Source organism: Zeus faber (assembly GCF_960531495.2).
Source record: "Zeus faber genome assembly, chromosome: 7".
In the NCBI taxonomy this organism is placed as follows: domain Eukaryota; kingdom Metazoa; phylum Chordata; class Actinopteri; order Zeiformes; family Zeidae; genus Zeus; species Zeus faber.
This window is the reverse complement of record NC_137203.1, coordinates 23,027,606-23,140,877: the sequence shown is the minus strand read 5'-3', so window position 1 is coordinate 23,140,877 and position 113,272 is coordinate 23,027,606. Positions and strand designations below refer to the sequence as shown.

The following is a 113,272-nucleotide window of genomic DNA, read 5'->3' as shown; positions in this document are numbered from 1 at the left end:
TTTTTTTGCGGCAACAGAGACTCTGCTCGGCTTCATCTCCTGTCCCCACCGCTCGGTTTCATTCTTGAGTAAAAAAAAAATCTGATCTCATTTTCCTTTCTGTCCTTGGGTATTTCCCCACAGAATTGAAGGGATAGTGGAAAGATTGCTGGTTAGATTGGAGTGGATCTAATCCTCCGCCGCTCTCAGTCATACTCTATTTCACTGCACATCTAATTTGTCACAGTGCTGATGAATAGACCGCAAGTTTCATGAGAAAGAGGAGGACAGAATGAATATATAACACACTGGAGAGGAAGGGGGCGAGTGGGAGGGGGGGTTGACGGGCCCACCGCGCTAACCGCAGTGCATTGTTCATTTATCTTGTCAAATTGCCGAAAGTGCACGTGCACTGTGGATGCACCCAGAATGCATTGTTGTCTTACCCTGGATCACGAGGCTGAGAAGGAAGCAAAACCAAACAATGGTGGACGAGTTGGCAGCCCCGCGTTTAGAGAGCGAGGGGGTCGATGGCCATTCGATATTGTCCACCTCGGGGTTCTTTGGGCTTGGTTCAGGGGAGGAATTCCGCGCTTGACCAGCTGACCCCAACTGAGAAACGGAGACCAACTCGGGAAATTCGGAAGGAGATCTTAGAAATACAGAACCTTTCCCCCCCGCAAAAAGGTTTTTTTTTTAAATCATCACACTTCCACAGTTTTCAGTCACCCGCCACTGTTTTAACACTTGGGGTCAGTGGACACGCTCAGTGGCCGTTTTTAGGAGTAGAAAATGGGCTGGGATGTTTCCTGGCAACAAGGTTTGTGACCGAGACCACACTGATTTGAACATCATCTTTGAGGCACCTCCAGGGGGGGGCCTTGCTGGTCATCTCAGTCACACAGAGTGTGAAGGTGACTTCACACGCTGGGTGACTGATTCCCTTCCCCTTTAACAGTTTGTTTCAAGAGCCTCAGTAGGTTGCTTTTTTTTTTTTTTCACAGCGTATGCTAAATCCCACCGAAAAAAATTTATAACATCGACATGAGATTTCGCCAAACCGCTTAAATTCTTTCGTCCAAAGCGTGTGCTCCGAAGTAAATCCATTGATGAGTTGAGAGCGAGTGTCTCTTTAAAGGGGGACTTGATAGGATCTGTGTTGCAGAGCATCACCTATCCATGAGAAACGGGGAGAGGGGAGAGAGAAAGAGAGAGAGAGAGAGAGAGAGAGAGAGAGAGAGAGAGAGAAAGAGAGAGAGCCACTGATGAGAAAGGCCCTACAGGATTTTTCTCTCTAAATAGGCATGAAATTATATCTCACTCTGACTGAGATTAGCGGCCATGGAGCCACTCGCACTGTGCTCTCCCTCTCTCCCTCTCTTTTCTCTTATTCTCTTCTTCTCCCCAGGCCCTCCAACCAAACGGGCACTTTGCAGTTTCAGCGCGTTTGCGCTCAAGTTTAAGAAAGTTCATTTTCATCTGGAGGTGCTTCGGTATGTCCTTGATCATACTTCATGGATGGGTCCCACCGGATTTGTCACACGTAGCAGTGCTATCTGCTGGTGATTTGCAATCAGAGGAACAACCCATTTACTGTACTCAGCCCATTCTGGAGCAGGAGACTAATTCACCGGCTGGACCCGAGACGCTCGCTTGTAAAATGTTTAATATGAAACTACGAATCCTCTGGACGCTCTTGTTTCACTCGAATAATAGGACTCGTCTCCCCGAGAGACCAATGCGCAAAAATAGCCGTGGAAACATGAAACATAGATTTAAATTCAGATCCGAACGGCGGCTCATGCATCTGCGGTCGAAGTGAACATGAGGAGGAGAAGTCAGGAAGTGAACAAGCGCACGTCATATTGGGAGCAGGGGCCTGTTTTTTTCTTTCTCCAAAATGCCTAGTTAGAACACGCTTTCCCTCCATATTCCTTCAAACTTCACCTGTTAAAAGATAATTTGTTTGAACTTCAAAACATTATAGGACACATCTCCTCCATCGTGCTCGGAGAGACACAATAAATCACTGAGGCAACACATGTCGTACCATATGCCAGATATGATAAATGTTTTATTTCAGTTCAGCAAAAGACACACAGACACACACTTGATGTATTTGTATCTTTCATTACTTTTCAGTACAGAGAGAAAAACCCACACATATACACAGTTGGGATATATATGTATACGGGCATGTTTTAAAGTGCAAGAGATTCACAATGGATTCGATCATGCGGATACATAGTGTTATTTTATCGGGAACTTCAGCGATCTCCTCCACTCCAACGCGACGGCTGAGTTTTGTGGTCAAATAAATGGTCACTTTTCATGACTTCTAAAAAAATGAACGTAAAACTAGTCACCGAAGCGTTTTAGATTCTCCGTTTTAAGCACGTTTTTGCCAATTGATGTTCAAGTCTTGAGAGGAAAAAGTACCATGAAGTTCCAGAATCGAGGGCATTTAGTGTCTAGGCTGCCATATGGGAGTATCGGGGAGTATTCGCTCTGCCAAAACTATAGTACCACCACAAGCACCCTCCACTTTAATCCAATGAATTCAAATAGATTGAGAAAAAAAAAAATTGTTAAAAGCCTTCAACTTCTTCCTGCATTGCTTTTTCTCTCTCTCTCTCTCTCTCTCTCTCTCTCTCTCTCTCTCTCTCCTAATAGCCTTCATGAGTAAATCTTAGGTTTTTGCAAGTCCTCATCACAACAGACATTCATTATACAGGTACATTCTCTGAAGTTACTATTTTGACTTGAAATGAAGAAGTTAGGAAAGTTGCGTTGACCCTGAAAGAAAAAAATGTTGAAAGGAGAAACACACACACACACACACACACACACACACACACACACACACACACACACACACACACACACACACACACACACACACACACACACACACACACACACACACACACACACACAAAACAGACAGAACATTTCAACGTTGAAATGAAAATACGCAAGACTAATGCTGTTCATTCAGCGGTGTTGTCAGACAGCATAACAGAGAAATGACAGGCTATAGTTTAGCAGCAACTGTTGGGTTTTTTTTAATTTACCCGGATACAGACATATCAATATTAACATTAAGAAGCCCCAACCCTTCAGGATGCAAAATATTCAAACTAATTCCTATTCACTGGGAAGAAAAAAAACAAACAAAAGCCTGTGTTTAAAATTGCACATGTACTGTATGTTTCAATGCCCTTTATAGTGGTTAAGATGCAAAGTGCATATTTAACATAAACGAGTAAGGTAGGATATACTACAGTGTGAATACAGTTCCTAACTTCCCCCGAGTGATTCTGTGAAAACTGCTCTCTTTTCACACCAAATGAAAGGTACAGGAAAAAAAAAAAAAAGAAAAAACCACAACAAAAAAAGAAAAAATAGATTATATTCACAGAACTAAAGAAAGACCAATTAACCAAAACCAGAGAAACAGGAAGGGATATACGGGAACAATGCCGTCACACTGGGAGCGCGAGAGCATTCACGCTGCTGCTTTATTCATACAGCATCAGCTGGCACTGAATGAGATAAAGGACAATTTGTGTGTTGCTGTGAATCCATTGTGTGAGAGATTATTGCATAGTTTTGAATTCTTAACATCACTTACAATTTTACACTGACAAAAAACAACAAAAAAAAAAAAAAAATCAACTGGTTTCCTGGCCAGCGATGCTTCACTCTGAAATATGACCCCACGTGCGAATATTATTGTAATTTACTTATCGAAGCGGGGGGATCGCGGCTCCCCTCTTAATTCATTCGATTCAAAATGTAAACAAAAATAGCAGTCCACGTCGGGACTTTGAACTCGGTCGATGGTTTCAAAGACTTTCCAGGTTTTCCATCCTAAGAGAGAATCCATCTTGATATCTCTTCACACCGGTTTCCAGTTTATATTCGCGGTCATTTGCAGTTCACTTATCTAAATAAAACGAATGGTTACAAGGCGTTGGGTAAATGAATAAAGGAAACGCCAGCATATTGATTTATCTCCGTCTTGTGACAAATAAATCGATTTTGAGATTGTCAGCCCGACTCTATAGGTTTGTGTGGATAAATTATTTCCTGATTACAATTAAACTAGATCTTTGATGTCATCTTTGAGCAGTACTGGTTCATGAGGAATATGCTTGTATTAAATTAGCCAGAATATTGAAATGGCTCACCTGCAAAGCTACGATTTGTACTAAGGCCTAACAACCAATTTACCAATTTTGCAGACATTTCTGGAGAAATACCAATAATACTAATAACGCAAAATACCGATAATAACAATGGAATAGACGTGTTATTACCCATCTAACCCATAATTACCCTGTTATCAGTTTTCCTCTTTTCTAATCTCCAACACTCCCAAAATCGTTGCTTTCTTATTCCGGTTTGATGGAAGGGGAGATGATTGTGTCTAAAGGACCTATTTTATATTCTATACATCATCGCTTGTAGTTATAAGTCTTATAAACGAAACTTGCCAAATCAAACAAACCCTTTTACTGTCCTGCTTCCTTTATTTCCGTTTCACCCCGTACACCTTAAATTCTGTCTAGGAAAGTAAAGTACAGCAACGCCCCCTCCCCCACCCCCGGACGCGAAGCTTATTAAATCTCAGAGCTGTCATAGTGACTTTGCACCGGTATTTGTGTCCAAACTGAAGTATTATGTTTTGTTTTTGGGGGATGTGGTCCCCCCCCCATATGACGCACATGATGTAGGTCATTCAAATGGAATGGCCGCCTTGTTCCCCTATGGCCAGCACAGAGTCATGAAACAGGTCCTGTTCAGTCGCAAGAGAGTGCCAGTTCACCTATTGGACGAGGAGATCGTGTTCGAATAGGAGCCACAATCACACTGCATCTTTGAATGTCTATTTGTAAAATAAAAAAAAAACTAAAAACTATAATGCCACAAAATAAAAAAAAAACATTAAATAATATTGTAGGAAAATAAATATTCATATCATTCCAACAAGGCTTTTAAATAGTCGTTCTCGTATCGGGACACTGTAGGCCAGTGTGTGTGACAAAGAGACCTCGACGCGACGCGCTTCACCTCAGAGAACGCCGACCGCCGTCGGTCCCATGAAGAAAAATGGCTGCCCTTCAATCTCTGGGGTGAACTCGCTAATCAGCCATGTACACTCGCTGCTTCACACTCAATTAAGGACGCGGATACAAATTCCAGCAAACACGGTCGCATGTGCGCCGTAGAGCTCAACAGTCTTTATGCATTAAGTGTCTGGCGACAAGATATTCAAAAACACCATTTTCTGGTGGTTGGACTCGGCCGCGTCCTTGAGAATATGTCATTGTGGACGGCCGGCGGTTACAAAATACAGTATTTCAGCCGCGGACCGATCCGCCACCAGAGAAATAGCACATGTGCTTTATAGTTCTACACTATTTTGGTATTACTTGAATAGCATTCAGGGCAGTTTTAAGTTATTTGGTCAGTTTAACGAAACCTCTCCCAGGTTATCGTGAACCCCCCCTCCCACCCCTCCCCTAAAGACCCCTCTCTCCTCAGGAGTGCTCGTTTTTCAGTGGCTTGGCTATGGCTGTCTCGAAGTACTATGTTAGGTCATTTCCACAGCACATGCTCACAATTTGATAAAGTCTCACCATTGAAATATCATGCATCTAACAATATTTTTTTCCATTCTTATCAATGAACAAGAAATCCCAACCCTTGATTTCCGCTGTACGAACAAATGTTTTGAATCGTGGTGTCATGGTTCTCTTTTTTTTTTTTTAACGTATGGATCACTTGTGCTCTAGAGGTGTGAACCGCTATGGCTGTTTTGTGCTTGGCATCACGAGACCTCTTTTGGGTTGTTTTTTTTTCTCTGTTGCAGTATGAAGAGGGGTGAACAGGAACCATTTTGGCTTGGATGCAACAGCCACATGTTCAACACTCGCCGCGAGCGAAAAAAGGTTTGAAAACAGTCAATGGCGCCTAAAGTGTAGAATATACAATACAACAACAATCAAACTTTGATATCGACTTGACACAACTGGAGTTTCCTAGAGGTACACATTTCTTTAACGTCCAGTCTAGTGGAGGAATGGATTTTTGTCACCCCTAGCAGGACGGAGCGGAGTTTTGCTTTTTCGTGATTTTTCAAGGAGCGTGTGGAGTTTCTGCATCTGAGTGGGAGTTAGGAGCTGTCACTGGCAGAGCGCTTCTTGCCAAAATGACTGGCAGAGTCTCTGTTTCGCAGATTAGGCGGGATCTTGTACATGTGGGGACCCGGGGACCAGCGCCAGCTCCCACGGTCCTCGGCTCCGGTTGGAACGGCGGCAGCTGCAGCCGCAGCGGCGGATGGGCAGGGCTTGTTCTGCAGCAGCTGGATAAGCATGCTCATCTCGGGGCCGAGCCGCGACACCATGCTGGCCCTGACGCGGCCCACCGTGTCCTCGTCGCAGTCCATCAGGCTCTGCAGCAGCTTTCCATAGAACCTAAAACACAATGGGCCACAAAGATGTCTCTCAGATGCCTCCCTATTAAATAGTCATTTTGGTGGAGATGACACATTTCTGGTTCTTCTAGCAGTTCCATTCTCCCATCAATATTTTGATATGCATAGTTTCTGTGTGGTCTGATGGAATGAATGTGAGAGTTGCACTAACAAGCTCTGTGCTCTAGCCTCCCCTCCCTTTGTACCAACTGCCAGGCAACATTTCTTCCTATTTTAAAATAGCAGAGCGACAGAGCACATCCCAAACTCAGGGTGTTATCATTTAAATGGTGCGATTGCCGTTTTTCTGTTCATGTTACACATAGAAGTTCTTCGCTTTTCAAACCTGGCATTGTCAAAGAAGCAGCTTCGAGTGCAGCACGTGGTTCGATAACCAACACATTGGAACCAGAGATTTGTCAGAAGTCAACATTGTGACCAGTGTGTGGAAGAGGTTGACAGATCTTCCCTATTTGTTTTAAAGTGAGGCAATCGTATATCGACGTGAAGGTTGGTGAGGAGGTGGTCGAGGGGCTCACCTATTGGGGAAGTGACTTGGTAGCTGTGCCACTTCACCAATAGCATCTGGGTTAGAGCGGGCAACAGTGCAGATATTCAGCTTGCTGTAGCACTCCTCCTGGACCTCAGAAATCATTCTTTGGAAGGTGGAGCAGCGTCGGATGGTGGGGAATGCCTTGGAGGTGATGCCGTTGGCAATGCACTTAAGGCTCTCCTTCACAAATGCTTTACCCTACAGAGAATAATTAATTTCTTTCACACATTTTTACTCAAGCATTTACTCAGCCACAACCTCATGCAGTGTGTACGTGCAGAAAGAAAAACAGATCAAATGTTACATATCTTAAAAAAACAAAGAAACTATACCTGAGTGTCAAATTTAGCAGCACTGTATAAGAAAGACTTGCAGATGTCATGCATGCCATCTGTGTCACACGTCGAGTTCTCCAGGCAGGCAAAGGCTCCACAGCCCACTTGGAGGGCACTGTTGAGACAGCGCGCCACATCTGCTGTGGGACAGAGAACCAACCATCAGCAGGAGAACTAGCATCGTCTTCACTGGGAACTATTAGCCACTCATGGAGCTCATTACATAAGTGTAACCAGGGCTTCAACTCAACAACCAGGCAACCAAAGCAGAATGTTCTTTCTTTGGGTATTTGCAGCAAAGACATACAGTCTCACACTTCAGGAAAGCAGCGATTTCACTGGATTTTGGTCTCCCAGCATAAAAAAGTATTTTTATATATCTCACACTATAGCCACAGTCCATATGTTTCCAATACTCTTACAACAAGACATAATTGTTAAATATTTAACTAGGATTGTGCATACATCCATGCATGGCGTTAGTCTTGAGCTGACACTGTGGAGTACTACCCAGCGTCTGTATAATGCTCAACAAAGTAAAAAGATATAGTCACACTGAAACATAGTGCAGGTTAATTTTAGCTGCATCATACAACACTGGATTATTGGACACATTTGTAATCCTGTACTTTTAACAAAACACTCCCACACACGCACATTAACCTCAACAAAAACCTATGAAAAATCAATGTGGCAACAAAATCCCAACCTACACCTTACCAAAACTGCTCAGAAAAAAACCCTCAAATCTCTCCAAAGGGGATGCATTACAGTTCACATACAAAAGAGAGATTGATTACTTTTCTTGTGCTGGGGAGAGAAACAGACAGGCAAAAGCAGATGCTATGAAACGGCTATGAATTTGACGGAGTGAAAGTGTGCAAATTGGGAAAAATGGTAAAAATGGTAAAAATAAAAATAAATTAGGTCCGAGCACCTGCTACACTGAGGGACAGGCCTTCATCTGATTATGCAATTATGACAGCAGATATCACAATTTCCTATACCATTACTGTAGGAGGAGAGAAGGAGATCCAACAAGCCCACAGTGCAGAGAAAGCCTGAAGTGTGGGACTTGGATGCAGGGATTGAGAAACCGGTAAAAAAAAAAAGAGAGCGAGAGAGCGAGAGAGAGAGAGAGCGAGAGAGAGAGAGAGAGAGAGAGAGAGGGAGGGAGAGAAGGAGAGAGAGAGCATGGTTTTGCACCCCCAGCATGACACAGCCTGCTGCAGGTGTCAGATCATCTGTTGCCGGTGCAACACAGCTCCCACGGTGCTCCAGGAGCGCAATCCGAGCATCAAACACACCGTAAAAGGCTGCATGGGCCGAATTACAAAAAAAATGTATCTTTAAAAAGCTCTGAAAGCCCCAAACGAGAGAGTTGTATTTGCAGAGCTGTGTGCGTGTGAGTGCTGGTACTTACCAGGGCTGCTGGCGGAGAAGCGCGCTCTCCGGGGCGCGTAGGACTCGTTCTGATCCAGTTCATGTGCAGATGCGTTGAGCACCATGAGAAGGAAAAGTGCGGTCCTCAGAGGCATGGTCCCCTCACACACACACACACACACGCACACACGCACACACACACACGCGCGCACACACACACACACACACACACACACACACACACACGCACACACACACACACACACACACACACACACTGCACACACACACACCGCACACGGTACTAGACGGAAAGAGATCCCCCCTGGCAGGCTGGCAAATTCATAAAGGACAAGGGGGACGCTCCGGAGCTTCTGTTTGGGGGGGGGGGTGAATGTCAGCTGGCTACCATCTACCCTATTCCCTCCACGTCGGACTCCCCCGCTCTCTCCCGTGCGCTCGGATGACAGATAGCGCGGATCTCCTGCTCCGCGCGGGTTTATATCGGAGCGCCGCTCCCCGCGCGGACCAATCGGGGGGCGGCGTTCAGCACCGCGCTGCGCGCCGCTGCTAATTGACCGAGCTCGATCTGTACAGTGGGATGAAGATGGAGGTTTATGGGAAATAAGTAACTATTTCCTTTAAACGATTCTATCCATCTATACAAAAAAAAAAACAACAACCTATACCACCATCACAAACGTTGGATTTGTCTCTATAGCCTATGTATACCGAGTTTATTGTAATAAAAACATATATTGTATATTTTGTTATTCATAATGTTTTTCTTCATAACGTTGTGTTACACATTTTGCAACAAATTCACTTCCCCTCTCTGTATACTTGTGGTTGCAGTAGTTTTATACTGTTTTGATAACAACAAAAAAACATAGACGATTAACTGTATTATTATAAATAATAATAATAAATTATGATTGTATTTATTTATGTATATATATATATATATATTTAGTTTTTATTGATCATTTTATGTTAACACTTTTTGTACAAAATTTGCTTCTCTTGTGGCTGCAGTGGCTTTAATTGGACGTCGCACATTATTGTTCATTGCACAGATTATATTGAGCTTGTTATTGACAGTTATGAATGTAACTGGATTGTGTATAACTTTTTTTTGCATATGATACAGGTTGAGCCACCCTGCTTGTTGAAGCCTATCCCAGTTGATCTGGTCTCGAGGCAGGGAGACACCCTGCAATGGGTTGCCAGACCGGTGCAGGGGTTAGACAAGGGTCATGCGTTACACTTTGCATTTGTTTTTATTTATTTCGGTATTTGGATGTTACTAGGCGGTACCGTGCCAATGATACCTTGGTTTTGCCCGTGGGCTTGCTGATTGGCAGCTAGGCCCTGCCTTAATTTAATGCAACTCATTGTGCTCTGACCAATGTGTATTTTATTCAAATTCAGTACGCACTTTGTCATACTGTCATACTAAGGTCCTTGCCAAATGTCCACCCAGAATATTCAAATGGCGTGTCTTTTATCGCTCTGGCATTTTGCTGCACCGCACGTAATAATGACACCATTGTTCCTATAGCCAAGGGAATCACCTGTGCCGTGTTGACATATTGTCAGTGAATAGCAATCATGCTGTTCTCTAAGCTGTTGATTGTCGAGCCTGTAAAGTGTTGGCTCCCTGTCAAGCAACCTGCGGCTGCACGTGCCAGGGTTCAGAGCGGTGGAACGAGTGCTCGTATCCTCCGCTGAAGTAGAGATAGAAATACCATGTGAAGAGAGCTCTCTGGTGGAAGCAGAAGTCAAAACTACAGCGGGCTGCGTGATATTAAATGTAAAAGTATCAACATGTATGATCAGCCAACATCAACATGAATGAACGAGAGATGAAGAAAGAGCATGTACTGAGAAAAGAAAAACGTATGTTGAAGTTTATATAATATCGCTTTTTACTCATTCATTGAAATTCTGACATGGATCAATATCCTTAGCAACAGTGTTTCCAGCTCATCAGATGTATTAGAATAAAGAGAGATTTTTGATCAGATCAAACATTAGCAAATCCATAGAATAAAAGATCCCTTCGTGTGTGAATATTGCAACTCAAGAATAGATGTTCTTTTTTTCTCCATTATCCTGTTTAAAATCTTTCTTATGACGCAATAATCTACTTTTTATATGAATGAGGGTGAATGGATGTTACTGAAAAGCTTTGATTGACACATCTGTCTGTGATACCTTTCCCGCATCGAAGGGGAAAAAATAAGTATTTGCAGCATCATCCCAGCTATGTAGGTCTGCGTCACACCTTATTATCTAACACAACTCCCAGCCATTACACATGTTGTCTATAAAGTCTCCACAGACAAATTCTGGACTATAAAAATGGCTTTATTGTCCAGACGCCACAGAGTCGATCGATCGGAAAGCAGTTTACGTGATGGAGGGGAAACAAAGGGGCTCCTTTTGGTAAACGCTCTGAAAATTCTGCAGAGAACAGTTATTACACACTGAGGTTTAGGTATGTACTGCCTGCAAGAAATAAGTCACCATATCGTTAAAATGCCGCTTCACACCTAAAATGACAAACTACAAGAACATGTGTCCATTCATTCTTATGGAAAGTCGGATTCCTGTGATGCGCTGCGGTGCAGAATTTCCACGTTAACATTGTATGTCACCACATTCACTATCAATAAATCAATTTTTATGTAAGTTTATTGTGTAAATTTATAATTTTTATTCGCAGTTTGCAAACATATTTTGCGATGTGAAACTCAGACACAGATAATCCGGCGGCCACTAGGGGGAGGATCCAACCGTTGCATATAATTACACATTCGATGTGAGGCGGGCTGAAGATTGTTTTTTCTTTTCTCTTTTTTCGCATTCATTTTGAATAGATACCTCTTGTGTGTATTTTGAAAGAGCAAATTCCCCATTTTGGAGCCTGTGCTCTACTAATCTTTGGTGCTGGCCACATGGCCTTGATCTCACCATTAGCATTCTTGGTTCTCCTGTTTCTAACTGAAGTTCATGCTCACAATTTAAGACCAAACTATCCACCACATGTTTGCACTTAAAACTTTATTGGAGTGCACTGATACCTCTTAGTTCCATTTTACAATTTATTTTTCTAATCACTGGTTCTCTTCAATCTGTCTGTAATGTAAAAATGTAATGCTGCTACTGTATTTTTAATTGTTGCTTTCCTCTTTCCACATCATGCTTCCTTCCCTTTCTTGCCTATAATCTTTTTGCCTATTTGCCCCATTGGGAGTTTACGAGACCCCTTCTCATTCTGCAGGGTCTGTGTATTGAATAATCACAAAAAGGTTGAATTCTGCAACTTTTTCATTTTTCCATTCTCTCGTATTCTAGCCTGTCAATCCAGAAAACAGTCAAAAACAACAAAAACAATATTGTTTCAGTCTAGCATTTGGTGTTTTTTTTATGTGCTTCCATGAGTTTCCACGAGTTTGGGACTCAGTCAGTCTCACTTGCAATTTAGCCTCTTCCTTCTGGAACCTTGCCATACTATAAACATGAGGAAACTATATCTGGATTTTTCCCCAGACAGCAGGATAATGAATTCCTTTGTCGAGTTGAAGACGATGATTCATCGTATGTTGGTGAGGAACGAGCATCGTACGGAAAAAAGTGTCGGAGGGAGAGAGACGAGTTCAGTGAGAGGACAAATGTCTTGCAGAGCAGGAGCCTGCAATGGTCTACTCCAACGGTTCTCAACGTGGGGTCCGGGGACCGCCCAGGGGTCCTTTAAGAGGTTCCAATGATTTTCAAAATGATTCATAGTACATCTTCACTGTTATAGAATTTACAGTAATGGCTCTTTGTAATCCTAGTTTCACCGTTATCTACCCAACTGCAGTACAGACAGGTGTGGAAGTTTGGACTAAATCCTATCTATCAATAAAAAACTCCTTAGATTGGGGTCCCAGAGACAAAATCTTATCAAACAGGGTCCGTCACTAGATTTGTATAAAATCGAGGGTCCTGCTCATTATTCAATGAGTTTATCATTTCACAACTCACTTCCAGATGGGCCTACATGTTTTGCACATACATGGTGACCCATAGTTAATTCCCCGAATTCCGATTACTACAGGATGCATATAACCATCATATGAATAAATGATTTTTAAATGCTTTTTTTATTATGGTAAGAATGATGGGGTCTTTGTTCTAATTCCCACAGATGAAAAGTAGTCCATAATGAACAGGACCAGGACACATTGATTGCATTTTCCTGCTTTGATGAAGTAAGAATGGCTGTTGGAATGCTGGATGATGAAATTACGAGATATTACAGCTTTAACCCAAAAATCAGGAGAGATTCAAGAGGTCATTTGTCACATACATAACACATATGGTCATACATATATGCAGACACCAGACTGAGGTCTGAGGTCTTTGTGGTACATTTCAGGGCAAACCATGAGCAACATTATTAATCATTGTTATTAAGAAAACAGCTCAGAAGACTATCTATCAAATGTCCATTATGTCTGGGGTTTAAACCACATGGCACTGATGGAGTGTCTCACTAATAACAGGCAAAACGGGCAGCATTTGACTTTTGGAGTGTGTGAACACTCAGCGATATCCTGACGAACAGCATTTCTCCTCCAACAGATGTCTCTGCATCTCTTCGACATCACGTCAGAACTCGGGGGATCCGCATTCCTCAATCTGTGTCCGACCAGAGCAGCGCAGTTAGGGTTATACATCTGGAGGTCTCAATGAAAATATACTGTACACAGCGCTTCTTGAGGCTCAGTGGACAACAACAAATCCTAACATACAACAAGGAATTTGTATTTGTTCTTGAATTTCAAGTTAAGATTAGTTACTCCATGTTCTTGATGTATGCTTTATTCCATGGATAGATAAATAGATAGATAGATAGATAGATAGATAGATAGATAGATAGACAGACAGACAGACAGACAGACAGACAGACAGACAAATAGATACTTTATTCATCATTGGAGGGAAACTGCAGTGTTACAGCAAAACAATAGGCAATAATAATAATAATAATAATGTAATAATAATAAAATATATTGAAAAATGTCATTATGCAATAAACCTTAAAACATTGGCACATCAAACATCAAAATTATCTAAAAAAAAAAAAGAAAGATTCAAAATAAACAATAATCTAGCAGTAATCCCCTACCTGCTTCACTTTGTTTCACGTTTCAAGTCCACGAGTCATTTCACCTCCCAGTCTAGTTGTGTTTTCCTCTCACTTTACAACAACCGTCTCTTACTTTTAGATCAGACTGCTTTCAATGGGAGCAGAGGAGATTTGTCTCGCGTGAGCCACGCACCCGGTGATGCCGAAGTACATTTGAATTGCGTTTAATCTTATGGAGCCCACACTGTTCCCCGGAGGCTCTCGCACTCGATAAAGCTCCGTGAATCACGAACCGTGCCATATCGTTCCCAGAGACGAGCACATACTCCAGATCCCCTCGCGATAATGCCGCTGGAAACGGCCGCAAAACTAGAGCCATCTCCAAGCAGTCGTGAAACACGCAGGTTGAGGTGTTACTTGGACGTGTTTAGCGTATATGAGTAATGATCTTTTCTTTCTTTCGAAGCATTTAACCACAACTACAGTGGAGCCTTATTGTGTGATCAAAATTGGGGTAAATGCTCTTGAAATGACAGCGTACAGTTTGGAGTGATGGACACTGTAGCTGTTCCCTTTGAAGAAAAGGTTGATTTCCCTCGACTGCAGCGTTCTGTGTTTAAGTTGATGCAACGGCGATTGTGAGTAACCTTGAAAGGTTCTTGAGATAAAAAATGTTTTCAGGTGGATTGGTTCCTCCATGAATAAAAAAGAATGGAGAAAATATATAAGTGTTGCCTTTCGATCTCCAGAGATGCTCAGCCTCGCTTATTCACACACACACACGCACGCACGCACGCACGCACGCACGCACGCACGCACGCACGCACGCACACACACACACACACACACACACACCTGAGGGGGAGCTGGTCTGTATGCAGTGTGTGGTACCTAGGCTACACTCCCCTTTAGCATGAGCCATCTGGTTCCAGTTTGGACCCATCTGGATCTGTCCTCTGCTCAGGCATCTTAGGAATACGTTTTGGACCGGTGCCCACATCCGTTCACACAGACAAGTGTTTTCAATTACTCGACTTTTTAAATGTCTCAAAAAAAAAACAAAAAAAAACCCCTAAAGTGATCGGGTCTTTTTTTAGATGGCAGCGGTGGTAAACACTGCTCTAAAAAAGAGGGGCTTCAAAGAGCGGAGGTTGACCCACGCATGCTGTACGATGCCGACGGGCTGCGGCTCAGTTTGGCACGTCGAGGCGTCCGGCCGCGCTGAAGATGGATCACCGCGCGTAGTCGTTCACTAATTTCAATTTGATGGATGAGCTACGGCAAAATATCCTTTTAACAAACATGAGTCAGCGAAGGACCACGGAGACAGGAACCGCACGACGGTCTCATCTCACATGGAGCCGAGCAGCCATTTCCCCCGACACCAAACACACACCGAGTTAGTTTGGTTTGTGTTGTGAAAAATAGAAAAGAATTCTCAATTTATTTGGTTTTGTACGGTGCCAGTTTCCACTTTTACCATTGTAATGCCTTCACATAGTTGTGGATCAAAGGATATCCAACAATATTTTTTTCAAGAATAATTTTGATTTGAATTGAATATATATATATACAGTATGTATATATATATATACTATATATATATATACCGATCAGCCATAACATTAAAACTACCACTAATTTTGTGTAGGTCCCCCTTGTGCCGCCAAAACAGCTCTGACCCCTCGAGGCATGGACTCCACAAGACCTCTGAAGGTGTCCTGTGGTATCTGGTACCAAGACGTAAGCAGCAGATCCATTAAGTCCTGTAAGTTGTGAGGTGGGGCCCCCAAGGATCAGGCTTGTTGTTCCAGCACATCCAACAGATGCTCCATCGGATCCAACCCTAACCCCGCCCATCAACATGGTGTAGAAGAAAACATGATTCATCTGACCAGGCCACCTTCTTTCATTGCTCAAAGGTCCAGTTCTGATGCTCACTCATTGTAGGAGCTGTCGCCGGTGGACAAGGGTCAGAGTGGACACTCTGACCGGTCTGTGGCTATGCAGCCCCATACGCAGCAAGCTGTGATGCACTGTGTGTTATGACACCTTTCTATCATAGCAGCATGAGCTTCAGCAATTTGTGCTACAGTAGCTCTTCTGTGGGATCGGACCAGACGGGCTGGACTTCACTCCCCCCCCTCAATCAGACCATGGGCGCCCATGACCCTGTCGCCGGTTCACCGGTTGTCCTTCCTTTGACCACTTTTGGTAGGTATTTACCCCCGCATACCGGGAACACCCCACAAGACCTATCATTTTCGAGATGCTCTAACCCAGTCGTCTAGCCATCCCAATTTGGCCCTTGTCAAAATTGTTCAGATCCTTACGCTTGCCCATTTTTCCTGCTTCCACTTCCACTTACTGATGAATATGCCAGGCGCCATTTGAACGTGATGAGCAAGGTGATGTTGTTCACTTCACCTGTCGGTGGTTCTAATGTTGTGGCTGATCGGTGTATGTGTGTATGTATTGCTATATATATTTTTGAATAATTGCAGAATCATTTTAGTGGCATTTTCTTTGTAATACTGGAGGCGTGAGAGTAAATAATCGAATGATCGACCAGATGGATGTGTATGTGTGTGCGCGAGTGCGCGTGTGTGTGTGTGTGTATGTGTGCGTGTGTGCGTGTGTGTGCGTGCGTGCGTGCGTGTGTGTGTGTGTGTGTGCACAAACATGTGCAGGCATGCCCATATGGAAACGTTCTTCACGTATTTTGTTTATCAGAGTGAGGTCTGAATCTATTTTAAGGATATGACCAATTATACATTTAATGACCTTTGTGACGCCTACGGAGATCCGCCCATAAATCCAACAATATTTATACGTGTGTGCGTGTGATAAGGCCGACGCATTGTCACAGTCGGTGTCAGGCTCTTAAATCCAAAAGAAATACTGCCCCCTTTTTCAATTTGCATGCTAATACGGTTTGTGATTTAATCAGATGTGCGCCGCATGGTGTTAAGCCTCATGGAAGTCCCTCGTCATGCAACCAGCTCCTATCTGCCGCATCTCTCCGGGAGCACTACCACGGCAGGACGCGCATCCCATTATCTATCAAATGCTGTGAAGTAGAATTATGCCCTTGTTGTCAAAGTGTCACTTTTGTCTCTTGATTTACTGGTTGGACAGGCTTTGAATTCTACATAATGTGCTTCCAACAAGGAGGCTATCACTGAAATGTTGTGATTTTAAGGAAAAATGCAGACTTGGACTGGGTTACCTGAGATAACGATGTCAACCAGCATGCAAATGGTGTGAAATACTGAGAGGAGAGACATACATTTGCACAATGCAGCTCTTTTAGTCTCCCTTTGTCACATATATCTCCACATATTACGAGCTAGTGAAGATCCTGTCGGACCTTTAGTCGTCCTCCGGTGTGAAGTGTTTCTTTTGGAGGGAAAGGGGGTCAAATAACCTTTTCTGTGACTGTGCCCATAGGGGGCACTTCCTATAGGGTGCCATCTTCAGGGGGGATGCCAATATTGCGCCCAGAAATCAAATATCATCAGTGGCTGCACAGGCTGGATTTGAACTCAGGTCGCTGCAAGTGCCAATATGAAGCACACGCTTATCCGGTTGAACCACCAGGACACTGTTGGTACCGCTCCGACGGTGCCTCTCCATCGGTACCTCTCCGACAGTACCGACAGTGCCTATGGCACGCTGGTGACGGGGGGCACTCTCACACTCTCCTCTCCGACGGTACCAACCCAGGCACGACTGGGGCGCCAGAACAATGTGTTTTAATTTCAGATGAAGGTTATTTAATTTTACTCCATTTCCTTGTGGAATGAAACAAGCACCATGCGTAATCAGTTTGCCTGGAGCGGCAAAATAGCTACGGCACTGGCTCTGCCATTCAGTCTTCTCTTTGGTGCATTCCAACTGGTCCGGTGGAGTCCCACACATGTCAGTGGAGGCAAACCTGAACTATGTGCTGGACTTGTAGCCACATGTGAATCTCAAGAGATTTGCGCGTTAGTTAGCACTGCACAGCTGAAAATATAGCAAAAAAAAACCTTGCTATTGTTCTTACCACTCTGCTAATTCCTATCCTCTAGTCATTCAACTTTTCTTTTTGTTTTTAACGTACATCGTTGTTTCAATTATCAGAACCAAACACAGTTAGAATTTTGGAAAATTATTGTGGTTTTGGTTTTACAATGACGGAGTGTTTCTCAATGGTCTAGTGGCGTGGGCCACATCAATGGCTAATCCCTAATCAGGGCTATATACATAGCACTCCATCACGATCCCGTCCGCATCGCTCAGAGTGTGCACGCCGGGTAATTGAATTTGAGTACGGCTTACAATGGGAACGCAAGCCAGATGCTAAGATGTTTATGGAGTTGTTGCTTTGCGGGTAGCACTGTACACAACCTCTGTCGTTCGCCGCAGCAACATTTTCCATCCGCCTGTAACGGCGTTTCGCTCAAAAACAGCTCATCGCAACGTAGCGGCGCTAAAAGAATGTTCCCCCGCAGCAGCCACGCCTGCCACGCCTCGTGTGCAGTAATTACGGCTCCATTTGATGTAAGTTACAGAAAGTATTATAGAATGTCTTCGCTTTTGGATGTAGATCTGTGCAAGGCTCTATCGTAAACAAGGGGTTTGTGTGGTACTGTAGCGAGAGATTAACGGAGCCAATTTGAGGCCTTTCCCTTTGGTTTGAATGTGTAAACTCAGGTGAATTGCGAGAGGAGCTTGTGCTTCGCCAACCGGAGCGCTGAGCTTTTGTTGGGTGAAATGAACGTCAGACCGGTGCAATGTCCTGAATAATGAGAGACACCGGATCTTCAAAAGGATGACATAAACGCAGGCCTTGTGGCTGCAAGTCGTGTGGAAGTGATCCTGGAGACACTGTTCCGAAAGGCTCATCAAGGATGCTTGTAAAAAAAACAAACAAAAAAAAACCCCCCATCATCACACATTATTATTTAGGTACCACTTGCATAAACTGATTCAACTGCAATGGTCAGGTCATGTATGAAAGTCCAATAAAATGAGTCTTCTTCTTTGTGTTGCTTCTTTTAGAATCCGTAATAAAAGGACTTTATGTTGTCTTGAAAAACATGGTTAGTATTTTCAAATTACTAATATCCCACTTACAATGGTGATATTATCTTTATTTGTTTTCCAGTCTGCCCTCAGCTCACACATAGGTACCATGACAACCTCAAGCTGTGCTCAAAAAGCCAACGCTCCAGTGACGTGAAGGACCCTAGCAACTCAAGAAAATAATTACAATTTGGGGAACTATGTAACCGCGAATGGATAATGAAAAAGAAAAAAGAAAAAAAAAAAAACACGATTCAACTCCAGACTTACAGGTAGTTGAACCCTGTCTCCACGGCAACTGAATTTGGAGGTCATAAATTCATCATCTTTAACAACCACCACTGGGTCATTTCTTGGTAATAAATTCTTCAACCATTTTCCTGTCTTAGATTTTGTCTCGTTCTCATTTCAGATTAACTATTTTACTTGGTTCTGGATCATGAAAATATCTTAATTTTAATGTTGTTATAGTTACCGTATTTAAAATGCCCATATGACGATTAATCCAGCCACTTGCACCATTAATCAATTTGAATTATCCCCCCCAAAAAATTATCCATAATCAGCGAGCTCTTTGCAGCTATTAAGGTGGCCATGACCTGCCTTTACAATGTTGGAGTCGAGGGCAAAATAAGCAAGAAGGTTTATTTTGTCTAGATGCTGAGCCGCAGCCTTCCAGTTTCATGGCAGACACCCTAACCACACAGCTACTCAAATGGATTATTGAGAAGGCAATGGGATTTGTAGTAAATGCACCATGCAGCTTCTCTGAAACGAAGCCCGCGTGTTCTATGGAGCCCCGGCTACTCGGCCGATCACCGAGAGCGAAGGCAGATGGGAGGGATGCCCAGCAGTGGAAAAAAAGGGGGGAATAAACGAGCTTAATGAAAGCATCATGGCACAATGAAAAGCCAGGGCCAAGCCATCAGCGCCGAGGCCCCGGGGGTTGGAAGATGGGCTGGTGTGCGTGCTCTGAGCTGGAAGCGAGCCAGGAGCTCGGAGCTCCGCTGGCCCTCTTCGGGCCGACCCCCTCCACCATCCGCCCCGAAACCGCCTCGCCCCAAACGGAAAAGGCCCTCCCGGGTGCGGGCGCTAAGCTGATACGGCTTTACAGGTTACGCAGTAAGGACCGCATTGGGAAAATTAGCTGCCTGGCTGAGAATGGCCGCCGTCCAAGCGCTCTTCTCAGGGTGTCGTGGGGGGCAAAGGTCCGCACGCACGTGTTTCAAAAGGATCAGAATGTCTGGAAGCATCTGACTCAGCATGGCGTGAGCTGATAAGTGAAGACGTTTAATTAACAGCAGTACGGCATCACCCCGCTGTTCCTGTAATAACGGTTCAATTTTGAATGCCGCTACTTAAGTTTACGCCGTGTCTCCAGGCGTTGGATGTAATTGCACGGTGTCACTCGTGTGATATTGGGATGTTGACGTGATTACGCCAGCGTGAATTGGCGGCTTGACTCTCACTTTTGGGAAGACTCAATTGGGCGGATTAAGCGTCTCGCGCTTTTTGTGTGGGTGCCTGGAAAAAAAGAGGGAAAACGCTCCAGGGGAGGATTACGAAGTATATTGGATGTTTTATTTCCAACCCTGAGAGAGCAAAGCAACTTGTCAACACAGGTTGATCAACTAGATAAAGGCATTATTATTCATTTTTGAACTGTAAGGAAAGCAAATACATGTCCAAAGCTGGCAAGAGGCATGCTGACTGTGCAATCGTTATGTCCCTTTTCCAAAAGCATCCTATTGCTTTCATCGGTCGGCCGGTTTTATTTGTTCAGTAGATTTGATTTAACACACAACTGCTTTTGTCAGCGGTTGATATCACCTCCATTCACAGTCCTATGAAAAGAGGATCTCACGTTTGCCAGCTGATGTCAGAGGCCTTTTCATCCTGTACTCTTAGTTAAAGGTTTGTTGGTTTTGTTCCCTTCTGTCAAAGGCCACCCGCCATTATTCCCTTTCTAGTTGTTCAGGGCGAGCGTCATCATTGGGATGTTTTCCCTGACTCTGGCGTACGAATGTACCTGTTCAAATGTACCGTGGTCTCCAAGATACTCCCCGTTACGCACTTGGTTGGCCTCTCGGGTGAGGTTCCCGACCGTGCCGTATGGTTTTGGTTCGAAATTTGGATGAGAACCAAAACAAATAGAAGAAATCCTAACTTCAGGCTTGGGTCGTGGAGTTGTTTCGAGCTCGTGAATGCTTTTCCTCAATCGGGAGACCTCATTGTGAATAATCACTTCCGTAAAGTGTACTCCCACTCGGTTGTCATCCACTTTCCTTCCTTTTCCATCCCTCCACTCGGTTATCATTCAGTTGTCATGCATGTTAGTGACCGTATTCTCAACAAGTCTTACTGTAGAAGCCACTGTAAATCTCAATGTGGTAATACTGGCTGAATGCAAGGAAAACAGAGTGCAGGTAGTTCCACAGTACTTTCACCGTGGCATGTAATAATGCAACTTCCCCGGCTGAAACTACATCCCTTGACATCAAAGATACAGACTGGTCATACCGGTGCAATATTTTACCACTTCAGTGGGAGTACAAGGCACAACCCTCCAGTACGTCCGCGATACAAAACGAATGGAATTGTAAGAGACAAGCTTGAGATTATTTACATGGAAGGATATCTAAATGTACTCAAAGCCAACCTATTGGTTGAAAACAGCATGAAAGAAATGCATCCGTGTTTAAGCACCCCCACTGTTAACGTCTGCAAACACGGCATATTATTATTCGCTCTAAGATTAGTCCTATCAGTATGTCAACATGTACAATGACTCCAGCGGACGTTTCCCTCCAGTCTATTCAGTGTCATCGCTCCTGACCAAAAAAAAACAAAAGAAAGAAACGAAACAAAACTCCCCCTAAATATATCCCCCCGCAGCCGCTTCTGCTCAGCTGACATTCACGGCGGAGTCGCCCGTCGTGTTTCCACTGATCCGTCACAAAGAGATCCCGACCGGACGAGGGGAAACGCAAACAAGGCATGTACGGGTCAGAACCTCTCTCTCCCTTTGTTGCCGTTCCCCGGAGGGCGGATATTACTTTCGATCTGTGCCACAAAGGGCAACAAACAAGGTAGAGGGATATAAAAAAAAAAATAAAAAAATAAAAGGCGATGCGTGGAGAAAGGATGCGCTTAGGTAGGCCCCGCCGGCCTGGGTTATTCTCGTCTTTTTTTTTTTTTATCTCTCATCTCGGTCGAAAACGGGAATTCCGCAATCAATGGGATCTCCGCGGCGGAAAACTCCACGGTGTCAACGCCTTGTTGCATCGTGATGACGCCACACGGCGCATGGAGACGTCAGCACGCGCTCAGCGATAGCGGAAGGATGGTGCCAAATTATTTACAGATTTCTCATCCTTTGATTTTCCCGTATTTTTATTTTAGTCCCCGGAGCGTACATGTAATTACGCCTGTGCAGGCAGTGAAGAAAAATATAAGGGCACCGTCTGCGGCAGAGGGTTTGAGCTTTTCTTGGTTACCCCTATTTTGGAAAATTCGGTATGAAAACAATCTGCTCCTTACTGTCCACTGTCATTAGATTCCGGAGAGACTGGGGAGGGGAAGGGTAGCATAGTGGGTGAGCGTACGCGGGAGTCAAATCCTGACATTTCACTGCGAACATTCTTTGCAGTTCCTCATTCAATATCCCTTTGTTTTAGAAAAACAACGTTTGAAAGCACCAGAGCGGCGATGTATTAATTGACCACCATAAAGCCATCAGGTGCGGGTGTTCTGCGCCGAACTTCAATCGCTGTTTTTCCCGACCAGTCTTTGCGGATCTGGGAGGGCTCGCTGCCTGTTGACTGCAGCTGTGATCTCACAGTCACACACGCATACAGCACAGACACACACACACACACTGACACACACACACACACACACACACACACACACACACACACACACACACACACACACACACACACACACACACACACACACACACACACACACACACACACACACACACAGCCCACACTTGTTGACCTCTTGCTGTGGGATTATATTGCTGCTCCCACAGGCTATGTCTAAGGGGTTTTGGATGGAGCAAGCTGACATGATTCCCACAGTAAAATTGATGATTTTCACTCTAACCACGCTCTCCCTCACTCACACAGAGCGTCAGTAAATTATTCCTTTCCAGCAGACTACGGCAGTAATGTTTCATGGAGCTCCGTCCCTGGTATTTGTTAGAGAGCGTGTTTGCATTCTTCCCTGGGATGATAGATAAACCAGCCTCGCTTGAGTGGAAAGCCGAACTGAAGAATGGCTTTGTATGCTGCGGGGGGATTGTGTGAGGACCGGTGTCGCAAAAATGTCCTTGCAGGATTTCGCCTCCGGATGTGTGGCAAAGTGTTGCCTTCCATCATCACGACCTGTAGACGTTTATCTTGCGAAGTAATTCTACTACACCGCGTTTCAAATTATTATGCGAATGATGTTTTTCTCTATTTTTCCTTAATAGTCGATGCAGATCATCGGTCATCAACCGTCAGGCTATAATTGGTTTTAATAAGGTTATTGAACAAACCTCCCAATGATAACAGTATTTTTTTCAAAAATAAAAAACTCTAAATGCAGTGTTCCAAATTATTATGCACAACAGAGTATCAAAACATTTTATAGGTTGTAAAGAACTGAAAATGGTCATTTGTTGAATTTGCAGCATTAGGAGGTCATATTTACTGAAATCAAAAGCTATTTCAATCAAAACCATCTTAACAGGTCAAGTTACATGTTAACATAGGAGCCCTTCTTTGATATCACCTTCACAATTCTTGCATCCATTGAACTTGTGAGTTTTTGCAGAGTTTCTGCTTGAATTTCTTTGCAGGATGTCAGAACAGCCTCCCCGAGCTGCTGTTTTGATGCAAACTGCCTCCCACCCTCATAGAGCTTTTGCTTGAGGATGCTCCAAAGGTTGTTAATACGGTTGAGGTCAGGGGAGGATGGGGGCCACACCATGAGTTTCTCTCCTTTTATGCCCATAGCAGCCAATGACACTGAGGTATTCTTTGCAGCATGAGATGATGCATTGTCATGCATGAAGATGATTTTGCTACAGAAGGCACGGTTCTTCTTTTTGTACCATGGAAGAAAGTGGTCAGTCAGAAACTCTATGTACTTTGCGGAGGTCATTTTCACACCACCAGGGACCCTAAAGGGGCCTACCAGCTCTCTCCGCATGACTCGCAGACTTATTGGGACATGGTGGCCATCCACCAACCATCCACTACTCCATCCATCTGGTCCTTCGCTTTTTGCCTTTTTCCACCGTTGATTGATTGAACTCCACAGAAGTTATTTTCAATTCGCGAGTCAAATTGACAGAGTCAGTTGCCAACCTACTGAATAGAAACTTGGGCAGCTTGTTGCGCACATAGCTCGGTTGCTCGAGGCACACGAGTGACTCGCAGCTCTCGAGATGGAAGATTCGGTGAATGCCCGTGTGCGTGGCTGAAGTTGCCGAGTTGCAACCGCAACAAACGAACGACTCACTTTTTTTTGCCGGAGCGACTCCCCACTCCTGAGTCATTTAAAAGATTTGTTCATGATCGACAAATCGTTTGCAAATCTCTAACTATTGTTTGAAACCACAGCCAGGGGCAGCGCAATGGGTTAATAAGCCACACAGTGCTGGCATTTTTTGCAAGCATTTGGACTTAATCCAAAATAAAAATATGTGTGAAAAGATCTGCCATTACGCAATCAATGTAAAACTTAAAATATCTGCTGCAGACAGACAATATACTGCTAGCAAGCAGGTGCAGGATTTCCTGAAAGCAGATGTCATTTGGCATCTCCATTCCTTCCTATTTGAATACACCATGTCTGTGTTAAAGGTCAGTTGAATTCAAATACACACATTTGTGATTCGTTTTGATAGATATTTTATACTTGAATTACATTTTTTAATTTAGCACATTCATCTAAAACACAGCAAACCCTTTGCTTGTCCTTCTTCTTTCAACTCATTTCAAATGACATCCATTCGGGTTATGTTGTCTGCGTTCTATCGAAAGTAGCCTATTGTCTCACAATAAAAAGAAGATTGTGGAAATTTATGTGAAAGTATTTCATTGAAATAAGCTATAATAAGCCTTTTATTGGTGGCCCAGGCAAATTAGTGGTTGAGTCATTTCAGCTCGGCCTGGGCCTCAGCGGTCGAAACTATGTTGAATTCACTGGGTGAAGCAGAGAGAATATTTCCAACTGAAGGGTATCGATCCCACAAGAATTTTCTCCCTGCACAAGTGAATAATCCCCTTTAAAGCCCTGGCCACTTGAATTGAAATGAAAGTGGTGTTTTAAAATGTTACGCTTCATAAACAAAGTAATGAGAATGATAGTTTTTCATTGCATCGATTTAATAAGAATTAAGCCCCGGCTTTACTGTAGCTTGAAAATAAGCCAGAACAGCACAGGGATATTTTGCCGCCCAAGGGGGTGTCTCAAAGGCAGTCTGATCGAACAAAAAACTCCATAGTCATAATAATAATAATAAAATTAATAACAACAACAATAATAATAATAATAATAATAATAATAATAATAATAATAATAATAATAACAATAAGAAATAATAATAATAAACTAATTGCGTAATAAACTGGTGATTTTATGTGGAAAATGAGAGACATGCCTGCAGAATCAGCCCCCTGCACTGACGGCGACTACGTTGGGGGCAAATATTTTCCATTAAGAATTTCATGAGCTTGTAAACAGCTTGTGTCCTGGGAGGGCTTGTCGTGTCTCGGACGGTAACCACCCCGTCTGGGGAGAGAATATCACTTATTTTGCTCTAATTGACATACCTTGCTGTTGTTTGTCTGCCCCAGAACAGTCCCCGACTCCCCGGACTTATTTTCTAACCCTTTCACTAGCTCTAGTCTTCGCAGCGCTCGGCTTCACTTAATCAAAACCATTTCTTCTTCCTTGTTGGTCGACTTGGTTTCCTACTTGTTTCCTACCCCAGCGTTTTGTTGGGGATCGTGTTGCTGTAATGTGTTTGTTCATGGACGTGTGTGCGTGCCTGCGTGTGTGCACGCAGGTGCGCCTTCATCGCTTCTCTGGTGAAGATGAGTCAGTCCGAAGTCACCGGCCGGCTTTATAGGGGATGTTTGTGAAGTTAAAAGAGGGCCACCTGTGCGCTGCCATAAAGCCGCCCTGTGAGCTGAATCACATATTTCACCGTGTTCTGCTTGCAATTTTCACCATCTTCCTCACTGTCTCTGGGTCTTTGAGGGGAAAGTTGCAGCTTAAAGCAACACTATGTCACTTTTTTACCTTAAAATAACAGCTTCAAAATCCTTTTGATGGTACACTGACTTGTAATATGGAGAATGGCACCGCTTTCATTCCCACCCACCGCCCCGAACGCCTGTAATTGCTCAATGTAACTTCTGTCTTCGGGTACGAAACCGCCATGGGGTTTGTTTCACCCTCTGACTTTCGCGTGCGAGCCGATCTAGCAGGCCGAGCACATCTGGTACCTACACCGGTGGCAGGGGGCCCCATCCCTCCCTGCGCCCTCTGGTTCAAATTTGTCCGGTAAAATTAATTATTTTCGGACACCAGACCAAGTTTTACGACAGTGGTGTAAAAGTGTAATTCCACTCCCCCAAATCCTAAATACCAAAAGTTACCTTGTGCTGCTTTAAAGCAACACTATGTAACTTTTTTACCTAAAAATAACAGCTTCAAAATTATTTTAGGTACACTTGAAGGTACACTTGTAATATGGAGAATGGAACCGCTTTCATTCCCACCCATCCCCCAACACCTGTTCTTGCACTATGTAACTTTGGTGTTCAGGTGCCAAACTGTGGGAAAAGTGCATTACGCTTTACGGCACTACGCCACTTCCGTCAATTTTGGCACCGGTAATTACTGTTTTTTTTGCCGGTTAAAATTTATAAAGAAAAACATCGATAAAATATAAAATTGCCGGTCAAATGTCCAGTTATAATACACGTACAAAACGTAGCCGCTCCATCTCCCCGATGGAACCCAGGCAGTGGTGCACCCGGCATCCCCAACCGTGGCACGCACACCGGCCCTCACTTTCATTGCGCCACAGGGTTTATTTCACCCTCTGACCTGGTGGGCGAGCCGATCTGCCAGGCCGAGCACAACTGGTACCTACACCGGTAGCAGGGGGTCCTGTCCCTCCCCCCGCCCTCTCTCACTGTGGCTCCACGAGCACTCAGCCCACTGCTCCGGGAAGCGGCGAGGTCCGTGCAAGGGCCGCTGTAACCTAGGTGTACATTATATTTGCGTTTGTAACATGGGCTGTTATTGAAACATGAGCAATTATGTTCAAATTTGTCCGGTAAAATAAATTATTTTTGTGGCGTAAAAGTGCAATTGCACTCAGAAACTGTAGGGGTGCCAAATCCAAATCTTGATGTGGAACATTACCGCTTTACTGTGCACATGAACAAAAGGCGCAGCAATTCATCAAACTGAATACTAATGCTGTATATATATATATATAGTATATTAATAGTATATATATATATAAGTATATATATTATACATTTATTTTTAAAGATAACTATTTACATTTCCTATTAAGATTAAAATAACTCGTATCGGTACTGTATATCTACAGGTAGCGAAAAGCAGGGGTTTGATGTTCTTTTGAGCTATTTTCACTTTATTTTAAAGTTTTATTTTCAGGAACGATATACTTTAACTCCGCTCCGTTTCAAAGCAAATATCTGACTTTTTACTTCATTACACTTATTTGTCTCAAAAATACTATTCATTTTTATCATTGCTATTATTTATTTTCATACCAGCGATACAATAGTACAACCAGTGGAGGTTATGGCAACAGTGGAATGTGTGTTGACACCAAAGTCACTTCAAAATACAAATTAATACCTTACTTTCGTAGATTGTTCATTGGAGGAGTTTCTGGGGGTTTTTGCACATTTTTACTGCTACTTTCCCATTTCAGATTTTCACTAATTTCCTCCAGCTGGTAAAAAGTAAATACTCAAATACCCAAAAAATCATAGTGCTATAAAGGCAACAGACATCTCACACTACTCTTTCCTTAAATCAGTGTGTCAACATGTGTCTTCACAGTTGATAATCACGGGTGGATACACAGATTAATTTCCACCCAAAAAACAGGAGTGTCCCTCCAGTGGCAACCGTAAACCTGCGACAAAGCAAAGAAGGAAACAAAGTGTGTGTATTGGACTACCTTGGAATCAAGCTGTGTGTTTATTCCGTTAGGTAATGCGGCACTGAGGGAGTGGATCAACACTGTTTGGTGGTGAGGATGTTTGTGTTTTCATTCCCACGCTCCTCGCCTCCCATCTGAGATTTTCCACTCTCTTAATACCTTCACACTGAAGACGATTAGAAGAAATTGTTGCATCAGTGGCCATTAGTGTGTGTCTAGCCCGCTATGGTTGAATAGACCTTAACAAGGGCCACATCCTTTTTATCCACAGTTAAGGTCAGCACAGTTACACATTTAATGTCTTATGTTAGTCAGGGTTTTTTTTTTTTTTGTATTGTTGCATTTTACAGGGTGAAAAAGTCTGGTAATCATTTTAAGTTCCCAATTGAAGCGCTGGATGCCAGGGTTTTTTTTAGTTTTTTTTTTTTACGTGACCTTCCTGGAAATCAAAGGTTATTTGCGGAAAATATCAGCACTGTTATTCAATTTAGTGGCGCTCATAAACTTTATGTGTGTTCTCTGGGAAATCTGGATTTTATGATTAAGAACGAAGATGATCTTCTCATAAACCCAGGCTCTGAGTCGAGTTCAGCTTGTAGTTGAGCAAACAGAGACGACAGCGCCGCAATTTGTCTCGTAAAACCGCACAGGTCAATTAAATATGTGTTGGAACATCCATGCATTTGTCAGCAATCCCCCCACTTTTTCTGACTGCAGCAAATTTTTTATGCCTCCACACCAGGCATTATGATTCAAGTTCCATTCAACACGATATCTCAGGAACGCCTTTCTGAGAGGAATGAAATTTCTTCAAATTTTGCGCAAACGTCCACTTGGACACAAGGATGAGCTGATTCGATTTTGGTGGTCAAAGGGCACTGAGACCTCACAAAACACGTTTTTGGCCATAACTCAAGAATTCATTCGCAAATGATGACAAAATTTCACACAAACGTCTGATAGGATGAAATGGCGACGTGACCACTATTTTCAAAAGATGATGTTCGGCAAAAACAGTTCTCTGGCCATTATTCAACACCAAAGCTTAGGAACAGTAGGGCAGATTGTGACCATATTTTGCATTTGGTCGGATACTTAATTGGTGTTAATAATCTTGGGTCCCCACCTTGAAACTGTGCGTTGATTGTATACAGTAGATTTTCTGTGCTGGCGGGTTGAAGATGTGTGTGAAGCATCCGTGTTTTATCACTTTTATCACTGCTTTGCAGCGACCATAATTCGAAGCATTGTATCCTGTCATGGCTACAACTTTGTGTTCTATCAGAATTCAGCTTTATTGGCCAAGCACGTCAGCACATACAAGGAATTTAACTCTGTTTTTTGTTTCTCTTAATGAACTTACACACTAAAAGACATGGATGTAAACTGCAGTTTGACTGGTTGGCGGAGGCATACAATTGAGACACGGCAATTTTAGTCCCTCTCTGAATCCTGAGCGTGCATTTGCTTTCTTGCATTCTTGTTGATTCTATGTATTTTCTTAATTGAAATGGGAAGGTCAATGGCAATTTCATCCCTGTGTGTCCAAAACCAAGATATTAATGAGCTGCAGGCTAACTCGGGCTGCAGGAATGAAAATCGGATAGAATTAGAATATTTAAAAAAAATCACTATTCAAATGCTGAAATTGCCATTCGATTGTGTATTTGTTTTTCTAAATAAATAACTGTAAATAATAATAAGCGCACCGTCGCGTTTCCCTCTCCTCCGGCATTTCACTGTGTGTACAAGGGAGAGCGCCTTTGACCGCAATGTCCAGTAATTCCACAGATGTGGCGATGAAAGTAGGAAATAAACCTGACCACCGCCGATGGAATGTCCTCTAGTTCAGAGGTTCCCAACCACCGGCTTGGACCGGCAGCAGCAGGAAACAGTAAATTGAATACATGTAGAGTATTTATTTGCTTTGTTGCGAGAAAAGGTTGCTCTGATCGGAGCTGCAGAACCGTGCGTAACGCCCCCCACCAGTACTAAATTTGAGCAATAAAGATTTGAATATATTAGAATCTGAAAAATAATAAAGCATACAAATTTTAATGTGATTATAGAGGAAAATCTGCAGCCCTAATGCTAACTATCTTAGTACAATGGAAGACTCCAGAGGGAATCAACTGGCCTAGCTAGCCACCTTGAATCTATATATTCTCCTGCTTATTTAGAGGATGTTTTTGTATTTGAAGCTATATAACACACTCTCTCTGCGTAACAGAGCAGTCAAACTCATCAACACTAATTATCTGCATCTTGTGCAGGAAGTGCGCCAACTTCCCGTTCGCCCGACTTAATTTCCCCCCAGTTGCTGCCACTGCATTGTTGTACCGCAATGTTTCTTCCTGCGTACACTCGTCACCATTCACGCGCATATTTCCCCGGGCTTTTAAGATGCCTTTCTGGAGGAGAGAAAGGTATTCTCCTGATATGATGTATGGATAGGGCAACGTAAACAAGTCGAATGGCATGGAACCGAGTAGTCTTTCCCCTTTCACGCTCGACTTTAAGTGGGTTCCCACGTGTCCAGAAAGCGGTTCAATCTTCACTTGCTCAAATTCTGACCCATTGGAAGGCTTTTAGCATCCCTGGGGCTCTCCCCCTGCGGGACACACAGCTGCTTTCTCCACTCCTCACTCGCTTGAAACAGTATCTTCATATAGATAACACCAGATACATCCCATGTTTGCTTGACGCTGAAAAGTGAACCATTATGCCATTGTGGAAGCGTCAGGGTCACTGGTGGCGCAGGGTCGGGCTGTAGGTAAAGCATGGGATTCCTCAATGGCAACGGTTTGTAAAGAGTAACCTGTAGAATTGTAGCAATGACTGAGTTCCTTGTTGTAAAAAAAAAAAAGAAAAAAAGGAGGGGAACATGGTCCAGGAAATGATGCACTCGAGGTCTCACAGTCACTATCTTGCTCAAACACGGTCTCCAACGAAATGACAATGAGTAATACGTGAGTAGGAAATATCCTTTCCTCTTGTGCCTTTGTGACTCAACTGGACAGATCCCTGCATATAACAAGGAGGAAGTAATGGAAGGCAACAGGGAATATGGTGCTTTCCACTGAGTTGAGAGTATAAAGCCGTTTTAATAATTGCCGTGCACGTGTAGCCTGTTGAGTCACAGGATCCACGGCAAATCCCAACTGGACAGAGGCCATATTTTTTATTTTTTACCACAGCCACACAAAAGTGGTTTCAGTTTGACTCATAATTGCCCGGGCTCTTGTCTACCTTAGCAGTCTGGCAACAAGTCAAAGTTCTAAAGTTACATGTTAAAGCTAAACATAACTATAAATCAGGGGCGCAAGACTCGAAGAAGATACAGAAGATAATAAACTTTGTGTTTTTTATTTTTTTACTGTGACATGTCTTGACAATAACCAGAGTTGTCGGCTGTATCACCTGCCCTCAGATGGTGTGCAGCTTACTCACCAGATACAAAATGTCCATTGTGATCGTGATAGCGGTGGAACTGGACGCTTTTTCACACACGGCCGCGACGAAAAGCACACACAGCCATTCACCAGGAGAATATTTTTTTAGATTATTATCAAATGAGTTGGGACAGTGTGTCGTCTGTGTTGTCTTTACGGGCTGTTTCAGACCTACCTGGCTCTAGAGTTGCGTCTATCTCCCCTCTAATAAAGGGCACATTGTGGGAGAAGCTGGCAGTTAATGTGACCCGGCTGCGACTCGCTGACAGACGTTCCCACCGCCGGTGGATGACTGAGGCTGCTCCACTTTCTCATTGACAAGAAAATTGCAATCACCGTCCTGAGAGTGCTGTGCACTCTCCTCCCTATCTCACTCTTTAATGAAGGGGGAAAAAACCTCCCTTCTCGCAGGCCGTTTCATTTTCCGACGCAGATCACGGTGTACGTTTTTCATTTGTGAATTTCATCCTGATTTTATACTCACCCCTCGCATGGTAAGTAGGGAGGTTTCATTCCGCAGCAGTCCGGTCTTTCCTCCAGCCTGGACGAACGGCTCCATCGCTCCATTATGAGTTTGATGCAAGTAATAGGGGAGAAAACCACAATCTGTGCTGGATGTTAGCTTTGCAGCTTTCAGGCACAGCAAACATGATGTCACAGCAGTCTGATTTTGCAAATTCAAGGATTAATAAAAAAAAAAATTTAAAAGACATTTGGGAGGGTTTTTTTCTTTACAGAAACTACCACATAACCATTTTCAGCTAGTCCTGTCAAATCATTTGTGGCCTTTTACATACAAAAGTGCGGCAATTAAAAATTAAATTTTCTTGTGGAAGATTGTACAGTTGGGTTAAATGGTAAGTATGAACTAGAAAAAAAAAAAAAAAAATATATATATATATATATATATAGATACGTGTATCCACAGGTGTATTCACAGGAAGTAGATATGTATATTCCTAATGAGTGGACTGTTAAATATAAGGTAAGGTGCTTAAGTCCCAGGTGTGCGAGTAGTGAGGTTATAGTGTTATGGGGAATTGGCGTCCTTTTGGAAGCAATAGGCAGGCCAAGGCAAAGTCCTCATTCAGTATCCGGACGGCCTGGAGGTACAAGCTCCCCCTGAGTTGGCCTTGTGGAAGCCGTACCTTCTCCCCGACTGCAGCGAAGAGAAGAGGCCGTAATCCGGGTGGCCGGGATCCCTCGAGATTCTCCTGGCCGTGGTCCTGCAGCACCTGGTATAGATGTCCTGGAGGTGTGCGGGTGCGTCCCCTGCTATACGTTCCGCTGGCCGCGACACCCTCTGTGGACACCGGTGCCAGTCCTGCGGCCTTCCTGGTGTTCACTCGCTCAAACGTCCTTCTGATATCGTGCTCAGAAAGAGTAGACGCTCTCTCTCCCCTGCCTCCTGCCTCGGCCTCGGAGGCGAGGGTTTGTCGGCTGCTGCTAGACTCAAAGCGCGCTTATAACGAGTGTCGAGCTCGTCCGCAAGAGATGCCTCCACACTCACTAAGGAGGCAGGGGGGTCCCTATATAATCCCACATTGATTTTAGTCCTTGCCACACCCTTCTAGGATCACACTGTTGGAATTGTGATTCCGCCTTCTGTCCGCATTTCTATTTAGCTCTATAGCTTTGTAATTCTCCATACTGCCAGTCTCTACTCCTGAATTGCATGCCGCCGTGGGCATGTTCAGAGCATCGTGGATGGTTTCATTAATCCAAGGCTTCTGGTTTGGGAATGTCTTAACGGTAACTTCGGGTACAGTTTCTTCCGTCGTTTTACCAATTGAATCCAGAACAGACTCAGTAAACTCACTGATGTCGTCAATGGAGGTGCTCTGGCGTCTTCCCTGCACTCCTTTGATCTTTATGGTAACACACGCATTAGATCCGTAATTATTTTCAGGGCATAAGAAATCCAGCATGTAGTCCGTTAACGACTATTATTTGAAATGGTTATGGAATTACTGACCTTATTTGTTAAGGACTTATTTTGTCTCGGGGCGGGGGGCGAGAGGGGGGTCGTGGGAGACATCGGTTATCATTCGGCGTAACACCGGCAAACAAAACAACGATGCTCTCTCATGGGCGTCTCCCAATTTATTTTTCCAAGCGGTTGGCTTCATTAGGTAGCATCTGGTCTGGAGTGACACCGCGAGGGTGATGAAGCAAGGTTAAACACCGTGCGGGGAGAAGGGCGTGGCGATGGGCAGGGTTTGAACCCCGATGGGTACCTCGGCTTGTTAAAGGTCTCCGGGGCGCCTAAAGTCATTAAAGCTCATCAACATAGCTCTGTGTTCCACAACAGCACTAATGCCCTACCGTGGGGCCGAGGCACAAGCGTGCTGGAGGATAATCAGCTCAATAAAAGTACATCTGCCACCTCGCACCGCTCTACGCTGGAACAAAACGTCCTGTTGTTTCCACTTTGTTTCTTCCCTCCCCCATATTCCACAGCCATAACACATCGAAAGATAATTTCCCACCGGAGTGCGAAGTTAATCCGCTGACGGGGATTTTATTTTATTTTTACTCCAAAATTAAAATGATGAAACAATGGATTGAGTATAGGTTTTAGGTTTTAGGGATCACAAGGACATTTTCGTATGTAAAATTTCAGCTCTGTAGGACAGTGCTGGATGTCATCATTTATTGCGTCAAATATTTAGCCATCTCTAGAGCAAAATACTGGATCTAACCTGGAACCTCTGTCCAAAGCTCTGTGTTTGGGCCAGATGTGACGGTGCTGGTGCAATTTCAAGCTCATTTGGGTCTGAAACTGAGACTGACAGCAGGTGTCATTATAACAGGTCAGTGGCAAAACTACTGACGGTGAGCCAGCGAACTGTGCTCCGCTGTGCGACCCCTTGCCCCGTTCCCCTGCGTGTGTGTGTGTGTGTGTGTGTGCGCGCGTGCGTGTGTGTGGCGCTTGTTTGTTTTTTTTCTTAACTCATGCTTGTATTTATATTATAATTTCTAGCTCAGCAAGAGGGAGGCAAGGACCAAACGTTGCAGTTTGGTTGGGTAATTTTCTTAACCGAATTAGTTCTGGCCAGACACAATGTCTTGACAGAGGAAAAAAATAAAAGTATGATTTTTACCGAATCACTTTTGGAAGTGGGTTTTAATTTGAAGGTACAGCAATAAACATCTGTGTGTGGGGCTGCCGACTAGAAAGGAAGGGAAAATGTTATTAGGGCAAATTATGCTCCCAAGACATGATGTGTAGATGTGGACAGCCAGAAAATAAAATACAACCCTAAAAGCTACTGAAAAACGCACACACACGCACGCACGCACGCAAACACACACACACACACACACACACACACACACACACACACACACACACACACACACACACGCACACACACACACACACAGACACACACACACACACACACACACACACACACACACACACACACACATACACACACAGACAGTGACCTAACCTCAGCGAATGTAATGTTAAAAGTTTGGCAGCGAGTTCTGAGACTCTCCTGCTGTGCGACCAGAAGTTCCCAAAGTAGGTAATGGATCTGACTTCTCCGAATTGTGCAATAACATCCTGTCACTTTGACTTATTATGACTGAGGAAAAGACCGGAGGACAGGACTCCCACCAGAATACCGACTCTTCTCTTACGGTACGAACAGTATTGAACATGTTTTTTATTCAAATTGAAACTTGTTTTCAATAACATACTGTATGTTTACAGTACATACAGATCATGTTCTTGGGGACTTCTAAATTGCTCTGTGTGAGTACTGAGCGGGTGTGTTTTGCAGACGCTCTGTTAATGCCTTTTGCATTAATGGCACTGCAAAAAGCAACAATATTGTTTTTTCCCAGTTTTGTAAATTAGATGGCACAGGCATGAGGTCATACATCTAAATGGCGCTGTTTCTGGCGGAGGCGATTGACACTTTGGCAGAACAAACTGTTACAAAACACAAGAGCAAGGGAAGAGCCAAGAGTCCAGTGCTGCCTGGCTCAGGAGATGAGAGGAGGAGGGAGGATGACGCAGCGATGGGGATGCAGGTGCTTTTTTCTCTGATCATTTGCCCTGTAAACTTAATGTTAATGACAAATCAACTTTCAACGTAATCCATGGTCTTAAAATGCAAACATAACGTTAAGCAGGCTCTCATTTTTCTTTGGCTTTCCAAAGATGAAACTCCACATGAGGTACCATTTGCAATCCACAATTTTTGGAAAATAGGAAACTGTGCCTATACAAGTCCACATCCATATTTTGCATTCAAACTACAAGTAAATTGGTATTGACATTCAACGGAAGACGTTAATTGACATTATGTGGAATATCAGCCGTTACAGCTCCATCATTTCCAATAGCACTGTTGTTGGGTGAAGCTAGAAATCAATGAACATACAGCATGAATTAACATACTTTTCTACTATTGATTATAATGGTTGAGCCAATGTCCCTATTTCAGCATCCATCCTGGGAAATTATCCTACCAGTCTGCTTCAATACAGAACCTGAAACGACCGTTTCGAAAACATATTTATTGTTTTTTCTTCCGCCATTTCTCCCATATCTTTCTCCACGATTAAAAACAGCTCCCTATAGAGATGGAACTCGCCTCACAGTATGTGGCAGAACGCAGAGTAGAGTTGCATATAAACTGCACAGAATTTTACCGTTGACAGATGCTGCATTTCGGCACTTAAGTTCAAGACTCACAGCCAGATATCACTGTATAATAAGGGTGATATACAGTATGGTGTATTATCCATTCCCGGTGACTCCAGCTGACTGGCAGGCGGGCGGCCTTTCCCAGCGGGATTCAGAGGAACGGGCGTCCTCCTGCATCGGCTGAATGAAGCCTGAGCGAGATGAGAAGTAAAGATGGAGACACAAACACCCTCGTGGCTTGTTTACACGTTATTAAATGCGGTAACCGAACCGCCGTCGCGGTCGGGCTGACGAGTCTGGATTAAGCTCAGTACGAGAAGACTCGTCGGCTCAGTGCTACTTTTGCCAAGGAGGGGAACCACCTTTCATATTTCCTGTTGCCGACAAGAGAAGCATCTATGGACGAGTGAAACTTGGTCAGAACAATCTTGGTCCAGCATCAAGTTGAAATAAATGATGGAATAAGTTATATTGAAGACTTTTTTTCAGGCCAAGCCCAGGATCCCCTAGCATTGGTTGACCCTATCTGGCTGGAGGGACTTAGCGTGTCGGTGCTGATACCGTCTTTGGCTACTGAGGTTTTGCAAATTCACCACCCACCCACAGGGGTTGTTAGTGGTCGCTTTGAATACTCGCAGTATAATTTACTCCTAACACGGCCATGACCCCCATGCAAAACAATACATTTCTGAGTCTGGGTACCACAGTATATTTACACATGGGAACCAGTGTACTTGTAGCAAAAGACTCTTCGAGAGAGAGAGAGAGAGAGAGCGAGAGAGAGGGAGAGAAGGAAGGGTCGATACGTAGAGGCCCTACTTGGAGCTTCCTGTGTTTTCGTTGCATGATAACATTAGCGTGTGGGCACCGGCACAAGAGGTGACACGAGAGAGAAATCGGAGGAAGAGGAAGAGGAAGTCAATCAGCGGAGGGGAGGACATTAGCGCGGTGGAGGCAGAGGAGGAAAGCCCGGAGGGGGGTGAGAGAGAGTGGGAGTGAAGCCGCACCATGTACAGTATCTCTGCCTGCAAGTCACCCCGCAAGCGTGGAGTATGCCAGAATCTTCCTGTGTGTGTGTGTGTGTGTGTGTGTGTGTGTGTGTGTGTGTGTGTGTGTGTGTGTGTGTGTGTGTGTGTGTGTGTGTGCGTGTGTGCATGCGTGTGTGCATGCGTGTGTGCGTGCGTGCGCGTGCGTGTGTCGCTTGTTTGTCTTTCTTCTTAACTCATGCTTGTATTTATGTGTGTGTGTGTGTGTGATTGTGTGTGTGTGTGTGTGTGTGTGTGTGTGTGTGTGTGTGTGTGTGGATAGTGCGTGTCTTTGCGTATGCTCTCGTGTTAAAGTGTGTGTTACAGCCCGTGTCGCACCTGGCCGAGCCCCTGGTGAGTCAGCAGAGGTTGGAGAGCGAGTTGCGTCTCCCGCTTTGCTGCTCAGAGTTGTGTTAACCTTTAAAACAAAAGGGGCCGTGACGTACGTGGGTTCCTGCTCAGAGCAAAACTATTTGAATGCCATGTGTCACTATGAGTTTATTTCATTTTGTCATAGACTTTCACACACTGCAATTGAGGAACCTGGCATCCAATATCAGTTTCTTTATAAATGTTCTATTACCTTTACCTAAAATTACCTTTCTGTTAAATTTCCTATCTATCTATCTATCTATCTATCTATCTATCTATCTATCTATCTATCTATCTATCTATCTATCTATCTATCTATCTATCTATCTATCTATCTATCTATCTATCTATCTATCTATCTATCTGTCTGTCTGTCTGTTTGTCTGTCTGTCTGTCTGTCTGTCTGTCTGTCTGTCTGTCTGTCTGTCTATCTATCTTACAATCGTGTCAGGGCCAGATCGAGGTGCCAACACCTGGTGGTGTAAAGATCGCAGAGCCAAATTTACAAGGAACCCTCATGAAACGTGTGTCCAACTCCACTGGGTGCATATCAAATCAAATGGGTATTCCTAACGGGCATTGCAAAACATTTCACACATCAAACGGGGCCAATTTTTTACGAGAACAGTGCAATAGTTTTGTATTGAATGGCTGGAAACCGCAGCGCTGTGTGGTTACCTGTCATGTCAGTGACATCATCTTGGCTCGCTCGCAGTCATTCTACACCTCAAAAGCAACCTTTCAAGTCATCTGTGAACTTCAAGTCTTTCTTTTCTTTTTTTTCACGTTGGCATTGGATTTCAAGCGCAGGCAGTGGGGGAGGAGGTGATAAAGTTGCAGCAGGATGACTGCATTCAGGACTTTCTAGCCCAGTCTATTGGACCACACAGGCACTGTGCATGGGGGAGCTGCTCTCTGTAAAAAAAATAAACATTATTGTCCCGGGGTTCAAAATAATCAGCGGGGGGGAAAAGTACTGGTATCCTGTACTTAAGTAGAAGTGTAATACTCAGAAAACAGTGCAGAAAGTAAAAGTTTCAGCTAAAAGTTCATCCCTAGACTCATGTTCCATCATTATCCTTATTAACTCTCTAGTAATTTCAGAGGTTACAGGTAAATACAGTGGAGTAAGAAAAAAAAAAGATATTTGCTTTGAAAATGAAAGTCCCCTAGTAAAGTACAAATACCTCAAAAATTGTACTTGATTTACGTACTCAGATACTATCCTTCCCTGAGGAGTAATGGTAATGAATGGCCTGATGCATTGTATGATGGCTGTCTCCAGGTTCCAAAATAGTACAACTGTGAGTGACTCTGGGACCCAACACAGCCGCCATCGTGTCGCCATGTCCGGGTGAACTTTAATGGCAAATCCGCCTGACGTGTACTTAAGAGGGACAATATACACCTGTCAAAAATCGGTCCTGAGGCATTAAGAAAGAGATTGTGCTGGTTATTAGAGTGCTCAGAAGTTGGACGCTCTGCCTCGCCGATGTCGGTTCTTTTCTCAGGCAACTACGCTGCAGAAAATATCCCTTTAATAATTGAATCATCCCTTCAAGCCACACTCCTTTTGATGGTGACTTCAAATTTCAGTTTTCCAACAACATCAAACAAGTGAACAAAGTGATGACACAAAAGCTGCTAAATGCTCTGTAATTGCACTTCAAACTTCATTCCTGTTGAATAATTTATTTTGTTTGTCCGAGAAAATACTTTGCTTTAAAGGTGCAGTGTCTAGAATATTCAGAACTGACTTGGAAGAAATAGAATGTAATATTCCTAAGTGTTTTAATTTGTGTATAATCCCATGTAAATAACAACTGTTGTGTTGGTGTTACCTTAGAATGAGCCGTTTATACTGTATCTACATACTGTAGGTGGCGGGTATGCTTTACGGAGGCCGACATGATGCACCGGCACGTTTCTACAGTGGCCCAGAACGGACAAACCAAACGCTGGCTCTAGAGAGGGCCTTTCGCGTTTTGCGGGAATTTCGCAGCCGCCCTCTCTTCCACAGAAAATGTAACATGTTGCACCGCCATGGCGAGGGGTATTCAGCTGGTTGCGATTTGCAACCTCAACGCTAGATGTCACTACTTTCTACACACTGCACCTCTAAAGGTTAACGTGAAATTAATCTGATATCATAGAATCTGCGGTACAGTTGAACAAAAGATGCGAAACAATGAGATTTAACCATGAGTTGAGACCAGGCGCTGGTTAACCGAATGATTTTCGATGATAAAGCAGTGAAGCCTTAGGTCGGAAACAGAAGGTTTTGTGATACAGGAAAGCCTTTCCTGGGAAGGTGTGGATTGGCCTATCTCAAAATATCTCAGAAGGAAGTGTGATATCTTCCCTGTGCGCACTAGCGCTGCGTAAGAAGCATGAAATCACCATCAATACAATGGGTTCAATTTAAATGGCTCAACATGTGGTTTGTGGTTTGGGTAGGGTGTGTGAGTGTGTGTGTGTGTGTGTGTGTGCGTGTGTGTGTGTGTGTGTGTGTGTGTGTGTGTGTGTGTGTGTGTGTGTGTGTGTGTGTGTGTGTGTCACATCCTGCTGAAACCAATGACTGTTCTGTTCTGGGAGGTAGTGAAACATCACTGGGCCTTACAAGGCCCAGCCCAGCGACACAATGAACACATCCTTGGAGATAGTGTGTTTACCCGCCAGGTTGTCGGGGAGTCCTCCACAGTTAGGCAATAAAGTGGGGATTATTTGCTTTGGCTGTGGAGGAGGCTCTAATCAGATCATTCTTCTGATATGTGAGCAGTGCGCTCGCTGTGCTCTCTCCATCCCTGTGTGTGTTATTTTTGTTCACCTTTCTTTTTGTTTACCCCGTCCTGTTTTAGATCTGTTTTTTTTTCAAACACAGCTGATTGTACAGTTTGCGACTGTGCAAAACTCATTACACCGCCTATGTGAAAAATAATGAAATATTAATGATCGCAGGATTAGCCGCTTTGATTGCATTTACTTTGAATTCACTAGGTTTTTGTGCGGACGACGCAAGACATTTGACGTTATAAAATCTTCATCCCTGTTTAAAGACTTGATTCACACTCCATGGAAAACTTTTACCCATCCATTTGTTTCCACTTAGCCATCGTGATATGGTGCCCAATGCGGCGTGAAACGGAGCGCAGGACATGGTGGATCGCCCAGATCGAAAAATCGCCACGTCATCGGTCCTTATCTCCACTCGCAAAAGGCTGTTGTAATGAGAGACCAGCGGGGACTTGCCAGGAGAGGTGAAGATGATACAGCGTAAGCCGTTCGTGGCACAATCAAGCCCATTATTTTGGCCGGGCGGTCTGAGCTCTATCGCTCCAGGAAGTAGCGGGGTGTGTGTGGGCTGGATGTGGGCTGGAGGATGGCAGAGGGACTGAGGTCACCTTCCTGATAAGTGGCGGCTCCCTGCTTTGTGCATTGTGCTCTGGCGTGAAGGCCCCTTTGCCAAAGCTCTAATACGGACACAAGGGACTATTATTTTTTAGATAGATGCCTGGTAACCTTTCAACACAGAAAGTATACAGGGTCTTCTGTGGAGATGATTTACAGATTGATGGCCATTTTCAAACATGAATACCTTGGAGAGTTATTCTTACCTTAGTTCAGAGAACGGCGTTTCAGTTTTTCTCAGGTGTTGTGAAACTGCCCTTTAGCACCATTCACTGGCCTCGTTGTGTATTTCAGTACTCTGATGTGAAAAAAGATTGATGTTGCTGTGCTTAAGTTGAAGGAAACGTTTCAAAATTTTAGTCATACTCGTAACCTAAAAATCAATTTTATGAAAAAATAATAGCATGGATTTTGTGGCAGTTTGCAAATGCCATCTGAAAAGTAAGAGCGGTGGCGTAATTGAAGCTGGTCTGGAATAGATGTCTTGTGCATATTTTGCATTCTCCCTCAGATTAAAGAAAGAAATTAGTGGTTGCCTTTAATGGAAAGCAACAGAGATGGTTTGAATTATGGTTTGGACTAAATGATGGGTATCACTCACGTCAATAAAACTGAGGTTTAGTTATGAGATGCAACAAAGCTCAATATAGAACAAGTAATCAAAGGCTCTAACAACTCTTCCAAGCATCATTTATTATGACATATGAAACAAATAATCACAGGGTGTTATGTCGATGCCATTGCACCACGCATCCTCAGTGAAGGTTCATGTCTGTTGTGCCTCCTTGTGTTGTTTCTTTGCACCTTTGCCACTCTGGGGCAGGTAGACATCTCTGGTTCTGTCCCTCACAGTCTTTAGAAAGGTCATGATGCCAGAGCCGCCCGTGCCCCTCTCCTCCAGCCCTGCGGGGGCCCTGCTGAGGGCCTCCGCTTCTGGGGCCCAGTTTTCGCCGCAGAGCTGACGGGCGCGGGCCGCTGGCACGGTGACAAAGCGGCCAACGATGTTGATGTGATAGTTGCGCAAGGCCAACAGTTTGCTGACGCAGAGCTGGAAGGCCTGGCTGAGACGCTCGCTTTGCCGCTCTAGGACGAAACCCCTCAGGGAGGGTTCCAGCGAGATGTCCTGGATCAGCCGCTTGTGGGCAGGGGGCATGTAGTCCCTCATGCGCCGGAGAAAAGCACCTATGAGAGAAGGAGCATTAGAGAGCGGTTCTCATACTGGTCTGTGATATCAGTGCAATGGCCGCCTAAAATAAGGAATCAGGGTATATCCCACTGAGAAGAAGAATCACTTAATCAATCCCCACAGGGAATTTACAAATGTACTATTTACAAGCAGTGGGCTGTCACAGAACGATGCCCGGGTACCAGCTGCAGCCAAGTGCGTTGGTCAGGGGCATGCGTATAACCCAACCCAACTCCTTCTTGAAACCCAAGTGAACATGGGGAGAACATGCAACCACACAAAAAGGGCTCAGAACCTTCTTGCTGTGAGGCAACAGTGCTAACCACTGAGCCACCATGCCACAAAAAAGAGGAGGGGGGTAGGGGATACCACATGCAGCAATGCATGATTCAGCGTCTTGCTCAAGGACACTTAGACAACACACTATGATGTTAAAAAAAAAAAGCAACTTGTTTTTTTCTACGTTTTAGACTCCTAGAAGGATGTAGATCGTCGCAATGGAGAAACTGAGTACACGTCTAACACAATGTCCAGTATGAACAGTATCTATGCGACAGTAAAAGTAATTGATCCTTAATTTTAGCATTTGGGATTGGTGCAGGTAGAGGATGATGATGACCGAGCCTCTCACCACTGCTTGCTTGGTGTCTGACGCCCAGCAGCTCGTCAAAGCAGTGCAGCAGGCTGCTCTGCGCCGCGCTCCCTCCAGAATATTCCATGGCTCCTGCCTGGACGCCTTCGTATATCAGACCCTTTGGCATACAGGGGTTGTCCTTCCACCTCACCACGCACAGGCGCATGCACACACACACACACACACACACACGCACGCACACACGCACGCACACACGCATGCACGCACACCCGCACATGCACACATACACACGCACACATATACAGTATATATGTTGCAATGTTAGGTGTCATGTCATTATGCTGCAATACCAACTAACCAAAGTGGATAAATACCCAGAGAGATAGATCCTCATGATTCCGTAGAAGACCGACGGCTCCACGTACACTTTACAAGAAAGACGATGCATGTTGTATGTTGAAAGTTGAATGTTGAATGTTGATGAACAGGCTGAATATAGATGCATTTGTTAACGCGAGAAGTTTGAGCCCTTCACCTTGCATCAGTTTCAATGCGTCCGTCATGGCCTGTAAAGACTCACTGATGTCCTCCAGGGATTTGGTCACGGCCTCACCATCGCCACACCGGACACTGTTGATCACGCTGGGAATGCTCTGAGACACATCCCATAACGTTGTCATCCTCGGCACACATTGAAGAACAGCTTACCGCAGTTTCCTCTCCACTGAACCGATCATTTTTATATCTACCCTCAGTGCTGGAACGGCGGCGAGCTCCACCAGGAGAGTGACCATGAAAAACCCTCGGACGCTGTCCCCACCTGGGAGGCTGACCAGAAGCTCCAAGTTGCTGAATTACAGGGTTGACTTTAGCATGCATCACAATACCACAGCATCATAGAGAAGGGCAATAAAATCAGTGACTCCATACAAATAAAGTACTTACTCCATTTGAAAATGTCTGGCACGGTGATTAAGACGGTCAGCATGAAAAGAAAAAAGAGAGACATGACGTGACATGACATGATTTTGCTGAGACGAGCTTATGTGACATTACAAACCTAACCTAAACCTCCTGGACCGCAGCTTGTCTCCTACCCGTCCGGATTCTTCAGTTTCCAGTTTGCCAATACAGCGTCCGCGTGGGTCAGGATCGGGGGGAACCCCAAGCGCTGTGACACCTCCCAATACGGGACGGCCAGGTTACGGGGCAGCATCTTGATTAAAAAAAAAAAAAAAAAAAAAGCGGATCCAAAAAAATCTGATTGTGAACACGTCGGTGGCAGTAGAACATAACAAAGGTCGGACTGTTTAACCAAGGTCAAGTCCATTGAAGTTGACATTGTTTGATGAAGGATTGCCCACTGACTTTGTTAATCAATATAATGATTCAGCCAAACAACGAGAGGCAAAGGATGGTAAATCAAAATCAGAATCGTCCTGAAGTATCCGGCCAACCCCTCATACGAGTCCATGGCCTCTGCCACTCCGCTAAGAGGGGTCACAAGAGACAGTTTTGTGTCTCTACGGTGTCATTTAACCCTTTTTCTAGCCATTGTACATTTTATGAGAGTATGATGAATGAAGGAACTGAACTGATACCTCCACTGTGTCCTTCTCTCCTTCTTGCCATACGTAACCCATGGTCATGACGCTGAGAGCCAGGTGGGCGAGCCGCAACTCCCGGTGTCTCTCCAGGAATTTGCTGCTCAGCAGTGGCATCTAGATGGGGGGAGGGGGGTGACTGAATTCAACCGGCTCGGTGAGTTTAATATCCACACCGTTTCTTTTTGCTCACTCACTGTCTTACAGTACCTTGTGAACGCAGGAGCGCAGGGTGTGGGAGTGCACCAGCTCTGGGACGTGAAAGGCAATATCCATCCATGGCTGGTAATATGGCGGCAGCTTTTGCTATATAATATCAAGTTGCGCCAAGTTATGGAAAACAAGTTACCCACGTGAGAAAATCGAATCTGTTACAGTCTGTGACATTACAATGGTATATGTATATATCTGTGTCTGCTCCACGTGTACAAAATTAGATGCACTGTGCAGTAGGTGAAATGATTGAATGTGATGTGAATTTGTCAGTTGTTTTTCATTCGTTTCATTTCGGAGAAGATGTTTTGTGTGTACTGTATACGCATATGCAATCTTAATTGCACTTGGAATTGATAAAAAGTTGGAAAAAAAACGCCAACTAAAGCAATCAAAAACAATTCTCACAATGTTTTCTGACATTATGTTTTGATTCCAGTAATTGATCATGTTGTTATGTCGTCCTACTGTAATCTCAAATAGAATAAACGTTATTTTGTTAATAGTTACTATATTATGACGAAGCCATTTGTCATTTATTTTGCTTCTTTCAGTACAAATAAATGAACACAACATGGTCTGAACCTGAAATGCATACGCATACACATGATCCACATCATGCCTTTTTCCATGAAAATTCTATGTCTTGAGAATAACAAATTTATACATGTTGCTCTGACTGCCGTAGTGTTAGAGAAGACTTCATGTCATTAGGCTGGTCTCCTACCTACCAGCGGCGCAAGGAGGATGAATCCCAGCTCCTCGGAAACAAAGTAAGGCTCCAGAGAGAATGGGGCTTCGGTGCCTGTGACGACAGTGTCCATCTAGGTGGCTATAAGAGCACAGACCTGTAATGATCCTCAGACGGAGAAAATGATTTAGCAAACTGAGAGCTGTATCTCTGACCCCCCGGGGCATAGTTCACATAAAAAGCTTCTATCAACAGTGGTGCTGCTTACACAATGTCTTTTTTAACCTTAAGCCTCCAGTACTGCGCAATCCCACTCAGATATGGATCTTTTCTCGCTTTGCAACTGTTTTGGCCGACAAACCACTTGTACTTGATCTCAACCATTTGGCAGTGTGAAATACAATTCACCACTAATTGTTTTTTGTTGTGAACAATATCCTGCTATGATAGTTTTCTGATAAGAGAATTTCATAACAAACCCGACAAACAAACAAGTTCTACAAACACATGGGCAAACACAGGCTTAATTGTGAACAACCGCAAACAAAAGATGACATGGTGGGGAGGGATGCTCTGTTCAAAGGTCCATCCTGGGTCACTGCTTTTAGCCACACGTTCGAGCTTTGCAAAGGTCGAAACAAAACAAATGTAAGTGTAAACAAAACTGTTTATTTTTGTTGTCTATCACACAGATGTTGTCTAATTTCCTTATATATTCAGGTTTTTTTTTTGTTTGTTTTTGTTTTTTATTTTAAAGAAGGAAAGGAGGAAAGAAAGAAAGAAACCCATGCCTTCCAGTGCCCGGCCATCATGACCACCAGCAGTCAGTCGCTACAGTGAGAGAATCCAGTGTGTCAGCATCACCTGGTGGATCACACTCATCACTGCAGGAGTTGAAACGAGGATTCATTGAATTATTGAAACCTGACATCTCAATGGGCTCGTGGTGAAATTATTAATTCACTCCTATAATATCATGTAATTCGTATAAAAGCCACGCACTCTTAAATGGGAATTCTTAGTTTTTGCCAAGCTACCGCATCAACCCAATTGCCCATAACGTGCATCCAGGTCCATTTAGACCTGGATCAGATTTTTTTTTTTTTTTAACTCAGTCGTTTTCATGTCAGGGACCCTCAATTTAATACACATTGGGCCACAGACCCAATTTGAAAAGATTTTGTCTGGGACCCCAATCTGAAAACTTTGATCAGTAGTTACTGATAATGTACAATAACTACCAACAGTAGTTATTGTACATTATCTCATGATGAAGTTTGGTAATCAACCTTTTTTTTTTTTTTTTGCTGGGGGGCGGGGGCACTGGAACCTCTTGAAGGACCCCTGGAGGGGGGGGGGGGGTCCCGCACCCCAGGTCGAGAACCACCGAGGTGAGCAGTCAGATGCTGCAGATGGGGGCTTCTGAGAAGTGAAGCATCCCAGTGTTTTGTAATGAATGTTTATTATTAGCTCCGCAGGCCCTGCGTTTGACTGGAGGTGGAGCTGGGCTGCGGCTCTGCAGTTTTTCCCCCCAGTGGGGAAAGATTCCGCTCATGTTTCGGACTCAATTCCCGATGAGTCACTCGGTTAGAAAAAAAAAAGAGTCATTCCGTTTCCCCCTCTGTTCGTTCGTTCGTGTCAGGTGGTACAATGAGCCGGTTAGTGAGTGGGGGCTTCCGGTGAACGATGAGCAAGAGTCAGAAGAGTCGGTTCAGCTCTGAGTTGTGGATTAAATCAACAACAACAACAACAACAACAACAACAACAACAAACAATCAACAATCATTTCACTCTGTCGAACGTATTTATTCAGTTTGAAGAACGCAAACCGTGGATCCCATACAACGTTTTGAGCCTAATTCTCAAAAATGTATTTATTTCGACAGAGAAATGCAAAAGTGTGACTCGCAAACACAATTCACTTCAAAACTATTCATTTGAGCGGAATGTGAGAGTCTGAATCTGCAATTATTAGTAAGCCAGTCATTATGTTCTGCTTGGGAGTCGAGGATTCACTCTTTTTGCCGGAGTGACTCGCGACGCCCGTGTCCTCTGAAAGATTCGTTCGCTCCGAACGGGTCGTTCGCGGGTCTCGCGTCACTAGTTTCCCCCGCTGTGTCGCTTGCCGCCTGGATCTCTCTCTCCGATCGACCGCCCGATTCCCCCAAAACGGTGGTGGTCCGCCTGTTCAAGCCCCGGTTCTCCTCACCCCGAAGATGAGGTTAAAGCCGAGCTCCCAGGTGCACGCCGCGTCCCATGGAGCCCTCCCCTTCTCCTGCATCCATCAAACCGACGCACCACTTCCTCATGCTGCGGTAAGAGACCACATTCACATCCTTAACACCTCAAGTATTCTCTCTGTTCGCCGCGGTCATTTTAGGTGTCGTGCAAATCCAAATTCCCATCATAACGGGTGTTACATAACGTGCAGTGCAGCGGCAGTGACTGGTGGGAAGGAATACACTCGGTTGTTCCGATGTGATGGGCCTGCAGTGATTTGAACCCATTCACATGCACGTTTTCAAAGACAATGCACGAAAAGGCGTGCGAATGGATGGATGCGCAGTGTTGATGACTGGGGTTGAGGGGGCACCCAAGTTAACGATGACCACCTCCTGTTCTGTGAAATCGAATCATCCTGGCGCCAGGTTTGGTTAGACTGCCCTGAGTCGCCTTTATAAAATTAGGTCATATAAATAGATTTGAGCTGCAGTTTATTTGTGCATGCGATACACATGCTTTGGCTTTATTTTGAATGGCTTGCAGAATGCAGGTGATCAGCTCAACAGACCCCCATCACTGGATGCAAGAGACATAGATCAGGTCTGTGGTAAAAGTGTAATCTGACTTGCCTATTCTCATTCTCCTCAATCCTTCTAATATAGACAATTTCAGGTTTAAAATGTTTAAAAAATGATTGCAACACGGTTCATTGCACAGCGAGCTAAGCTTTCCTATTTTTTTGTGAATTGACCATGAAGTCTGAAGCAGGTGACAGCTGGTGGACACAAAACGTATAGAATAGGCTTTGTGTCAGCATCATGACTACGATCCTGATGTCATGCATTGTTGTAAGGTGCAGCATTTCATACAAAGACAACATATCATCCGTAGTCCATTTCAAAGCAGCTGTAGGTGAATGACAAGGCTGCCTGGCATTTGCTGTGACACATACATGGAACAGTTCCCTTGGATATCAGTCAAGGCACCAAAATAATCACCACCACCACCACCATTTTTATATGTATTTACCTATTGCCTCATTCCTGGCTCTTCTTTCTTTCCTTTTTTTATAGCCTTCTTGTTTTTTGCTTATAAGTAGAAAGGGCTATCTGTATGTGTATGTTGATAAAAAATGCAAGCAGCAGTGGAATTAAAAAGTTTAGGAATATAGTGAGGAACATTAAGGAAAATTATACAAAGCTTGCAAATGCTGTTTTTATGAATCAGCTATAGCCCTTAAGTCACAACAACAACCATTAGTAGTGCTGCGGACAGAATCAGCAGCGCTGGTGTGGATAAGCCAAAAGAGGCTAATTACCTTATTGATCAGACTCTTTGCTGTACTCCTTGCATGGTGCTGATGAAGCACTTTTTAGAAGTTGCAAAAAAAAAAATCAATATTTGTGTTGTGACAGGTCCCACTTGACGGATTCTGATATGGACTATGAGAGGCCAAACGTTGAAACTATCAAGTGTGTGGTGGTTGGCGACAATGCGGTAGGGAAGACGCGTCTGATTTGTGCCCGGGCCTGCAACGCCACACTTACCCAGTACCAACTGCTGGCCACGCATGTGCCCACAGTCTGGGCGATCGACCAGTACAGAGTATGCCAGGAGGTAAGTCATTGTTTAAACCAAATCAATGGAAGAAAACCGGTCCCAATAATTACCTGAAGGATATACACTGATATGTGTATTGGCTCAGGTTTAGCCGTTCATAGCCATGGTTTCTGCTCCTGTCAGGTATTGGAACGCTCCCGAGATGTGGTGGACGACGTCAGCGTGTCCCTCCGTCTCTGGGACACGTTTGGGGACCACCATAAGGACAGGCGCTTTGCATATGGCAGGTGAGAAACTGCAAATCGAGTTCTCTGTTTGTCTGGCTTGACCAGCTGGTGTTAGATGGGGAGAACCAGAATAATAAATTGATTAATCTCTCTCTCTCTTTTTACCCTACATTATCATCCCTCAGGTCAGACGTGGTGGTGCTGTGCTTCTCCATCGCCAACCCCAACTCTCTCTACCATGTGAAGACCATGTGGTACCCTGAGATCAAGCACTTCTGCCCCCGTGCTCCTGTCATCCTGGTGGGCTGCCAGCTGGACCTGCGCTATGCCGACCTGGAGGCCGTCAACAGGGCGCGAAGGCCCCTGGCAAGGTATTTTGAATCTGAGGAAATGTATTATATTTTGTTTGCGATGAACTCTTTAACAGTTGTTCCAAAACTTCAGGATTCCCTTTTGTTCTTCTTTCAGACCCATTAAATCCAATGAGATTCTGCCTCCGGAGCGAGGCCGTGAGGTCGCCAAGGAGCTCGGTGTGCCATATTACGAGACAAGTGTTGTGGCTCAGTTCGGAGTTAAGGACGTCTTTGACAACGCCATCCGAGCCGCGTTGATCTCGCGCCGTCATCTGCAGTTCTGGAAATCTCACCTGAGGAACGTGCAGCGGTCCCTCCTCCAGGCCCCCTTTCTGCCTCCCAAACCTCCACCGCCCATCATCACCGTGCCTCCTCCACCAACCACTACAGAGGAGCACCCGGGCCGCCTGCTGGAGGACCCCCACTGCGCCGACGTCATCCTGGTCCTGCAGGAGCGGCAGAAAATCTTCGCGCACAAGATCTACTTGGCTACTTCCTCCTCCAAATTCTATGACCTCTTTATCATGGACGCTCAGCCCGAGGAGTCGGAGCGGCCCGCTCGACCCCCCCTCTCCGGCCGAGAGCTGCTGATGCGTGCCGCTAGCTTCGACGTGTGCGAGAGCAGTGATGACGGGGACCGGGCCTACCTCCGGGCCTGCACTAGCGACGGCACCCTGAGGGACTGCGAAGGAGGCCGGCGGGGCAAGCTGCTGGCCTCGTGGAGCCGCGCCTTCATCAGCATCCAGGAGGAGCTGGTGGACGAACCGGTCACCTACAGCCCCAGGCCCATGACTGTGGTGCACATGGACCAGTCCATGCAGCTCGGGCCGTTCAGGGCCGTGCTCCGCTACTTGTACACGGGGCAGCTGGATGAGCATGAGAAGGAGCTGATGCATATTGCGCACATTGCCGAGCTGCTGGAGGTGTTCGACCTGAGGATGATGGTGGCGAACATTCTCAACAATGAAGCCTTCATGAACCAAGAGATCACCAAAGCCTTCCACGTACGGCGCACAAACAGAGTAAAAGAATGCCTAGCCAAGGGCACGTTCTCTGGTGAGAAGGTGTTGTTTGTCTCTGATTTCCAAAGAGATTAAAAAAGCGTAAATATAGTGAAGAATAAAAATATGATCTGTTATTGTTATACTTCTCTGTATCTCAGATGTAGTGTTCAAGCTTGACGACGGGACGATAATGGCTCACAAGCCTTTACTCATCTCCAGTTGTGACTGGATGGCAGCCATGTTTGGAGGCCCTTTCGTGGAGAGCTGCACCAAAGAGGTAAGTCAATCGTCTCTAGTATGTACTCTAAGTCTAAACATGTACACTTGTACAAGAGCGTGGGAGTCTCTACCCGCATAAACAGGTCTAGGGAGGGAGACGTTGACGAGTCATTCGGGCAGTAGTGCGCCGACATGGCAAAGAGTTTATTCAAACAGGTAACAGAAAGGCTCGCTTGCGAGACAGGAACGTAACATTAATGGCATGAGCAGAGTTTGTTTTAAGTAGTCGTGTTCCAGACCAATCAGCGCTAAAGAGGCTGATTGGGCAGAACTGGAAAAGCTGCACAGCCACGGCCAAGCCAGCCCTGTCCCCTGCAGACGCGGCTTAAACATGCTCACTTCGTCTGCCACATGCCCCCCTCATCTGCCACATACCCCCACCGCCCGACTTAGGCACCCCCCCTCCTCCGGAGCGGGAGAGGAAGTCGGTCAGCACCCTCTGTGTCCCCGGCCTATGTATTACCTTGAACTTTAAATGACTGCAGAGCCAGGTACCAACGGGTGATCCGCGCATTGGTACACTTCATGCGGTGGAGCCACTGCACAGGGCATGGTCCGACAGAGGGTGAAAGGGCGCCCCAGGAGGGCGCAGACCACCCACTTGATGGCCAGACACTCCTTCTACACGGTGCTGTACTTGAACTCTGTCAACGCCCCCCACCTGCTGAGACAACACTGCCCCCAGCCCTCTGTCTGATGCGTCAGTCTGCAAGCAGGCTCCATGATCACACTGTGATGTGTAACTGGCCTGCCGCCACCAACCAGGAGCCGGCCGGAGGACCAGCCCCAACACACGTGGGCTTCGCCTCACTGCCAGCCCGTCGCGGTGCCCCGTAGAAGTATGCCCGAGGGGCCCCTGCGTCCACCCCCAGGATCCACATGGGATGGGCCGGGTCCCATGGCTTCCCACAGAGAGCTGATTTCACTTTCTCAAACGCCTGCTAGCACACCTCCATCCACTGGACCGGATCTTGCACACCCTTTTTGTGTTAAATAAAACAAAGGGCTGGTCAGTGCAGAAAAGTTGGCTTCAAACCTTCTGTACTAACCTGCCATCCAAACTGCTTTTCCTCCTTCTTGGTGTTGGGTCTCGGACTGTTCACGGCCGCCGCCGTTTTATCTATCTGGGGTCGCTCAGTCCCGCACCCAAGTGCTACCCCTCCACCCTACCGCACACTTCTTAGGGTTGGCGGTGAGCCCTGCCCAACTCAGGGACTCGAGTACTGCCCCCACATGCTGCATGTGCAGCTCCCAGGTGTCACTGGGTATAATAACATCACTTAAGTCGGCGACATTGTATGCTGCGTGTGGACGCAGAACCCGGTCCGTGAATCTCTGAAAGGTGGCTGGGGCCTCGAACAACACAAACAAAAGCATCACAAATTGGTACAACCCCTGAGGAGTGGAGAAAGCCGATTTCTCCTTGGATTCTTGTAACAAGGGAATCTGCCGGTAGCCATTTGTTAAATTCAGTGCGATTAAAAAAACAAAGCCGTTGACCCGGGGCATGGGATTCGCATCGAACTTTGACACCGGACCGACCCATCTGGCTTACCTAAAAGCATGATGGGACTACCCCAGATGCTTGTAGACTCCAATCAGCCCCATGTCCAGCATGGCCTTCAATTCTGCCTACATGACTTTGCGTTTATGTTTGGGCAGGCGATACAGCAGAGAGCGTGCTTTCACGTCTGGGGTGGTCTCCACATGGTGGTTTAAGAGGCATGTAGGCCCGGCAGGGGGACGAAGACGTCAGAAAACTGGCATCGTAACATGGCCACATCCATGCTTTGGCCCGGCGAGAGATGATTACTGGAAAGGGCCGGGGTGGAATTGGTCGTTTTTGGAACCTCCGGCCCCAACTCATCCCTTTCGATCACCGTGGTGGCCAGAGACATGGATGCTCACTGCCTCCTTCCACTGCTTCAGGAGGTTCAAGATTCAAGAGGTTATTTGTCACTTGCATATACATGCAGTCATACATATATGCAATGATTACGCACAATAAGCTCTAAAAATACCAGAAATGTGCGTAACCAGGTGATAGATTTGCGTCGGCCCGCCCATGTCTGACCATGCAACCTCATAATCAACCTCCCAAATCCGCCGTGTGACCACAAAGGGCCCTTGCCACTTGGCAAGTAATTTCGAGCTGGATGTAGGGAGCAACACTAACAGGTGCAAATTCTGGTGCAAATTGTCTGTGTCGGGCCCCTCTGTCGTATAAGCGACAGAGGGGCCTGTGAATTCTCCTGTGAATGCTGTCCAAGCATATGTAGCTTTGCTCTCAGGTCCACCACATACTGTATCTTGTTCTTACTGGTGCTGGGGCCCTCCTCCCAGTTTTCTTTAATAAGCTCTAGTACACCCCAGGGTCAAACAGAGAGTCCCGTGGAGGCCTGGAGAACCTCTCGCACCGCAAACAACAGGGGGTGCAACCACATGTCCCAATTAAAGCTATTGTGGTGAGCGAACTTCTGAATCATGTTTTTCAGCGTCTTATTAAAGTGCTCCACAAGAGCGGACGGCCATTAACTCAAAGTTCCCAAAGTGTACGTAACATAAAGGAAGTGCCCTGGTTGGTCAGGATTTCCTTTGGAAAGGCAACTTGGGAGACACTTTTGGCTGTAATACTGCGCAGGGGCACTGCTTCGGGGTACCAGGTTGCATAATCCATTAGGACTAACACACAATCATACCTGTGAACACTGCGGTCTAACGGCCCAGTGAGGTCCATACTAAGTCTTTCCAACGGCGCCTAGACTAGGTGACAACGGGTGAGTGAGCGCGGTGTCTGGGCGCCTCCACACACCATCGATTTTTTAACTACCTTTTCAACTTGAACTTGAACTTGAACAAAGGCTCCACAAAGGGTATCGTCCCGCGACTGCTCCAGCAGAAAATCTTCCGTGGAAGAGACCACTGGGACCGGGGAAGACCCCAGTGGGGACTGCTCTGCTCCTGGCCCTGCAGCAACCACTAATGACCCCTCAGCGTCAACCCGTGCCGCTTAACACTCACATCTCCCTACTGACCATGAGCGCACTCCCCCAGCCTCCTTATGTAACGTGTCAAATCCTGGCGAATCTGTACCCAAAATTAGGGACAGGCGGAAGCTAACCTTAGCCTTCACCCTATGCTTTTTCCCCTGGTAACGAATTTCAAGCCTCACCACCTGATACGTGTGAATATCGCCATGCACACATCAAATCTCCACCTGTGATGCATCTAACAAAGCAACGGGTCGAACCAGGCATTACTGGATCATGGTCTGAGAACAGCCAGAGTCCAGCAAAGCCTGATTTCCACCCCCTTGTACTCTTACCGGTAAGTTGTAGGTCCCTGTCCGACTGGGGGAGGGGACTAATGAACCAAACCACCTGTCCGATTTCACTCATGGGGCAGTCCCACCAAACATGGTCATGTCGCCTGCAGCGCCAGCCCCATTGCCCAGGTGTTTGAGCAGCTGTCTGTGGGTCCGAGACGGCACCGCCCTGCGAGGTTATGGGTTACAGAGAAGGGACAGCACATGAGAGAGCGTCCCGCGGCACCAAAGAGTGAGGAGGAGCAGAGCCAGGGTCCCGGTGACTCCTGCGAGGGTCCTGGGGGTGGCGCAGTGGGCCTCTTGAGGTCCCACTGCGCCGCGACGGGCTGGTGGTGAGGCGAAGCCCACGTTGGTCGGGGCTGGTCCTCTGGCTGGCTCCTGGTTGATGGCGGCAGGCCAGTCACGCATCACAGCGTGCTCCTGGAAACGGCGATGGTGGGGTGGCGAAGCCCAGTCGCAGTGGGTCCGCTCAGTCCCTGTGGGAATGACGTCGGAGTAAGTCCCGCTCGTCCTTCAGGTCTGCGAGGTGCTCCCGCAACCAGTGGATCGGCTCTTGGGCACCTTTCCTCCGGCGCCCAGTCCCTCCCATATCCTGCCGACTACGCCACTTGTGGGAGTCTCTACCCACATGTACAGGTCTAGGGAGGGAGACGGAGTCATTTTGGCAGTGGTGTGCCTACATGGCGAGGAGTTTATTTAAACAGGTAACAGAATGGCTCGCTGGCAACACAGGAACATAACATAAAAGGCATGAGCAGAGTGTGTTTTTAGTGGTCGTGCTCTGGACCAGCGGTGTTCCCATATCCTGCGCCTCCGCCCTCCACTGAAAGACAAAACATATTAGAAGACTTTCCCAGCCAGGTCCAACCAATCAGTGCCAAAGAGGCTGATGAGGCAGTCCCGGAAAAGCTGCGCCAACATGGCTAAGCCCCTTGTCCCCCCTTGTCTGGCACAAAGACTTTTGACCAAAACTGATAACTTACCAGTATTAGACTAGCTTCTGTATTTCTGATTTAGCGCTGTGATCTCAATAACTATTTATTTTGCAAATGAAGCTGAACTTAAAGTATAAATAATACTGGGACTGTGGGTAACTGCCTTAGACAATATTCAGCCACCCGTGTTGATATTCCCTCCTCTTTGAATCCTAAACCTTCCCATCTTGTATCTGTGCTCCTCCCAAGATTCTGGGCCCTTCTCCCTGGTTTCTCCCTCTTGTACCTGCTCTTTACGGCTATAGCTTTATTTAATGAGTAAAATGGTTTAGACATGTTGTAATACTCCATTGCTTATAAAATCCAACCTTGGACCATACAGCTTTGATAATCTTGAAGAGTAGTTTTGCCATTTTTCAACACAGACCTTTTAAAAATTATTATATAAAGCTGTACATAACAAAAGCATAAAATGTAATCAATGGCGAACTGTATTAAATGGATGAAATAACATTTTTTTAATTGATATCCTTTTTCATGAAGAAATAGATATGCTTTTCTACTAGTTCCTCATGCTGATCAACTATGATGCCAGCCTTGACATAGTTTTATGTTAATATTCTGTTCACACCCCACTAATCACATTCAGCAGACATGTCATTCATCTATTCACGTCTTAATTCGTCGGCCAGACGATGAGTGTGTGAGAGCTCTTCTTAACCTTTCAAGCCCTTTTTTTCTCCTTAAATGGCAACACCAATCTGGACTTAACCTTATTTTTTATTTTTGAGATTGATTGTCAGTAAAGACCTGCTGTCCCCCATCCCGTCTCCCAGGTGCTGTTTCCCAACACGACCCGCAGCTGCATGAGGGCCGTGCTGGAGTATCTGTACACAGGGAGGTTCTGCTCTCGACCGGACCTCGACGCCATGGAGCTCATTGTTCTGGCCAACCGCCTGTGTCTCCCGCACCTGGTGGCCCTCACAGGTATAATCAGGCCTATTTTTTATACAAGATATTTTGGATTGGATTCTGAGTGATGGGGCCTCATTACATGTGTTTCAGAGCTGTATACAGTGACTGTGTTGATGGAGGCGGCGATGATGGGGGCTGACATTGATGGGGACGTTCTGGTGTACCTGGACATGGCCCAGGTACTCTGTCGTTCACTGAAAAAATGGAATCTCAGAGGTTTTTCTTTTTTTTTTTTTTTTTTAAACATGAAGGAGTTATTTAAAGGCCAACAGGAACTGAAATATCAGTCATACAGTCATTTTGAAAAACAGTATAAATAGTTTTTTCTTTTTCTATTTTTAAAAGCGCTCCCTCATATTTTTTCATCATCATTGTCTTTCATTATCCTTCAAAAAAGTTCCACCTTTTTTTTACCACGCTAATTTACCGTATCAGTATCTGACCTTGCTTCACGCCTGCGGTTTGCCGGTGAACCAGCCGTCACTCAAAGCTCAGCTCAGGAATGTTTTATAATGCTGTGTTCAAGGGTTGTGGATATACAGTAAGAAATTTGTACAGATTCATGTATTATGTTCGTTTTTGGTACATTGATGAGTAATCACATTGTTGTTGTCTGTGAGCAGTTCCATTGTGCCCAGCAGCTCACTGGGTGGTGCCTTCACCACATCTGCACCAATTACAACAGCGTGTGCCGCAAGTTTCCCAGGGACATGAAGGCAAAGTCTCCAGGTAACACAGCGAGACCAGGCTACCGGTATTTGACTCATTAAATCTCCCTTATTCATGCTGAAGATGAGTTTTAGTTCCATGAAAGACCTCAGTCTGTGGCAGGGAAAATGAACTCTATTTTGTATGCAAACCATCCACACATCCATTTTAGTAAGAAAGATATTTAATGGGCGCTAAAAAGCAAATGTTGTCAAACAAGATAAGTCAGCATTTGTTCTCCATAATCATTCTTCCAATGAAGAAGATCATGACATAGAGAGAAATAAAAGTCCTAAAGTAGTTATTTTAAAGCCTGCATTGTTCTATAAAGATTGTCAAAAGTACTTAATTCTAACAGCATTGCCAAAAAGTGGTGGTTGTAGTAATTAAAACTATAAAGACGATCATAGATGGTTACACGTTAAAAAATAAATAAATGAATTAATAAAATAAATAAAAAAGAGTATAAATTAATATTCTAAAAAATAATAGTATAAATGAAGAATTATAAACTAGAGCCTTCCAACCTTGACTTCTGCCACTTTACGTCCTTCGCAGAGAACCAGGAATACTTTGAGAAGCACCGCTGGCCACCCGTGTGGTACCTGAAGGAGGACGACCACTACCAAAGAGCCCGCAAGGAGCGCGACAAGGAGGACTACCTGTACCAGAGACGGCAGTGCAAACGCAAGTGGCTCTTCTGGAACCTTCCCTCCTCTCCCTCCTCAAACTCTCCCTCCTCCGGTTCATCCGCCGTCATCTGACGCAGCGCTGAGGCTGAACACGCTGCAGGCCGTCGCCGCCGGGCCCCGGTGATGCGAAAAACTCGACTCTTTTAGATTTGTACGGTTGAGTCTATTGGCCAATGACGGTAATAAACGTATTTTTAAAAGTTGCTTATGTTGGCATACTTATCCATTGCCATGTATGGATCGCAGCAGTCAAACTTCATTGACGCGAACGTTCCCTGATCCAGCGATGGACACAGTACGTACACGCGTACACGAGAACTTCAAGGTGTTGGATGACGAAGTGCTTTAGTGGAAGCAAAACTAAGTAAAGCTGTTTTAAAAAAGGAACTCCGCTGGCATAGAACCTCCACCCCAAGACCATAGGTCACCATCGATTGAAGCTGAACTAACAAACCAAGTGCTGCTTATCAGCTGCGACGACCAGCAATCTACAACAGAACCCGACTCAGAGATCCAGCTCTTTGCCCTTAAGTGTTTTCTATGATCTACTAAACTCTGCGTACCGTGTGATCTCCTCCTATCAATACAGCCTCCCATCAATCACTTATTTATTAAGTAACAGTTACAGGGTGGCTCCGGTGATTTTAAAACTCAAAACGCTGACAGGATGGACTCCTGTTGTGTTATTTTCTTTGTTTTAATTTTTGAACATTTGTGTACAGCTTGCACAGCTATGGGTGATACGATGGTGGGTACACTCGAGTATTTGACCGTATTGCGGGCCTGTGATTTGTTGGCATCTCATGGCAAAAAGGGCTTTCGTTTACATGAACGCATTCGGTGTCCTCCGAAGTGAAAACGAGAGAGCACAAAAAAAAGAAAAATATTTGTATTTTGTGTTTTGGCCGACTTAAAATTTCTGTATGTGTTGTAGAACTCTAACCTGAACTTTTTTCCTTAACGTTTTTGTTTGTGTGACCTTGACCTTTTGTCATGTTCATGCCATACATCCCAAGTCATTCTGTCTTAAGCGTGCTTCATACCGAATGCGTATCCGCATCCGACAGTCGGATTCTCCCCATAGTGGCCACCGGATAAACTGCATATCAATTTTGCATCACAAAATGAACATTTACCATTTTCCATGAATGAGAGTAAAAAAAAAAAATTGTTGAAAAAAAAATACACTAAATTAACTTAGAAAAATAGATGTATTTATAGTGAATATGGTGACATATGTCACCTACATATGGGGACAGCCAAGGTTAACATTATTAATGTCATTCTTATATACGTGACTTATTTACTTGGATTTGAGCCCAGTTCAAATAAAAAACTTCCGGTAGCGGAAAATTTTATGCGTGAGTTTGTATTTGAATTTGAGCGCAATCCGGAGCCTAGTTGTATACGGAAATTCCGCACCGTACAGCACGCCAAAGCTTTTCGCGTGCTGAGTTCCATTCTCCATAGGAATGAATGAACTTCCGGTTTGTTCTTGTCGTTGGTCGTATTCGCTGTGAAGCACGCTTTAGAATGTTCAAAAGACTTGATAACTGTAACTGTAAAAAGCTGTGCACTCAATAGTTAGGAAACTTCTGAAGTGAGGGCTTATGCACTGTCTGTGACTGTTGAATGACCTATCTGTCATGGAGATCCAAACAAGAACCGTCAGTTGTGGAACCATGGAAGGCACAAAGGGCAGCGTGCTACTATGACATACAGTATGCTGCAGTATATTGGGAATATATATATATATATATATAATTTATTTTTTTTCTCCAAGTTATTTGCCTATCATTTCATTTTCTTGACTTATTTTGCACATTTCATAAATTCTGTAGTTATTTTGATGTCATTTTCCCTTCCTGCGATATGGATAGCTTTTTAATGACAGGTGTACTGCAAGTAACTTTGCTTATTGTCTTACGTGCAGTTAATCGCATATTGTGTATTACAGGAGGTGAGAAAACTAGTACAGTAGTACTGAATCGGGAATACATAATAAATATAGACTTGAATTATCTTATGCGCATATATACAGTATAGTACTGTTCAACTACGTGGGACTTTGAATTGTAGTGGATTATCAGTACATTTTCACTAATACAGTTCATGTAACTTCATGCTGATTAGTGTACTTCTACATAGTGTACATGCAAACTACAGGCAGTACAATTTAAGAGTTGACTGACAGTAACAATAGAAAACGGTGAAAAAACCTCTCAAATTAGAGTTTCTTTGCCCTCACATGAAAGAGTATGCAGCGACATACTGTATATTTCCTTTTCTAAAAATGAAAAGGAGAAAAAATGGATTGCGGCATTTGTTTTTGACAGCATATTTTAAGCACCCTTATGGAGCTTAACATTATTTAAAGTTAAGGAGTAATAGAAGCAACAACTGATGTTACATAATTGCCAAATAACTACTGTAGGCTGCACAAGTGAAGCTCGCCAAATTCATTTTTCACTGTCTTTTTTTTTTTTTTTACTACAGTAACGGTAACTGTAAGGTGCTTCGGCAGACCAATCCATGTTGTAGGTGGACAGAATTCAGCTGGATTCTAATTATTTTACGACCATGTCCAATTGGTGTCTCAGTTGAGTTTACCATGTCCAATTCCAGATAGTGCACAACTAAATGTCGTGGTTTGCTTTCCGCAGGTTTTGCTTTGTCATTGTCATAGTCTCCGTGTGTGTGTGTGTGTGTGTGTGTGTGTGTGTGTGATGGGTCCTTTTTACTTCCTTACATAATATGCATTTCATTCTTCGGTGCATTACATTTTTCAGTGACCCTTCTTCTGTTGATGATTTGCATAGAAGAAGATACCTCATGCCTTAATGTACAGCATAGTGTGTGTGTGCCATTGAATGTATATAGTGCTAATTTGGCCGGTCTGTGTGCTTAATTTGCCCTGCTACTCAAGGTTCTGTATGTAAGTGTACATATTACATAATCAGAGTGTAAAATAGTTCCAAGCTTTGGACAAGAGCTGCGAGGTTGTGCTTTTGATGAGTTTGAGCAGTGCATTTGTGTCCATTTAATGCCACAGATGTGAGCTGAATGCTGAATGACCATCACAATTGAGACCACATTAGACAGATGTTGTGGAATTTTACCATTATATGAATGCAGGGATTTAAAAAAAAAAAAAAAAAAAGTTTCAGTTGTTTTTAAAAATTTGATTTGTGGTTATGATCTCTAATTTAAATACGATAATATAATTTGATGTAGGCATCTAATGGTAGGATAATAATTATAATGATAATAATAGCATCGTTACACATGGAATTTTAAAATGGCAGATATTAATGCCGGCTAAAAATGGTTAAAGACACCAATTTTATACGTTAAAATAATTATATATACCGAAAAACCTGACTTTGAGACTACAAATTTGCACTGCTCTCATTGTTTTGCTTTCGAGTCTGTATGAACAAAGCTCATTAGATGCAGTAGACTACATCAGGTAAAAAGATGACAGCGTCCTAACAACAGATGAGTTGTCACTGAGGCCCTTCTTCATACGTCTGGGTGCTATATCGCCGCAACAGAAAAGCACAAACCAAAGGGAGCTTTTGCAGCGCCAGGAATAAAGAATATATGCTGCACAACCACAGTTGCATAGTTTTAAGAGGCCTTGTCCTGAACTGGTTGATCTCCAAAACTTGAATGTCTTCTCAGTGTCCAATGCCTGGCTGACATGTACCCCAGTCATCAGGTACTTTGTTTTTATTGTTTCGAGGAGCAGTAGATCCTGAATTCTGTAGCATGCGTTCCTGAAAATATGTAAATAGTGTTTACTAAATAAATAAATAAAAAACAGTAGCAAAACGTTGACAATGTCTTCATGCTCACGTGGCTTTTTTTTGTTTTGCGTCGCTTGTTACGTGATGCTGCGTTCCTTCGTGGTCGGAACTCAGAACAGGTTACAGATAAATAGGAAAGTGCAACGGGGCGGCGAGTTTAAGGCGGAACTCCAAGTCCGAATTTCGGCGGCAGACCGCTCGGGTCCGAGTTGTGGCCGAGACAACGGACACAAGCAGGCGCACACGAGTTTCCTTTTGCGCGTGTTATGCGCGGGAAACACTCCCAACATATCGAAGCAGCCCCGCGGCTGTAGCTCCTCTGCGGATGCTTCTGGCGGTCACGCGGTGAATACGGTCGCATTGGCTGCGGACGTCCACGTTTTTCCCCTTCAATGGTGGCATTAGAACGTTGATTTTAGCGCGGAAGTAGCGACTGGCGCCACGAAGTTGCCGACTTCCGACCCCCGCGGAACGCGGCGTGAGCGCTGGCGTGACGTCACCTCTGCGCCGCACCAGCGACAGGCGTCCGCGGCGGAGCAGCAAAAAAAAAAACAACCCCAAAAAACCCTGCTGCGGAACAACTGATGGTAACGACGCTGAATGAACATGAAACACAAACGAACACGAAGAATATTGCACAACACACACTCTAAATGATGATTTGTTCCTTGAATGCCCCCCTGTTTCACTTTAACCGGCGTAAGTGGAACTACGAGTGCTCCGAGTCACTGCCTGTGTTTTTCAGTTGATGGCGGTAAGGCATGTGAGGGAAAAATGATTACGATCAACTATTTTGAATGAGGACAAAGGCCTCGACCTCCAAAAGGGGGTTTGAAAACATTTGTCTGTCTTCCCAGGAAACCCCCCCCCCCCCCCCCCCCCCCCCGAGTTCATGTAAAGAGAAATGTTTTGCTCCTACAATGTCAAGACTAATATGAAAGAATCAGATCACACGTGGCCTGTAATAGAGATGGGGGACACCTGGAAGTGCATTGTCATGCAACCCCCCTTCGGCCAGGTCAAGGTTGCAAGTACCTGCTATTTACATTCAAGGAAGGGGGGGGGGGGCACCCAGGAAGACAGTTAGAGGGGAGGCAGACTCGTCGGAGACCTCTGACCCAAACCACACCCTGTTTCTACTGTATAAAGCCTCCTGTCTTTCTCTGTGATATCAGATTGATCCCAGCGCTGCTTTGGAGCAGTACTGAATCTTTCTCTTTATTCTGCAGAATAAATAATCTTGGATCATCTCAGTTTTGTCTTCTTGTAGCGGGCAGATTAACCTCACCGATCATTGCGGAAGAATTTCCTCAACAGGCAACTTTGTATTAGACAGAGTATTATAATGTTAAAACCACAACAAGAACATGAATGACCACAGGCAACCTCGGACACTACCGACACCAAAGGTCAACAGCACTTATTCGAAGTGTTGAAGCAGCTCTGAGCCGACATTGCTGATGCGGCGTCTTGACAGATTTGCCTGACCGGGTGGGGTCAGGTGCACACCCGGATCCAGGTGTCACATCTGAATATAATTGTTATTATTCTTACTATTGTTGTAACCCGTTATGAATTATTATTTATTCAATATTATTATTGTTTCATATGTACGTCAGTTGTTTTAATCATTGATATTTAGAAATTCACACAAAAATGTCAACAAATAAGAACACATTTGGGGTGTAACTACCAAAATATGTAACATTAATACATAACATACCCCACTAAAGTAGTTGTGATAATAATCAATAATTATATGGCAGTTAAAAAGCCATGCGTTTATATAAACACATTTCGTGGGGTGGGGTGGCCCAAATAAAATATCTGCCCAGTGCCAATCTCTCCATGTAATCCAGCCTAGTGGTATGATTTATATCCTTCATCGTTCCGTAGGCTTCCCAGGGGCCCCATGTGCTGCTGCTGGCTGCTGCTCTCTGCCTTCTCAGGCTTCACTACGTGGAAGGAGCAACAGAGCTTTCGGCACCAAGCCCATTTGATGCCTATTTCTGTCAGTAAGTAGTTTATGGTGACTTTCGGCTGTTTGCTCTATAGGTGTTTTGAAGAAATGTAGGTGAACATAAAATTGTATATATATATATATTATGGTGGGATTTTCTTTGAAGCCCGGTAACCCTGGGTGTGCATTTAAACACACACAAAAAACATAATGTGAAGTATCTTGAGTTTAATTTCTATTTGACTTGTCTTTATTAAAGCGGGGGCCTAGAAGTTCACTATCCAGAGGTGGACGTCACGAAGTGCCTCACAATTTCGCACAAATTTAGAGAGAAGATCAGCAAAGTGTGGAACGCTCCACACATTTCCTTCCCTGGTGCAGATAAGGTAGTGTGTGTGTGTGTGTGTGTGTGTGTGTGTGTGTGTGTGTGTGTGTGTGTGTGTGTTGGCATGTGGCACACTCATGCCAATATGTCTCTGGCTAAACACACATAAACAGTGTTTTTTGCTGTGTTGATGACCATTGATGGAAAATGTTGCAAGATTTTGGTATAATTCTAAACTATAAATTTATATGTGAGAAATACAACTTAATTAAAACAGTGTGACAGTAGAGCTTACGCATTGCAATAATATACACTTAATGAAGTCACTTATCTGTGTTTGACACATACTTGGTAAATGTTTCCTCTTGCAGACTAACACACTGTGTTGGTGTTTTTTAAATGAGAAAATGTGATAATTTGCCTCTCCCTGATGTGTTCGCTCTTCATCTTCAAGAATGCATGAGTAATCTGTGTCTTAATCTTGGCTTTTAATTCATTAATTTAGTCACTAATACTTATGGGCATTGTTTTATCCATAACATGTGATTATTTGTTAATATTTTGACATTGATAGACAGCTAAAAAATGCCAAAAGTGAGTGCAGAAGTGCAATAGACCATAAGTGATTGACCCAAAAGGAACATTTGTAAATTATTCTGCTACGGTCTTTTATGGCAGCCGCTCATGCACATGCTTAAGGTGAACACTAGAGGGCAGTGACAGATAAAATTAATTCCCTTAATCGATCACTATTTGATTCACTGCTATTATTAAAAAGTGAAATCTTCACAAAATAACAAAGTAAGTTATCATGAATTTATAAGAAAAATGACTCTCATAAAATTGTTAGCGTTCATCTCCTTTACAGTTTCTAAATCGGTGTTTTTGTTTTGGTTATTTTCCTCCACACAGCCTTTCTCACCAGATGGTGGTGCAAGCACTGTGTCTTATGAGCAATTAAAGGCAGAAATTATTTCCATTTCTTTTGTGGTGCTGAATCTAGGCGATAGACCTGCAATTTAAACACTTCGCAATGTCAAGTTTTATTCTTGTATAAATTGTTAACAGTGTTTTTATTTATTTATTAGTTTGTTAAATTCAGTGACAGATGACTGCACAGTATTGGTTGTATTTATTCAAGGCAAGGGAGGATCACAACAATGAGTCCACTTCCTCGGCTGGATTTTCTGTAATTCGCAGTCCATTGCAACAGGCAGCAAATAAAGCTCTGCATGCTTTGGAGGAATTAACCATTGACCCGATGTCCCCTATCTGTAACAACTCATTTTTAATCAGTTTAAAAGGAAAAAAAAAAGAAATTAAGTAATAATTAGTCTTAATTTATTAATATAATTAGCATTGTCTGTACTCCCCAGTTATTATATGTATTTATCATGGATGTCAATTACAAAAAAATAATTACATATATATATATATATATAAAGCTTGTTATTTCCTTGTGAGAAAACATCCGCAAATGCTCATGGAAATATAAACTATAAACTACAGGCCTTGTGCTTGTGTTAATTTGGTTAGTGGTCCATAAATAAAAGACAAATATGAAACTATTTAACCAAGGTTAAATTTCACAGAAACAGTTAATATAAAGCTATAGAATGGATGGATAGATAGATCGGTAGATAGATGTGTATAATAGTTCAGTGTGTTATTGTCCTTTTTCTCGGCGAGCCCACTGAAAGGCGGCTCCATCAAACAGCGAAAGGTGGAGAGGAAAGACGCGCTTCCCCATCCGCCGAACCCCCTGCTGTAGCTGACAGCGAAATTACATCAACCGCACACCAGATCCTATTCCCGTAAATTGAAAACTTAAATTGAAAGCCACCTCAATTTAGGGGAGGTAGTTTGTGAATTCCAGAGCTAAGCAGTCTCGCCCCAACATGATCTATGGCCCTTCTCTCGTCCAAACTCCATTTGATGTATGGTCTGTATTATCTAGAGCGCTGTCTTACATGATTCTCTTTTATCGCCAGTATCGGTGACAGATTACACGTTGAATTCAATCAATACAAACTTTATCTACCGAGCTTTGAAATGTAATCTTCCCCCTCCGTCCTGACACTTAAGCAAACACACAGGGCGAGAGGAGCCACGGTGGGCCTCTCGACTCCAACGTGCTTACTGCCACCGTGACTTCCTGCCAGCAGAGTCGCTGCTATTTCCTGCCGCTCAGCTGCGTGTGCCCAGTGGCTGAACCCCCGAAACGTTGGTCACTCGCTCTCCAGTCCTCCCACTGTGACTCCCACTTCATCGCCCCAGTCCCGCTGAGTAATTGTAATGAAGCACAATGGGCAGGGGTCCAGTGAAGCCAGCCCTAAATAGCCGCTCATGACCAAAAACAAAAGCTAAAGGTCACCGAAACTGCAAATTTCCCACTCCAAATTTCAAAGCCGCTGTTGGAAACTGTGGCTCCAGCATTAAGAATTTGGCATGTGATGCGATGTTGCAGCACGTTGGCAGATCTTGTTTCAACCATTGACGTGCAGCCAGATGAAAAGGGTTTGACATAAAAATGAATTTTAGATATAGGGTTATTGTTATATTAGGGTTATATTGTTGTTCTTGTATTTTTTCTTGATATGTTCTATATACATATAGAACATATAATAAAGAATACAATAATAAATACATATAAAAATCCCAAATATCATTGCAAATATGACATGCATTTGTTTTTGTTAATAATTCCCCTAAAAAATCTATTGTCTTACCTGAGATGGAGAGCTTCTTCACATCTTCTGAAGTCACACACGACATGGTAGGCCTATTCTCAAAGAGAAGTGAGGAGTCTCAAGTGCAATATTAAGATACAGGTTTTCAGAGTAAAAAAAATTAAATAATTTTTTTGCAAATGTGATCTCCATTTGATGTACGACTGAAATGTGTATATCATGAAATCTCTCTCGTTGTTTTACACCCACACTCAAGGAAATATTACGCTTGACATTTGACCCCAGTGCTTGTGATCGTAACCAAGCCGATAACTTTGAGCATCTTAGGATCAAATTGTCAGAGGTGGAAATCCAAGAGCCTACTTAGTGCTGCTGGCGTGTGCTTCTCGGCCCCCATTGAAATCGTTTACTTAATGTGGCTCTGAAAGAATGGTTAAAGAACGACGACAAAACAAAGTATCTGTAAGAACACAGACTGGCATTAGGAAGGGACCTTGCTGTGGAGGAAGGAAAGAAGACATTTTATTATATTCATTTTTATTTTATTCAGTGGAATTCGCTGGTGTTTTGAGCGCTCCTCTGAGACGTGGGGGGCCGTGGGCGTAGTATTTAGAATAACTGCAAAAACACTCGGTCCACGTTTATGTGTTGGTCTGTGTGGAGTGAAGTTTGTTTTTACCTCACGGTCTCTCCCAAGCACGGCACTGGAGTCGTCGGTGGTGGTTGTTTTTAAAAAAAACCCCATTTTATTTATTTATTTATTTATTTATTTGCTTGATTGTTGTTGTTTGTTCGTTGAGTTTATTTCTCATTTCTCAGGGAAGACCAGAGCTACAGGGCAGAGTTTTAGACACAGGATAGGGGTGGAGGGTGGTGGGGTTTCAAAGCCTGGTTTTGGGGGAGACGTTCTCGCATCTGGTGGATGGAATGAGGGTTTAAGCCATTACTGCGATTAGAGCTGCCTCACTATGATCTCCTGAGCTTGCTTACTGCCGCTAATAGCTGTTTCCTCTCCATTTCCATCTATCGTTTCTCCTCTTTCTCTTTCTCCCTCCCTGTGAATGATTTTTATGCTTTGCTAAAACATGTGGGGGCGTTTGAGAGAGGATTTAAATGCAACGACCCCCCCCCCCCCCCCGCTCCCCACACACACACACACACACACACACCCACCCCTCACCCCTCCCTCTTCTTTCTCTTTTTTTTATTTTCCTTTCTCGGTGAATCTCAGTGTTCTTTTCTGCGAGCCTGTGATGACGACAGGGCAGCTTTAAGCCTGGCAGTGCCCACGGCAGGCTGCCGTCTCAGCGCTGCCCACTCTCCGTGGCTCCGCTGGCGTGTGGGAGAGAGGGAAAAAAAAAAAAAAAAGCGAGGGTGGGGTTCCTCTGCAGCGGGGGCCCTGTCATTCCCAGGAAAAGCCTACATGAGTCCACCCATGCAGGATTCCTTGAAAGGTCTTGGCGCTGGGGGAGAGATGTGAGAGTGCAACGAGGGGGGTTTCGAGTGGAGGGGTGTATATTTAAACGTCGGAAGGCGTCTCCTCCGTGACAGCACGGGTCTAGACGTGAGGCATGTGATGTCTTTCTAATTGTGTGTTCGCCGCCGTCGTCGTTGGGTGGGTGTTTGTCGGATTACATCACAGCCCTCCGCCGAGATTTAGGGAGTTTGATTTCCTTATCTAATGTTCCCCCTTTGTCATCTCAAGGGCCCGTTAAGCCGCCTCATGACCCGCTCCGTTCAGTCACTGTCCACTTCTGTTGAACAAGTAAAGAAATACAACCTCTGGGAGCGGTGGCCCTGGGATTGATTATGTATATCCAGCGCCGCGGGGGAGAGGGGCAATAAGCTAACTAATCCGTATTTCTGCCACCAGGAATGATTTACATGTTGTGTAAGATGTCCCGTGTCATGCAGACCACTTGATCAGAACGAGAAGTATTAATAGAAAGCTGCTACGGTGTGAAGTTTTCAGCTTCGCCGAGTTGAGGGAAAGGAATCAAGAGACAAAATCAGCAAACTGAAGATGCCACATTGGCTTCTGTTATCTGTTGTTTTCCCACTCACCTCAGCTCACCTTTCTTCTCTTCTCTCCTCTCCCTGTCTGCTTTTTTCGTTCTTTCTCACCCTCCTATTCTACAAGAATTAGTTTGACTTTGTAAGCCGCCCCTTTGTGCCCCATTGTCAGGGCCGCACGGCGTTCCTTTGCTGCGCGTTCCGTCTCCGAGCGTAGGCAGCAGTGGTTCTGCTCCGTCTGCGGCTGCGAGTAAAATATGATTTCAATTACCATGAAAATGTATTGTGTTATCAATGGGGGATAAGAACAGATTAGAGGAGATCTGGGGTGCTCTTGTCGGTGACAATGGTCAGGTTTCTGCGCAGGCAGAGACGCCGGAGAAAGTGATTCACTCTCTGACTAGAGCTCTGGAAAAGATCAGGTGGTTTAGGAAGGTTCCTGCCGAACCGTCAAGATGAAGGAGGTTCCCGACACTTTAAGACACTATTAGGTGAAGGCAATATTGTGACAGGTCAATGCCATTAAACAACAGTCCTTAAAAAAACTGCTGCTAAGTTTTTGTGTAACGTGTAGATGTTGAGATTCTTTGCTGATTTCAAACAGCAGAAAAAACAATATGATTGTTAATTAGATCCTGATTTCAAAACAAACTCCCAAGTATAGAGTCAAAGGCTGCTGCTAGTTGCTGATATAAATACAGACTGAACCTGCACCTTCTGATTAATATTCAGAAAAACACTATCCTGTAATTTCACATACATTGACTGCGAGGTCTGTTCAAACAGAGACTCATAATCTGCACGGGAAGTGCATCCGCTGCCGTGGATGCTTAGATAAACATACAAGATTAAATTTCTATTTATGTGAGTCTTAGAAACCTAACATTTGTCAGGTAATCACTGTAAGAACTAGCAATCGACTGGGTCACAGTTTGGCTTGCTGAGGAGTTAATTTAACCCACGTTTCCAATGTGATGGGTCCATCGTGAATATCTGGAGGCTCATTAAGCCCCAAAATGCAACCTAGAGTAGGGGGATTTTTTTTGTTAGCAGTTTAAAATCCAGAATTGTCTCGAGTTATAATGGTACAAATTTGTTCACGTTGTCTTCCAATATAAGGATTTATAAAATAAATTCAAATATTAATGCTAACTCTCCAATTAAGTCATTAATTGTACAATTTCTCATCATTAGATCACTGCATCATATTTTTGCATTTAAACTAGTATAGCTACTACTACTATAGCCATCATGTGAATGGAAGCATTTAGTTGTGTAAAATGACACCACTCCTCCCCATCCAAATGATTTTTACACAAATACATTTTGAAAGTGTTCAAATGATTAAAATAATTATTAAATAACTGTACAGCCAGTGCAGGAGGAATGATTTCAGCGAGGAAAACCTTTTTCCATGTTCATATGGACACCAGACTGTTTGACACAGACTTGAAAAATTGTGAACCTACCTTTTAACAGATTAAGCCAAGCACACGTCGCATTAAATCGTAGAACACTTGCAGTGATTGGCTGGCTTGTAGCTGCTGTGGTAGTGGGCAAATCACATGTCACATTAACTCCAAGAACGCTTGCGGTGATTGGCTGCAAGCAAAACCATACAAATAGTATTTTTTTTTTCTATATTTGGGTACAAAATGGATTGAATGCAGGTATTGTTTGACTGGAGAAGTTTCGATATTACTTGGTATTCAGTTATTTCGGTCGATACCTTAAAGGTATTGAGTACCAATACCCAGCCCCAATTTTAAACAGGCATGTCTACTGTTGTGTTCAATGTGTGCATAGAACTAATTTCATCGATTTTTCTTTAAATTCCATTTTTTGTTGTGTTTTTTTGAGTGAGAACTAAGTCGTTGTAAAGTTTAAAGTGATTGCATAAAGTTTCCCTAAGCCTCAGATGCATGGCTTAGTGGCATTCAGCCAAAATGTTTTGTGCCTCTCGTTTGTGGTCCAGCGCAGGGTTTAGTTACACTTGTGTCCCAATCCTCTGATTCACCTTCTCTAAGAACAGCTTCAGGGCTGCTCTTAGTGCTTAACTCTCCATAATGCCATCCCCTTCATCTCCTTCCTGGTCTCATTGTCTTAATTCTGGATGCGAGCAAAGTGGATGAAATTAAAAGGGGTTAACACACACAGCCCAGAGAAGAACAAACTTGTGTATAATGTATAGTTTACTCTTGCTCCTCGTCAAATTGCTTTATATACTGTAGTTACTTTATAGTAGGTAATCAATGTTTACTCTGTGTTTGAACTTCGGTCAGGTAACTGCTAACTGCTCCGGTCGACAGTAACAGCCAACATGACAGGCGTGTTCAACTGGCGGCCCGCGGGCCAAATGTAGCCCTCATATTATTGCAGACTGGCCCTATGAAAAGATTTGACAGCTAGCAATGAACTGCAGATACATTCATTTCAGAAATACCTGTCGGGCTCAAAGTACCAACAACCATGTGACTATACAGAAGCAGCATGGATTTAAGAATATACAATCTGAGAAGGCCTACAAATGTATCGGTTCAAGAGATACTCCAGTTCTTTTTTGAGGATTTTTTTTTTCCTGATTTAGCCAGATTCAGACAAAAGGTGGATACCAATTTCACCCCTGTGTGTCTGGTACCAAGATAGTGATGGGCTGCATGCTAACTGTTTTAGCACAATACGGGACTGCAGATGGGATCAACTAGCCTAGCTCCTGTGAAAAATCCCTAAAAAACTGGAGTGTCCCTTTAAGTTGGTTTTTTTGTAAATTGATAAAGATAATTTGAAGAATATGAAGGTGGTTTTGCATTTCATTTTTCTTTGTTTTACAAGTGTAAACCCTGCACTACATGTTATTAACGGCCATGCGCTGTTGATGAATTGATCCATCTCTGTGCATTCTAGCACAGGGGATGATCAGTGCCGAGCAGCTGCCACTTCCTTGTCATTCCTGTGATCCTGTAGTTTGGAAGCCGAGAAAATACTATGCAAATCATTTGTTAATCCCTTTACATTATTTGTTCCATTTCTCCCCTTCGTTTTCACACTCAATTTCTAGCGCAGTGCACTGACAGGCGGACACCCTCACATTCCTAATTCGTGGCAGAAAAAAAAGTCAGCCATCCATCCGTCTTACTTTAAGAACATACTTGATTTAATTAAGTCATTTGATTTATAAGATTTACCTGAGCTGTACATAAAGGGCACTCTTTATTTTCATCCCCAAAACCTTTACTGGGGAATTTAATCATTTTATACTGTACATGGGAAAATATGGATTTCTTTTTTCTGACATTGTTGTCATATTACTAAAGGATTATTGAGAAACCGTTAACTTTTGCATTTTGTCAGTGCGCATACAGGTATATTGTATATAGTTTCACTCATAGTTTCTCAATTCCGGAATATAAAACTATTAACTAACTATTAGGATCAGGGCGAGCAGAATAAGACGACGAAGTTCAAGTTAGGTACGATTTTGACCAGTGTCTTTCCGAACTTTTGTCGATGTTGAAAAATAATAAGAAAGAGGTGGGATGGTCTTACATCCAAGAGGCTTAAAAATGCAAAATCTCCAATAAGCCCAATTTTCCCCAGCCAGTGGTATCGCATTTCGGTGGGCTTGTGTTGATCGTCTCGACTGACTCACACGCCGCCCCTCCCCAAATAAAAACACAGGAGATTTACGTGGCTTTTCAAAAAATGTATCTCGACATTTATCCACTTAATCTTCTTAACATATTAAAGTGATTTGCTTTTACCCCTGAAGTGGCTGAAGCTCTATCGAGCTCACCGCCCCTCATGGCACTAAGACCTTTAAGAGGCATTGTGGACATTTTCGGCTCCTGAATAAGAGAAAGGTGGGCAGAAGTCAACCTGTTTCCTGAGCTGTGGAGTTTTGGCCAGCCTGCCGCGTGTCCATTCTTGCTTTTGTGTGTCTGTGTGTGTGTGTGTGTGTGTGTGTGTGTGTGTGTGTGTGTGTGTTTGTGCATCTTTTATTATTTTATTATTCCAACTGTTGCACTCACGTCAGTGTTCTTGGGCGCAGGGCTTTGCCAGCGCTGCCCACACTGCGGTGTGGAGGTTTGCAGCTCTCAGCTCCTGAGCCGAACTGAAAGAGGTTCCTCATGCAGTAGGTGTTGGCAGGACGCTTTGTTTCTCTCATTGAATGTCATGAGAGGTATGGATAATGAGAAAACCCAAGCATAACCACAGAGATGGCATGATTTATCCCAGAGCCAACCCTGCGCCCGTCTGTGAATTTTGGGTATTTTTCTAATAGACGATGTGCTTAACCTTTTCCAGAGACAGGCCGACGAGTCGATTTGCGAATCGGTGGTGACGGTTACAGTGTGTTTTGTGTGGATCTCCACTTCACGGAGCGGACATTTGAAAGGCCCTGGTCAAACCCAGGAACATCTCTTGTCATTATTTGGCACGCCGGTCGATGGATGCGCTCCAGGGCAAGGAATTTGCCGGATCTAATCAGCCGAAGCGGATGTCGAAACCGGGAGATATTTATTGTAGCTGAAGCATGAACCTATTCATTGTCACCATGATATTTAGCTTAATGTCAATCACAGTTTAATCAAAATTATCACTGTTAAAGTAGTCAAATTTCATATTTTTTCCCTTAGAAGTCCCGGGTACATCAAGGCATGACGATTTGAAGGAATTATTTTGGAAACGATATTTTATTATTATTATTATGATTTAGTCCCTGAATTCATAGTTTGTAAGGGAGTCGAAAAAGAAATGCTTTATTGTGTAGTCAACAATTTGCTTACGTAGCATTTAACTTTGTTTACAAAACTTTGTCTCGAAAAGCTTAATAAGTTCACATTTAAGAGAGGTGACTTAGTCAACACCCCCATGAATGTTAGACCTCAGCCAAGAAATGGAGAACACTCAAATGGAAAACAATTTGGGGAAGGGGAAGAAAGGGAGAAACCTGAAACAGGCAACATTCCACTGCAGCGAGGCGTGTAGCAGGAACCATGTTTTGTGGGCAACATACAATAGACAATGACAAAGGCCCACTGCACAACGGAGAACAGAATATGATCAGTGAGAGTCAAACAGAGGCCACGGTGCCATCTTTATTATCAACACACTTCCCCTTTGTGTCTCCATCGTCGTCCCGGTAGCCAGGCGTCACAACCAATTCAGTACAAAGACATCCAGCCACTGATTCCATACGCTTTGCTATTTTGATTTTGTGGGAAGGATATTGCGAGTGAATGGGACACTTTCCTAAAATGTTGACGGATATTTGAACTACCGGTACTTACAATAAGAAGATGTGTAAGGCCACGTTTTTTTACATTCTGCTCCTGCTCTCTGGACGTCACGCCATCTGAAGCAGGCCGAAAATACAGATACTTTACGATATTTTCAGTTCTATCTCACAGAGCATCCACATCTGTCAGCGGTACAAATGGAAATGAGGCTCTCCCGGTCTCTCACACTATGTTCCATGGTCTCTTATAGAGAGTTTTGGTTTTCTTTTTAGTTGAAATATCGCCAAAATACGCAACACTGAGTGTTGAGTTTCCTTTGGTATAATACCTACTACTCGTAGAGTTCTTGACCCCTAACCCTTGGACATGGCTGCGTGAAATGAATGGTTCACAGATTGTGGCTGGCCCTGGGAAGGACCTGTTCCCATCGCACAGCGCCACGCAGGCACACACTTCAAACAAACTACCAGCGCTTGCTTCTTTTCATATCACACAGAATGGAAAAAATTGATTGGAACTGGAAGGCTTAGGACCGGATTTTTTTCTTGAACCACTGCAGCTTAAATTTAGATTTTTTTTTTTTTTTTTTTCTTGGCTTTGTTTTTATTTCTTTGTCCAAATACTATCGAGTGGTGCTTCAGGTTCTTCCTTGAGTAAAAAGTTAATATTGTTGCGGAAAGGGAGAAAGGACTTTTTCTTTTTTTTTTTTCATGTGTGCAGGAATGTAGATTTCTCCCCCCCGTGAAATCCTAATTGTGCCTTGGAGGGCTGGTAGGGTATCTCGGCTCAGCTCAACGGGATTTATGTCTGTGTATGTTAGAGTATGTCTTTTAGCCTGAATGCGGATATAACCCTTTCATTGCACAAGCTGCCGATGCTTCATATTCGCCGATAGGCTGATCCTGTGCATCCGTAGCTTTGTGTTTTAAAATACATTGAAAGTTTTGTTTGGGCAGCTTCCATTTTTCAACTGGTTTTATGCATATATGTTGAGAGTTAAAGTAGATACCAAAAGGACTGCTCTCTGTGAATCGGCTACATGACACAATTTAGATTCTGAGAACAGGCATCGTGGATTTTTTGCAGCCAGATTGCAATAGGAATTAGCCAGAAAGCGTATCTCAGGTCAGGCTACTTGCACCTTTTCTGCCTCTCTTGAATTATTGCTGTGAATTCATCTGTGCAAATCCAGGATAAGATGCTATCTGCCTGCAGCGACGTATCCCCTCGGATTTGGTCTGTGAGACCGGCAGGTTATGGCTGACAGCTGGAAAAAGGATGGAAACGACATATATGCAAAGATTATTGCCGCGGTCATTAGTTGTCACTTGAAGGGGGATTAGCCGTAACAATCCCATAGGACGCTGGTACACCTGCCCGTCCTCACATCCAAGAGTCCTACTCCACTTTTCCCTTATTCCAGTATCAGTTTCAAGTGACAAAATGGGAAATAGCTGATTTATTCAAATGAATCATCACTGTTGGAAATGATTCAATATGTGCTGCATTCAGATGGGTGATATATTATTCCCTTGGGGAGAGTCAAAGATGGAGCTGCGGAGCTGTTTTATTTGTGCTGTCTTTATCGGTGTGTCACGCCGAGACGTTGAGCTTGTTCTCTATGAATGGACGAGCCCTTGAACCATAAACCTGCACCCCCCGATAACAGTTTCGGCATTGTGATATCAGTAACATTCTGTGTGATGTCCCCTCTGACAGCGCTAAATATATCAACATGCACTGAACGAGGGACCTGTCATAGAAATTATCTAATTTCTGTCCGTAAACTAAGAATTCCATCTCCTGTATTTCCAGTCAGCTTTGGAAGACATGCTGTAATTTCAATTAGAAACCTCAAATCCTAATTCTGAGTTCATCCGAGCCCTTATATTGATTTTGTACGGTTCTGGTACGGTTTTGCAGTTTTCTTTTTTCCTTTTTAATCCTAAACCTCGGCCTTCATATCGTTCGCACGGACTTCAGAGTGCCCCTGACGTTTGAGGGTTGCCACATCGTCGTAGGTGAGATCCATGCTCCCTGAATCACTCGGAGGCTGCGTGATGACATGGCCCTAATTGTCAGACGGGTGGGCTGGTGATATTGGAACACAGACGGTGCTTGTCTGTTTGAAATATTCTGTTTCGGAGCTTCCAAGCCCTGGGCACTCCTCGCTCCCAGTCTCCCAACACCCAGCTTCGCCCACTGAAACAAGAGTCTTCCATACTGGAAAATCCAGGCCTGTTAACTGGCAGTCTGGACTTGGTTCAGCCCACACGCCAAGCACCCCCTCCTCCTCCACCACCACCACCACCACCACCCCAATAGGCACTGGAGCTTGCCACCCCGTGCAGAAGCCTTTTGGTCGGCTGCCATGGATGGCGTCAATAGCATCTTCCTACACAGAAGTGACTGAACGGAGGGCACAAGAAAATGTGGGAATAATTTACACTTTCTCACTGTACTACCATCAGAAACCATAATTAATCATGATAGAAAAAATGTGGAAGCCATCTTGGCCGGTGAAACACACAGTGCCTGTGAACAGCGCTGACACCTTTGACGGCTCCAATGGCCAAACAGGAATGGGTGTCGAGTGAGTACATGCTTTACGTCGGAATATCCCCCCTAATCTATGCGTATATACAGTATATATACTGTAAACGTGTGTGTGTATATATGTGTAAGTGTGCATGTATGTGTGTATATATGTATGTGTATGTATATATGTATATTTGTGTGTGCATATATACAGTATATATACGTACTGTGTGTATGTTTATGTGTGTATGTATATATATACAGTGTATATATATATATATATATATATATATATATATATATCTCATGTGCTGTCGCGATAAGCCATATGTGCCTGTAGTAATTCCAAAATATTGCGTATTTATAGATCTACCTTAGATATCAATATGAACTAGCTGTTAGGATGTTCTCATATGTGATTTTTCAAATAACATTATATTTGTTAGCCTTTTATAAAAATCGCTGTTGCTGTTCTTGAAAATACAAATAGTCCAATAATTGTCCACACCATTTTATTTTCCTTGCATATATCAATTAAAATGTGCTATTAGTGTTGCTACTGTAATCTAAACAAATGGCTGTGAAAGTGTCAGATATCTGTACTTTTCAATGAATGACATGCTAGACAGAATAATTATGGACGTGGGTCCACCGCTGTAATTTACCCTGCATGACATTGTTGTGATTCCATGTTTTTGAACCACATGCCCAACATGTGCCTTCTGCTCGATTTAACATGGGCTGGCTCCAAAGTTCAAAGTTTGTCAGCACCTGGTTGCGTGCTACTTGAGAGTACCTGTTAATGGTAGTTTGTGTGTACGAGCCGGTGCATTTTGCAGGATCGCTTTCCTAGGAGTGAGTAGGTGTATGTGGTGCAAAGGCACCACTAGAAAGTGTCGAAAGCCTCAGCTAGCGAGATCGCATCCAGGGTGACTAATAAGCTTAACATGAGCACGGCTGTGTTCATAAGCACGCTGCGGTAAAAAGAAGTCTTCAATGTCGAGAGAAACGCAGAGATTGTTCCTTAGGCTGCTACTAATTCCATCACCCCCCTCCAGCTCCAATCAGACTGTGAACCAGTGCACTGTTAGCTATGGCTCCATAGAAGTTCCAAGCAGCTCCCCAGAAAAATGGCTCATCAACGCCGTTCAGGACCAGCTATATATAAAAAACATGTACAGAGTTGTACCAAACAGATATCTGTGCTTTGAAAAAGCCACTTTAAGCGATGGACCTGAGTCTTCTAAATGAAAAATAGCCCAAAAAGATGAAGGAGGCCTATTGTATGTCATAGCTTTCATAACTTCATTCATCTGTGTTTACATTTTATAATCTTAATAGATGTATACAGTAAAAGAACCTTATTTATGACTTTGACCATAAACACATAATCAGTATATTAAACCTTCCCCGACAACAAAGATCTGAACATCCGATAAAGATTACATCTGCAATTGAAGCCACTATTGCTTTATAAGAGACCGACATAGCTGGCGGGAAAGGCAAAGGAACAAGCTGGTGCCGTGCCAGGTAAGTTGCGATCGTAAGGTTTGGATCAACAGGGTTCTACTTTATGTCCAAACAGAATAATGATTAAGCCGTTATGTAACTCTTCAGCTCCACATCCCGATTCCGTCGTGATTCCTCGTGGCCTCCTCGCAGCTTATTTTCCATCGCGTGGCTCATGAAGAGAGGATCCAGTGGAGTTGGGATTTGTAGACCTTGCACATGTCCATCTCCACATGTGACTTTTTTTTTTTTTTTTTTTTTTTTTTGGACCACGTGGCTCTAAGAAGTGTGGATTTATAAGCCACTTCACACTCCAGTCCTGTGTGGGTGGCAGGCTGTGTTAAAAATAGCCAGATTTTGAGGTAGTGGGCAGTTCTCACTAAGAAGTGCATGAGACCACAATGAGGAATATTTAGCATCAGTTTAGAATTCCTCTATTTGATAGTTGTCAATCGTTATTTGAATGTATGCTTGTTAAATCATACCTGGATAAATTTTCTTGTACAAAAGGTTTATAAAAACAACAGAGGAATAGAATTCCTGTGTTCAGTAAATTAATATATATTTAAAATTTGTATTTAAAAGTTATTTTCTCATCTAGCCCATCTAGCCAATTACACTAGCTGGCACCGATGAGTCCAATGTCATTCTTTCATGTCTTTTTTTTTTTTTATAATAATGAAAATCTTTTAAGTTGAAAATTTAGTGTAAATTATGTATATATATATATATATATATATATATATATAATTTTTTTTTAATGTATGTATTTATGTATGTATACAGTATGTATTTATCTATTTATCTATTTCATGACTTAATCATGGCTGGATGAGGTGGAGCGGTCATACTTGGCACGGCCCCTCCCCTAACACTATATAAACACCAAGTCGGAATAGGAGCATCGCTGGTGAAATAAGCTAAGCTAACAGCCTGGAGTTGGGGATAAAACGCTGTTTTGGGAATAAACACCTGGAGTAAAAGGCGTCAATGAGACCGTGAACCCATTCCAAGTCCTGGCGCCGATCCTGTGGGTGCCTCCGGGTGCCATTTATTTTCACGATTTTGAAACCTAATTTTATATACTTGGCCATTTTTTTTATTCATTAAAATTTGGCTGCGTGGTAAATAACACATTTCTCTGTGGTGTGACAAACTCAGAACACAATTTTAAGTACTTGAGGGGAAAAAAATGGTCATCTGCTGCGGAAGAAACTGAAGTTTGGCTTCATTGAATTACATGCAAATTCGGCAAGTTACGAATTGTTTAACCTCTTTGCCAGATTACTGTGTTGCCCTTCACTACTGCCTGTGAAGAAACTTTGTGACGATGGTTAGCGATGGGGAAGAAAGAGGTAACAGAGAAAGAGTCGGAAGGGTGGCTGTTATTAATGACAGTGAGGACCTCTTCGCCCTGAAGGTTGCCGACCTCTAGGTGTGTGTCCGAGCCGTGTCCCCAAAAATGTCTCCGCTGGGCCTCCCCCCCCCTTCGATCCCGTCCTTCCAGACGGGATTCAATTACTGCTGCCGGGCCGACCTTTGACCTTCCTCCCCAGGATGAACCTCCTCCTCTGACCCTGATAGGACAAGTGCAATACACTTCTGTTAACCTGCCTTGTGACTCCCACGCCATCACACTTGGATTGTAATAGTTGATCTTGATTAAAATGCTCCTTATCAGAAGTTTGCCTTTCATGAATACACGTTAAAGTAGCATGGATTGTTTTATTCTATCATGGACACATTTAGTTCTCCAGTACAGTTTAAAAGGGGATATTTTTTCTCTCTATTTACATATCGATTTTTCAACCTTGCTCTAAGCCGCAGTCGATGGTTGTTAAGCTATCGCTGTCTCTTAATCACAACACAGATACCTGTTAATTACCAAACGGGTTCAAGTGTTTTCGCTGCTTAAAGAGGGATTTGGGATCGATGCGTTGCGCTGGCCGGGGTCGAGGGGCGAGTACAAGTTGACCATTTAATGAAACGTTGCGGGTTCCTCGATGGAGACGGGAGAACGGGGAGGATAAAGAGATCCGCGCGGACGACACCGCTCACTATCAGGTCAGGGATAAAGTGTGAACTTGTAAACTCACCGAGGGGCTTCACTCCCTCCTCCCTCCCTCCCTTTTTTTTTGTTAGCTCGCTCTCGCCCTTCACCATGTCATCAGCCAGCCGAGCCGGGCTCAGGAGCCCAGGCAGCTGAACGAGAGCGGCGATTAGACATCGCTCTGATTCTCAGCCCCAGCAGAGTTCACTCAAAGGTAAGTCAGGAGTTTGCATCCTGGGAGACGCCCGGCTTCCTCTCCCTTTGTTCTCTCCTCCCATTACTGTAAGCTACACGACTTTTCAATGTCATATCACCATCCACGAAGAATTTTTTTTGTTAAACGAAGAATCAAGAACATCATTATAAAGTAGTATTAAAGGTCTTATATGTGACCAAGAACCGCCAGGAATCTGAATCTGAGGCTGCGGTCCCAGTGGGCCGTTTTGCTGTGATCACAGCAGGCGGTGGGAGGTTAATCCCAAGAGAATGCCGGCTCAATCTCCCCGCCTCCGGCCGGCACCCGGGGCCCTCTCATCCCAACCTGCGAAAATGGCCCCGTTCAAACAGCGCGTCCTGGGGCCGACGGCTACTGACACTTCGGCCATGACGTACATGTGGGGGTTTCTTCTTCTTGCATGCCGGGTGGTGAAATAAACAAGTTAAGAGCGCCTATTTTGGTTCTGATGCGCTCCAGCCAATATCTGGTTATTTAAAACATGTTTTGACATACATTTAGTTTTGTCTAGGCGCTGGTAGATTATTTCAGATGGCAGAAATATGCATCTGTTTTTCCCTGGAGTCTTTTGCGCATATCTATGTGTAATTAATGTGGAATTTGACAGATGGAGGGGAAAAAAATGTCCCTGTAAAAGAGAAGGGTACATGCCACAATGTGTGAAGTGCAAGCATAGAGGGAGACTGGTGATTTTTTTGCCATCCGTGCCAGCTGGACCAGCCAGATTCTTACAGGTAGAAACTCAACCACAAAATAGATGCAGATATCATTGTAATTCAGTGCACATCGCCGCCTTGGCCAAATTCAGGGATTTAAATATATAAAACAAAAGGTACTAAATTTAGCAAAAAAAAAAACGAAACAACATCAAACTCGGTATATCGCCGTCCACACTAATGTACGTAAAATATACAATAAAGGGCAATTCCTTCCAATGCTAATTGCGTTCACCATCAAAATGAGAAATGTCCTGAAGTCATTTCTAATTTCGAATGGTTTAATGGTTAAATTGCCTCTCTGTGTTGCACATGTGCTTGTTTTTTAAAAACCATGTTATTGCTGAAAGTATCGGGGGTCTGGCTTAAATATTAGTGTAACTACGTTATCACAGTGCGTTTGCCTGGTAGCAAACACGCACAAATGAGGATTACAACTCCTGAGAAGGCAACAGGTCATGGTTGGTAAGCTGCCCAGGGGGGTCACTGATATAGAGTCACTTTTGACAGGCTGTGGAGGAGGCTCCATTGTTGCTGGTGTGTCTGGATTTCACCTGCAGGCGCTATCGCTCAGACTACAGTATTATCCTATTATTAGGCTTAGTTGTTTACGCTTATTACTGCTTGTCAGGTAGGCAGAGAATCCCACTGAAAATGTGTAGGGAAAAAAATACACGACTACTTCTTTATCTGGTGGAAGTACACTTAGGCTTAGGATGATTTCCGGGGTCCTTTAGAGAATCTGCAGATACAAACACAACGCAAACACTGAATTATTTTTACCACCCTGCAATTAATCATTTCAAATGTTTACTCGGTTTAGAAAGGTATTTTGTTTATCAGAGAAGGAGAATGTAAGAAATGCTATGTCTTTGTAACTTTTATGGCAGATTTTAATGTGTTTTTACCCCATTTTGCATGTAATTAGGAGTTTGACTTAGACTGGAGACCATTGATTGGTACAGTATCACTGTAGAGGAAGTGAACAAAATAATTAATGAAATAAAAAAGCCCATCATATGGTCTGGCAGATTTTGGGCATGGAACCAGCGATGACAAATGGGCTCTCGCAGTAATTCAATCTGCTCTTATAATTCTTTAACTTTTAGGGACAGACAGAATGGGATTTCTTTCCTGGAATTAAGCCGTCGAGTCAACGTCCAATAGCTGTGATCAAGTGTTTGGTTAAGATGCCTTCCTCGCTCACATTGTTTATTGACAGATTGGGGCGTTTAAAGATAGTGGAGAAGTGGCAGAATGTTACTGTGAATATGTTGTGAAGAAGTGGATCCAAAGCATTGACATTACAACAGTGTCACAGTAATGTTACATGAAAACAGAGTAGAAAAGACCTGCTATAGTCTCACGCATTCAAAGCAAACATGCCTCCCACTCCTGTTGATGTGTACACAATAGTCTGAATCTTCATACTTACCGTACATCGTATTGTAGTATTTTCCATTTTGTAAAATATTATTTTAACTTTGACTTTGGGCACTTGACTCTGTGTAAATGCTCGATACTGTGTAACAAACTAACAAATACAGTCATGAACTGAAATAAAGTTTGTTGATTATGGAGAAGTGTGTTAAAAAATAAGCAAAATGTAAATTAACGTACATTTGTGAATCTCTATGAGGGGAAAACATGTCACAACAGTTTCATCTAGCAAAATAAGTTTTTCATGTGCAAAAAGATTTTAAGCCCATTTAGCTGCGCTGGCTGCAGAAATGCATTAGAAATGGGGTTTGATGCATATTCAGTTATTGCCGCTGTAGGAAAACCTGTGGGCCTTTTTTGCATGTTAATTTAAATGCAACACAAACTTTATTTTTTTCTGTTTTGCAGAAGAAGAAATATGTCTTGATGATGGTCGATCCAGATGCTCCGAGCCCCAAGAATCCTACTCGTGCCCACTGGAGGCACTGGCTGGTAGTGGACATAAAGGTAAGGGCACTGTTTCCACCACGCTTCTATTCATTCTATACAGAGATTTTTTTCAATATATTTTTTTGATGATTGGGACCCAGACAGCATTTGTCCTTCTATTAAGAAACCGATACACCGCCAAATTATAAAGAAGTGTCAGGATTTTCTTAAATCGCTTCCATAATCTGTACTCACTTGGCATAGTTTCTGTTTACATCCGCACTGGCAACTATGGCAAAGCTGCAAAAGATTTGAATGGTTTCTAAGCCTCAACTCAGGAGAGAGAGGGAGAGAGAGAGAGAGAGAGAGAGAGAGAGAGAGAGAGAGAGAGAGAGAGAGAGAGAGAGAGAGAGAGAGAGAGAGAGAGAGAGAGAGAGAGAGAGAGAGAGAGAGAGAGAGAGAGAGAGAGAGAGAGAGAGAGAGAGAGAGAGAGAGAAAAAAAAAACCAAGATGCCTAGTTCAAAAATGTTAATTTTTTCACATCATGTATCTTGTGCAATAAATGCCTGTGACAAAAGTGTGGGAGGAAGTCGTTCTAAATGGCTGTGAAAGTTTGCGAGGCCTTGTCAGCAGCGATTTCCCTCCCGCCACAAAGAGCCGGGGACTTGTCAGAGCCGGCGTGTGAGACTGAGATTGAGGCGAGGAGCGGAGCGGTGCGCACAGCGCAGACTCCTTCTCCCGTCCCTCAGCTCCCCCTCCAGTGAAGAGATCTTGGCAGAGCCTTCTCCCCTTCATCTGTTCCCCCAGGCAGAGCAGCTCCCCCAATGATCCACACCTCTCCATATTTTACACCCCCGAATTGGGCACCACTCCGACCCCCCCACCCCTTATTTCATCTTCATATTTCGCTCCTTTTTTATCCGTTCGTTTGTGTGGCGGTGGTGTTTTCTTTTTTTTTCTTTGCGTTCTTGTGTTCCAACGCCAAAATGCGTGTTAAGTTGTTGATTGCCTCAAATATTTAGAGGTTTTGCACACATTCTTTAATCCCCCCGGAACCCAGAGATCAACCCAGTAGATTAGGACAAGTGGTCTGAAAAAAAAAAAAACGAAAAACACACAAAGACGGCGCTTCTGCAGTGTGTTACTGTTCTCCTCCTTGTTTGATGAAGCATGATCATACACTCGCCAAACGCCACGTTGAGTCCAGATCCGAATAGGATGGGATCTGGGCTGTTTGTTTTGGTATTACCGACAAGCGATCTCGCAGAATTTAGCTTCAAGTGATTGAGCTCAGCTGATCGGTGGTATGCTTAAAAGACGATTGTGAGAGCATAGTATTACTGTATTCCTTCCATAGTGTGTCTATACTGTATATATACACAGTATATATATATATAGGCTCATACTCTTACAGATTCTCCCCACTGGACCGATTGGGAATACACAAATGTCTTTCAAGTGCTCAGACGGGCCACGTCCTCTCAAGCAATTCAATTTCCTGTCACTTGTGTGGGAGTTGAAGCTCGCCGCCTGTTGTAGTGATTGGCCAATGCGACAGCGGTGTTTTTTTTCTCATGGTTGCTGCTGGTTGGTCAGGGGGGTTAATGAGCCTTTTCAGTTATGCTGAACCCTAGTGGGAGGTGTTTAATTGACCCGAACGGCCCGGGTGATATCGTTCAACCTCGGCACTCCATGCCTTTTATTCCTTTTTCCTTTTTCTTTTTTTTGCTACTCGTATAAATACGTCAAATTTGGTGTCAAATCATTTGGGAAGGGTGACACCGATCAATTTGCACATTGGTGTACTTTTGATGGTGTGAGGTTGTTTTTTTGATGCGCCGCATAACGGTTTGAAATTAATCAAGAAAAGAATGAGCTTTAAATAATAACTCACAAGCAAATAACTAATAAAGCTGAAATAAAAAAAGGGAATCATTCACACTTACAGAGCCAGTGCTGTGATTTGTTTGAAGGTAGAGAATATTTATTTACAGTGTTTTCTCCAGGCGGCGGCAAAGGTCAAGCTGTCGAATGTTGGAAGGATCAGCGCGTGGATTCTCGATCCCCAAACCGGAGCGGTTCGAGGAGTTTCATTCATTATTTCAAGGTCATTCCCCACCGCCCTAGATCGCAGACGTTGACATAATTAGCAGCGTATACTTTATCCTGAGCCTTAGTTTTTTTTTCAGGTGAAAGGTTTCCGGGAAAACGAGGGGAGGGCTGTGCCGTACCATAGATTAAGGTGGAATCCCTAATGGCCGTCTCGTTAGGGAAGAAATAATAACAGAACAAGGACAAACCAGACGGGCGGAGCCGCGGCTTCACCACAAGATGCATCGTCTCACCGGCAGCATAACGGGCCAAAATTCACTTACCCTCCAGACACGCTGCTTCAAAGCCTTTCTGTATTTTGCAAACTCAATGCAACTGTTAGGAAAATCCCATCGGATTGGATGGCACTTTATTCATCCCCATGTAGATTCTAAGCCCTTTCTTCGACAATGAAAATATTGTCATTTAATCCTTTGTAATAATTTACATTGCGGCTCAGCACTGATCTTTATGTTTCACTGGTTTTCCTGGAGTCTGGATATCATGAGCCGTACTAGTTCTAATATTATTTATTGATATTGCTATGAGTCATCATAACATGTCATTCTTTGGTATTTAATTTGGGAAATTAAATTTAATCCGTAGCGTGGAGCTTCAACTTCTCCATCAAGAAGTCCAGTTTACAGTAAACTTTTCACCAGTAAATCTGTGTGTCCTATTTTCGCTGACCCCCTCAAGCTACAGAAATGGGAGTTTGGGATCCCTGCGACACTTTTGTTGTTTTGCATCAATTATGGACAATTACCAAAATAACCATCAACAGATTGTTGTCTCGCTCTCCAAGTGGAATTCCAGATTGCCAGCCCCTCCCTTGCTTGCTGCGCTCTCCCAGAGTCTGAATCAATGCAGATGTTCCGGTGCGGTCTCACTGCGGTAATTACCGTAACAAGCAAATCATTAGTATCTGAATAGTGAGTTTAGCAATGCGGTGGTGGTTGTTGTTGTTTTTTTTCTTCTCGTTATTATCTATTCTTCCTTTTTTGTTGTCGGCTGTTTGTGAGAATGGTTCTGTTATTCTCACTTTGACATCCTGAGACAAAAAGGGGTATAGGTTTCGAGTTTGATTGGGGAATGTTTAAAGGTAGGGGCAACCTTTTTAAACACGTCAAATTTAAGAGGCCTTTTCACACCCAATGTATCGAAATAGTTAAGAGATGTATGGCATGCACTTCTACGAAGTCAAGTTGTATGGGATTCTACAGATAACAAGGGCTGCGCTTTAAAGAAAGGTCCAGAAAGAATCTGTGCAGGTCCTGGTCAGATCTCACGTCCCTCGCTTTGCTGCTTTAACTTTTTGCCAGTGGATCTGAAGCCGTCACACCATTGTTCACTTCCTCTCCCTGGGTGTTGCAGGACCAGGTGGACATTTCAGAACGCGGCTAGATAGAGCTCATTATTATGGTACATGAGGGATTTGCATGCCTCAGAATCCTTCGTTTTTTGCGGCGGCTCCCCGGAGGGGGCAGACCCCGTGTTCTGCTGCCGGTCCGGCAAAGACAAACACTGAAAGTATTGTGAGTGGATCAGACCAGCTGCTGCTTTGTTTGTGAATCCACACTGACCTACAGAGATCGCCTGCTCCACACCTCAACATGTCCTTTGACCGCACAGTCACACTGCATCTCATTCAATTGGTTTCTTTAATGATCAGGTTTTGTGCTCTGGCGGAGTCCTCTATGTCTCCATGTTGAATACCTGCCTGTAGTCACCATGTAGACACATTTTCTCTGAATACCAGCTGATATTTAGTGATAGAACTAAGTGTTCCAAGGAGTCAAATCACTTTTTTTAACCTCTCCATTACCTTCACAGTTGGTTTTGCACAATAACTCTCCAATATTGCTAATAAACATACATAATTGCATTGTTCTTCAACCTGTAATTATCCCTGCTGTGCCACATTATGATTTAAGAGTTTCTTTTTTTGACAGACAGCTGCCCCCATATGGAAGCCAAAAAAACATTCTCCCAGAGGCCAGGCGAGCCATAGCTAGCTCCACGGCAAGAACAAAGAACCATTGGTATTATTCATAATTAAACTCTTATTGTGTACTCCGCTGAATATTTCCATTCTTCTGCCTTCTCTCCGCCACACTCGCTCTCGTTCCCCCTCCCGGTGCTTTGCACCTCGTGCAGGAACATCTGTCTGGCGTCAGAGAGGAGCTGCCTGTGCAGATTGGAGCAGGTAGAGGAGCACATTGGAGCCCGGCTAATGATGAGAGTGTCTGCCCTCTCTCTTGGAGGAGACGCAAGCTGCTGCTTCACGCTCGCTCACTCCACTCATATGCCCAGGGAAACAGATTTCCAAACATATGCAGTGTGTTTTTAATCCAGTTGAGCACTTCAGTTCCCCGGCAAACACAAATAACCTTACGGGACATCCATATCTTATGACAAGGGGGTGGGCGCAAAGGAATCGAACAATTTTTCCTTTTTAATGTGATTTTTTATTTTTTTTTTCTTCTTCTTCCAAAGTTGCCGAACGTGCCCATAACCCAGGTTAACAGTTTGGTTGTTTATGGCTCCGCAAACTTTTACACAGAAGTTCTTGGCCATGACAAGTCATTGGAAGCAAGTTTATAGAATCTAAATTACAGCTGGTGCACCTGTTGTTGTCCTTTGTGTTGTTTTTAACTGACAGTATAAACATTGGTTTATGTATGTGATACTATGAAACATATTCAACACATCATTGACAAAGTTGCATTATTCGAAATGAGCTTATTTTACTTGGCTTCTACTACTACTACTTAGTCACTGGACATGATTCCATAATGTCGAAAAAAGATCTTTTTAAACTTTGAACAATGTGAAAGTGAAAAAAAAAATGTGAGCGTTTCAATTAGTCAGTGCCACTTAGGTCCCATTGAATGTGTTTCTGCTGTCTTTCTTTTTCTTCCTTTCTTCCTTTTTATTTTCGGACTATGTGACACATCCCTTCGATATAAGTTAACAACAGCGCTTTTACACAGAAGCCCAGCTGGAGCTATACTCTTGTGCATTCCAGCCAAACAAATGTCTGTGGTGGGGCTGAGAAAACCCTGATCGGATTCCAATTACAAATTTTCGACACGATAAGCCTAACCTTTTTTCCAGTTTGTGCTGGAGTGGGAGAATAGAAGACGATTTGGAGTATTTCTGTAAATGTTGATGCATAATGCAGATTCCTCGTCGATATTGGCTCACCTCTCTTGAGAGCCCTTTGCTCTTTTTATTTAAAAGCGTGTGATCAAGTTGCAGCCCCTGATCGGCATCTCGCTCGCAGCTTTCTCAAACAAAACAGTTTGCTCTTTTTGGTGTGGGATGCTTCACTTGCAGTTCTCTGCCACCTAAAGGGAGAATTACATAAGAATCCTCCGCTCATTTGTCAGCTCCATCTCCCGTCCACACACACACACACACACACACACACACACACACACACACACACACACACACACAGTAACCTCAAAAGCCTCTTTCCATCTCTATAACTGGTGACCTCCCTGCGCCGCCCGCTGCGGTTGCCGTGGCGAGTGGCTCGAGGAGGTTTCTCGGCACCGAGAACATGAGACGGTTCGGCTTTGAATCCCCTAACGCTGCCACCAAGGCCATGAATGATCACAGAATTTTTTTTTTTGTTGTTTTTTTTTTTGTTTTGTTTTGTTTTTGTCTTTTTACATGTCGCTCGTTTGTTTGTTTGTTGGTCGGAAATGCCCCCTTGGCTGAGAAACACCAAATTTATCCCGCGTCTCACGTCTCTATCACATGCCGTGTGCGTCAGTGTGTTATCCAAATTTTCACCCTGCACATTGTCCTGGATGTATCACCGCTATTCCCCACTGAAACAAGGACAACCTGGAAAGCCCTCTTTAATCCCGTCTGTCATAGACTAGTCACACAAAAAAAAAACACACACACAAAAAACAGAAATAAAGAACAGATTGGACCCTCTCCAAGCGAATGCAGTTTAAAAACACACTAGCTCCCTCACATAAAGGCGCTTCTTTTAATATGTGCCCCCACCCACGACCATTGTGTATAAAATCCTGTTTTTTTCCTGAAAAGATTTTGAGTCTCAGCTGCAGACAATGTTCCCCCACACAAGCTGTCGTCTTTGTCAGCCCCCCCCCCCCCCCCCCCCCCCATCGATTCAGTCAGTAAAGCAGGATCTTTGGCAGTCGGCCGCGCCTGCAAACTATTTTCTGTAATGCCGTACAGGTAGAGGTGGAGACGGGCCGCTTATTACCTGATCCTCTGTAAACTTGTCAGTTTGGACGGAGAGAGGAGGAAAAAAGGAGTTCGAGAGGGAGGCAAAGAAAGTAAATACCAGTTAGTTGGGGCGGGGGTGGGGGGGGGGGGGGTGTCAAAAACCTCTGCACCATATTTCTTTTCGGGGGTATGTTGAAGGGGAGGGAGGCATGCTGATAAAAACAACTCAGTAACAATTATGCTGACCTGAAATAGCCCTTTTTTTTAAGTATACAGGGTGCTCACCAGTTAATTGTACATACCGCAAAGGGTCTCACAAAAGACCTCCTGGACTTCTCAGGGTCTATATTGACTCGATAATTAGATAGTATTGCTATGGATATGAAATGAATAGATATTGTAGTGGCCTATCGAGCTCTAGCACTGGCACGGAAAACTATATTTTCTTTAAAAAAAAAAAAATAGAAAAGAAAAGAAAGAAAGACCAGGAGAAAATAGCAGGGGCTCTTCAAAATGTTTGTCAAAGCGTGGAATTCGTAATTAGTATTTGCGGTAGGAAACAATATTTCCCTTTGCATTAGGAATATTCTACTAAATAACACAAGTAGGCCATTGAAGTTGATAGAAGGAAATCTCCTTGCTTCCAATGTCAAAACCTTAATTTTTCATTTTATTTTCTAAACAATGGCAACGGAACAGAGAGATTGACTACAGATACCGACGCCCGTGTCCGTCCCGTGCCAACCAACCACACTGTGGGATTCAGTCAGAAGGACTTAACAGTGGCGCACCTAGCCAGCAGCGAAAGCAAACTGAATGCAGCACGTTAAATAAAAAGTGGCTCTTTCTGAAGATGTGAAGTGTTTTTAGCACAATTTCCCGTGGATGCGTTTTCAGCTCCTTCCTATTGATATGCTATGGAACCGACGGGCGCTGCAATCTGCGAGGACCTCTGATCTGCGCTATTGACCATTATCATAGCCGAGAGGTTGGTAGCAACGCTGTATTTTTATGCCGCGGCTGATGAGGAGCGTGTTTACATTCCAGGGTTTTGTACAGTTCACTCCTCTCCGCATCGCAGTCAGATTCCAAAGCGCCGTATAGATTTCTTTCAGCTGATGAAATTAAAAAGACAGCAGTGTATGTGTGGTGTGCCTCGCAGCAACGCGATTTGCCTGCGAGTTCACGATACGGGTTGAGAGGGGAGTCCCTGTGGGGGGGATTAAATAGCTCCCTCTCTTCCTTCCCTCCTCCCCTGCCCTCCATCCTCGCAGAACACAAACAGCTTGCAGGGCTGCGCTGTACTTGTACAACATGTTTGCCACAGCGCTGCTCACAGGTAACAATAAGCCAAGGTCAAAGGTTAAGAGGGATTTCGGAGCTCAGAATCTTGTGTGTTCCTTTGGCAGCGAGCGAACAAACATGCATAGGAAACAATGCCCATAGTGCTGCTGCGAGGGAGAGAGAGAGAGAGAGAGAGAGAGAGAGAGAGAGACAGAGGGAGCTGGCTCGAAGTTGAGAGAGGGGTATCAAAAAGAACAAGACTAGATCTCTGCCTCCGTCAGGCTCTTTAAACGGGAAGGAGATAATCCATATAATCTTTTAATCACACACACTGTGTACACGCCTGGACCTGTGCCTAAAACCGCTGTCCTGGTCGGGCTCCATCGCAACCACCTTTTCTTCCCACTACCGTAACCTCCAGAGCCATTTGCGAAAAGCTCCGGTGACGTTCCACCCGCCGCTGTGTTAAAATGAAAACCGGGACCCCAACCTGCACGCAAAATGGAATGTTGAAATATGTAGATTTCCGAGCGGCGCTTTTTAAAACACATCATTCTCACAAATGTATTCAGGACAGATGGATGGATGGCAGCCGCCTCGCAGCGTCGACACTACTGTACATTTTTGCGCCGGTATGTTTTTCCACAAAAGTAGGAATTAATCATGAAGATGCTTTTTGGCCTGAAATTGCTATTCCAACAATTATGTACTTAGTTTCTTCTAACAAATGCATTCCACATTATTGTTTTTGCCTCAAAGCAAAGCACCCAAAAGACTAAAACCTTTCATTCCGGCAAAGGCCGCTATTGGTCACCGTCAATAAAAGCATAAAAGCATTTATTTCCCACGTTTGTCAAATTAACAGCGTACTCCATCTCCCATAGGACTTGTAAGGTTCATTAACCTTTCTGTGAAGTGGGACAGGTTTGCAGCAGTTTCCATAACCTCTGTCCCGCTCCTGCCTCAATTATAATAGAAGAATTAAACACCCAGCCATTCAAAACAGTAATGCTGCCTCTTAAATCCCTTTGTACCCGCTCTCAGCTGTTAATGACTAAAGACACTAAATGAACCATGGAGTTATCAACAGGCAGGAGCAAATCAAATGGATCCTCTTAACGGCTCCACGTTCTCCACCGTTCGAGCTGAAGCCGGCCAAAAGGACGCTTTTTGTTTGCGGAATTATTTATCCTGTCTTGCTTCAAACCGATGGCGGTGGATCTGTTGACTCATCGATATCTGTTTTGCTGTATTGGAAACTGGGTCGCACCCCAACGCCTCTGGTTGCTCCCTTGGTGTTGTGATGGAGATATCTCTCCGTCGACACTCGGGTCCACCTGTTGTTAAGCGCTTTCCTCCTCTCCCCCAGCCGGGACCCCCACCAGGATCTCAAAGTCGCGCAGAGAATCATCTGACCTTGAACTAATTAAGCGTTCAATTACACGCCTGTTGGTCTCTTTTAACGTTCCAATTATTAAATTAATTGTGTGGGCCGAGGGTCGCATCCTCTTGTCCACCTACTCCTCACTCCTCCCTCACGCTGGTCCTCCTCCTCCTCTTCTTCCTCTCGCTTCTATTCCTCCTCCTCCTCCTCGCTCAGGGGCCCAACAGGTTTGGCCACCTTTTTAATTTGCGTGCTAATTTGTGTTTCCATTTTTCTGACTCTTTAATAAGATTAGTCCTTCTCTCCCACCCCCTTACATGTCACCCCACCCCGTCCTCTTCCCCCCTGTGTTAATTAAGACCCGGCATCAAAAGTATTTTAACGCCTCATGATCCATCCTATCCGCATTTAAAGTCTTAGTCCTAGCTAGCACTGTAGCCATGGAGCCATGATGGCCGTGTGTGTGTGTGTGTGTGTGTGTGTGTGTGTGTGTGTGTGTGTGTGTGTGTGCGCGCGCGTGCGTGTGCGTGCGTGTGTGGGTCTCCTCCAGTACTGCACTTGCTCCCTAGTAGGCAGGCTCGGTGCTGGCTGGGATTTTCCACTGCCACCCCCGTCGGTGGGAAGCCCTGTAAAGGGGACATGTCAGCTCCTTGTTTGCTTGTTGTGCTGATGAAGCTGGGGGTGGGCAGCCGAGTGGGCAGCCTCGCTCAGGTTCCAGGATTCCCTCCCAATGAGTCAGCCAGCCCCCACTCCAACCGACTGTTACCTTGGGAACTCGGTCCGGGGCTTCCATCGACGGTTGCTAAAAGTACAGACTCATCGGCTCTCGCTGAAGCACGCGTACACTCCAACGCACCCGGGGGAACCGTAACGGGAGGTGAGGGAGAGTTGGTTCGTCTTCATCGGCTCACTTGGTCGGTTAATCTGCTCTGCAAAAGTTAAGGTGACGACCTTTAAAGGGCTTGGCCTTGAGCCATATTTGTACAGCTAATGTATGCCACATCTCCCCGAATAGACAGGTGTTGATAATGAGTTTGGGCGGGTAGTTTCCCAATCCAGTGGTTTGAGTAATAGTATAATAGACTGCTAATAAGCCCGGCAGGGCAGTGTAGGTGTGGTGTGTTACAGGGATGTCGGGTGGTGTCGCTGATGATGGCGGGAGCTTCGCCCTAATAACTGGACTGTTTGTGTTTCTAACTCTAGTTCATTACTGAGGCCAAATGAGTTTCCTTACCAAAAGCCATTAGTCCAGTAGGGGACCTGTTAAGTGAGTTAATTTGTCGATGCACTGAAGCAGATCTGGAGTAACCCCCCGACCCCCGAACCCCCCCCCCCACACACACACACACACACACACACACACACACACACACACACACACCTGCACTCACCCAGGCTCACCCTGAATCCATTCGGCTCTACACACAGACACACACACACACACCAGTCCGCTGCACCAACCTACCATAGTGAATTCAACACCATTTGGCCTATTATGTTATTATTAATACCAAAATAACAAGTGCAGCCATATTTTTATAGAATGCTGCAGGGATGAGTCCTAAAACCCGTCAAACAAGTCAATGGGTTTTTGAATTGGGTTTTGGTTAGATGCCTGAAATAAGGTCTGTGGTTAACACAAGCTTTAGAGATTTTCACCTTTGTTCTATGGCATAAAATACGTCAGTAAATACCCCACTCGTGAATTTTGAAGCTTTGACGTGTCTTAAAAAAGGCAGTTGCTAACAAGTCTAAATGAGACTATAGAGGTTGTCGGGGTCATTAAACGTCATCACACAGAACACGGAAAGTCATCTAGTCACTAGTCCACCTTTACAGCCTCAGATGTGTTTATACTTGCGCTCTTGAAAACTGTTCTAACTAAAACTTAACAGTCTTTTGTAGAATAGGTAAACACGCAAAATGAAATTCCAAGTTCAAAGCTGAGCAGTGGTGACGTTGAAGTCATGCGACGGTGGTGTAGTTCCTTTATAGCCTAACATCAGCTTTTTACTTCTGGCGACTGCATTCACGCTTAAAAAAAAAAATCATAAAAGTGGTTTTCATGTGTGAAGATTATCTAGCTGAACAAAACGTGTAAGAAAAAGCAGGTGTAAGTAAGTAACCCTGTGTTTGCCACAGAGCTTATTTTCTGCAATAATCCAAAATCCAATGGAAAAATCACATTGGCTTTTTATTGAGGAAACCACGGCGATGCTAATTTCTGGGTTTGCCTACAACAATACGTCACCCCTGCAGCCTTCTATTGACATAACATCCACTTTGTGTGAGGAAAAGAAAAAGATTTTTTTTTTCCATGATTGATGATTTGATCGGTTTCCATCTGATTGAAACGGCATTTATTTATTTTATTTTATATACCGTTTTAACACGATAAATAAAAACATAAGTGATCTAAATCATTAAATAAAATGGAAAAAACAAAAGCCCCATTGTCTCTTCACGGTAGGTCACATATCTTATGAGTGATTTATTATTCCTACTTTCCACACCTGACACACCAAACTAAATCCTCACATCATATTAATAAGTCGGTGAGTAATTTCGGGTTACTCGGGATGTCTGGCCACTAAATGGCTTTCAGTGAGATCCTATTAGTTCCACCAGGTTGTAGGGAGTTTCATTACACTGAAAAAAATATTAGATTGGAGTAATTGGATCAGCTTAAAATTTCAATTGCTTTAAATTGTTAATATTTTTTTAGGTTTTCTCAACTTAAGATGTACACCTTAATCTCACAATTTTAAATTGAGAAAGCCATAGAAAGAAAATCGAGGTTTCGCAAATTTAAGCAATTTTTTCAAGTTGATCCAAATGACTAATTTTTCTTCAGCGTACTACATGTCTGAAGTCTGCCGATCTCTAAGGCTCAAAATGTAACACTGTGATGGATGGATTTTACTCTTCCTTTTTGTTTTGAATAATTTACTTGTTTTTTTTATTTTAAACAATTAGGATTGCAAAGCTTCTTTCACAGCCGTAGTCAGTTCAGCCCAACATTTATTAATATTTCGGGGGGTGGGGGTGCACTTTGTTCAACTTGAAAAAAACACAGGGTTTAACCCGTAAACCGCGAGATCCTTTTGTGAGACACTGACTATTAATTCACAATGCACCCTGCAAATGAATGGGCTTATTACCGTGGCGAGGATGAGGAAGCAGTCATTGGCGCTTGGCTTGAGTGGAATAGGCGGGTGGGGGGATGGGGGGGGGGGGGGGGGGTTGAGGAAGGGGGGTGGGGGGTGGCTGTGGCAGTACAAGTCCAGCCTCAGAAATAGAGCTGTGAACACCATCTGTCATGCTCCCTCTTCCCCGTCTGTTAGCCTGACTGCACGTCGGAGGAAGGGAGCGCGGCGCTCTCAGAGGCGCATTAGGAGGACGTGGGTGCCGCTCGTCGTAGGTGTAGGGTTTACAGGATGCAGCGGCAAGGGGGAGGGAAGTGCATGAGTAACTCTGGATGACAAAGGGAAAGCACTCACCTACACAGATGAGGGAGGGAGGGGATGGAGGGCAAGTGGGTATTCCTGGTACCTACCCTCCCTCCTCCCCCATAGTCCTCTCCATCATCCACCCACCCACCCTGCCTCCCACCTAATAGGGGCTGTCAGAGGATTCCTAGCTGTTATGTAGATACATTACACACACACACACACACACACACACACACACACACACACACACACACACATACAAACACACAAAGCTCAAATAGCTGCTCACAGAGCTGACCCAACAGTGGATCTCTGAAGCAGGACTCCACACGCAGCTTGTGTTAGCATATCTGTCTTAGTTTCACCATTTCAGTTCCAGAACTTTTTGCCATGTCTAAAAAAAAAAAGGTCTACAGGAAAAAACCAGTTAAAAAGTTTATTTAGAGTACAAAAAAAAAAAAAAGGATATATATATATATATATATATATATATATATATATATATATATATAACATGGCAGACCTTTCTACAGTGAGGACAGAGATTATTTAACTAATGTAAATGAAATTGAAATTGAATTTGGTCGCAGATACTGCGGCGGTGGAACTCGCTCCGGTGGAGGGGATTTGCGCTGTAGACGTACGACTCAAAGGGTGCCAAGAAGGGTAGACGGCGGTGAATCCATTCTCCACTGGCGACGATGCTGCTTGAATGGAAATTAAACGTAAAGTCCCCAAGACAAGCAGATGTAGGCTACTGATTAGTTGTGTTCTCGCATTTGGCTAAGCCGCAGCCAAGAGAGGGAGATGGGGGGGGGGGGGGGGGGGGTTCCTGAACTGAATATTGATGGATGGATTGTCAAGACTGGAACTTGACCCACCAAATAAGCTGCACGGCAGAGTTTTTCCAGGGTTGCAGACACAGTTCTAAATACGGCGGGGATTAGTTTAGACTGGGGGGACTTGGACCCCCCCAAAAGAGGTAAAAACAACAGGTCGGAACATTTATATATCCTTCTTACCTGTAATCGTAAATATTATATTATATATTATGTTATACACTCACAGGCCACTTATTTAGGTACACCTGTTCAATTGCTTGTTAACACAAATAGCTAATCAGCCAATCACATGGCAGCAACTCATTGCATTTAGGCATGTAGACATGGTGAGGGTGACTTGCTGAAGTTCAAACCGAGCATCGGAATGGGGAAGAACGGGGATTTAAGTGACTTTGAACGTGGCATGGTTGTTGGTGCCAGACGGGCTGGTCTGAGTATTTCAGAAACCTACTGGGATTTTCACGCACAACCATTTCTAGGGTTTACAGAGAATGGTCCGAAAAAGAGAAAATATCCAATGAGCGGTAGTTGTGTGGACGAAAATGCCTTGTTGATGTCAGAGGCCAGAGGAGAATGGGCTGACTGGTTCGAGACGATGGAAAGGCAACAGTAACTCAAATAACCACTCGTTACAACCAAGGTATGCAGGATACCATCTCTGAACGCACAACACGTGGAACCTTGAAGCAGATGGGCTACAGCAGCAGAAGATCACACCGGGTGTCCCCCCTTCGAATTACAGGGGGGTTTGGGGGGGGTCTCAGCCCCCTAATTAAACCTGGACCTCCCCCAAAGAGGTAAAAAGAACAGGTTAGGTTTTCAAAACATTTATATATCCCTCTTCCCTGTAATCGTAAATATTACAATATATTTCCTATATAGTAATGCCTGGAAGAACCTTGATATACGATTTCACACATGCATGTGTATTAACCGAATGATTGCGCAGGCTCAGTGGGCGCGATGCTCGGTCGCGTGAGCTTCGAGGAGAGAAGGAGGAGGAGGAGGAGAAGCCGATCAGAGCGAGAGGGAGAGAGAAAGAGAAGGGGGTGCATCGCAGTGGTGTAGTCTAAGTGATATGCAGGTATACGCGGTATAACCACTAAGAAAGCTCCAGGATTTCCGTATAACCACTTAAAATTGCACACGATGCCTAACAATACATTTTTGTGACAGAACTTTCACTTCAGTGATTTTGTTTTACAAATAGGGCTCCATTTGTGACCGGAACATGATCCGGGACCTCCCAGGTTGGATCAGCACAAGCTGCGAGCTCACTGACATGTGAATTACGGGAGCACCGGCACATATTTTCTCGCTGTGCGTCGGCGATCCCCGTTTCTCCAAACAAAACAAATAGAAATAGTGTTTTTATTTTAGATTATAATTTTTTTTTTCCCATTTCTTTTTTGTTTCCTAATTGAAAGAACAAAGAAAAGCCCTGTGTGACCCATGCCTCTGCCCCCCCCACGCCCCGCAGAAAAAGTTGACCCCCCCTGATTATCATTGTATAATTTGCACTCCAGCAAAATAGGGAAAAGAGAAAACAACAGATATACAAATTAACTTTAAATAGCAAACCAACGCTTTTGACTTTTCTACCTCTGAGGTCAGAGTGGCATCAATTCTGCAGATGCATTGATTTCAGATTAGCGTTGTCAATAAACCCGTGAGACTTTTGAACTCCCACCCCCTCTACCACCCACAAAGCAATGATAGATTTACTGAACATTAACAGCTTTGATTTCAGCAGCCAGAACTTATTTAGACGCCCAAGTAAAAGTGACAAATGATCAATAACATTTAAACAGAAGAATTGTGCACACTTTTCACTTTTTACTTTTAAATTTCCTTCTGCCCGAAAGCAATCCAGTTCCGGTTACTGTTTCCCAACTCAGACATTGTTGGATTTCTTTTTTAATCTTGGAGTTAATCTTTAATTTACAAATATTTATTTTGGTTATGGCTCAATTCAGACCGTGTAAACTTTCAAACTTTAATCATTACAATTGAGAAGGGTTTACGCTTAGTTAAGCTTGTACTACTTAGCAAATCAATGTCTCATTAGAAGGATTCTCCCTTTTGACGCATGCTGTACGCTACCTTTAAAAACTACAAACATTTTCAGTTTTTAAGATGAAATTGCGGAAAATATGTGGCATTTGGAATTGTTTGCCTATTGTGCAATTTCGCCTGTTAAAGACCACTGAAATAATTGTATTCCATTGAAACAACATTATTACAATTTAAATATTTTTTTCTGAAAGCATTTCATGCTGTACTCACTGACAGGAGAAACACAAATATATACATATATATATATTATTAATAATAATAACATTTATTATTATTGTTTAACAACGTTGACAATTCATGACAGCAAAATAATTTTCACTTTGATTGTAATAATAATAATAATAACAACAATAATAATATGTAGTATTATTATTATTATTATTATTATTAATAATAATAAGTCAACATATCATTTATGTTGCTTGGAGTCAGACCCAGACATGCTTTAAAAGTGATCATTAAAATCCTAAAATCGATTCTGAAGTGACCAGGGAGCCAATGGAGAGAAGTCAGGATTGTGATGATGTGATGTCGTGTTTTGGAACCGGTAAGAAGTCGAGCTGCTGCGTTTTGAACAAGTTGGAGGCGGGAGAGTGACTTATTGTTGATGCCAGAAAGGAGGGAGTTACAGTAGCCTAGTTGTGAGAAAATTAGGGCGTGGAGGTCACTGTGTGAAAGTATTGGTTTGATTCTTGAAAGAGTTCTCAGTTGAACTAAGCAGGACTCGACGATTTTTTTAATTTGTGCTTCAAAGTTTAGGTCAGAGTGAAATAGTATTCCCACGTTTCTGGCAACAGACTTGACATTTGCAGACAGAGTGCCAAAGCCACTCTCAATATGACTGGTAGAATTTGGGGGAGTGAAAAATGATTTCTGATTTTGAATTATTGGGCTGAAGAAAATTCTGTGCCATCCAACAGATGATATCATTGAGACAATCTACAACAGCAGCTCGGCTGTTTGGGTCACCAGGCCTCAGAGGAAGGTGTATCTGTGGGTCGTCTGCTTAGCAATGAAAATAGACATTGTGTCTTTGGATAATTTGGCCAAGAGGCAGAACATAGATTGAAAATAAAATTTGACCTAAAATAGAACCTTGCAGTACACCAGAGGTAGTGAGTTGTAGAGGATGAGTCATTACCTATGGTGACCGCAAAGGTTATTTCTAAAAGGTAGGAATAAAACCAGGCAAGTGCACTGTCCTAAATGCCAATCCAGCTGTTAAGCTGGATTTGGCATAAATGGCGTGATCTACAGTGTCAAAGGCTGCACTTAGATCTAAAAGAATTTAGATTGCACTTTCCTCCCTGTCAGCTGCAAAAATTATATTGTTGTTTACTTTGAGGACTTTAGAAATGGGCCTAAAATTGTTTAAGAACAGAGGGTTCAAGGTTAGGTTTCTTTAAAAGAGGATGTACCACAGCATGGTCCACTCTTCCATTCCCTCCGTTCCGTTCTATTCCTTCTACAGTCTCTCTTTAGCTCCTGGGTGGATTCATTTAGCCAGGGCTGCAATGTTTTATTTGACTTTTTGTCTTTGTATGGGGCGACAGAATCCAGGGCCGCCAGACCTGTCATTAAAATGGAAGATGAGCTCCTCCGTGTTCAAATCTGGATAGAAAGGCAGTTAAAGGCAAGGCAGCGGCACTGAAAAGCTCAGAAAACTTGCTCGCTGACATAGCGTTGAAAACACAGCGGCAGACAGGATTGTTGTGAGTTATAGTAGATTGGGATAAGACTACACTGAATAAAACCACTTTGTGATCAGACACACAGATATCCTTTGTCTCAATGTTTTCAGGGCTGAGACAGCTGCACAGTACTAAGTCAAGAGTGTGGCCCTTAGAATGTGTAGGTTCTCGCACTTCTTGAGTGAGGTTAAAAGAGTCAAGAATTTACATAAAATCAGTAATAAAATCCCGGCTGGGGCAGCAGACGCGTATGTTAAAAGCACCTAAAATCTGAACATTTGTCATATTTTGATATAAAATGAGATAACAATTCTTGGTTAAATGCATTATTTGGTCTAGGCAGGCAGTAAATGATTAAAATTATCATCGAATCTTTAGAATTGAACATAAAACAAAGATGTTCAAAGGATGTAGAGCTACTATATGAAATGGGAGTGCTTTTAAAATCCTTTCTATAGATGACAGCAGCCCCCCCCCCCCCCCTACACCCCCCTCAATAAGAGGACTGCAGTCTCCCTGACTGAATCAAGTTTCTGTGATGAGAAAAAAAAATCCAAATTCTTAAAAGTAATAAAATCATGAGATAAAAAGGATTTATTATTTTGAGATCTGATGTTTAATATGTTTACAACATGTCGGAAACACTGACACCGCAGCTCTGTAATTAAGAGAAAGTTGGCGGCCCAGCGAGACAACTCCAGTTTGTCCTTTGCCCGTAGTTGGGAAACATGCAAATTTAGTCTGGAAAACAGCAACTAAGTAAGAAAAAGAAGATAATGATATTGGGACAGAGTAATTTTCATCCATTATAATCATGTTGATACCTTGTTTCGGTTTGTTTCACTGCAAACAAAAACTTGTGAACAACACATAATTTAACATTTAAGATGCAGCATGCAGCTATATTTTTGTGCCCTATGAATACCTCTGTGCCTGTTTATCCTGCTTTATTCAAGGCCACGGCGCTTGTTCAGTGTGACTGGTGAAAAGCTAATGGTGGGATTCTAACTCTTTGAATATCACAGCTACAGTAGGTGTCAGTGCAAATGTCTGTGCAACTCGTGCGTCATAACAGTTTATTATGGTCTGGATTGGAAAAACAAGGAAAATAAAACATCTTTTTAATAGTAGCTCTTAATACATTGGAAAAAAAAACAACGCAATTCCTTGCTTAGAGAATTATGGCGTAATGTCAGTAAGGATTTAATCCATCTAAGGATTCAAAAACACAGGATTCCAATTCAAAAACGCTAGGTCACATAGATCAAGCCACACCTTGGTCAAGATTCTGGTCGCAACAACTTGTAAAACAGAGGAAAAAGAAAATTCAAAACCAACTTCATATTATTCAAATGATCTTCATCAATTTACAAAAAAAAACCTCAAAGGCAAATTTCAAGGCAGGTATCCCTTTAAAATGAAGTCATACATTTCTAGATAATAGTCAGGATCTATGTTCTAAAACACATTCTGATTTTGAATAGTGGGCTGCCAGTTGAATAGGCCTGATGTCATGCAACAAACGAGCAAATAGAGAAAAGAATACAAACTTCCACTTACTGCACTTCCACTTTTAATTCCCTCCTGAATGACAGTGGACAGTTCCCCTGTCAGTGAAATAATGGCCAGATAGTCTCAGACCGTGTTCTGGGCCTCCACAGTGGGGGGTCCTGGGGGGGGGGGGGCTCCAGGCCCACCAGGCCATGTGACAGTGTCTCATAGAAAGGTGTGATAAGGTGCCCCGGCCCCACTGAGCCTCATCCACTTGGGACCATGTCCCAACAAATTTCTGTATTATTCAGAAAATATTGCACTCATTTGGAAGGAATCCTAATTCTGCCTTATTTGTGAAATGTTTGAAATAAGTTTTTCTACTAATATCTGATACAACACTGTATTTTGTTTCTTACTTGTAATTCTGTAATTCTAAGATTTATTAACTCTCCTTGCACCTCCTTGTTGAAATTGAAAAGGGTTATGGGTTTCTCACAGAGGAAGCAAGAAGAGTGCTATAAGATGAGGTTCAATGTGAGTTGCACATTCAAATGTTGACCCGTTGCTATGGCAATGGTTTGGATCCCACAGGCTTTAGGACTGGCTATTCTAAATAAAGCTTTTTCTCACTGATCAGTCGATGCTGATACAACTAGTCATGTTCAAAACTCATTTCTGGCGCTTCGACGGTCCATCACAACTACTGTAGCGCTGTATAGCTCATTAACAAGTAATCACCACCAAGAACCATCGTATAGAAGATGGAGGATTATATATTGATTATTTACACTGCAACTGTTTTCTTTAAATGGAAAGAATATGTTGTGTTACTGCAGCATTAGGTTTAAGACTGGATTGCTGCTTATAATGCACATAATAAGTTATAGAATTAACTGTATCTCAGTTAAATAAGCCCATGGGCACTGCAGTGCAAAGTCAGCGTTCTGGATCCGTCCATTAAGCATTTAGGGGAATGCCATCATCGTGTTTTTCCTTAAATGTTTTAATGATATCATTGAGTAAACTGAGAGATTGAAATTTCAGAAAATGGACCTGAAGGAACATCCTGTGTGTCTATTGTCCTTCTGTAGTGTCTCTTGGTGCAGTACCTTCCGCAGCCTGAGGGGGGAGCCTGCGTCTGGAACAAGGCACTTTAAATCTGCTTCAGGCTGTATCTGCTGTTTGTGATGGGGACTTCCACACTTTACCCCAAGTGGATTTGAGGCACTTTCACAAACAACATTATTGTATTTCTACCGAAAACGAAATGATCACGTGAAAAACTGTGATTCCTGACAATTTTTTACATTTGACATGCATTTGACAAATGAACATATCCAAAAGATTGTATGAGGGACCGTTAGGACAGACCATTGAAACACTGCAAGTCTAAGTTTAGTCTAAAATAAGTCTAGAATGGGTCTAAACACAATAGACAATAGTGTTTGTCTTGTGCAAAGCAAAGTTGTTGTTTGTGTATTATTATTATTATTATTTATTTTTTTTTTTTTCCACTCTTAAAACATATATACCCCCGGATAGAACAAACCTCAATGCACCCAGATTCACTGGATGGGAGACTTGCGACGGCACCACCAGGGCCAGTTGTCCAAGTGGATTTGGGGCACTTTCACAAATAACATCATTTTTATTTCTACCTCATTCGAAAGAGCAGGGTCTTGTGTATTAAATTAACATTCCACTGAGTTATTTTTAGCAGTAGGCCAGGATGTGTGCTTTGTGGGGATATAGGAGTTTAACCTGACAAACATACAGAGGAAAATGAAAAAGAATGTGCCGTGTTTCCTTTTTTTCCTCTTCATATCGGGCTGCGTGATCCCTGTTTCTAGGCAACAGGAAGTTAATATACACTAAATAATATGGGAATTTGCGATCTGGAAATCCAATCACTGCCTTGATTTGTCTTGGAATTGTGTTTATTTCCAGATATTAAATATCACAGATCCTTTGCATATTGAGGATTGACACGTTAGAGCCTAGATCTTCATATGTGTAAGCTCGGCTTTCCAAAGGTCCACTGACAAATGGCACCTACCAGAAATCCCTGAGTGTGACAGATAATGCCGTAGCCCGCCCCAAGGAAATCAACCTGAATTGGAGGGTCAGACAAAGACAGCTTCAGCCACAAGCCACTTAGTAAAGATAAACTGTACTTATTTATTCAAGGATTAATCCGATTGCACAAAGGGGGCACAATTTCAATTTTGTTCTGAAATTTGACGTAGGTTTGGACACAAAAAGGCTGGTGGAGCACATTGTTTTAACCCAAAGATTCTCTGTAAGTGACGCTCCAAAATGGCCCACAATTGGACTGGGCTCTCTGTATCCTGACTGTTTGTTTGTCTGAACAGGGGAGTGCGCTTGGAAGCAGAGAATTAAAAGGCAAAACTCTGTCTGGTAAGTACTGCATGAAATTTATATATGAGTTTTACATTTCATCAATTTTATTTGAAGAATATTAATAGAATATGTTATACCCAGGGATAGTGGTCGGGGTTAGGGTTCTTTTTAATTGCGTGCACAATGTTGAATCCCACCCTTTTCTGTGCCTTCCCTAAATTGTCTTCCTGCCACCTGAAGAAGATTATAAAAAGCGGTCATAACAATATTGACTCTTCTATGGAACAAATGAGCTCATTAATGAAATTCATTAATGAGCATGATGTAAAGTTCGGACGCCTGAATACATTTAGTCACCTAGTCTATGAGAATGTGAATGTTTAATCGTAATGATCCTGTCGTATCATGTCTATCAGAGCTCATACAAAGTGTTGTTTTTGTTTGTTTGTTTGTTTGTTTGTTTTTTTTTGTTTTTTTCCGAGCAGAATATGTTCGTCCGACCCCTCCATCTAAGTCTGCTTTTCATCGCTACCAGTTTGCGTTGTTGGAGCAGCCAGCGGACAAGTCTCCGTCACTCAGCGAGGAGGAGAGATCGTCCCTCGGTACAGATCCCTCCAGCTCACACCTCGAGTGTACACAATGTGCCTGGCTCGTCTTTGTGGTGTATCCTCACACCTTGCAGCACAAGCGCCAACAGTTTGTTGTTGGAATGTGTCAGTGTTCCGCACGTGAGCGACCCGTATGTTTGGGCGTACAATGCCGAGATTTGGACACGCTAATTAACTTTTTTTAATCTCAAAATAGCCGCCATTTATATTTAAAAAAATGTTTACATATTATGGGATTGTTCCTTGTCGGCCGTCTGTCGTCATGATTCCATGGTGCAGCCCCGTGACCATTGGAGAGCATTTACTTAAAGTGCTAGGAGTTAATAAAGCAAATGGTAATTAGGTTAGTGAGTCAGAGCGTTGCGGTGCAGATGACTGCAGGGTCAAGCAAAGTATTGTGAGCTCCCACGCAAACCTGCGAGTGTCTGTGTCTTATCACCTCTCATTAACCCGCGCCGAAAACCCACATCTTTTACTACGATGTGAGGATGCATGAAAACAATCCGATTGGTCTTTTTCCATTCTGCTTTTTAACCGGCTGGTTCCTTCAATATAAAGTTGATTTTTATTTAAGTCATTTGTTTGCATTCGTACTGCAGTCGTGCACCAAAACAGCATATATGCAAGGAAAAAAAGTACAAATTGGGCTGTAAAAAAGATAAAGTAGAATAAAGGGTTATTTTATGTCCAAAAATGAAATTAGCACGTCAAAACAAATTGTGATTCCTTACAATTTTCTAATTGTCGTAAATGGCCAAAACAATTTGACATGCATTTGACAAATAAACATATCCAAAAGATTGTATGAGGGACTATTAGGGCAGACCATTGAAACACTGCAAGTCTAAGTAAAGTCTAAGATAAGTCTAGAATGGGTCATAACACAAGAGACAATAGTGTTTGTCTTGTGCAAAGCAAAGTTATTGTTTGTGTATTTTTGGGGGGGGGGGGTTGACATTTTTACCCCCCCAAAAAAACATACCTCAACGCACCTAGATTCACTGGAATGGAGGCGTGCAACTGCACCGCCAGGACCATGGCCAAGAACAAGTGGGGGCCCGCCAGTCGTCGTTGTTGTTTGAAGTTTTGACAGCTTTTGTCGGCAAACAATCCAGGTGCATTAGGGCTGAGGTGCGTTTGATGTTACACCTCAATCAAAAAGCCTCCCAACTCCAAACATTTGGGGAGGTTGCGCATCGTGTCAAAATGAGTTACCGTAAGGGAAGCGCTGGCATGGGAAAAACACCCCGCTGTTTGGAATATCTTTAGATTCTCAAACCGCAGAAATCCGTGGTTCTCAGCGACCAGCTCCATTAGTTGACCCCACATTATAAGGGGATTGGCCGAACCGGACCCACCCATCCTGTGAGTTTAACTCCTGCTGGAAGACTTCCGCTGCCCTCCAAACGGTTCTCTCCATCCCAAGGAAATTAAATTACAAAAAAATTCACATTCGGGTAATCAGAGGCTGCATTGGACGGTCAGCGCCAAAGAAAAGCGGTCAGGACGGGTGGACGTGATTCATGGTATGGTGTGAATGGAAGCCCTGACATATTGATGATGAGTCAGAAACCGTGCGCGTGGACTGATTATTTGTTTCGGTGTTTTGTCGCCGGTTCTACCTGCTTTAATTAGCGAGGCCTCTGCTTGGCCATGTGGACGTCCCCGCGCAGACAAGAGGGACAGAGGGAATCCTGCGTCTCCCCACCACCCCCGTTAAGTATGCTCACTTAATAGAGTCCTCCCTCCATGTGGCACGGCACAGAGGGCATTTTTCATCGCCCATGACATTAATTGATGTGATTTGCGAAGGGAAAGCATTTAGTCGTGGGTGGGAGGCTCCTAATGATCGTTTTCCACTTCCAGCGGTGCAGTCCCTGACTCAATTTGATCGCAAATTTGTTGTCTTTTTTTCTTTTCATCTTTGACAGTCACTTGGGTAATAAAGGGACTGAGAAATGACAGGTGGAGCGGGGGCTCGCGTGAGGAGCCGAGGGAGTCTGCGGTGCCTCCTGCGCTAAGGTTGGAGCAATGTGGGTCAACGAACTGATGGAGGCAGCTGCTAGTTGTGCAAGGAGCCACGGGAGGGTGGCCACAAATTTGGCAAAGGGCAGGGGGGGACACGATAATATGGAATCCCAATACCCTCTGGCAGAGTGAGACCAAGCCTGGTGGAGGACGGCCTGTGCCAGGGCAGGGAGCGAGGGTTGGGAGCAGGCGCAGGAACCCTGGTGACACTTGGCAGCCAGTTGGCAATATATCAACATGCCCTGCTACTGTTCAGTCGCCTAGTTAGCCAGTTTGCTACAGAGAAAACTGTCTTAGTGCTGGGGAGGGCAATGCTGAGGACCTGAGAGACGCCACCTTGCATATGGAGAGTCCCCACAGTGGTTTACAAAGAGATGTCCCCCAGTTTTTTTTATGAATTTTACATTGATGTCACATAACTCCAAAAAAAAGACACATTATTATTTGCTAGTGTTTACCAATTTTAATTTGAGGATTACTCAAAATAACTTTAAAAGACCCCACTCAATTGACTACGGCGAGGGTGTGCACAGAGGAATGGCTCAAGGCCCAGTCCGGGGCAGCGATAGCTGCTGGATGCTCCTCACCCCGGCTCCTAGAGCTCCGACTGCCAGCTCAGCACACTCCACAGTAATTGAAGTCATTTGCAATGTTGCTGTGTGGTAATGGGCAGATCCATGTCTCCCACCCACCCACAGTCTCTCCCATTAATCAGAGCTGCGTGGAGTCAAGAGAGCCAGGAACTGTATGCTACAGCAGGCCTGAGTCTCAGCCAGGAATTGACTACCTTAAAGCGGTACTTTGAGGTTTTGGATTTTCGTTTTTTGGGGGATTTTAGGATTTTTTGATTTATTTTTCTTTTACCAGAAAGAAATGTTTCTCATTATTTTGTGCAAAATTGTGCCTTATATATTTTTATCCGTTAATAGCTTGAAAACAGTTCATTGTAACCAAAGGCATAGCTTGCATTGTCCCATTAAGAGGAAATTATACATGTTTGCATGCCCTTTAAAATAAAATCAAGCAAACATGTATAACCCTGTAGTCCTTATGAAGATGTACTATATCTGTATTCTATATAGCGTGAAACGGAAAGTGGCAGAATTAGGGGAAAACAACCTGGGCTCTAATGCAGGTAGCAGGCTGTGATGCGAGGGAGGACAGAGCCTCCTGCCAGACAGCAGAGGGGTGTAGCGAGCAGGGAGACGACCTTCAACCTGTTGGGCTTTTGGTCAAGCATCCACCTGCTGTATCTATGAGCAAGATTTTTTATTTTAAATCCACGCCAACGCCAGAAAGACGGCCTTCAAACCTCCTCTTTAAGTGTAGCAAGCAACTCAAACAAGTTCAATAGCAGCACCTGCCCCAGTGTTGACTGGGCCATGTCTGCGTCACCACATGAAAGTCCCTCTCCCTGCATCATCGGCACAGAGGACCAAGGTGGAGGGAGGAAACCTGAAGCAGCGCCGCCGGTCCCCCGCGCTATCTGTCCTTTCCATTAGAAGGCAGATTGGACAGTCAGAAACACGCCTCTGCCATAAAAACAGACACTAACCTATTTTGGGTCCATTCTTAAGTCTGGGCGTTAGCAGCGGGTAACGCCACCAGCTATTATCACTCTCCCTGCCGTTGGACTGAGTTTGGTGGAAGTATTGCGCAGCTTTAGAAGGTCCTGTTTGTGTCAACAAGCCTGCACTTTGCTTTGACGCCTCGTTTATTTGCTTCTCCACAAGAGAAGAGATCCTGGCCTAATCCGTACTCTTGACTCATGCAATGCAAAAGTCATGTTTTCATGCAGAAAGGAGCAAAAAGAGTCACATTATATCAAGAACCGCCAACAGAGACCAATCCGCCACTTGAACTTTTAACCTGTGTCCAATTTAAAGTTTTTCATTCCCCGCCCTGCCCCTCCACCTCCCAGCTTTCTCTAAAAGGCTGTGTTCGGGTAGGGGAGGTTGAGGATCCGCAGAGGCGGCACATTATCACCCCCCCACCCCCACCCCCTTCCCCACAGGGGTCACCGAGGCCACGTCCTATCACAGAGGCAGGTCACTTAACTCCATTGCCCCAGCTTGATCATTGCACACTTTTCTCCAAGATGCCCTCATTCACAGAGCTTGACCCGGCAATATTCAGGTACTCATCTGCTCATCTTCCAGTTACTATTCATCATCTCCCCCAGCTGAGCTCAGAACCTGACGTGACCTCGGAGACCAGCACGCCGTGAGGGGAGCAATGGGGTAGTCGGCCATATTTGAAGATGCAGTAGCTTCCAGTTAATGAGAATGTCACTGACATAAGCGCCGGTGTCGTTTTTTTAACACAGATTTGTCTTCCCTCAGAGACCTAGTATGCGGCAATACGATCAATGTGATCGGAAATGTTTTCAAGGTGATCTTGAGCAAATCAAAAAAAAAAATCTTAAAAAGCGGAAAAAAAAAAAAAAATGGAAATCCTGAAAAATCATCAAGAGGAAGTGAAGCCTTCTGATGTTAGTCCATGATTGTAAGGTGCCTGTTCTCAATGGGCACGGCAGCAGTCGATAAAGTGTAGATCTCTCCTCCCAGATCTCCACAACGCCGCACGATAGAAACACATAACAAAATTGCGGCTCCCTGATTTCAAAACCAGCCGCAGAATATGGCCTTGAAGCAGCTGCAGTTAGAGGTCAGCGGGAGTGATGTTTCTATCCAGCCGCAACCAGGCCGGACCCCTTTCTGCGGAGCTGCGCTCTCTCTACAGATTTGGAATCTTTCAATTGTTGGCTCTCATTTGAGAAGAAAAAAAAAAAAGATTTAATTTCCTACACTGTCCTCCAGCAGCTGGTGATGCATTTACTCCATGCAAGGAAATACCAGAATGTGAGTTATTCAAAAGAGAGAAGGGATTCGGCAGTCTTTCTGCAGGAGAAGGGAGTAAAGCATTGTCTTTTGCAGACATGCTAAGACTCGTATACGGACCGATTGACTTTCACACACACACACGCACACAAAACACACTCAATATTCCTTCAGGATCGGGTAAAGTTTGCAATTTTAAAGGAAAAGCAAGGTCTTTGTTGCCTTTGAATGTTAGTTTGTTGTTGTTTTTTTTGTTTTTTTTGTGAGTATATACAGTATATTTATACTGTGTGTGTGTGTGTGTGGGGGGGGGGGGGGGGTGCTGCTGCAGGGAATAGGGCGATTGTCAAATCTATGAAGTGATATTGTCATACCAGCCGGATGGCCGTCTGGTGTTTGTTTAAAAGGGGAGGGATGGAGAAAAAACAGTCCAGGCGATTGAATCATGTCTTCTTGCCAATACGTCCTTGCGTTCCCACCTCCATCATTACAGCAACATGTTTTATTTTCAGCAGTGCTGTTCTCAGTGACTCACGTCCCCGGGCCACGTGCTGCTCTGTAAGGCCCCCCCCTCGTCCTCCAGCAGCCACCGAATGGTCATTAGAAATGCACTTGTGATTTAGGGAGCGCTTTGCGTTTTCACAGTCCAAAGAAAAATGGTTTGTCCGCCGGTTTGTTCACCAATGGCCGTTCGTTCACCAATGGCCGTTCACAACACGAGTACAGCAAACCCTCAGGTGAAAAGACTGTTCCTTTGGCATTTCGAACGAGTCCAAAAGCATTGTCACTGTTTTTGTTTCTACGTTTTTTTGGTAAAAAATATAAATCCTTGTGTTTTTTCCACCCAGGTAATTGGGATCCACAGGCCTTCATCGAACGGTTTCACCTGGGAGCGCCCGTGGCCTCGGTGCAGTTCGTGACCCAGAACCACAGAGACTGAGGCCTGACCCGAGTGCCATCTTCTTGGTCTTATTTCCAAGTAACACCAGTAGAGCTGGAGACATCGCCACACAGCAACATTGGATCTGTTGTCGCCTTCTTTTTGTCTGATTTAAATTCAATAAATTCTCCCCCCGTATTTGAAATTTGTCCCCTCTCTCTCTCTCTCTCTCTCTCTCTCTCTCCCCATTGAGGTGGAAAGATATTTCCTCTTTGTCTGAGACCAAGTAACACATTTTTGTTTATGTGGCCTCACTGTCGCCCAATTTAGGGTTTCCTGTCATCGGGGATTTCTCATTAGTTTCCGAAGAGCGGCGACGATAGAGGGAAGAGGGCCCGATATCACAACTGTGTGGAAAGAGTTGATTCTAAATCAAGGGAGGAAACACGTCAGGGCCAAAAAAAGGAAGTGGGAGGTGAAACCAAGACCGCAACACAGCCGGAAGCCACAGTGGAACTTACACCAAAATACTCTTCTGAGTGACGGGACGTGGGGGGCGGGCTGCAGGGCCTGTAATGTTTTGGGCAAATGGGACATGCTGTTTGTCAATTTGTTTATCATTTTTCCACTGACCACGAGATTGTGGCCTCCAAGCGAGAAGTCTGAAATGAAGCACGGCGCTCTCCTCCGATAAGTGCACGGTGTGGTGTCCTTGAGTTTAACTTTGGGACAATGAACCCGCCTTGAACTTGGGAGGGTTGCATAAGGAGCCCACCTGACAGGCCTGCAGAGGATGCTATGGATAAACTTTTCAACCCCTTTGACTAGGAGGTACACTTTTCTGACTTCTGTGGGTTTTCGTAGAGAGGGGGGGTCAGAGTACCCCCCATGAGGAATATCGGTTTCAAACCAGCACCTCTCCTCTGGGAGGCGCTGGTATCAATACCCAAGATGTCTGAAAAAGGGCCGGATTTACATGAGGGACTTTGATGTTCCGATGATCAATCTTTTGTTGGTGGTTGCATTGACCCTAATTTGGTGTCTCATCATGGGGGCTCGGCTGGAGTAGGTACGGGAGGTTTTTGTTCCTTTGGTGGTTAAGCCAGCCTTGGTAAACCTCTCGCTGCCCTCTCCATGAACTCTGGGAGATCATTGATCAGATTGTCCTGCATTTGCTTTGTTTGCCTGGTGGACTTAGCAGTCAGAGCAGCCGGCTCCAAACAAAAACAACCGAAACAACGTACAAGTGCACAGATAGTGAGTTAGACTGGGATTGTTTCCCTTTTTTTTTTTTAACTAATTTCATATACACGTCGGTCGGAATATCTCCTTTGGCCTTCATTTACCTCGGTCATCTGACTTGTGAAATCCTATTTTCTTTACCACTGGTGAGTGCGGTAGAATTCTACATGACATTCAGTATGCAGAATGCCAAATAAGGGACTAATCTACCAAAACCACCTACACTATCACTACTCCATCACTGTTTGCTGCCGAGCTCCCTCGTATGCGTTTATTGTTCTCCAATCATCAGGAGTGTTGCGATATTGAGATTAAGGGAGAAAAGTGACAGCCGTAGTTCAACAGTCTGCATATTGCATTCTCTCAACAACAGAAAAAACTTCTTGCATCCCTAGATGATATTGCAAAGGCATTTAATATTACCTTAATTTATTCAAACTAACATTAATTAAAAGGAATTTGTATAATCAATTCAGTTGCCTAACCGCACCAAGTGATCTAATATGCATAATGACTTGAGACACCATTTTCTTTCTGTTTATGGTAAGATATTGCAGGAGATCTCCTATCGCTGGAGAATTTTCCCCGATTTCCTCCCTTGTTCTGGGGGCGGCGAGTAATTTTGAGCGTGACATCTGTTCAATGCATGTCAACAGTATGGTCGGCGGAACACTTTGCACATTTATTTACTGTACGTTTGACCTCAACAGACTGGCATTGTTCTCCGAGTCTGACTGACTGCGGCGATTCCAGCACAGCTTATTCCACCTGGGAATTTGTCTCTTGCCTCTGTCTGAAGAGGAATACGCATTAATACCCACAGTCTGGGCTCTTTTCATTATGGGCTTAGTTTCATTAACAAGCAAACGAATATTTTAAACATAAGCTATTTTCAATTCTTCTTTTGAGATTTCAGTTTTGACCTTATGCCTCAACTATATAATTTTCAACCCTGCTTTTTATTCTGAATATAAATGGGTATGGTTACACGACAGATACCAGGAACAGTATCTACTTAATTGAACTGACATGCACTAGGAACATATCGCATCATTGGACTTAGCGATAAATATCTAATATAGAAATATTATTACATCGAATGAAATAAAATCACATAAAACTACTGACTCCACAAAATAAAAACAATTTCAGATATTTTTCTTGTTGTGCGGCACTAAAATATATCAGTTATCAGAATTTTTCTTTTTTCAAATAAATGTATTTAAATTATTATTTCATATAGCTATTGTCTTGTAAAATAAAACAAGGAAGGATAATGTAAATAACCCTCCCACTGCCCTAACATGGAATAAAGACTGAAGTGAATACACATGCAAGTCCTTCCTGCTTCCCTTCCCATGGTGATATGAGCTGGGACGAGGCCGCGCTGCCATGGAATCCCTGTATGCAAAAGAGCAGTAACTCCGCTCTGACACCACGGCACACAGTCGAGGAAAACAGGCCTGGAACGACTGTTACCTTCCACGTTGCGATGACCAACTTTCCATTTACAATGGCATCCAAGGCTTCCCCGATTATATTTAACTGCACCATCTATAAATAGGTTGCTTGTGATGTTACCGCAATGGGAGGTTGCTTTTGATTTTGTTTGTAAAATTTTTTTTTTTGTTGGAGTTGCACTTGACTGACCTGTGCCGCCGTGACTATGACCTGCGGTCCCATGTCTATGACCTGCGGTGTGTATAAGGCCTTTTTTGCCAAATGTTATGAATTCTGAATTGAACCACACTGTGACTTAGAATAAAATGGCCCGAGCTAGAGGGGAAAAAGGTCCCTTACACAACTTTTTCATCAAGCCACTGCACTAACATGAATCGTACTTGTGACATCAAGACTGGGAAAAGTTCTGCCTGAAGACTAAATATATATAGTATGTATATCAGTTTGTCTTCTGGTCCTGGCCAGGTGTCTCACTTTTGTGATGCACGGTGTGGGGAATAAGTCGGCGCATGAAAAGTCACTTTAAATGAATCCAGAAAAGGTTTTCTTGATTCACCTCAAGCACATGCTCCATCACGAAGCGCAGACGTTCGCTTTTTTTTTTTTACTGACTCAAGACTAGGAAAACACCCCAGGAGAATGTCATAGATTCTGCTGGCAATAATGGTATCCATTACAAACATAAACACACATATGCAGGCCGTGTCTAGGAAGATGAGAC

The 113,272-nt window shown here is 43.8% G+C and overlaps 4 protein-coding genes across 4 annotated transcripts; 2 read left to right on the top strand and 2 right to left on the bottom strand.

Annotated features, from left to right (window-relative positions):
- Positions 1–6,160: 6,160 nt before the first annotated feature.
- On the bottom strand, positions 6,161–8,886 carry stc1 (stanniocalcin 1; the record flags this gene model as incomplete). The annotated part of the gene is made up of 4 exons (XM_080004667.1): positions 6,161–6,461; positions 7,000–7,211; positions 7,346–7,488; positions 8,772–8,886. The coding sequence occupies 4 exons, from the start codon at positions 8,884–8,886 to the stop codon at positions 6,161–6,163; spliced, it is 771 nt and encodes a 256-aa protein (XP_079860793.1).
- A 32,961-nt stretch (positions 8,887–41,847) lies between these two features.
- Positions 41,848–45,503, bottom strand: ido1 (indoleamine 2,3-dioxygenase 1; the record flags this gene model as incomplete). Its single annotated transcript, XM_080004272.1, has 9 exons — positions 41,848–42,263; positions 42,899–43,047; positions 43,237–43,288; positions 43,398–43,515; positions 43,612–43,711; positions 43,960–44,078; positions 44,464–44,583; positions 44,677–44,772; positions 45,411–45,503. The coding sequence occupies 9 exons, from the start codon at positions 45,501–45,503 to the stop codon at positions 41,848–41,850; spliced, it is 1,263 nt and encodes a 420-aa protein (XP_079860398.1).
- Positions 45,504–49,012: 3,509 nt separating this feature from the next.
- rhobtb2a (Rho related BTB domain containing 2a) lies at positions 49,013–57,723 on the top strand (the record flags this gene model as incomplete). Its single annotated transcript, XM_080003872.1, has 9 exons — positions 49,013–49,210; positions 49,337–49,440; positions 49,566–49,751; positions 49,849–50,789; positions 50,896–51,014; positions 56,113–56,263; positions 56,342–56,430; positions 56,875–56,980; positions 57,518–57,723. The coding sequence occupies exons 1-9, from the start codon at positions 49,031–49,033 to the stop codon at positions 57,721–57,723; spliced, it is 2,082 nt and encodes a 693-aa protein (XP_079859998.1). The 5' UTR covers positions 49,013–49,030.
- A 4,242-nt stretch (positions 57,724–61,965) lies between these two features.
- pebp4 (phosphatidylethanolamine binding protein 4) lies at positions 61,966–109,980 on the top strand. The gene is made up of 7 exons (XM_080004395.1): positions 61,966–62,047; positions 63,357–63,475; positions 63,680–63,806; positions 82,585–82,683; positions 103,504–103,549; positions 103,978–104,094; positions 109,817–109,980. The coding sequence occupies exons 1-7, from the start codon at positions 62,045–62,047 to the stop codon at positions 109,906–109,908; spliced, it is 603 nt and encodes a 200-aa protein (XP_079860521.1). The 5' UTR covers positions 61,966–62,044; the 3' UTR covers positions 109,909–109,980.
- The last annotated feature ends 3,292 nt before the right edge of the window (positions 109,981–113,272 follow it).

Excerpts from the sequence above, each read along its gene's own strand:
- pebp4 (XM_080004395.1), top strand. Across the intron at positions 63,476-63,679 it reads TTTGATGCCTATTTCTGTCA|CGGGGGCCTAGAAGTTCACT; the intron begins GTAAGTAGTTTA and ends TCTTTATTAAAG. Across the intron at positions 103,550-103,977 it reads AAAAGGCAAAACTCTGTCTG|AATATGTTCGTCCGACCCCT; the intron begins GTAAGTACTGCA and ends TTTTCCGAGCAG.